Here is a 144,179-nt window from a genome sequence, read left to right as displayed (position 1 = left end):
CAGCTGTTAGCATTAGTAACATAAAAGTAGTTATCTTAGGTGTTGCGAAAGAACTCAAATCGCTTGAAAGGCAAGTCTTCCGGTCCAGATGGTATAACAATCAGCAGAGTATGCAGACGCAATAGCGCCATTCTTAACAATCATATAAAACCGCTCACTTTACGAAAGGTATATTCCTAAAGACTGAAAAGTAGCACAGGTCACACCATTATTCAAGAAGGGAAATAGGAGTAACCCACTGAATTACAGACCCATATCACTGACCTCAATTTGAAGTAGGATTTTGGAGCAAATACTGTACTCGAACATTATGAATCACCTTGAAGAAAATGACTTATTGATACATAACCAACACGAATTCAGAAAGTATCGCTCTTTTGCAACACAGCTAGTTCTTTATTGCTATGAAGTAATGAGTGCTGTCGACAAGGGATTTCAGATCGATTCCATATTCCTAGATCTCCAGAAGACTTTTGATACCGTTCCTCACAAGCAACTATTAATCATATTGCATGCATATGGAGTATCGTCTCAGTTGTGTGACTGCATTCGTGATTTCCTCTCAGAGAGGTCACAGTTCGTAGTGATAGACGGTAAATCATCGAGCAGAACAGAAGTGATATCTGGCGTTCCGCAAGGTAGTGTCATAGTCCCTCTGCTGTCCCTGATTTACATAAATGATCTAAGTGACAATCTGAGCAGCCGCCTTAGACTGTTTTGCAGATCATGCTGTAATTTACCGTCTAGTAAAATCATCAGACGATAAATTCCAATTACAAAATGATCTGGAGAGAATTTCTGTATGGTGCGAAAAGTGACAATTGGCACTAAACAAAGAGAAGTTCGAGGTCATCCACATTGGTACTAAAAGAAATCCGATAAATTTGGGGTATACGATAAATCGCACAAATCTAAGGGCTGTCTATTCGACTAGATACCTAGGAATTACAATTACATGCAACTTAAATTGGAAAGATCACATAGATGATATTGTGGGGAAGGCGAAACAAAGACTGGCCTTGTTGGCAGAACACTTGGAAGATGCGACAAACCCACTAAAGAGAAAGCCTACATTACACTTGTCCGTCCTCTGCTGGAATATTGCTGCGCAGTGTGGGATCCTTACCAGGTAGGATTGACAGAGGACATTGAAAGGGTGCAAAGAGGGGCAGCCCGTTTCGTGTTATCGCGCAATAGGGGTGAGAGTGTCACTGATATGATACGCGAGTTGGGGTGGCAGTCACTGAAACAAAGGTGGTTTCCTTTGCGGCGAGATCTAATTACGAAATTTCAATCACCAACTTTCTCTTCCGGATGCGAAATAATTTGGTAGAGAAGAACTAAGAAATTAGTGATGATCTAGAAATTTCTGCAACCTTCTAAAAATGACTAAACTGTACTTTACAGCCAGAAATAGTATCTGATGGGGATGTATTTACCTATAAAAGAAATCTTGACTATCGTACATTAAAGGAAACCCTGGCATACATAAATTGGCATCAGGTAGGCCTATATGAAATAAAAGATATTAATGAAAAGTGGGACAAATTTTTACAACATTAACCCATTGTCTTAATCAAGTGTGCTCAGTGGTCAAAATACTAAAGTAAACTGACAGTTCCAGGAATCTTGAACTTCCCCCTAACGTGATAAAATTAAAGGAAGATATGAAGGATTTATATATTCTTTTTAGAGGCACCAAACTGCAGTACTTCTGATCTAAATACGAAGTCTGTAGAAAAACCTATAGGGAAGAAATTACGACATTAAAAGCACAGATGTATGCTGAACAGATAAGACAATCTAGTAATGTTACCAAAACAGTGTGGAGTATAGTAAATAAGGAAAGAGCAGGGAGTGACAATGCAGTGTGCAATAACATAATAATAAGTGACAGTAAAAAATTGCTGAATGACCCAAATGAAGTATGTGAGAGATTCATAGACCAGTTTAGTAAGACAAGTAGGTAGGATGTGATCGACCCACCACAGGTGCTAAATCCCAGTAATCCCAGTAATGTCAGTAATTCATTCTTCCTGAGATGTGTTACAGAATTGGAAATCCTGAAAACCATTTCCAACTTAAAAGCAAATACATCCAGTGGGTGGGATGACATCTCAGTGAAATTTCTGAAAGAATGTAGTAATGAATTACTAAAGCCACAACAATATCTAATAAACAGCTCTTTCAGTCAGGGGTCATTTCCTGACCTATTAAAAGTCACTGAAACAAGACAGGTGCAAAAAGGGAATAACTGCAGATATACAAAATTATGGGCCTATTACATTGACATCAATACTTAGTAAGCTGTTGGAAAGGCAACTTCTTGATCTACTTGAATCATTTTTCTGTAAGCACAATTTATTAAAAAACTGTCATCATGGTTCAAGAAGGGCCAGTCTACAATAACAGCAAGTGGTACTGAATAAACTTGATGATGGAAAGAAAGTTATTGGCATCTTTTTAGACCTATCCGTGGCTTTTGACTCTGTAAATCATTCTGTTCTTCTACATAAATTAGAAACTTATGGAATCAGAGGAATAGCAATAGATTTGTTAAGATCCTACCTTGCTGACAGGAGACAATGTGTAAAGCTGCATTATACAGCTGGGAGGCATACACAAACAGTAAAATCATCTTATAAAATTCTTAACTGTGGAGTCGCTCAGGGAAGCATTATTGGGCCTTTTTTTGTTAATTGTGTACGTCAAAGATGTAATAATTCCATAAAATTGAAACCTAGTAAATTATGCTGATGATACCTCCTCCATGAGTTGGGGCTCTACAACACAGTTAGCAGTGCAAAATAATGTAGAGAACATGAGCCTCATCACAGAATATCTCACCAAAAACAAATTGGCATTAAATAAGGACAAGACAATCCTGAAGGAGTTTCTGCTAAATTATAAATCAAGACAAGTGAATACAGAGCCAGAGCTATCAGTTGAAACATAAATTCCTGGGTATTATAGTAGATAAACATCTTACATGGGAGAAGCACATCAACTACATGCATAAAAAAAATCTCCTGTAACACCTATCTGCTAAAACGCCTTCCCAGCGTAATAGCGCAACCTGTTTCAAGACAAATCTATTTGGGAATTATGCACTTCCACCTCCAATATATCGAGATTTGGTGTGGGGCACCAATGGTATATACGGATAGGGCTTTTAGAGCCCAGAAAAGAACACTTCGTTGAGTATAACATATTAACAGTGGATTCATCGTATGTTCTCAGAACTACGCTGTTTGTAAAATAAAATATAGAGCATAGTGTAATCAATAGTGAAATCCATAACTATAATACAAGAAAAAGAGAGGATCACCACTTAAAAATTTAGTAATAAAAGAGGAACACATCTTACTCCATTTTCTGCTGGAAGACATTTTTATAACAGATTGCCAAATAATAGAAATTTTTTAAAAGCAATTGCTAATTGATAAATGTTTGTATTCCATCAACTATTTTTTATGTTATTGTTCATAATTTATCTTTACTTCTAAACTTTTTTAATGTTATTGTGTTTGTAAACTGGCTATGTCCATGACTGTTAAGTTGTGGCACCGATGAAATCAACACCAACACCGATATGCATTCATCTTTGGATGCTAAGCTTCATCTTTGGCTGTTCCGCCATGTTCAGTCAGTTCTTTGTGAACCTTGTATGTGTTAAGGTTACTAAATGAACTGTTGCTAAATGGGTGTGATTATTGGTGCAACCACACCAGTAATCCTCCTCACTGGTGACCCCGAGTTGTAACGTCTTCCGTTTTCGCCGTTTTACTGTGTCCGCGACCTCCACGTCGGTTATTTTCGCATGTATTACATCGATACAGCATTCGAACAATGACTTCAGCCCAACGCCTAACGCCGGATTTTGTGGTCGACATGCATCATGTTGCGGGCGATGTACACCTGCCAGGACTACAACACGATGCCTCTCACTCGATGATTCCGCCGATTTCGCCAGACGTTTTCGAGCCTGCAACAATAAGTGAGGTTAGGAGTGCACATGACTTCGGTTATCAAACGCTTTTGTTCCCGCCACATGTGCCCTGCCTCATCGACTGTGCAGTTACCTCTCACGGATCTCCGTGCAGTGCAGGACCAATGCCGATTTCTGCAAATGCTTCGTCGGACAACCTCCTACTGCCAGGACAACGATTTGCCATGCCTCAATACGTGCAGTACCACGCCGGTACCTGCCACGTGGCCGGAACTGCTTCGTTCACAGGTCAACCTCCTCAGCATCGGACCACGCCCGTTGCTGCCTCGGTTCAGCATCAGCACGTGCCTTCCTACTTCGATACCTCGGCCTGCAACGGGAACAATAACTTGTCATCTGTGCACCTCCACCTCCGTCCCACTGCTACGCTTCAGTGTTTTGTGCCACGACATTCACCTTATCCGCACATCGTTTCGAGTGGAGCGACTATGAAAAGTGAACATTCACACACTCCGTCCCCTGTTCCACATCATTTCCCGCACCGTGCTTCTGGACAGCCCGCACCTCCACAGCCTCCCTGCAACCCAGGTGGCCCCGGCTCTGATCATACATCGAGCTTTCTATGGACTAACACGCATTCTCAAACTTTGAACTTGTTTCCACCTGTCGCCCTTGCGCCAGCTCCAGTCGAGCTTCCGCTACCATCCTCGGCACATCTCGGTGCCTAATCCACGTCGGTCTACCACGACGCGTCAGTCTGAACACACCCGCAACGTATTGAGCTTCCGCAACCGCAATCAACACATTACGATGTCTCACCCGCGTCGGGCTTCCGCGTCGCGACAGATCACGCTCAACCACAACGTGTCACCTTCATGCTGCCACCCGAACAGCCGTCATTGCCACATCCCCTGGAGGCACACTCTCCTGGAATACTACAGCAACAACAGCTCGATTCAGGCAGTGCCCCGACAAACTCAACTCTGCCTGTTCTTCCAAACATTCTACAACGCTTACCGATGCTGCCGCTGTTTATACCGACAGAGCTACAACCTGGTTCAAAATTGCGGACGAAGTGCTCGACCATTACAAACTCGTTGAGTCAACCAGGTTTCTGTGCCTCATCTCCCACCTGTACGACCAGGAGGACTTGATTGCTGACCTGCTCGACAACCTGGACTCATCTACCCGGTACACTCTAGCCAAAAAGACAGTTCTACGTCGGCTTGCATGCTCAACTGAGGCAGCAATACGGCAAGTGCTCCATGTTGAGCAACTAGGCAACGACAAACCTTCCCAGCTTTGGAGACGGCTATGTGCCATGGTCAGCGCCGATCTACTCTCTGACACAGCTCTCCTCTCCATCTGGTCAGATAAACTATCTCCTCACATCCGCTTTGCTCTGGCTCAGAGGTCTCCCGAACCTGTCGAGCAAAGAATGACAGTTGCTGACAAGCTACACGATGCATCACTGCTCTATTTTGCCAGCCACTGCCTACCTGACAAATCTCAGGTTCAGGCTCATCGCCTTGCGGCTGGACGCGGCCAGGTCCGCACTGTCCCAACCGTTCCACTCGCTCCAGGAAGCAGTAAACAAGCAACTGCGACGTCACCAGTTCTGCCCACAGTCACGTCACCTCCTGCAACAGAGCCTGCTGCTTCCACCTAACCTCGGCCACCGCCACTGCCAACGAACGTTCCCCAGGAAATGCAACCGCACTACCCATACCGTTACTTCCACACAAGGTTTGGTGAGGCGGCACAGAACTGCAGACCACCCTGCTACTTCCCAAACGCCAATCACAGGTAGGTCCGGGTGCTGCCTCCTGCGCACAACATGACAGGCACCCCCCCCAGTGCTCCATTCTGTCCGTTAACTACTGGATAATTGCGGACGACTTTACAATAAAGACATTTCGTCGGGATACATTTTCCTAGCGGACACAGGTGCCGATGTTTCGCTGCTGCCCACGTCCTTAGCGTCGTCGAACATTCGCCCTCATCATACTTCACTGCAGGGCGTGAATTCAACTAAACTACAATGCTCGGGTTCAACTTCCCACTTCGTCTCACTCTCTGCAAACTGCAAACTCCAGTGGACTTTTCTAGTGCGTGAAATTGACGAATATATACTAGGCATTGACTTCTTGCGACACCACAAACTTTCACAGGACCTAGTGCGAAACATCATGTTTCATCACCCATCCAAGACTCACTTCCCCTGTGCTCCGTTGAGCAACCCCCCCCCCCCCCCTCCCCACCCCCGTGACACATCGGTCTGGGCTCATCTCATCCGTACATGCTTGTCTCCGTCGATAACGTTACAAGAAACAACGCACAAGTGCCTTGTCGAGTTTGAAAACGTCACTCGCCTACACAAGGAAGATTTCGAGCTCTCCCTTCGGCTCCACGAAACTCAGCTCCAGCTCTCTGATGCAGCAAAGGAATTACAGACATTACAGCAAGGACAAATCAAGGTCAGTAAGTGCACTGAATCTGCTTGCAGTTCCAGCAATCGAGCCTCCGTGTGTTTACCTCCCGCTACCCCTCGCAACTGTGCTATCAAGACTGCTGTAACATGTACTGAGAGCTCCGCAGGGCCACACCCTCCTAACACGGCAGCATTTGACACTCGGCCGGACACAAGTGCGCATGCGCGACGAGCGTCACGTGTTCCCGAACTGACAGCTCCTACCCCGCCCCTCGCAAACAGCACCTCAAACTATGCAACTTCGGCACCTGCGTGCTGCCGTGCGACCGCTACTGACAACACAAACAGTGCACTTGTGCCAAGCGTTTTGCCCGCAACCGTGCTGCCACAGGCCGCGCCCTCGGACAATGGACTCACTAACGCCTCATGAGCTCTACCGAGCTCCCCCGACCACAGTGCCACTGCTTCGGGCCAGCGGCCATCTTGGCGCGTTGACTCCTGGGACACTTTGCTGCCACGGCACCCGTTGGATCCGCCAAGTGGCTCGGAACACCACGAACACGTCTTGCCTGCCCCGCCCGACACACATTGTAAACAAACCGTCTCCCGTGCAGCCAGCAACATTTCCGTCATCACCAACAGCATAGTTCACAAGCTTCGCCTCACGCCAGGTTCCCCAATCTCCAGTAAACCATGTCGACTTTGTCCTGAGAGCCTCTCCGACCTTAAAAATCAGATTTCTTAACTACTAAGCTCCGGCGTCATTGAACCCTCTGCCAGTAGCTGGTCTACGCCCATACATATGATACCCAAGAACGACAGGTCCTGGTGCATGTGTGGAGACTACCGTTGACTAAACGCACGAACAATTATGGACACCTACCCCATACCCAACATTGCCGTCTTTACTAGTTCCCTCACAGGTGCGACCACATTCTCTGTCATTGATTGCAAATGGGCCTACCACCAGATCCCCATGGCACCTGAAGACATCGAGAAGACAGCAGTCACCATCCCGATCAGGTTATTTGAGTTTCTATTCATGGCCTTCAGACTGAAAAACGCAACCCAGACCTGGCAACACTTCATCAATGAAAAGCTATTCGACCTAAAATTCTGCTTTGCATATCTTGATGACATTCTTGTGTCCAACTCCTCCATTGAGGACAACATTCGACATGTGCAAACTGTTATGAACACTCTCGCGGCAGCAGGCATCGAGACCAACCAGCACAAATTGCAGCTACATCAACCCACTGTCACTTTTCTAGGTTTTCGGGTCTCTGCCGACGGCATTTCACCATCCCCTGAGAAAGTACAAACAATACTACACCTACCCAGACCGTTGTCATTCATCTGGGCACGGTTAATTATTATCGCCGACATCTACCTCGGGCTGCAGACATTCAGGCTCCACTGATGGACGCTTTGGAAGGCACCAACACTGCTATGACTGACTCTTTCACTGCCCTCAAAAATCTTGTTGCCGAGGCCTGCACCATCACGAATGCTCATCCCAATGCACAGCTTTTCATCACCACAGACATGATCGATACTGCCATCGGTGCTGTCGTTAGCCAGACAATCAACGGCCACACTTCGCCTCTCCAGTTCTCGCACAAGCTCATCAATGCACAACATAAATATTCCGCGTTTGACAGGGAGTTGCTCGTGGTCTACGAAGCGATCAAGCATTTTAAGGCTGACGTTGGGGGACGCCCTTTCTATATTTTAACGGACCACAAGCCACTGGCTGTGGCCATTACAAACCCGCCAGCTGACCCGCCTCCTCACCGCTTCAGATACATGGACTTCATATCTCAGTTCACCACCAATGTCAGACACATAAAGGGTGCTGACAATGTAGTTGCTGATTTCCTTTCACGAGTCGATGCCATCCATTCGTTGTTAGAACTCTATGAACTGCCTAACCTCCAACCCACCGTTGAGGAAACACAAAACCTGATTTCAGACTCAATCTCTTCACTATACTTCATCTGCACCACCTTCCCTGGCATTTCTGGTGAGATCTGGTGCGACAACAGTACGAGCACGTTACATCCCCTCATCTCCAACACGCTCCGTCGAGCTGTCTTCAACGCATTGCATAAATTAGCCCACCCTGGTGTTCGTGCATCCGCCTGCCTCGTAGCAGAGCGCTTTGTGTGGAGAAATGTTGTGAGCAAATGTGTGGGTGCTATTCTGTCAGTCTGTGCAACGGATTAATGTGAGATGTACCCTTTACCCTGTGGTTCCTGCAAGATGCAATTTCCATCCCCACACTACTACAGAAGTCAGACAGACGCTCCTAACGTTCTAAAGAGAAATGCCTGAAAAACTTTCAGCAATAAATATCTTGTGGAGTCATCCGCTGTAAGGAAATGACACAAAAATTCATAAAATTTCTTACGTAACTAGTGGGATACTTGGGCACTGGAGTAGTGCTAGTTAGTGGAAGAAAAACATGAAACTAACGAATTTTTTTTTTTTTTTTTTTTTTTTTTTTTTTTTTTTTTTTTTTTGCAAAAATTCTGAGAAATCACAATGGCACTTTTAGTTAAAACTGAACAAGTTATTTCCGGGTTCTTTTCAGTATGTGAAGTTACCTCTTAAGGATAGGAATCACTAATGAAATTTCTTTACAAAGCTTAAGATTGTTATTGACTTGGCAGAATGGCTGAGAGCCGCACCTACTCAACTTGAATAATTATCCATTAGAATGTTGCTAGGTACGGTCGAGGCTGTTGCGTGTGAAATGCAGTTTTGTGTACTGTTGTGGAGGAAATATGGGGCTCGCAAGAGCTGTAGCGTACAATACCGTAAGTTGCGATGACTGGTGTCTGCACTGCTCGCTGCTGACAAATAAGATAACTCTCGTTTTATCTGGATGGACCTTCACCATTCAAACTCTCCCTACACCTTGATGAAGTCAAGGACTCCTATTCGCCCCTAGTCTAGCTATTGACATGGTACACTGGTCAGGTAACCAGTCCACTGCGATGCCACTAAAAAATTCGCTCACAGGCATTTAACTAGAACTCTGTCCGTTCATACCGCACAATAAGTGTGGCAGCCAACACAGTGAACTACACTTAATCGCAAGGACTCAATATAGAGTCTCACCCCAATTCGCTCTCTTCAGAGGTGCTCTCCCAGTAAAGTACTGAGGAGAGACGTGTTCCTCAAACTTTGAGTACACGTACGAGTGCACACGCTCTCATTATGTGTTCTCGCTCCAAGAGCGACAACGGAACGGCCCCTCTTCACGCCAGACGTGAAGGGGTATATCTTTCGGTCTCTTCCATTACTCCTTCAGCTCAAGGCATCAGGAATATCGCCTGCCATTCAGCATTGCTCTTGTAAAACAGAAGAGTGACGTTTCGTTTAAGGCGACCAATTCGGAAGTCTGTAGCATCGGCGTTTGGCGTTTGCAGTCTCCCTGTGAAAACCTCTGAAACTGCGTGCTATGTTTGTAAGGAATGCGTAGGCTGGGCGCTCCCACACAATGTAGCGAAATTTGCTTTTAAGCCGAACACGGGGTCGTTCTCCCTCTCACTTGGGCAAACGCTGTCTGCTCTACAGGTGGTCGCCGGTCAACGTAGATAGGTTGACTCATCCTCTGAAGGACCCGGCCTCCTGGTGTGTGGTTTGCCTCTCCCGAACTAAAAGCTTTTGTGACCATCGTGTCTTGAATGTGTGTGTGTATGCCAGCCTCGAGTATTTCAAGCTCGGTGCACAGTTGCGATTTACTTGTTATTTGCATATTGTTTACATGAATTCATACAACATTGACTTTATCTTATCGAGTTTGGGTTCGAATGAATTGTCTTGATGTGCGGAATATGATTGTGAGGGCGGAATATGTAAGCAATGAAGGTCAGGAGACCACGACGTCTTACATACCTCCCTCCTTCTGACAAAATTTTTGTCTGGGGTTTGTCAATGCCGAGGAAAACATTGACAAAGTCAGGCAAAAATTGTTCTCTTAGATTTTCCAATAAACTTTTCTCAGCCATTCTTAACAATTTTTTCTAATGATTTCTTTATAGCTATTGTTGCAATTTTTTAATTCTACAATTTATGTTTTGTTGTTAGGCAAATATGGACTTTACAAAGGTTGTTATTCTTTGTCGTTGCCGGTACGTGTCTCTGTTTTTCTCTTTCATTTCCAAGAATTGTTTTTACAATATTAATTTTTCTAAACTCGTTATGTACAGTGTATCATGTTTTAGTGTGGTTATATCTTATCTTTAGCTAATCTTCGTGTGACTTTGTTTTATTTATTTAGGTTTTTTTTGTGTCACTTTTAAGAGTGAAGAAGTGTTTTTTCTTTATTCTATCCTCTTTCAACCTATGGTTAACCAAAACCTTTTTTATATAAAAAACTAATTAGGCTTTAGAGGGATTTTTGAGATTATATACTTATACTAATTAATTTTCTTTACTTAATATTTTAAGGTTTCTATCACATTATGGGCTTTACATATATGTTAAAATAATTACTTTTACAAAAAAGGAAAAAAATATTTTCACAAATATATCATTTTCTTAACTCTACATTTGTATTTTATCAGTCTTTTTGTTTTGTGCTGCATCAGTTTCTGTGCTTGTCGATCCCCACTGAAATGCTGGAAGGCGTCGACTCATTTGTATGGGTGTGACAAATCATGAGAGAAGCACTCTAGCATGCATTGCCGGGTCTTACTTGTTGATATTTTCATCATGGAGTGGTACTTTTAACCGATGGTGATGACTGTGGTTTACTGCACAAACAGTGATGTCTTGGTACTCTTTTGCTGTCACACCTGGGACGGTATGGCAGTTCGATGATTGTAGTTGACTATCAACGATCGTCACCCAATATTGTGCTGTGACGTCTTGGTACTTCACACCTGGTTGGGTATGGCAATTTGATGATGTGGTAGGGAGAATACTGTTTATTTTGCTGAATCTATTTCTAGATAATGTTGATTGGTACTACTTAATATTCCGTTTGCCGTTCGCTTGTATTTGTTTGACGAGTCAAGGTTTATTTTTGGAGAGGTGGTTGTAGTAGTTACCATGCCTCAAAGTTCATGGAAAGACATTTGTAGCAATTTGCTTTGTAGGATAGGAGGGAAAGGTATCTTGCTGTCTTCTGCTCTTCTTCATCTTGCATCTTCTGTTCTTCTCTTCTTTCTTGCATTCTTCTGTTCTTCTAGGGCTAGGAATATGTGAATTTTAGTGTAGGAGTGATATAGGATTTGTAGGATCTGACTGCCTTTCCAAATGTTACTTGATGAGTTTGTAGATCTTAGTAATTTTTTGTACCTTCATTGTCGTCTCGTTGTATTATGGTTCTCCCCACACTCTTCCATTGTGTAGCAGTGTCGTGACATATGAAATGTCTGTGCTGCGTGTTGTCCTCCTGAAGTCCAAACTGGTTGCAATCTGCATTTCCAGTGTGGCGTTGGTCTTCATGTTGTTGTTATTGCCCTAAGTGCTTTCTCAACATGTCTGTACCCTCTCCGTCGCTATCTTGAAGCATCTGATGTTAAGGGAGCTGGTGATTGGTGTTGGTGGTGATGTCCCTTTTTTTCGTGTAGAGAAATTTTTTACAGTGTTTTGTTTTGTACAAACAACAAGAGATTTTGACTCTTTACATTGCAATGTTTATAAAAATGAAGAAAATTATTATTTATTTCTCATATGATTATTTAATTAAAGCATATATCTATGATTTTTATAGCCTACCACTTCTTCATTCTTTTAATTGTTGTGTACCACTTATTGTTTGTGTGCATGTTGTAGTGTACTTGATACTACAAGAGATTGTTAGTGTATATTGCCTCTCTTTTTCTTTTAATTAATGTCTTATTTTGTTGATTCTTAATTTATTTTTTGATTTAGTGGTTAGTACACGACTTGCGATTGCCTCTCTGTCTCTTTCCCTATCTTCTCTTTTACCATTTCTTTCATTCACATTTTTTCTAATTTTGATCTAGCTACTTCCAAAACATGAATGTCCTTTTTTGATTGTTTTAATGAATGGACGTCAGTTTGCCTAATCTCTTCCGGATTTTCCCGTCAATCTTCACGTTTTTCGGGATTTGGTGGCCTAATTTCTACTTCTGGTTTCCCTTTCCTGTGTTGTTCTTGTCTCTGTGGACCATAATTTCCTCGGTAATTATTCGTGTCCTGGTCTCGCCAGTTGCTGTTTCTAACATCGTGACCTCTTTCAAAGTACCCTTGACCGTTGGCAATTTGATTCCTAAACCCATATCCGCCACTGTATGAGTGTCCATTACCGTTCCTATTTCAGTACCAATTATTCTGGTTATCGTTTCTATGCCAATTGTCTCCATTGTGCCACTGTCCTTGTCTGTTAAATTACCTGAAATTATTGGTGTTAGGATTACGATTATTATTATTGGAATATTCGTTCCTAGTCCGCTCCTTTTGCTGTTCCCTTTCCTTTCTTTTTTCTTTCACCTCGTCTTCTTTGAACATATTTTCAAGTTCCCTTAAAACCTCTTTGAATTCTTCGGTATTTTCATTTTTTTCTACTGTCGCCTGTTGATACTTTACCCATAATTTCATTCTACATGACGTATCAGCTCTCCGTTACTGTATGGTTTGTCTAGGCATTGATTCTTTTTATCCATTGTATCAAAGAATTTTACCACGCTTTTGTCTCCTGAGTTTTCATATGGTGTCATCTGAAGTAACTCGTATTTAATTTTGTTTTGCGCCTCCTTAGACCAATATCTTTCGAGAAATGCTGTTCTGAACTCTGCTACTGTTCCTGACATGTGTGCACAAATGAGGTCAAGTTTCTGAGCTACGCTCCAGTGGTTTGGTAAGCCTACTTGAAACTGATCGATGAATGTGCGTGCATGTAAGCTACCGCTTCCTTCCTTGAAATGTCGAAATTTTCTAACTGTAAGGAAGTGGTCTGTATCATATCTACTCATAAATCCGGTTTGTGGCTGATTCATGGACTCAAATAATCTGCCATTGCTTGTGTGTCGTGTTTTTTCTCTGGTAATCTACTGCCTGTCTGCCTATTCCCAATTTCCTGACTCATATCCGCGTCATATCGTATCATTGGTGAACAAGAGTGTTGTTCGTGTGTTACTACTCTCGTCGTTCGCGGTATAGTACCTGTGCTGCTATTATGTCGTGTCATTGGATTTACTGGTTCAGTTGCCTGTCTTTCGATAGGTATCGGCTGATTGCATGTTTTTCTAGATACTGTGCTTGGTCCTGTGGCATGTCATGTATTACTTTAATCAGGGTTTTCTGTTTCGATTTCTGCGCGAGTGTTACGTCTAGCCTTGGTTCTACTTGAACTTTCTTAGACGGCGCGTGTTCGTGTACTGAAGTAATGCTTGACGTGTCAGTTGTTTCGCTACAGGTGTAATCGGTCTCGATCTTTTCTTCGATAGTTTGTATCAACTCTTTTCGAAGCTTTTCAAACTGATCTTTGTTTTTAAGTTCTATTTTATTGATCCGCTGATCATATTTTTTCAGTGCAACCTTCGCGACCTTCCTTTGGATTGCTTGTTCTTCCGAAATTTGTATTGCTGTTCGAGTGGCTTTTTTTCGTAAAACGTTCCACCTTTTTGTCAACGTTTACGATGTCCAGTTGGACCTAGTCCACGCCAGTGCGTAATTGCTGCTGACCTTGTGTTAGTAAATGAATTCTTTCTCTAGATTCTTTCGCGTCTTTCTTTATCTGAGTGGTCTGACTATCAGTTCTGGTGATCCCTTCTTCCATTTGGATTTTAACCTGTTGGATCTGTGTCTTAATAACCTGATTACCCTGTTTCAATTCGCGTCCTGTCCCGTAACACTACCTTCAGCTGAACTATGTATTCTCGATCTATTGTTTTCTCCTCGGTCAGTTACGTCGTTTACTGGGCAATGCTGTGGCGTTTCTAAGTTTGATAACTGCAATAACCCGTGCTGTCTGTGTTGAGGACTAGTTGCGTTTGTCATTGAACCATTACGTGGCGCAAACAACTCCGCATTCTGCCCTCTCTGTTGTGTATGTCTTGTGTTTGCAAGTACAGTGCGTCTGTTATGGAACCGTTTCGTGGCGCTCGTAACTCCGCAAAATTCTGTGTCTGTTGTTGGAGCATATTAAGAATGTGTACGATAGGTTCGACGTATTCTAAATGTTCCCCCTCTTCCTCACTGTCTACTTCTCTTTGAACGTTAGCTAACTGCCGGTTCATTAACTGTATTGACGAGTATTCTGTCCCTGAATATGCGGCAAACAAACGCGTTTCCTGTGCTCGTTTCACTTCTAATCTTTGCCATTTCCTACGTGGGCTGTCTATTTCTGGCTCAGATTATGCCCTACCTGGAATTTCATATTCTGGAAATTCAATGTTCTCGTCCCTTCGATTCCCATCTGTCTGATCTGTCTCAATTTTATCCCAGTCTAACTGAACCTGCTGATTCTGCAGCTCCCTGACTGTCCTATTCTCTGATTCACCGTCTGTTCTATTCTCAGGTTCACCTACTGTCCTATTCTCAATAAGCTCGTTTACTTGCTGTCTATCTGGTTCATTCTCCCCCATCTTGTCTACTTGCTGTCTCTCACGTAACCTTTTGTCTTGTGCTTTCGTTAACATGGAAATTCTTTCAACACACCACAACCCTATCTACAAAACTGTACGACCACTTACCAGATGGTTGAACCAACAACAACAACGATGTCGTGACTTCTTGGCTAATGTTCTGTCTGCTGTGCTACAGTCTCCAATTTCCACCTGTGAGCTTGCAAAGGGAGAAAAATGTTATTTCTTAATTCTAACTTATATGATGCTGCGTCACACTGCGTCTCTGTGTTACTCTGCATCTGTGCCTATCACCTGAAAATCCTATGCCCTAACAGCTACACAAAAATCGTAAAAAAATGTAAAATTTTCCAACACAATAACACACGCCCTTTGCCCTACAATTCTCCTTTCTTCACCACCTGTATCTATTCTGATCCCAATGTTTGTAAATATGTATCTGATACATGAAAGAAAGTTCTTCAAAGTGCTACTGCTGCGACCTGCCGTACCTAACTATCCTGACACTTTCCTATCCTGGTAGCTTACCTATTTTACCTATCCTGGCAGGGTCGCCATTTTCTGTGAGCTAACATGTGGGTGCTATTTTGTCATTCTGTGCAATGGATTAATCTGCGATGTACCCTATACCCTGTGGCTCCTGCAAGATGCAATTTCCACCCCCACACTCCTACAGAAGTCAAACAGATGCTCCTAACGTTCTAAAGAGAAATGCCCAAAAAACTTTCAGCAATATATCTTCTGGAGTCGTCAACTGAAAGGAAATGACACAAAAATTCATTAAATTTCTTACGTAACTAGTGGGATACTTGGGCACTGGAGTAATGCTAGTTAGTGGAAGAAAAACATGAAACTAACGAAAATTATTATTTTTTTTTTTTTTGCAAAAATTCTAAGAAATCACAATGGCACTTTTAGTTAAAACTGAACAAGTTATTTCCGGGTTCTTTTCAGTATGTGAAGTTACCTCTTAAGGATAGGAATCACTAATGAAATGTCTATACAAAGTTTAAGATTGTTATTGACTTGGCAGAATGGCTGAGAGCCGCGCATACTCAACTTCAATAATTATCCGTTAGAATGTTGCTAGGTACGGTCGAGACTGTTGCGTGTGAAATGCAGTTTTGTGCACTGTTGTGGAGGAAATATGGGGCTCGCAAGAGCTGTAGTGCACAATACCGTAAGCTGCAATGACTGCTGTTTGCGCCGCTCACTGCTGACAAATAAGATAACTCTCGTTTTATCTGGATTGACCTTCGCCAATCAAACTCTCCCTACGCCTTGATGAAGTCAAGGACTCCTATTCGCCCCTAATCTAACTATTGATATGGTGCACCAGTCAGATACCCAATCCACCGTGATGCCACTCAAAAATTCGCTCACAGACATTTAACTAGAACTCTGTCCGTTCATACCGCACAATAAGTGTGGCAACCAACACAGTGAACAACACTTAATCGCAAGGACTCAATATAGAGTCTCACTCCAATTCGCTCTCTTCAGAGGTGCTCTCCCAGTGAAGTACTGTGGAGAGATGTGTTCCTCAAACTTTGAGTACACGAACGAGTGCACACGCTCTCATTAGGTGTTCTCGCTCCAAGAGCTACAACGGAATGGCCCCTCTCCACGCCAGACGTGAAGGGGTATATCTTTCGGTCTCTTCCATTACTCCTTCAGCTCAAGGCATCAGGAATATCGTCTGCCAATCAGCATTGCTCTTGTAAAACAGGAGAATGACATTTCGTTTAAGGCGACCAATCCGGAAGTCTGTAGCATCGGCGTTTGGCGTTTGCAGTCTCCCTGTGAAAACCTCTAAAACTGTGTGCTATGTTTATAAAGAATGTGTAGGCTGGGTGCTCCCAAACAATGTAGTGGAATTTGCTTTTAAGCCGAACACGGGGTCGTTCTCCCTTTCACTCGGGCAATCGCTGTCTGCTCTATGGGCGGTTGCCGGCTGACGTAGATAGGTAAACTCATCCTCTGAAGGGACCGGCCTGCTGGCGTGCAGTTTGCCTCTCCCGAACTAAAAGCTTTTGTGACCATCGTGTCTTGAATGTGTGTGTGTACGCCAGCCTCGAGTAATTCAATCTCGATGCGCAGTTGCGATTTACTTGTTATTTGCATATTGTTTACATGAATTCATACAACATTGACTTTATCTTATCGAGTTTGGGTTCGGCTGAAGCGTCTTGATGTGCAGAATATGATTGTGAGGGCGGAATATGTAAGCAATGAAGGTCAGGAGACCACGACGTCTTACAATGTCAACAAGGCTGCCAGCAATGGGCACGCTCGTGCCAATGCTGCAAAGAAGTACACAAGCACACTTCACCCCCCCCCCCCCCCCACCCCCTTGGCGCCTTTTCGATTCCTCCTGGACATTTCCAGCTTATTCATATTGACATTGTACGCCATTTCCCCCCCTCTATCGGCTTTTGTTATGTTCTCTCGTCTATCGACCGAACAACTCGCTGGATCGAGGCTGAGGCTGAGGCTGTCCCCCTCCTCAATATTATGGCAGAAACTGTTGCTCGAGCTTTAGTCGAGTCGTGGGTATTGCGTTTCAGATGTCCAGCTATCATCCCGACTGACCAGAGCAGGCAATTTGAGTCGGCCCTGTTCAACAAGATTTGTAACATTTGCGGCATCTGGTGCATCCATACCACAGCATATCCCCCGCAAAGTAACGGGCTAGTTGAGCGCTGGTACCACACTTTCAAGGCTGCTCTTCAATGCCACAACTCTCTATGGACGGAGGCCCTTCCCCTTGTGCTACTCGGCATTTGTGCGATCTATAAGGAAGACCTCAAAGGCACAATAGCCGAGTTCGTATACCACCAGAACATTGTTCTCCCTGGTGAACTCGTGAGCCCTTCCTCTTCTCTCCCTCAGTCTGACTTACCTTCCTTCCTGGACCACGTCAGACGCCGCTTCATCAACCTCCAAATCCCTCCGCCTGCCAGCCATTCCCACCCTAAGGTTCACGTCCCAAAATCTCTGGACAATTGCGAGTACCTCATGCTCTGAGATGACACTTTCTGTGCTCTCCTCCAACCTCCATATACCGGCCCGTACTGAGTTCTCTGGCGCTCAGCCAACACCTATGACATCCAGATGAAAGATTCAGCTGTTACAGTCTCTCTCAACAAACTTAAGCCTGCTCATGTCGAGCCTTCTTCTACCCCCATTCAGGCCATGACCACTCACTGTCGTGGCTCACGATGCTCTGACCACTCCCTCCACGTCGGCCTCTTCTGCCATGGCCAGATCTTTGTGAGCCTTGCTTGTGTGTAAAGTGGTAAATAAATGAACTATTGCTAAATGGGGGTTGTTTGGTGTAACCAACCCGAACTTCCCCCTCAGGACTATGCAGGACAGATGACACATTCCCAGACTAGGAGAATGTAACACCATGATGCTGTTCTCTTAAGGAGGGAGCAATGTCACAGAAGAAGGTGAGTGTCACGTGGTGTTGTGGTTATGATACTAAACTGGTGAATGGAGGGTCGTGAGTTCAAAACTCACCTGGACTGTATAGTTTTAATTTCTATATTCGGTTCTAGTACATTTCAGAAGCATCCACAAATGTCAAGAATCATTGTACTGGAATGTTCTGTAGCTGTATATGTACTGTATGTATTCTGGCCGGAGGCAGTTCGCTCCGCGTTCTTGTATGCGAAAGTGCTGAATAAACCTTCATTAAGTGAAGTTAGTGTTCGTCATTCATCTAATTACACGTTCTTCTACCTGACAATATTGTATTAGGTACTGTAAGTTGGTTGAAACCAGACATAAATAGCAGTGAAATTTTGAACTCAGAGTGGACAATGTTTAGGAAGGGTAGGACTGATGCTATAGGAGGTGGTGTGTCTATTGCAGTTAAAAGCTGTTTAAACACAGTTGAGATCAATACTGGGTCAGACTGTGAATTAGTCGATAAAGCAGTCAATCAGACAAGGAGTGACCATTGTATTAGGATGTTTTTATAGACCACCAGCATTCGCAACAAACGTTGCAGAACGTTTCAGGGAAAATCTTGGGTATATAGGAAATAAATATCCAAATTATCCATTAGTTATAGGTGGAGATTTTAATCTGGCATCCATTGACTGGGAAAATTACACGTTTATCACAGGGGGCAGAATAAAAGACTTGTGTGAAGTTTTTCTAGGAGCGCTCTCAACATACAACCTTGAGGAACTGGTTATAAAAATTGAGATGCGAACATATTAGTTATCTTGGCGACAAACAGATCTGACCTTTTTGAGGAAGTTAATCTAGAAGAAGGTATTAGCGACCATAATGTCATTGTGGCTATGTCAGTAGAAGTTGCAAAAAGACAAAGAAACAGCGCAGAGTTTTCGTGTTTGGGAAAGCAAATAAAAGTGTCATTAATGAATATCTTCATAGTCAGCTCCAAGCTTTCACTGTAGGACACAAAGATATTGAGCATCTTTGCTCGGAACTTAAAGATATTGTCCATCATGTGCTAGAGAAGTATGTGCCTAGCAAAAATATAGGGGAGGGAAAGGATCCACCTTGGTACAACAAACATATTAGGAAGTTGCTGAGAAAGCAGAGAATTTTGCACAAACGTAGTCACTGCCCCGCTGGCAAACAGAAATAATGTTTAATGAAAGCAGCTGTCAAAAGGTCAATGAGAGATTCTTTTAACGAATTTTAAGTTAATATTTTATCTGCAGATTCTAAAAACTACACCAAAAAATTTTGGTTGTACATAAAATCTATGAACGATACAAATAATTCAATACCTCCTCTTGCTTACAGCACGGGTAATATAATAGATGATGAAAAACAGAAAGCAAAAATTCTAAACCTAGCTGCAGCACCATTCCCCCTTTCATATATTGAAAAAATGCAAGGATGCCTGACAGAGTGTCTAGTGTATCTGGGATTGTAAAACAGTTAAGATCCTTAGATGCCAGAAAGGCATCTGGTGCTGACGGTATCCCCGTAACATTTTATGTTGACTATGCTACAATCTAGCACCATTCTTATCCATCATCTATCAGAGATCATTGGAACAGCGGGAAGTTCCACGGGACTGGAAGAAGGCCCAAGTCACAGCAATCTATAAAAAGGGGAGAAAATCGGATGCACATAACTACCAGCCAATTCCACTGACATTGATTTGTTGTAGAATCATGGAACATATTTTGTGTTCAGACATAATGACCTTTCTAGACTCTGAGAAGCTCATCTGCAGAAACCAGCTTGGTTTTAGGAAACAGCAGTCATGTGAGACACAGCTGGCCCTCTTTGTGCATCATAAAACAGGCTCTAGATACCGGCTTCCAGGTTGATGAGATGTTTCTCGACTTTCGAAAGACGTTCGACTCAGTTCCGCACTGTTGCTTCTCCAAAATGTGCATGCTTACAGTCTACCCAATGACATATGCGGTTGGATAGAAAGTTTTCTAACAGACAGAGAGCAGTGTGTCGTCCTAAATGGGGTGACTTCAACAGAAAGAAGCGTAACTTCAGGTGTGCCCCAGGGCAGCATAATAGGTCCACTGTTTTCAACGATTTACATAAACGATCTGGTTGATGGTATTGACAGCAGCATTAGACCATTTGCGGATGATGCTGTAGTCTACAGGATAGTAGTATCACACTAAACTTGTGAACAAATCAATGAGGATTTGCAGAAAATAAATGTGTGTTGTAATGACTGGCAGTTATCTCTCAATATTAGTAAGTGTAACCTACTGTGTATAACAAGGTGAAAATCCCCATTAATGTATGAGCACAAAATAAATGCCCAGTCTTTGGAAATGGTAACACCCGTCAAGTATCTGGGTGTGACTATTCGAAACGATACTAAATGGAATGATCAGATTACACAAGTAACAGACAAGGCGAACTTTAGATTTCTGTTTATTGGTAGAATCCTGAAGCAATGCAGTCCTTCAACAAAGGAAATTGCTTACAATACGTTAGTTCGTCCAGTCTTAGGGTATTGTTCGTCTGTATAGGACCCTTACTAGTTTGGTCTGATTTAAGAGATTGAGAGGGTCCAAAGAAGAGTGGCAAGATTCATGACTGGTACATTTAGTCATCACAAGAGCATTACAAATCTCATAGACAGTTTGAAGTGGGACACACTTGCAGATAGAAGACCTGCTAAATGGAAGGGGCTGCTCACTAAATTCCGAAATCTGATCTTCACCGAGGATGTAGAGCATATATTATAACCACCAACTTTCAAATCGCGCAATGATCACCATTCAAAGATAAGGCAAATTAGAGCTCGTACTGAGGCGTTCAGAGCATGGAGGTATTATACCTTCATGGTTCAGAGCCTGAGGCGTTCAGTCAGTCGTTTTTCCCTCGCGCAATCTGAGTGGAACAGAGGGGCGGGGGGGGGGGGGGGGGGGGGGGATATGACTTTGGTACGAATTGTGCCCTCTGCCACACACTGCTTGGTGACAAGTGGAGTATATATGTAGGTGTAGATTTGTCATATAGTTTTTGAATTTTCTGCTAAATTAGGTATATTGATGAAGAAACTGTAATGATACGTACTAATGAAGAAACTCTGAAAGATATGTGATATTGATCTATTAATACTCTAAGAAAGTTCACACAAACAAAGTAAAATGCCTTGTAGTTGGTGGTGGACAAAAATACACAGGGAAGAACTGGATGTAATAACTTCCTACACAAGATGAATATGCAAGATGGCTCTGGTTTTCGTAACTTTTCTTCGATGTCATCCACTGATTTTGGCTTTCAAATAGTACCTGAAATTAGGTTGACATTGGTGGAAGTCCTGAAGGTTTGTGTAATGGTAAGTAAAAGAAAAACATAGTTAAATGTGCTTATTTTCAAATTTTTATTAAGTTGGTATGATTCCACATAAATCATAAAAATTACTTCCTTAAAAATGTCTTTATTTTCTGGTTTGCTTGTGAATGTGACAGGAAAATGATCATGGCACCAATTCTCTATAGTTGACCTATTTTGTGCTGTTTTTTTACTGCTTGCTTCACATGTTCAACTAATATATCTCAATCTGATACAGCGATATGTAATAACTCAACAGTCTTCTGCATTGACCACTCCATTTTTTTTTTTTTCGGAAAAACTCACTACAAGTGAAAAAACAACACAGGTCAACTCTGTACACCAGACACAATGCGACGTATAAAAATGCAATAGTGTCTTGCAGCGGTGAGCCAGTGACATATAACAGCCGCTTGAAAAATTATGCTCCTTCAATCCATACCAACATTGTTACAGATAATTGTTTGCGTATTTCAAAACATGTTTCGAAACAGTGTCCACAAGCAGAAACCAGATTATATTTTAAAAATGTTTCAAGCTCATTGCATACACAGCTTCAGAACGCATCCCTGTCTACCTCACTTTCATTAATGGGGGGATGTAATGGAAAATGAAAACATTTATTTAAAAACTCATTACAGCCATTTTTATTAAAGTACAAATCTAAAATTTTGCATGTGTAAAGCAAAAGAACTGTGTTTTAACGGAAAAATATAATAAAATATGCAGGATTAATATATTGTCACAAATTTGAATTTTCAATTTTTATTGCCTTTTTTATAAAAATCCATAACTTAAATTCTAATCATGCAATTAATCTAAAAATTTTATTGTAATGTCATGAGGTTATAAGACCACTAAACTACTGATATAAATTTATGGTACAAATTGTGTCATCAACAGTTTTTAAGTTTGCGCATAGAAAATTAACTTTTTTTCTACATGCTATCATCTGAAAATCAGAATGTAATTGCAGGATCTTGTATTCTTTATTTCCAGGGAGACAGCAACATGGTGAAAACAGTTCCCGAAAATTTCATAGCATTAGCACATGTGCTTTATGAAAAGGCTTCTAATAACGTAAAAAAATGTAAAACAGAGAAAATGAGGTTCAAAGGTTATCTTCTCATACTTCTACTTGTAAGCTTACCTCAATTTTAAAATCCTCCATACTGATACTCCTAATCCTCCAGGTTTCTCTTCCCTCCTCTTTGAATCTGCCGGCCTGCATTTGCAGGTAAGACACCGATCTTTTGTTGAAATGCACCAAGATCTATACCAACTAACTTCAACACTTCAATTCTGCCATTATTTCCGTTATTGTAACATAAAACTGTATCATAGACACCTATTTTGAGTACTTCAAGTCCACAGAATGTCCTTTTTGAGCATCTAATCCAAATTAAATTATTGAGGCTTTCATGTGGATTTTGTGTCTTTCCATGAAGACACTTCCTCAATAAATCTGGGTTTGCAAGAAGCCTGAATGTGGGCTTAATTGCATTCGTAACAGGTTCCGGTGATAAGTGTTTATGCAGATTTCTGTTGTTGAATTTACACCAATCATCTTTCAGACACAGATTGTGCATTGGTGTTTGGTCACGGCATAGTTCGTGGAAAAAAATTGGCAACACAGCATGCCTCATTGCCTCTAAATTACGCGTGATTTTCCTGATAGCTCTCCCATAAAATAACTAAAGAAAATCAATTCCTTTCAGACTAAGTCTTCCTTTTCCTCCTAGTGGTTTTCCATCCTCAAGTACTTCACCTTTCTTCTCTTTCAGCAAGCGATGAAGTCTACCACCAAGCCTCTTTTGGATGTGGCCAACACATTCCAACTTTTCTATTGTTGTATTGTATGGATTTTTATCTGCTACAGCTTTGAATGAAGAGGAGTCCCCATCACCAAGGTATTTAGTATATTTAACACCATACTAGTCCCCAGATCTTGGGAACATCCTCACAATTGCAGCACCCTCCATGCCACTATAATTTTTAGAGAATGCTACTCCATGGTGTTCTTGCCACAGTTTCTCACTGTCTTCATTGTTGGGCATTTTCCTTATTTCACATAGGTGGCAGTATTTAGACATAATTTTTACATCTAAACCTTTAGCTAGTCAATAACAGATGCAACTCCATACAGAGATGTGTGACTCCTTCTCATCCTGTCCCTATCTACAGAAACACACAGGTCAGTGACATTTGTAGGAGATTAACTGTCCCAAATCTTCCACTGCTTTATTCATAGAAAGTTTGGCAGTATTGTATACAGCATCAGACATTTCTTTATTTATTTTTTTCAAACCATGCACAAATGGAGGCATGTTCAGAAAACCACACAAAAAATTACCTACTTCCCCGCCATGTCCAAAGCATCTCAGAGCATATGCTAACCTTAAATTGTTTTCTTAAGTACCAGAGTCAGTTGTTTTGGAGGAGGAAAATGAAAATTCATAGCCACACTAATTGCAAATTAATTTAAATCTTCTTTCTTCAACAACAATCATGCATTCTGTATTTTTACAGCTAACACACGAACATGAAGACTTCATAGCCTGGCAAAGAAGCTCTAAATAATAAGTCTTAATCCTGTGGAATCCATATCAACATCATTCATGCAACTGCACAATTCTCTTGTTCCAAGTTTCGATGCTGAAGCTGAAAGATAATGATCTTCATTTCAAGCTCCTTCCTTTTTTGTTGGTAGAGTTTCTTCCACAACCCATTATGATAAATGTTGCCTTCCACGTAAAGGTTTGAGAATTCAGCCTGTCACCTACTAATATGTGTTAGTATTGTCAAAATGTAAATAAACCAAATGCAAGAAAGTTTTCAGACAAAGATTTTGATGTCAGCCAGAAATATAAATGGCAGCCAAGGATATCGAAACAAAATAGCCTTCACATTGACAAAAATTCCACTGAAGCAAGCAGTTTCCCAATCAGTTAATCAGTTTAAAAATTTGTGATAAAGCAAGCTGGGATCTCTCTACTTCTTCTCTAGTTTTGCCATCTGCCTCCTAAAACTCATTTTTTTCATTTTTGACTAATACCATTAACATACATGAGAATAATCTGCATTTTTATATGAGAGAAAATTTGGCCCTCAGTCTTAAGAAATATATCACCAGATCCATTTTTGTGCTTAGTATTGTGTATGTAATCAATTTCCTAATTTATTTTGATAATGCCTAGTTAATATCTTCTGTTGTAGGGTGCAATCAGTAATAGTTTCATTATTTAAATTCTGTTGTTGACTTATAAACAAATATAAATTGTGTACTAACTATAAACATTTGGAAGAAGAACCACTAGGATTCTTAAAATATTTATTTGGCTCTATCTGAAAATATATTAGCAAACCAGCACTTATTTAATTCCAAAATAATTACCAGATTCATCAAAAGCATTTTTGGTGTAACTATATCTGTTAATTTCGTTACCTATAGAAATAATTCGGCCTGACCTTTGTGGTAGAACAAACTGTTAAAGAAGGAATTTTTCCATATATTCAGTTAATTGAATGAGTTATTTTTTAATTGTAATTTCTGTAAATTTAACGTCAAACAATGTACAGTTTCAGTACCTATTATTGTGAGGATATATAGGATCCATTTTTGGTCCCAAGACAGTCAGTCGATGGCTGATTTTCAGACGAGAAACCTGTATTGGTTAGATCAACAACAATGCATCAATTTAACTGTGACATAAGTGTAACACAAATAGGCCGTGCATTAAAATAATGACAGTGTCTGTTCAATAGCCTCACATATACCGTATTATTCTGCAAGAACTGTGTGGTTAGGTTTCTACTGCTCATAGATGTTCAACAGTAAACTATTGTGCAAACTATTAATGAGGCTTATCAAAAGTTAACCAATAGTTAACTGGCCATATGACTGTGTAACATTGTGGGGTTGTGAACAGAGAAAGTGATGAACTGTGAAAAGTAACTGTGCAACAGTCGGCAACATCATTTACAGTAGTCAGTGTCGAACTTCCACCTCCCATTTTTTAAAGAAATATAAAAATGCAGTACATCGACACCCAATGACTATCAACGAAGAAATATAGTAGGCGAGTGTCACAAATTTGAAGTCCTTTCTAATGCTGCTATCATGATAAAATTAACACACAACATGGATTAAACTGTGAAGATCAAGAAAATAATATTTTTGAAAAATCGAGTTTTTGGACTAAAATCCATTACATTCCCTCTTAATGTAGAACAATAATAGAATAATAAGTCTTTTAACATCAACAACTTAAACTTTTCCAAAAACGTAAACATTTAACCATGAGCAGAGAACATGCTAAGGGATACTGAACTAAACACTGAACAAAAAGAAAAGAAAAAATATAAAATAATTTCAAATCAGCATGGATCAGATTTACATACCCGTGTTGAGATATCACATGAATGCGAATCTAGCTAGTTTCGTGTTTATACAGGGTGGTCAATTGATAGTGACTGGGCCAAATATCTCACGAAATAAGCATCAAACGAAAAAACTACAAAGAACGAAACTCGTCTAGCTTGATGGGGGAAACCAGATGGTGCAATGGTTGGTCTGCTAGATGGTGCTGCCATAGGTCACATGGATATCAACTGCATTTTTTAAAATAGAAACCCCCATTTTTTATTACATATTCGTGTAGTATGTAAAGAAATATGAATGTTTTAGTTGGACCACTTTTTTCGCTTTGTGATATATGGCGCGTTATAGTCACAAATGTATAAGTATGTGGTAACACGTGACATTCCGCCAGTGCGGACGGTATTTGCTTCGTGATACATTACCCGTATTAAAATGGACCATTTACCAATTGCGGAAAAGGTTGATATCGTGTTGATGTATGGCTATTGTGATCAAAATGCCCAACGGGCGTGTGCTATGTATGCTGCTCGATATCCTGGATGACATCATCCAAGTGTCTGGACCGTTCGCCAGATAGTTAAGTTATTTAAGGAAGCAGGAAGTGTTCAGTCACATGTGAAACGTCAACCACGACCTGCAACAAATGATGATGCCCAAGTAGGTGTTTTAGCTGTTGTTGCAGCTAATCCGAACATCAGTAGCAGACAAATTGCACGAGAATCGGAAATCTCAAAAACGTCGGTGTTGAGAATGCTACATCAACATCGATTGCACCCATACCATATTTCTATGCACCAGGAACTGCATGGTGATGACTTTAAACATCATGTACAGTTCTGCCAGTGGGAAATTACGGGACAGTGACAGATTTTTTGCACACGTTCTATTTAGCGACAAAGCGTCATTCACCAACAGCGGTAACGTAAACCAGCATAATATGCACTATTGGGCAACATAAAATCCACGATGGCTGCGACAAGTGGAACATTAGCGACCTTGGCGAGTTAATGTATGGTGCGGCATTATGGGAGGAAGGATAATTGGTCCCCATTTTATCGATGACAATCTAAATGGTGCAATGTATGCTGATTTCCTACGTAATGTTCTACCAGTGTTACAAGATGGTTCACTGCATGACAGAATGGCCCAACATGATGGATGTTCGGCACATAGCTCACGTGCAGTTGAAGCGGTATTGAGTAGCATATTTCAAGACAGGTGGATTGGTCATCGAAGAACCATACCATGGCCCGCATGTTCACCAGATGTGATGTCCCCGGATTTCTTTCTGTGGGGAAAGTTGAAGGATATTTGCTATCGTGATCCACCGACAACGTGTGACAACATGCGTCAGCGCATTGTCAATGCATGTGCGAACATTACGGAAGGCAAACTACTTGCTGTTGAGAGAAATGTCGTTACACGTATTGCCAAATGCATTGAGGTTGAAGGACATCATTTTGAGCATTTACTGCATTAATGTGGTATTTACAGGTAATCAGGCTGTAACAGCATGCGTTCTCAGAAATGGTTAGTTCACAAAGGTACATGTATCACATTGGAACAACCGAAATACAATGTTCAAACGTATTTATGTTCTGTATTTTAATTTAAAAAACCTACCTGTTACTAACTGTTCGTCTAAAATTGTGAGCCATATGTTTGTGACTATTACAGTGCCATCTATCACAAAGCGAAAAAAGTGGTCCAACTAAAACATTCCTATTTTTTTTTTTTACATACTACATGAATATGTAATAAGAAATGGGAGTTCCTACTTAAAAAACACAGTTGATGACCGTTTGACCTATGGCAGCACCATCTAGCAGGCCAACCATAGCGTCATCTGATTTCCCCCTTCGAGCTAGACAAGTTTCGTTCTTTGTAGTTTTTTCGTTTGATGCTTATTTCGTGACATATTTGGCCCGGTCGCGATCAATGGACCACCCTGTATACAGTAACATGCTCTATCAATTTTAGTTTACATGAGATGCATAATGCATTTTATATTGATTTCAGATTACATGTTGAAAACGCATATTCACTAAGGCTGGCTGTGAAAACACCTGGTAAACACATAATAAATATTATACTGAAAACAATATTGTTATCTCACCTTTCTTCTACAAATGAAATGCGACAAAAAATTTAATTACTGGAGCATATTAACTTTTAGAAAACCATTATTTATCAATACACTTGTTACACATCAAACAATGTTGCAACACAAGTCTCTATTCCCTTTGACCACTCATTCGTGCCAAGACTGGCCATAATTTATGGTACGACACCGACACATTCAAGACAACTTTCAGTTTAACTCACATACAGCCAACGTAAACATACATGATCCAAGGATTGTGGCCAGTGCATTTGCAATTCTCAGCAAGAATAATTACAATTTTTCATTGCAAAACAAAATGAAAGAAAACACATAAAAGAAGTTGGTGGGCTGTAAGACCTCAAATATTTTGAAATCATTATGTTTTAAATAAGGTATAAAATCATATGAAAATATGTCCATAAAAGTATTTCTTACTGGTGAAGTTTCATAAACTCAAAATTCCACTATTCCTGAGATGGAAATTTGAAGAATCCTACCTGGATGTACAAGTGACATACAGCTAACCATGGATTTTGAAACGAGAACCAAAACTACATTGGTGACAATGTGTGGTCACCTTATCGATATTGGCTAAAAAGCCCTTTGATGACTGGTTGAAATAACAATAAGAAACAGAGTTGTAGCAAGTAGTATGCTTAGAAATAGGTATTTTAAAATTTGTGGTTCATAAAGATCAATAAAATTAAATCACAATGCTAAGTTAAAAACACAGAATTCCTTCAGATTTCACAAAATTTCCTGAGAAATTTCGGATTTTTCCAGGTAATATACAATTCCCTGAGAATTCCAGGTTTCCCAGAAGAATCACCACCCCGTTATTTCATTCACCTTTTCAGTGGTACAAGGATTAAATTGGGGCAATTCTCCTGGGTTTTGCTTTGTAAAGGAACATTTGAAAATGGAGTTAAGCATTTCAGCTTTTGCTTTGCTACCCTCAATTTCAGTTCCTGTCTCATTAGCTAGGTACTGGACACAACTTTCATGCCACTAAAAGCTTTCACATATGACCAGAATTTCTTTGGATTCTGTTAAAGAGCACTTGATAATCTTCTGCTACAGTTGTTGTTGTTGTGGTCTTCAGTCCTGAGACTGGTTTGATGCAGCTCTCCATGCTACTCTATCCTGTGCAAGCTTCTTCATCTCCCAGTACCTACTGCAACCTACATCCTTCTGAATCTGCTTAGTGTATTGATCTCTTGGTCTCCCTCTACGATTTTTACCCTCCACGCTGCCCTCCAATGCTAAATTTGTGATCCCTTGATGCCTCAAAACATGTCCTACCAACCGATCCCTTCTTCTAGTCAAGTTGTGCCACAAACTTCTCTTCTCCCTAATCTTATTCAATACCTCCTCATTAGTTACGTGATCTACCCACCTTATCTTCAGCATTCTTCTGTAGCACCACATTTCAAAAGCTTCTATTCTCTTCATGTCCAAACTGGTTATCGTCCATGTTTCACTTCCATACATGGCTACACTCCATACAAATACTTTCAGAAACGACTTCCTGACACTTAAATCTATACTCGATGTTAACAAATTTCTCTTCTTCAGAAACGATTTCCTTGCCATTGCCAGTCTACATTTTATATCCTCTCTACTTCGACTATCATCAGTTATTTTACTCCCTAAATAGCAAAAGTCCTTTACTACTTTAAGTGTTTCATTTCCTAATCTGATCCCCTCAGCATCACCCGATTTAATTTGACTACATTCCATTATCCTCGTTTTGCTTTTGTTGATGTTCATCTTATATCCTCCTTTCAAGACACTGTCCATTCCGTTCAACTGCTCTTCCAAGTCCTTAGCTGTCTCTGACAGAATTACAATGTCATCGGCGAACCTCAAAGTTTTTACTTCTTCTCCATGAATTTTAATAGCTACTCCGAATTTTTCTTTTGTTTCCTTTGCTCAATATACAGACTGAATAACATCGGGGAGAGGCTACAACCCTGTCTCACTCCTTTCCCAACCACTGCTTCCCTTTCATGCCCCTCGACTTTTATAACTGCCATCTGGTTTCTGTACAAATTGTAAATAGCCTTTCGCTCCCTGTATTTTACCCCTGCCACCTTCAGAATGGCACTGCTACAGTAGTCACTGAATAAATCACACATTGCTTTCTTGGCAGCAATGCGTTTCATTCCGCATCTCTCTATCCATAGCCCTACACTTTGTTTTACATCTATTCTGCAGTAATCTCTGTTTCTTTAGAAGTTCCTTTACAGTGAATGGATACCATTGAGGTTCCCTCATATTATCAATTATTCTACTGGGTACATATAGATCCAGTGCATGGTCAACTATTCTTTTAAACTTGAGCCAGAGCTCCTCTACATGCTCCTGCCCTGTGCTGAAAGTTTCGCATTTCTGACTGAGACATGACACTACTGATTTTTTATCTCGTTTACTGAACTTGCCAGAGGAGGAAGCCATGTGTTAAAGAGCCATGTCCAATGTGCAGTCTGATAAGCAGAACCTCCTTCCAGCAGTAAGGCTGACATGAAGTCCACCATGCCTTTGTGATAGATTTGAGTGACCACAGTTTGTTTTCTGTCACCTGCAACTATTCAGTCTCCCACTGATGCATGATGCATCTGTCAGAAAATGGGACAATGACATACAACAGGATGGAACATTGATAGACAGCACAATCCCAACATGCTTCCTTGGTAGGTTCATCAGCCATGTCGTTGCCCTGTATCCCAATGTGGCCAGGTACCCAACAAAAGATCACCTGCTTGTCACAGTGTTGGAGCTGCTGTAAGGAGTCACGAATGAGCTGGTCTACTGGATACATTTGGCGAAGTGCTTGCAGTGCACTAAGTGAGTCGGAACAGACTAGAAACCTGGAACGGTGATGTCTCTGACCCAGAACCATCAGAATTTTGTATAATTCTGCATCATAATTTGTAAATTGTTCTAGAAGACACACTTTAAAAATCCTATCAGGGAACACAGCAGAACAACCGATGACATTCAAGAGATCCATCGATATAAACAACAATAAAACTGTGGTACGTACTTAAAATGGACAAAAACAAAGTTGTAAAAATATAATCTTCAGTACAAATTTTCCTGTACTGTGTAAAGCTCAAAATAACATTAGGCCTCTGTGGACACCAAGGTGGCAATGCGTTCCATCCCTGGCTGTTTATTTTGATGCCCGATACATCTAGATCCTTGAGACAGACTGTAGCACATCTCAAATGGCTCGGTCGCATGGGGCCAATTGCTGAACAGCTATTAAAAGGTGGGTTGGACCACGGCACTAAATGCCAATGACCGAGGTGACGCTGAGATTTTCAGTGCATGTTGAGCCAAAAGGATATATTGCCAAATCCAGAGTGGTGGTTCACCAGTCTCTGTACACAGACTCAGAACTGGGCTAGTCCGAAAGGCTCCAGTCAATATCTGAATGCCCTCGTGGTGGACAGCATCTAACATCTTGAGGTAGGAAGTACAGGCTGATCCCTAGACCACGCTGCCTTAATCTAAATGTGATTTAACGAATCCCTTGTAAAACTGAAAGAGGCAGGACCTGTCAGCTCCCCATGTTTTTTCGCTAAGGTATTTCAAAATATTCAATGACTTGAAGCCCTTTGTTCATAGGTCTTGCAGGTGTAGGAGCCAAGTTAGTTTTTAAGTCAAATAGTAAACCCAAAAAGTGGACAGTTTCTTGAAAATGTAAAATACTGTCCCCCACTGTGAGCACTGGTTGGTTAAAACTTCGATAAGCACAGTCATAACTGACACATGTAGTCTTCCCTGGTGAGAACCGAAAACCAGTTGCCCTAGCCCAGGTCTCCAGTCTCCTAATGGTTAGCTGTATTTGCCTCATCGTCATTTTAAGATCAGAGGAAGAGCAGAAGGCTGCAAAGTCATCCACAAACAAACAGCATTTGACAGGGCTTCAGACTGTGTAGAAAATGCCATTGATAGCAGTGGCAAACAATGTTACACTGAGGACACTGCCTTGGAGGTCCCCCACACTATTGAACACACAAGTCAGACAAGGCATCGCTGTGCGATATCGAAAATGCCAGTCCGCAAGAAAAAATTGGATAATAAGTGACAGGCATCCAAGTAGCCCCCATTCATGAAATTAGTGAAGGATGTTGTACCTCCAAATAGTGTCATATGCTTTTCTGAGGTCAAAAAACAAACAAACCAAATGAAAGCACAAGAAAGATTCCTGTATCACCATCACTAGTGGAATTAAGTTGACAGGGGTGGAATGTTAGTGCCTGAAACCGCACTGGGAGCAGCTCAGGTGACCTTGGGATCTGAGCAGCCAGACCAGGCGTTCAAGGGTCTTACCCACACAACTGGTAATGGTTACACTCTGGTAACTGTTAGGGGCGCTACGGTCCTTGCCTAGATTCCAGAATGGAATAAATATTGCCTCCTTCCAAGTCGTGAGGTACTGTCCATCGAACCAGGTGCCATTGAAACAGCAGAGGAGCTGTCTTTCTGATTCAGAGCACAGATGACGATGCATGGCATAATGGTTCTCATCAGGTCCTGGAGCAGTGTCTCTGGCTGCAGACAAAACTGATTAGTTCCCACATGGAGAACATAAGGTTGTAGACCTCCTCATTATGCGAGAAGAAACTGAGCTTCCTCATCTCTGCCAGTCCTACGGAACACCTGAAAAGCAGGAACTTGTCTAGATGACATAGTGACAATAAAAAAGTGTTCAACTAAAACCTGAGCCATATCCTGGCATGTCCACCAAGACCACATTACTTGACAAGGCCATAAGGGGACATGTACTGCTCTCCTGAAATCCGTCTTATGAAATTCCCAACTTGTGGAAGAGAACCGATTAACAGAAGACAGAAGTCGCAAATTCCTCCCAGGAAGCCCTCTTCCATTCTTTTACCACTCACCTCGCATATGCTCTTGCAGATCTGAAGGCACGAAGGTTTTCTTTAGTCGGACAGTGTCTGAAGTTCCGAACAGCTGTTTGTCTGGCCACGATTGCCAATCGACAGTTGTCATTCCACCAAGGTACAGGCCATCATCTGAGGTGATTACTACACTGAGGGATAGACTCTGCGGCAGCCCATTGAATCTCACAAGTGACATGGGCCACCGTCTTCTGTGCACAATCCTTCTGTTCAAAAATAGCCTGTTGGCTGTACTGCAACCAATCTGCCCTTTGTATCATCCATCTGCATAGTCTCCTGTCAGCCACAGTCCTAGTCGGCAGACAGATCCACACTGCGAAGTGGTCACTGGAATGTAAATCTGTAGCCACTTCCCGCTGAACTGAATCTGCAATAGCTGGCGAATGAAAACAAGGGTCAATGGCTGTTGCTGTGGAAAAGTGTGTCACTTGACCCACGTTCAGAAGGCAGACGGACGAGTTGATCAATCGTCTGACCCCCGGAGCAAGTGGTGGCCAAGGCCCACAGCACATCATTTGCATTGAAGTCCCCAACAAGGAGGAATGGGTGTGGGAGTTCCCAAAAGAGTTCTGCCAGTGTATCTGCATCCAAAGCATCATTAGGTGGAAGACAAAAAGAACACACTGTCATATTAAAGGGTGTGAAAAATTTCATGGCAATTGCCTGTATGGTCATGGTAAGAGGGACAGGAGAGGAGTGGCACCTGTCACCAAAGAAAACAGCCACACCGTCTTTAACCCTGTCTCCAGTAATATTGTTCTTCCAGTATGGGTAGTAACCCAATAATGCAGTTGTATCGGTGACTTTAAGATGCGTTCTTGTAAGCAGATGCAGTACGGTTTCTCCTAGGCCAGAAGCTGTAAATCTTCAAAATGTGAGAAATATCCATTTAAATTCCACTGCAACACAGAAGTCCCTGTGGGAGACATTATTTAGCGAAGGTTATTCTTGTTTTTTTCCCTCCGAGATGGTGATTTACTGGGTAGGTCAGGGGGACATTAACCGGTTCCTGGCTCTCCGTTTCCTCCAATTGGAAGTCCATATCCTCAAGAGCATAGTCCCCGTCAGAGACGGAGAGAGCTCGCCAATCTGAAAGTTTCACTACCACATTCTTGGACTTGGAACTACTTTTCAAAGGACGTTTTTCTTTACTTATGGGAGGAGGTGGTTCCTTGTGATGCGAAGACGGCTTATTTGGCTTCTCATGGCGGGTAGTGGTATGTGGCTTAGGTGGTAAGCCTTACCCGGTGGCTTCCGAATGATTTCTGTTTCAAGTGGAGTGTTTCCCCCACAGGTACACAGACAAGTGCATTTGCTCATACTTGAGTCTGTGGTCTAAGTATGTGTGGAGGCATCACACTTAGCGAATGGCATCTTGAGGGCTGATGTAAAAGAAGTAGCAAAAACCAGAGGTTGCATAACTTTGAAAGCTTTTTTAGCTTCCCTACAGGGTATGTGTCTCTTGACTTTCAACTCCTGAATTTTCCTTTCCTCGTTGTAAACCTCACACTTTCTGCTCCACACTGGGTGATCCCCAGAGCACTTTACACATTTCGAAATAAGTGTACAAGTGCCTGATTCGTGAGTTGAGCCTTCACAATTGCCACATGTAGCCCTCCCAGTACATCCCATAGTGGTATGGACAAATTGTAGCATCACATTGGGTTAGGAACAAACAGGCAAACCTTAAGACGGATATGAATATGGTCAGGTAACTCCGGAGTACTAAATGTTAGAATAAATGTTACCGATTCTTCCAATTTTCCATTGCCTCTCTTCACATAGTTCTGCACTTACATGATGCCCATTTTTCAATTCTTCACATAACTCCGCAGGCTCCACCTCCATTATATCATAGCAGGTAACCACACCCTTACTAAAGTTACGGATGTTAATGCAACTCGGCCTCGACTGGGTAGTCACCTAAGGCCTTACATCCCAGAAGCTTAGATATTTGGTTTGAATTAGCAGTTTCAACTAGAAGTGTTCTACTACGAAGTTTTTTGACACTTTTGAGAGACCCAGCAATACAGTCCAGTGCCTTGTGAATACAGAAACACGAGGCCTTCTCAAAGGTTCCCCCCGTCTGCTTGATTACAATGAAAGTGTTATGGCACACTAATGCCGTGTTACTATGGTTCTGAGACCTTTTCGGGAGGACTGACCAACAAACCTCTCTTTGATGAGTGGGTGTAGATACTACCTGATAGTACACCCATCCCATCATTAGTAGTAGTTTGAGGAAACCATTCCATAGGGATCCCACAAGATGCTAGGGAAACATCTGTCAACCCAGGCAGAGCCCTGCATGGCTGAGCAAGCCTTACACAACTGGGGGACGGCAGGTGTCCCAGAGGTTGCCTGCTAGACTGTTTTACCTCAACAGCCATTCACCTCATCAGCACGTAGGACACCTTGAGGCTGAGGGTTTTTTTTTTTTTTTTTTTAAAAAATAGGAGTGTGTACCTTCCTGACAGTCCAGGCAGTGAAGACAAGACTCCAGTTCCCAGGGGTGAAGCCAAGACTCCAGTTCCCTGAAATACACAACATTCCATTGCTGTACCTCACAGTGGTCACTGTAGCATGCCCAGAGTATACAGTGAGAGAGGGCCAGCGGCACTTACCAGTTCCCAGCGCAGCAACCCCAGGTCCGCCAATTCTGTACTCAGCAAACAAATGCTGAACCTCTGAGGCATATTGGTATTTGATCCAAAATATTTCCATCATGAGTGAGTTTCCTTCACAGGATATCTTTATCACATCCACCACTAACAAACCTGTAATTTTTCCAGTTAATTGTTGGATGATTAGTCTCTCCACCAATGACTGCAATGAACTTATGTACAAGTAAACTGAGGTTTCCTCTAAAATTTTTGAGATGAGTCTGGTGGGCGATGGAAGGATCCAATACTGAGTCTTGCCCAAGTAATTTCACATGTAGCTTCTATTTCTTTCAGGGGATTTGAGTTTCATGTCTACTGTGACACACCACCTCTATTTCCCATTAGCCTATCCTTTTGGCATACACTTAAATTTTTCCCAAAAATCTCAGTGCTCTCAATTTTAGGTTTCAATAAGCTTTCTGTATGTAGTATCATGTGAGCTTAACTGCTTTTCAAGAGTTCTTAAAACTCTGGCACTTTGTGGCGGATGCTTCGGCAGTGTACCTTTGGGATTTTAATACTGTCACCTGTGAGAGGCATTTCTTTTGATCTGACACTGATACTTCTGGGTTTCCAACAGCTATCGGTATCTAGATTGGATGGAGTTGCCTAATCTAAAAAAAAACCTTGTGTTCACCCCCACACACATTCAGCTACCTGAGTAACAGACTCTAATGTGTAGTGCACAATGACCTATTTAGGGGAACCTACAGCTCTCAACCCTATGGCACAAGTCCCAGGAAGTGGCAGCCTAGCTTGTCAGAGAACCTTCGAAGTGTCTGGTTCAGTCCTCCTACTCAACTCACAACCAAAGGGTCATGATCAGTTCTGGGGACAATGCTGCAAATTGTGACTTTGTTGAAACTCAATACGCAAGACTGGTCTTCTCAACCTTCTCTACGAGTTGCTGTAATGACCCAAGAATGACTTCGGAGTCCAGATGAGAATCACCAGTTCTTCCAACATGCACCACTGTCTGCAGTTGGTTACATGTCCCTCAATGGCTGCTGGAGTAGCCTCTTCGACTTGTTGAATAGGGCCCCCAGTCATACAGAGTGCACCTGGTGTCCCTTCCTGCCCTCGCTGCCATTTTGCTACAGGGTACAATCACTTGCTGTATATTTGAACTGCTGATGATTAATAGAGCCCTACCATTCTGTGTTTGCCACCTCCTGTTACTGGACAAAACAGGTTTCCCCAAAATGGGTGAAGTGAGTCCCACTGGCTGTTTCAGTTTCAGTGAAAGAAAGCACCTCAGACTTGTTGGTTACGGGGATCGGTACAACACCCTGAGTCTTCCCCGATCCCCGTCCACCCCGTACAGGGCCTCAGGCCTCTGTCTACCATTGACTAGTCACTTGCAGTCAATGAGACAAGTAAAGTCAGATCCTGTACTTCCTCCAGAGGAGACAGGATCCACAGGAAAAGATAGTACCTGAGGTACCTCTGGTACAGGTATCACAGCTACATGACTCTTGGGAGCCCTTTCAGCACACCGATTCGCAACAGCTGCCAATCATTTGACAGTTGTCAGGGCGAATTCCAGCGACTAAAGAGCATCAATCAATTCATCCTACATTCGAGACAGGGCATCAGTACTGTTAGTTGCAGTAACATAGTGAAGGAACTACCAATTCCATTCGTGTGACATGGGTTTCATTCATTCAATATTTTATTCCAACCATGTCGTTTTAAGGTGAAGTAAGTTTTGTATTTGGACCCAATATAGAAACATGTGCTGCCTAATATCAATACGATTTCTTCTTTCAAAAAACTAAGAAACTGAAAAATATTAGCATGTGGAAAGGTAGAACCACCATTGTCCCAAAGTGAAACCATAGGTTGTAACTTGGGACAAGTATGACAGAAGTCTTTATTGGTGACTGGGACTAGTATGACAAGTCTTTCTTGGTGAGTAATGATGTAATTATTGGAGCTAGCCTAATCTGCTGTTCGTTCAACATTACCTACAATTGTTGCCTGTGATGGGGTAAATTTTCAAATTTCTTATACAAAATATATAGTATAAAAAAATAAAAACAATCCTAAGGTACAACCCTTTCACCAAAAGTTTTATTTTGGTGGTTATTCTCTTGTTTACGTTTTATTGCTGCACTATTTTTCTGCAGTGGTGGGCTAAAGTCAAAATTCTTACTAGTCAAAATTAGACTTAATTTTACTGAAAACTAAAATAACGAAAAAATTCTGGAATTAAAAAAAAAATCCAAGGTATTTTCCAGAGAAAAAAACTCCCTGGAATGCAATATTTAATAATTTTGTCAAAAGTATTGGGCATAGACAGTCAAATATTGACAGATGTTTGTATATGGGACATTTGGAAGAGAAGAGAGAGCATCTTCTACTTCTATTATATGCAGGTGATAAAATTCCTGAAAGTTACTCTGATGAGAACAACAAGATTAAAAGAGCTATGGAAACACAATTTTTTATTCAAGATGTGGAAGAACTTAAATCCTATCTTGGCACCGATTTTAAAAGGTCAAAGGATGAAATGATTGTGTCTCATCTTCTGTACTGAAGATATCAAATGCAGAGCAAACCAGAGCTGAATAATGATCAAGATTCTTTCGGTAAATCTAAACCAGTTTGTCAATTGATAACATTGTTTGGGGTATGCTATGCTTACAATAAGATCAGAGCTGAAGTGTTGCAGCAAATTACTTCAGCAGATATGAAAACAATCCAATGGAATGCTGTTGGAAGGGACTTTAAAAATGAATGCTAAGATACATTAAAAGGAACACTGGATTTTGGTTTGCAATACGAAAAAGGAGGTGCAGAGATGATTCCCTGCTACATAGAAGTAGATTTTGGCAGTGGAGAAGACAGGAAAACTACATCAGGATTCCTTCTGTTAAGTGCATGGAAATACTGTTTGTTAGACAACAAAGCGTGAAAGCTGTTTTTCGTTATCTTCAAATGAAGCTGAATGTGTAGCCCTGGCCAACAGCAGCAGCTGATTGTATGTAATTAATTCAACTGTTCACTGGCATGGGTCACAAGGTCAACAACAGAGAACTGGTTCTTCAAGACAATTCTTATATCCATTTGCTGAGTATCAAAGAATAAGCACTTTGATAATAAATACAATTTTGTGTCAGACTATGTGAGCAAGAGAATTGCTGGTGTTTGTTACACAAATGCGAGGGAACAACTGGCTGACTTGTTAACTATGTTATTACAATTTGAGAAATTAACAAATCATTTAAATGTTATTAAAGTGAGTCGAGAGTTATTTGAATTGAGGAGGAGAGTTGAGGGTTGCAGGCTCACATATCTCAATTTCTTTTTAGTATATTCCTCTCCTTTTCTGTTGAAATTCTGAGATACATCTTTTTATTCTGTTTGTTGATAAGTGGTTGTAACATGATTCGGTTTCTTGTTGCTTATTCGGAAGTAGCTAAATGTAATCAGGTGTTCATGAATTAAATTGTTATTACTACAAGTTACTTATAATTTTGTGTGCCCAAGGATTGCCCACAGCTCTCTAAATTTATCAAGTATTAATGCTGACTGATTTATAGCTACTGCAGTTGATTAGCTCAGTGAGTGGTGAGCACAGCTGGTGTTCATTTGAACAATTCCTGTAGGTTAAGGGTGATCTCCCTGGCATCTTCATCTCTGGTGAAGCAGAAAAACCATATATTTTGTAACATGTCTTGTACATTTCCAAAATTTCTGCAGACAGTCTGGCAAAGCCATTTGGTGTGTTAGGTAAAACTAATTTCTCAATTTGATTTTTTCATGGCACAACATATAAATTCTGAAATGCTTAAACAAGAAGCAATGATTCATATGGAAATATGTTATCAGAGCATGACAAGCTGCATTCTGAAAAGTTCAAAAAATAAAGAAAATCAGGGGTGTATTTGAATTCTTCAAATGTGAAAATTTTTTTTACTAAAATTTACATACATACAACTGTGCAGTGATAAAAAAATAAAATACAAAATGAGACATGCATCTGAATTCTTCATATATGAAAATTTACAGTTTTCTCTTTATACAAAAAATTACATACAATATTGCAGTGAAGATAGACTGATTAAAAATTTCTTCCTGCCACAAACTCATATTTTCGTGCTAAATGAAGTCCACATGTATCGCTCACATGAATTACAATTACTGTCAGGACCATACACTGACAGTTACAGAGTGTTATAATAAATGCTAACTATGATTAACTTCATCATTAGCATCTGCATAAATGTTTAGATATATGACTTGACCAGTGGAGGTTGTTTGTGTACCACTTTCTGTTACTACTGGGATGTTCTGGACGGCGTCGTTAGTTCTCACACGCATTTCACCACTGCTGGACGTGCAATCTGATGCAAGTTCTACATCCTTTTCTCCATCCAATTCATCATCTGAGAAATGAAAATGGTTTTCTAATAATACTTGTAGCCTGCTCTTCCACTTATCTGCTACCTCGGTGGCCAATGCTTGTATTTGGTTTGTCTTTACATGCTTATAAGTTTCACTTGTGTCAACTGTAAAGTGCTTTATTGCATTAAAGACTGCAGCTGGTAAAAATTTCTTGAAAAGTTGTTCTTGCACCATATTCTCCACATCTTCCAAAACAAGTGATGCAAACTCTGATGAACCAGCAACTTGGTATGTGCACAATATTTCATACAAAGACATTTCCATTATTCCCCTTACATCTGAATCTAGAACACTTGCATTATTACTGTCGTGTGAAGTTTCAGAATCTTTTCTTCTGCAGGGAAGTATATTATCTTGCTTCTTCAATGTAGAAGCGTATGTTTTGTTGCTATGTGCATCAACTGTATTTTCAGTTTTTGGCACAGTGGACTGCGTGGAAAATAAATCTTTATGTTTTTCAGATTTGCTGCCAATTGCATTTTTCAAAATGTCATCTGTAGAACAGGCATCGTCCGAAACATTTTCTTTGATCTGTAATGACTGTTCCACCATATTTCCAGACTCTACCTGTCTGTGTTTACCTAGTTCTTTCATCTGAAACACAAAATGTTGTCCACATATAAACTGATTGAGCACTTGTCACAGATAACGACAAGAACATTTTGAGAAAATTAAAATTTTAAAACAACTCACAAAAGTCCATTAAATCATCTAAGCAGTTAACAGACTAATATTGAAATATCAAAGACAAAATTAAGAACTAAATTAAGATGCTATGTGTCAGACAAACAAAATTTGAAAAATTCTCTCTAAATCTGAACTACGAGGTATACGACGGATATTGCTGCATGCTGCATAATAAAACCACCTCATCCTCCTCCTCCTCCTCCAAATAAATATATGTATGTAGCACTGAGATGATTACATCCACATTGAAGTGAGATGGTTCTCTTGTCAGGCTGGTGCCACAACTCTTGATGAAAAGTCAAGAGAACATCTGATGAGACATTTTGCATGGCACACAAGTAAAGGAAGCCTTTAAGACACACAACTGACTGATATGCCAAACTGAGAATGCTGTGCACAGTTCAAACTGATTTTGGTGGTAGTGTGTGTTGTAGCATAAGGTTTTCCATATGGCTATAACTAGACTTCCTGACGTTTATCAAGCACAGAAAAAAATATTTAAATTAACATACATGTCAAAAATAAAAATTTGTGTGTTGCTGAACATTAATATATATTTGTTTTGCAGCAAACAGAAATTTGTCTTGAAGACCATAATATTACCTTGTGTAATAATCTTACAAAAATGAGTCTGACATTGTTACAACAATATGCCCATACAACATAAATGTGACACATGGCATCTACATTCACAATGAAAATAGCTCAGATAAAATAGAAGTTAGTTTCAAACTATGTAAGATGCATTAAAGAATAAGATGATGATACAAAGATCCTGATAATTTACTGTTAGATAGTTAGGACCAACCTGTTGAAAGAACTAAGTTTTCCTACTCTGTGTTAGATTGATCTGAGAGCTCAAATATAAAAAAAAAATTATGGGCATTTCGATACTATAACAAAGACATGTGAATGTTTCAGAAAGAAATTCGACAATGCACATAGGAAAAGAATATTTTCGTATTTTGGAGAAAGAAATTTTAACATTAATTAATGCTCCCACACCAAAAAATCCAAATCTAACACAAAGCCAAGTGGGAAAAAGTAACTGAGAAAATTAACTGGCAGTGTGCTATTATACTAATACTGGACACCATGCTGTAAATGATCCATAATGGTTGTGAATAAAAGGGAAACATCATTCTTGAAAAAGAATGTAGGAAAGTCATCGAAAAGGAAGAAAGTTTTGTTGTTGGGCAGTTCTCATGCCAGAGGTGTAGGCCAACTTCTGCAAGAGGAATTAGGACCAGAATACCAGGTCACAAATTTTTTCAAACCAAGTGCTACTCTGGATCAGGTGACAGAGGATTTAGGTTCACTCTGTAAAGATTTTACCAGGGAAGACACCGTGGTTATTGTGGGAGGGCCAGGGAACAGTATCGACAGAGATCCTGGGTACAGTATAGAGTGTGACCTGGTAAAGATTGCGTCGGCATCGAGACACACCAATGTTGAATTTATATCTGTCGTGAGACGCCATGACCGGCCTCATTTGAACTCTTCTATTGGGAGAGTTAATTTGGATTTGGAACGGCTGCTTGGGTCGGGTGCGGGGGCTCATATTGGTGTGGTTCCTGTTGATTCTCTCAGTAGGTGGGACTATACCAGGCATGGCCTACATCTCAACAGGAAAGGGAAGGGTAAACTGGCAGGGGTAATAGCAGGAAATTTAAGGGGGGCAGGCACTACCATGAATGGTAAAATACCAGTGATTACAGGTGTTGGAGCAGCACCTTTATTAGGATAGGTAAGACAGTAAGATGTCAAATTCTACAAGAGGTCAGGATTGAAACAAATCTTCAGTTTAGGAAAGAAATTAAACAGCACAATTCTAGCACATTGGATCACCAATCACAGCTGTCAATTATAAATTTTCACCAATCACCAGAAATTTTATCTCCACCAAGTTGTATCTCAGTCCTAGGTAATTGCATTGATGAATTAAAGTCACCCAACCCAGTTGACATAATCTGCCTCTCTGAACACCATGTGACCACTGGTATAGGAACTAGGCCTAAGCACTATGAGAAACTCAGACAGGAGAGTACTGCAAATGTTAGAATAAAGAAAGGTTCTCATAAAAGTATAATTAAAAATAATGTAAGTATATTTCATCAAAATATTGGGAGTTTAAAGAATTAAATAGATGAGCTTCCGGTTTGTTTAGAAGATTAAGAAGCTGAGAATGAAATAGATATACTATGCCTGTCTGAGCATCACATTGTTACTGATATGGATAAGGTAAATGTAAGTCGATATAAGCTCTCTGCACATGTAATTAGAGAAAATGCGGAGAAAGGAGGAGTTGCCATATATGTCAAAAGTTATCATTGTGCAAAAAGTATAGAAACAAAAAAGTTTTGTGTAGAGAAACATATAGAAGCATGTGCCTGTGAGCTTAAATTAAATAAAGGCACATTTATAATTGTAACTGTATATAGTTATAATAGAGGGAAACATTCCACGTAGGAAAAATATATCTAAAAACAAAGATGATGTGACTTACCAAATGAAAGTGCTGGCAGGTCGACAGACACACAAACAAACACAAACATACACACAAAATTCAAGCTTTCGCAACAAACTGTTGCCTCATCAGGAAAGAGGGAAGGAGAGGGGAAGACGAAAGGAAGTGGGTTTTAAGGGAGAGGGTAAGGAGTCATTCCAATCCCGGGAGCGGAAAGACTTACCTTAGGGGGAAAAAAGGACAGGTATACACTTGCGCGCGCACACACACACATCCATCTGCACATACACAGACACAAGCAGACATTTGTAAAGGCATATGTCTGCTTGTGTCTGTATGTGTGGATGGATATGTGCGTGTGTGCCAGTGTATACCTGTCCATACATACTGTATGTGTGGATGGATATGTGCGTGTGTGCGAGTGTATACCTGTCCTTTTTTCCCCCTAAGGTAAGTCTTTCCGCTCCCGGGATTGGAATGACTCCTTACCCTCTCCCTTAAAACCCACTTCCTTTCGTCTTCCCCTCTCCTTCCCTCTTTCCTGATGAGGCAACAGTTTGTTGCGAAAGCTTGAATTTTGTGTGTGTGTTTGTGTTTGTTTGTGTGTCTATCAACCTGCCAGCGCTTTTGTTCGGTAAGTCACCTCATCTTTGTTTTTATATATAATTTTTCCCACGTGGAATGTTTCCTTCCATTATATATATATATATATATATATATATATATATATATATATATATATATACACACACACAATAGAGGGAAACACTCCACGTAGGAAAAACACATCCAAAAACAAAGTCTAATGGTCTTCCCATCATGTGATAGTGATTTTGCGATACAGGCAACCTTGGTTCAGTAAACTAAGGAGCCTAATGTTAGAGGATGCTACCATAACCATATACAAAAACATATGATGTTTAGACAGCTCATTATCTGTTAACAAGTGCTGAAATCTCTAGTAAGTGGTATATCCTGGGTACCATCCACAGTTGTTTACACTAAGCTACTAATTTTGAGTTGCTAAGACTCCCAGTGCTAGATGGAGTTATAACAAATTTAAAGTTGACTTGTTATGTGTCACACTTTCTGAATTTCAATATTACTTTGGAGCCACAAATGTAATCCCATTATTAATCACATAAACGAAAGTTACAATAAGCAATTGTTAGAAGGAATTATGTTGACAGTTATGTGAATACAACATGGAGGTAAACACAATAAATAACAATGGGAGGAAGTGATAGTTTATGTAACCTATAAATAAAAAGACATATTCCTTTGCATGAGCAAGGTTCTGGTTATGTGTGCAACATTTGTGCACCAAAATCTAAGAGTAATATGCTGGCTTCAATAGATAAGACCAAAAAGTGATAATATTTCAATAATTTAAAAAAATGAAATGATTTTTAACGTTCAGATTTCATTTTTATTCTTCAGTAGACAAACAGAACTACCTTTTTAAGTATAATGTGAATTATAAAGTGATGAATATAATTCTGCATAAAAGGTTTGTGACACTCTTCAGTGTTTCAAAAAAAATGTTACTTTCTACTGCAACAGAACAGAGGTCTATATGGTATTGTGAGTATGAAAGGGATGATGATGATGACAGCAATGAAGAATGAGGAAACATCAAATCATTTCACTTAGATCAGAGAGTAAGCACACAAATACACATGCCGAAACTAAGTGCATTTGAAACTATCAGGAATCACGTAAATATGTTACCAAAATTCACCAGTCATTATTTTCTCCATGAGAAGATGTATACAAAATTATTGAATTCTGTATGTAACATTTATTAACTACATCCAAAATAATGAAAAGTGAAAGGCACAATTCCTACTCCACAGTACATATAGATTATATTAGACTGGATCTTTACTTGTCCAAATAAACATGTAGTACTCAATTGGTACATTCTGCTATAGTCAGTGCAAAACAAAATGTAATATTTTATGATTTAATTTTCCATTAATTACACTACTTTTACATTAAATGCGGATCAAGTTATAACGCAAAGAGCATATATTGTACAAGTGGAAAGAGAATACGTTATAAAAGCAGAAAGAGTATATACTGTACAGAACGATCAATATTTGTATTACAGTAACATCTACATGACTGATAATTAAGGTACTTATGGGCTAGTAACATTTATACAATACACCACTAAAGTACAGATACAAATATTTTGTGTACTTCCTAAAGGAGCTCGTGCAGGCTATAGAAGCAGTGGTGAGTCAAATATGCATTAGCATCTGACTTGAACTTTTGTCAGGTCATTTACCGATTTAATTTCTGGGGGAAGTTTATTAAAAATAATTTTCCCATGATGGAAGGTTCCTTTTTTATTTAGGCTGGTGCTCACTGGCTCTGTGTGAAAGTTTCCTCTTTCCTTGTGTTATAGGAATGTACATTTTCACTTTTTTGGAAGAGTATTTCCCATTGCATATTTTTTCACAAAAACAACTAACTCGTACACACAGATACGTGGAAGTGGGAGGACTTCCAGCTTTTTTAAATAGTGGTCTAGAGGTTCTGTTCCATTTCACACTTTCCATTATTCTTATAATCCTTTTGTAGCCTAAAGAACTTTTGTGTGAGAGAAGAGTTACCCCAGAAAGTAATTCCATATTACAGTTGTATTTTAAGACAATCTTTGCTGCAGCATCCTTCTAATATCCTCACTAAAACAGTATGCAGTGTTTAATTTCTTATACAGTTTTTCAGTGTGTGTCCCCCATTTCAGGTAATTCTGGTGCCATAAATCTAAGAACTTTATGTTGCTACTCTCTGCAGCTCCTTACCAGATATCTGAATCCAAACATTTTGCTCACCTTTTTCACATTATGAAATTCAGTGCCACTGTCTCACTTGCATTTATTAAAAACTGATGCGACTGAACCTGCTCATTGTCTCCATTGTAGACTTACAAGCATTTCCCTTTCTTTCCCAATATTATCATCAGAAAACTGAATGGTGTTTCTACAGAATTTGTTCAGGTCATTCACGTATGACAGAAACAGAAGAAGTTCCAGCACTGAGACTTGTTGCACTCCATATATAATGGCTTCATACTTTGAATAATGTTGAGATAATTTGTTGAAACTTTGGTGTTGCACTTGAACTACTTGCTTTTGTCTGATTCGGTATGATTATATCCAGTTGTTGGATGTTTCTGATCCCCATGTTGTCAAGCTATGGCAATAGTTTAGTGTGACCTATGACGTAAAAGCCTTAGAGAGATCTAAGCATATTCCATCTAAGCATATTCCAATACGACATTTTCATCATGATCCAGCTTTTGAAATACTTCATTATATGTTCAAAAATTGCTGTATTAGTAAATCAGCCCTTCCTGAAATCTTGTTGCGCTATAAATAAAGTTTTGTGCTCTTCTAGGGACCCTGCCACCCTTCTTTGAAAAAGTTTTTCTATGAACTTTGTAAAGACAATGGACCTGTAGGCACCCATTTGGTCCTTTTTACCTTTCTTGAGTAGTGGTTTGTGCTTGGTACTTTTTAAGCATGACAGGAAAATTCCAATTTGAAAGGAACTGTTACAAAGGTGAGCTAATGGTTCAGCATTGAGATCTCCACATTTTATAATAAGACTGTCTGGGATGCTTCTATTCCAGAAGAGTGGTTCATTTTTAAAGTTATGTTAACTGCCAAGACTTTTCTCTGGGTTTCTGGAAAGAGAAAGAGTGAAGAAGGATGATACAAGGCAGTTTTTAGTGCAAAATTTGATTTCAGTGGCCAGCTGCTCATTTATATTGTTAAAATAAGTCTTGAACACATTTGCTATTTCTTCAGGATCAGAATTTCTTTTCTGCTATGGTTCAATTTATACTGGAATTTTGGGGAGAACTATTACCACTTTGCTGTTTCACTATATTCCATACAGTTTTCACTTTGTTATTGGAATTATTCATATAGCAGTCATTTGCCATCACTTTGGCTTCTTTTATCACTTTTTAAAGTATCAGTTTATATTTTTTGAAATACACACTAAATTCATTAGATCCTATAGAAGATTTCAGCACATGATTTGCTACACCTGTTGTCAACCAGCAGTTTTATCTATCAAACCAGTAAGATTTGATCCTCTGTTTTTAACTGGAAAAGATGTATCTTAGTTACTTAGCAAGTTTGATGTTCAATGTATCATTTTGCACAATAAACTGTAATGAAGCGGAATGAGTCATTTTACATCTACATCACATATTCATTTGTAAATATGGTTACACTCTGAACATTTCTAAGGTCACCCCTCTCCTCTTACAGAAGAAAAGAAGGAATACAGATGTGAGTTAGTAATGCCTATCCACCACCTTTTACATATTTCAAGTGTTAAGGAGAAGCTTCTGGAAATAAAATGGGAATTCCTGGAGGAAAGGCGACATACTTTTCGAGAAACACTATTGAGAAAATGTAGAGAACTGGCATTTGAAGCTGACTGCCAAAATGATTCTACTACCGCCAACACACAATGCGCATAAAGACACAAAGATAAGATATGAGAAATTTGGATTCACACGGAGGTGTACAGACATTTGTTTTTCCCTTGCTCTATTTGCAAGTGGAACAGGAGAGGAAATGACAAGTAGTGGTATAGGATACCCTCTGCCAACACAGAGAATTGATGTAGATAAAGATGTAAATAGAAATTCTTCTGCGGAATAGAAGGAGCTGTCAAGGAGAAACTTTCTCACTTCGTTATCAAATTTTAGTGAATGATCAAAAAGTTTTGTTGGACCATTGCCCCACTTTTTGTGCTAAAGACAACCTTGATGTGGAGTAATGAATTGTCATTTTTTCTTCTGGTCTTGTAGCTGTGTACATCATTATTTCTTTTGAACTGTAGTGGAGTATTTGCAACAAGCTTTACAAGGGAATAAATATACTGTGCAGTAGTCAGAATGCCCAACTCCTCAAATAGATATCAACAAGATGATTGTGGCTAAGTACCACATATTATTCTCGCAGTGCATTTCTGAGCAAGGAAGACTTTCTTTCTTCAGAATGAGTTGCCCCAGAACAGTATTACATATGACATTATTGAATGAATATACGCAAAATTTCTCAAATTACTGATTTATGTCTCCCAAAGATCTGCGATGATTCTACGTCCAAATGTGGCCAAAATAATTTGTTTACAGTGGTTCCAAAATGTGCTTTTTCCAGTTTAAATTTTCTGAGACATTAACACCTAGGAATTTTGAAGTTTCCACCCCATTTATAGTTTCCTCACCATGTGTTACATTTATCATTGGTTTAATGATCCTACATGTCCAGAACCGAATGTGTTCAGTCTTTTTAAAGTCGAAGATGAGAACATTTTCAGAAAAACAGTCAATGATACTTTTAAGAACTATGTTTGCCATTTCTTCTGTTTCTGCATGTATGCTTGGATCTATTACAGGCTAGTATTACCTGCAAAAAGAACTCATTCTGATTTTTGTACATTAGACAGAAAATCACTCACATGTATGAGGAACAACAGTATACCTAGGATTAAACCTTGTGAAACCCCCATACACGATTTCTCTCCAATTAGAATTACGTCCCTGAACTATACCAGTTAAATTACGAATCACAACATTCTGTTCTCTTTTGGTCTATTACAAGCTAGTATTACCTGCAAAACAAATTCATTCTGATTTTTGTATATTAGACAGAAAATCACTCAGAATTCCCATAAAACTGAAATTTATTTAGGAAATACTGCGATTTATGCAGTCAAATTCCTTACATAGACCACAGAAAATATCCATCGGTGCTATTTAATTATTCAAAGCTTGTAAAATCTGGTGAGTGAACATTAAAAGGCATTCTCAGTACAGCAATCCTTCCATAACCCAAACTGTGACTTTCTGGGGATATTATTGTCGCTAAGGTGAGATACTACTCTAGAATACATCACCTTCTCAAAAACTTTGGAAAATGATGTCAGCAGTGAAACAGATCAGTAGTTAATGACATCTCTCTTATCACATATCTTAAAGAGGGGTTTAATAACAGCTTATTTCAGTCTCTCTGGAAAATGCTGTGTGTTGTTGACGCATTGAATATTTCAGATATGATGAGGTATATTATATGGGAACAAATATTTAGTACACTGTCAAAACCACATGAGCTTTCATTTTTGAGAGAATGCATAATTTTCTTAATTTTGAAAGGAGACATTAGTGATACATTCATATGATTGAATTCCATGAGAGTTACTTTATCAAAATACTACTGTGATTTTTCTCTTGAGCTGTTTATGCCTAGACTTTCTAATATATTTAAGAAATGATTATTAAATACATTTGCTATCTGTGGCTCAATATGTACATCTAAGAATTTTGAAGTTTCCACTCTATTTATTATTTCCTCACTGTATGTCACACTTACTATATTAAAAGAATTTGAGAAGACAAACACAGATATGTTGAACTTTTCATCTGTGCTTTCACATCTGTACACACAAATCCACGTTGCTTTCCTCAATGTATTCCTAAGGCGTGCTGTGTTTTGATGCCTGAAAGTTCTTCCTATTTTCATTGTTTCTGTTTCCATAGTCAGTACTGAAGATATTTCAAGAAGTCATTCTTAGTGGTCACTGAAAGCTGTGTTGATATTTCTAGCTGTGTATTCATGACTTTCCTTGTTTATCAATACCATATCAATAGTGGTGAGGAACACACTTGTTACTTTGGTGGGGGAATTTACAATACGGAAGCGAGTTGCATGTTCCAAATATGACCATAAGATCATTTCTATCTTTTGAAACATGCATGTATATGATGAACTTTTCATCTGTGCTTTCACATCTGTACACACCAATCCATGTTTTCTTCCTTAATAAATTCCTAAGGTGCTCAATGTTCTGATGGCTGAAGGTTCTTCCTACCTTCACTGTTTCTGTTTGCATAGTTATGCTAAGTTGCAGTCAATGTTAAAATCTAAACATATTATAACTGTTTTGTTCAAGTCCCTGATACCATCAAGGCTACCTTCAAGTTTGTTAAAAAATATTTTTATGTTTGAGTTTGCACTTCTATACAGGCATATATGATTGTTATTATTGAGGTTAGTTGTAAAGCAGAAATTTCAAAGCCACCCTCTTTTCCCAATTTTTCCAAAGATTTTAAAGCAGCAATAGTTGACACTGTCTTTCTACAGAAATGAGGTGTCACAACACAACCTGTATATCTGTAAAGTTGCTAACATCTCATCAGTCAGCAATGCTCTCTAAGGACACTTTGACGAAGCAATATACACTGAAGACTTCCACTTGGCATATTTGATTCATTACTCATCATTATTTGTCTTTCTTTTCATTTTTATCAGAAGAGCACTTCACGGCTGTACTATGGTGCTGCTGTCTGACAGATTTCTAGGTTTAATATTTAGATTCATGTTTAGAACAGAACAAAAACAGCTTAAGTCTTAAACTTACATTATACCCTTGTTTGTCTGTCTGTATGATGATAATGAGTTTTATTTTCTCACACCAAGGTGAGTAGCAACTTTCCTTCTCATAATATTGTCGCAGAAGAAACTGAGTAGCACCGTGGTGTAAAGGTCATGTTGTATGTTAACCAAGAACCTAGAAACGACGGAGAGGCTCCGTCCCCGCCGCAGCCGCAGTGGTCCACAACCCTACGATGACTACCGCAGTCCACTTCAGCCCTCTGCCACCCGACACCGAACCCAGGGTTATTGTGCGGTTCGGCCCCTGGTGGACCCCCCAGGGAACGTCTCACACCAGATGACTGTAACCCCTACGTTTGTGTGGTAGAGTAATGGCAGTGTACGCGTACGTGGAGAACTTGTATGCGCAGCAATCGCCAACATAGTGTAGCTGAGGCAGAATAAGAGGAAACAGCCTGCATTCACAGAGGCAGATGGAAAACCGCCTAAGAACCATACACAGACTGACTGGCTCACCGGACCTCGACACAAGTCCGCCGGATGGATTCGTGCCGGGGACCAGGCGCGCTCCAGAAAGCTGTGCATTAGACCGCTCGGCTAACCAGGTGGGCTAAAGGACATGATACTAAACCGTTTCATGGAGGGTCGTGAGTTCAAAAATCACCTAGACTGCACAATTTTAATTTCTATATTTGGTTTCAGTACATTCTAGAAGTATCCACAGATATCAAGAATCACTGTACTGGAATGGTCTCCAGCTGTATATATACTGTATGTGTTCTGGCCGGAGGCAGTTCGCTCCGCACTCTTGCATGTGCAAGTGCTGAATAAACCTTCGTTAAGTGAAGTTAGTGTTCGTCATTCATCTAATTATACCTTCTTCTACGTAACATTATTCTTGTGGAGGCACTGGGTATTGGAACTTGTCATAGCGCACATTATTGACGACACAGTGGCTCCCATCAGGCCATGACAGAGCTGCCGTTTACTTGGCGAGAAACCCGAGTTCGAGCCATATTCAACAGATCGCAATCTACCGGAGACAGAAGAAGAAGAAGAAGAGGAAGTTATGATGACAGCAACTGTGTGCCACCACATGAGACATCCTTCCGGGTTCCTTGGTGATGATCGCCAAGATCCAAACAAGTGCCTGAAGGTATATGAGGGTATAGCAAAATTTAACAAATGGGATGACACCATGTGTTTGGCTAACGTATTTTACTACTTGGAGGGCACTGCCAAGCAATGGTATGAGAGCAACGAAGAGAAGCTCACAATCTGGGAAGTATTCTAGGTGGAACTGCACAAGTATTTCAGCGACACACAACGACAGAAGAGCAAGGCTAAAGATAAATTAAAGTGCAGGGCACAGGGTCAAGGAGAAACTACAGCATCCTACATTCAAGACGTCTTGGAGTTGTGTAAAATAATGGATCCTAGAATTAAGGAGGAAAATAAGATTGCACATCTCATGAAGGGTGTTGCTGAGGACATGTACCAAGCCCTACTCCTTAAGGAGGTTTCGACAGCAGAAAACTTCATAAAATGGTGCCAGTATATCGAGACAATGCCTCAAAAAATAATTACACGCAAGAAGTTTGAACGGCTTCCAAATGTCGTATCAATGTATGTGATGGAGGAAGCAATTGATTTCACAAGTGTTCTTCGTCAGATATTGAGAGAAGAAGTCCAGAAGGCACTTGGATTGCACGGCGAGCAAAAAACCAAGACGCTTCAAGAGGTCATAAGGGAGTAAGTGGAACAGACATTAAAACCAATCTCTCATCCTTCATTTCCCTTTAAAACGGCGAAAAAATCGAGACCCAGGTGGAGTTACGTTCCTACAATGCCGCATGAGGAACCTGTTTGTGCACCAAGGAAGACTGATGTCTGGAGGACCCAGGATAACCAACCAGTATGTTTCCACTGCAGACGACTGGGAGATGAGGTGCGCTATTGTCGAGAAAGGCGGCGGATATTTGATGATGCCCGCGTCACAAGACATCAGACCGATCTTAGCCGACACGAACTCCGGGACAACGAAGATGAACAAGAAGATGTGGGTGCAGGACAACGTAGGTCACCATCGCCACCAGCTAGCCACTGGAGAGGACACTCCCCAACATGCCGATCTACATCTACATCTACATGGATACTCTGCAAATCAAAAGTGCCTGGCAGAGGGTTCATTGAACCACCTTCACAATTCTCTACTATTCCAATCTCATATACCACGCGGAAAGAATGAACACCTATATCCTTCTGTACAAGCTCTGATTTCCCTTATTTTATCATGGTGATTGTTCCACCCTATGCAGGTCGGTGTCAACAAAATATTTTCGCATTCGGAGGAGAAAGTTGGTGATTGGAATTTCGTGATAAGATTCGGTTGCAACGAAAAACGACTTTCTTTCAATGATTTCCAGCCCAAATCTTGTATCATTTCTGTGACGCTCTCTCCCATATTTCGCAATAATACAAAAAGTGCTGCCTTTCTTTGAACTTTTCCGATGTACTCCATCAGTCCTACCTGGTAAGGATCCCACACCGCGCAGCAGTATTCTAAAAAGAGGACGGACAAGCGTAGTGTAGGCAGTCTCCTTAGTAGGTCTGTTACATTTTCTAAGTTTCCTGCCAGTCTTTGGTTAGCCTTCCCCACAACATATTCTATGTTTTCTTTCCAATTTAAGTTCTTCATAATTGTAATACCTAGGTATTTAGTTGAATTTATGGCTTTTAGATTAGACTGATTTATCGTGTAACCGAAGTTTAATGTGTTCCTTTTACTACTCATGTGGATGACCTCACACTTCTCGTTATTTAGGGTCAACTGCCACTTTTCGCACCATTCGGATATTTTTCTAAATCGTTTTGCAGTTTGTTTTGATCTGATGACTTTATTAGTCGATAAACGACAGCGACATCTGCAAACAACTGAAGACGGCTGCTCAGACTGTCTCCCAAATTGTTTATATAGTGAAGGAACAGCAAAGAGCCTATAACACTACCCTGGGGAACGCCTGAACTTCTGTTTTACTCGATGACTTTCTGTGAATTACTACGAACTGTGACCTCTCTGATAGGAAATCACAAATCCAGTCACATAACTGAGACAATATTCCATAAGCACGGAATTTTACTACGAGCAGCATGGAATTTTACTACGAGCCACTTGTGTGGTACCGTGTCAAAAGCCTTCCAGAAATCCAGGAATACGGAATCGATCTGAAATCCCTTGTCAATAGCACTCAGCACTTCATGTGAATAAAGGGCTAGTTGTGTTTCACAGGAACGATGTTTTCTAAACCCATGTTGACTGTGTGTCAATAGACCGTTTCCTTCGAGGTAATTCATAATGTTAGAACCAATATTTGTACTAAAATCCTGCTGCATATCGACGTTAACGATATGGGCCTGTAATTTAGTTGATTACTCCTACAACCTTTCTTGAATAGTGGTGTGACCTGTGCAACTTTCCAGTCTTTGGGTACGGATCTTTCGTCGAGCGAACGGTTGTATATGGTTGTTAAGTATGGAGCTAATGCATCAGCATACTCCGAAAGGAACCTAATTGGTATACAGGCGGGACCAGAAGACTAGCTTTTATTAAGTGACTTGAGTTGCTTCACTACTCCGAGGATATTTACTTCTACGTTACTCGTGTTGGCAGCTGTTCTCGATTCGAATTCTGGAATTTACTTTTTCTTCTTTTGTGAAGGCATTTCGGAAGGCTGTTTAGTACATCTGCTTTGGCAGCACTGTCTCGATAGTATCTCCATTGTTATCGTGCAGGGAAGGCATTGTTTGTTTCTTGCTGCTAACATACTTCACATACGTCTAGAATCTCTTTGGATTTTCTGCCAGGTTTCGAGGCAAAGTTTCGTTGTGGAAACTGTTATAGGCGTCTCGCATTGAACTCCATGCTAAGTTATGAGCTTCTGTAAAGCACCGCCGATCTTGGGGATTTTGCGTCTGTTTAAATTTGGCACGTTTGTTTCGTTGTTTCTGCAACAGTGTTCTAACCTGTTTTTTGTACCAAGGAGGATCAGCTCCACCATTTGTCAGTTTATTTGGTAAAAACCTCTCAATTGCTGCCGATACTATTTCTTTGCATTTAAGCTACATCTGGTCTACACTTATATTATTGATTTGGAATGAGTGGAGATTGTCTCTCGGGAAGGCATCAAGTGAATTTTTATCTGCTTTTTTGAATAGGTATATTTTTTGCTTATTTGTCGAGGATTTGAGGATTACAATATTCAATCTCGCTATGACAACCCTGTGTTCACTAATCCCTATATCAGTTTTAATGCTGGTTATTAACTCAGGATTATTTGTTGCTAAGAGGTCAAGTGTGTTTTTTCTCAACCATTTACTATTCACATGGGCTCACAAACTAACTGCTCGAAATAATTTTCAGAGTATGCATTTCGCACAATTTCAGATGATATTTTATGCATACCTCCAGAATTAAACATGTATTTTCGCCAACATATCGAGGGTAAATTGAAGTCACCACTAACTATTATCGTATGAGTCGGGTAAATGTGTGAAATCAAACTCAAGTTTTCTTTGAACCTGAACTGGGAGGTCGGTAAAGGGATCCAATTATTATTTTATTCCAGTTGCCAACAATTACCTCTGCTCGTACTAACTCACACGAACAACCTACTTCAATTTCGCGACAAGTTAAACTACTTCTAAAAGCAACAAACACACCACCGCCAACCATGTTTAGCCTATCTTTTCGGAACACCGTTAGGTTCTTCGCAAAAATTTCAGCTGAGCTTATATCCGGCTTTAGCCAGCTTTCAGTGCCTATAACAATTTGAGCATCAGTGCTTTCTATTAGTGCTTGGAGCTCTGGTACTTTCCTAACACAGCTACGACAATTTACAACTGTTATACCAATGGTTCCTGAATCTATGTTCTTCCTGTGTTCAGCCTGCACCCTCTGTCACCGAAGCCCATCTTGTGTTTTCCCAAGACCCTCTAACCTCAAAAACTGCCCAGTCCACGCCACACATCCCCTGCTACCCGTGCAGCCGCCTCCTGCGTATTGTGGACACCTGACCTATTCACCAGAACCTGAAACCCAACCACCCTTTGGTGCAAGTCGAGGAATCTGCAGCCTACAGTCGCAGAACCGTCTGAGCCTCTGAGTCAGACCCTCCGCTTGGCTCTGTACCAGAGGTCCGCAATCGGTCCTGTCGACTATGATGCAAATGGTCAGATCTGCTTTCATCTTGCAAGCAAGACTGGCAGCCTTTACCACTTCTGTTAGCTGCTCAAAACCAGAGAGAATCTCTAATGATCCAAAGCGACACACATCACTGGTACCGACGTGAGCAACCACCTGCAGTTGGCTGCACCCTGTGCTCTTCATGGTATCCGGGAGGACCCTTTCCACGTCTGGAATGACTCCACCCAGTATGCACATGGAGTGCACATTGGTTTTCTTACTCTCCTTGTCAACCAAGTCCCTAAGGGGCCCCATAACGCGCCTAACGTTGGAGCTCCCAACTACCAATAGACCCACCCTCTGTGATTGCCCGTATCTTGCAGGTTGAGTGGTTTCCTCTGAAACAGGACAGGCGACAGCACCCGGCTCAGCAACAGTGTCAGCTGCAGACAGCACCTGGAACGTGTTTGTCAGACGATCTGGGGAGACTTTACGTGCGGCCACCTGGGAAGTCTTCCACCACCTTCTTCGCCCCGGGGCGACCTCTCACTCGACCACAGGTGAGGGGTCAGCCTCAGTGCGAGCAGTAACTGGGTTGGCCACCGGTGAGGACCGATCAGAGGACTCGTGACGTGCTGAACGTCTGTTGGATCCCCACAGCCGGCCCACAACAGTGGTGCCCATCCACTGCAGCCTCAAGCTGTGTAACCGAAGCCATCACAGCCTGAAGCTGAGAGCAAAGTGTCACCAACTCGGCTCGCATCCGCACATAACAATCGCAGTCCCTGTCCATACCAGAGACCGTAGAAAACTAAACTATGCAGATAAACGGACTATCGGCACGTGCTGTGCAACTCTAATGTAGACCCTGATGAAAACGCATGAACTGTGTCTAGTAATGCGCAGATATTCAAGAACCTAACTACCAAAGCACTCAGGTGAAACTAAATAATTTGCCCCTGATAAGGAACTTGTAATGTATCACAAAATCGGTTTACTTTCTGACGCAAACGAAAACACGAGAACTGTGGCTTAGATTTCAAATTTACACACAGAAACCCTAGAAACTAAACTATTAAAGCACACAGATGATATAAAATTACTTATCAGTTGCTGCATCTATCACGGTCAGCTACTACTGCCTGATTCAAGGTCTCCAGTGCCGTTTAGAAGCTCCAGCCCATCACCTAGCTGCCGCAACCTGGAAAACCAAAGGGTGCGACCTTCCTTGGAGGTGAGGCCGCTGAAGAAAAAAAATCCTCCGCCGTTGATCACTACAAAAATGATAGGAAACTATGTCAATATGGTAATGGATGGCTGACCAGCCCAAGCTCTTGTGGACTCTGGAGCATCATAATCAGTCACTTTGGAGAAGTACCATCACCAGTTGCAGAAAACCGTATTCGTTAACAACAAAACATCTCTGCTGAAGGTGCTAATGGAAAATATGTAAAACCTACAGGAAAATGTACCATTCGTGTGGGTATAAGTGAGCATACACAGTCCTTAGAATTCATCATCTTACAAGAGAGTAGTCATGACGTCATTCACGGATGGGACTTTTTGAAAGCTTCTCAGGCAATTGTGTGTGTGTGTGTGTGTGTGTGTGTGTGTGTGTGTGTGTGTGTGTGTGTGTGTGGTTTGAGGTTTTCGGGCGCTAAACAGCGTGGTCATCAGCGTCCAAACGCATAGAAACAGGAACACATGCGGTGAAGGGACGAAGACGGACAGCGAACAAGGAGAACGGCTAAAAGACACAGGCCTGACGCAGTTCTAAATCCTCACATACAGAGGCAAAACAAGTGGAAAAGAAACACACTAAAAAAGTAAAGGAAACACAAGGAAAAGAGAACAGAAATCGAAGTGAAACAAGTAGGTAATCGTGACTGGCGGACCTCTTACCTAAAACCTGGGTGAGCCAGTCACCCAGCAGCACATTAAAATCCTCTCCCTAAAACCCGAGGTAACAAATTGAACAGGACACAAAACCGTAAGACCTTAACCACAGTTGTTGGGTCGTCTTGCAAAATAGAGGGCAAATCCGGTGGCAAGGAAACCGCCGCCCTCTGGTCAGAGAATAAAGGACAGTCAAGTAAAATGTGGCGGACAGTAATCTGGACGCCACAAGCACTGCAGATTGGGGGGTCCTCCCGCCGGAGTAAAATACCATGCGTTAAGGGACTGTGCCCAATGTGGAGGCAAGTGAGGAGAACCTCATCCCGCCTGCATGACTGGTAGGACGTACGCCATGGCCACATGGTTGCCTTGACCAAACGCAGCTTATTTTCACCAACTGACAGCCACTCCTCTTCCCATTGACGCATAACACGAAAACGCAAAAGGGAGGTAACAGCATGGAGGGGGACGGCACATTCAACAACGTGAGGGAGGGAACACATCTTTGGCAGCCACATCCGCCAGTTCGTTTCCCCTAATACCCATGTGCCCCGGCACCCAGCAGAAAGAAACCTCCTTCCCCTGCCATTGCAGGTGGAATAGGGCATCACGGATGTTCTGGACGACCGTATCCGCTGGGTACAAATGTTGCATAGTCTGAAGGGCACTCAGGGAGTCAGAACAGATGAGAAACTTAAGACTGGGAACACATCTCATCTGCTCCAATGCCCGCACGATCGCAAACAATTCGGCATCAAAGATGGTAAACGCCGTGGGAAGCCGTAACTTGATGACTCGATCAGGGAAAACAACAGCACAACCAACAGAGTCCCCCTGTTTAGAGCCATCCGTAAATACTGGTGCATGGTCGGGATGCTGGTTTAAAATATCGTAAAATAAGGAGGTAAAAACAAACGCAGGAGTGCAGCTCCTCCGGTACTCTGACAAGTCTAAAAGGACGCTGGGCCTCTGGAGCAACCAGGGAGGCAGACGGGTAAAACCCTGGAGTTGGGGTGCCACACGCTCCACACCAAGGGACTCGAGCAAATGCTTGGCACGAATCCCAAATGGTCTCGTTGCCCTGGGACGACTGGGAAAGAGACGTTCCATAGGCGGTCGGGCAACAGTAGCGTACGCAGGGGAGGTAGGACAGGCAAGGAATTGACACACCCGTCGCACCATGAGGAGTTTCCGCCAGTTGGCGAGCGGCAGTTCCCCTGCCTCAGCACACAGGCTGGGGATGGGACTGGTACGGAAGGCCCCAGTGGCCAGCCTGATACCCTCATGGTGTACTGCGTCAAGAATCTTCACATACGAAGGCCTCGCTGACCCAAACACGGTGCATCCATAGTCCAGACGTGACCGGACGAAAGCCCTATAAAACTGCAGCAGACGCTCCCCAGGACTGATGGCTCAGACATTTCAAAATATTCAGTGCCTTCAGGGCCCGCACCTTGAGGTCTTTAAGGTGCGGCAACCACGACAACTTGGAATCAAAAGTGAGGCCCAGGAACCTCACAGTGTCTCTAAAAGGAAGAATGGTGTCTCTCAGACGCAATTCAGGGGAGGTAAAAGCACGTCGAGAACAATTAAAATGGACACACACACATTTGTCTGCAGAAAAGGTAAAACCCGTCTTCGCAGTCCATGCCTCTAGTCGCTTTATCGTAAGCTGCAGCTGCCAACTAGCAGTGACAAGACTGGAGGAAGAACAGAAAACAGCAAAATCATCCACAAACAAGGAGCACTGGGCCGGACTCCAGATAGTGGACGTGATACTGTTAATGGCGATGGCAGAGAGGCTGACACCTAAAACGCTTCCCTGAGGAACACCATTCTCCTGCACGTACAAATCAGATAGCACATTACCAACCCGATATCGAAAGAGCCGGCGGGAAAGAAAGGACCAAATGAAGATGAGGAGATGGCCACGAAACCCCCACTGATGGAGTTGATTGAGGATAAGGCGGCGCCAAGTAGTGTCATACGCCTTATTAATGTCAAAGAATACACCTAGGCAATGCTGGTTACATAGGAAGGCCTACTGGATGGCCGCCTCAAGCAGGGTCAAGTTGTCTATAGTGGAACGACATCTCCGAAAGCCACATTGAGAGTGGCTAAGGAGCTGCCTGGTCTCGAGCAGCCAAACCAGGCGGCGGTTGACCATGCGTTCCAATGTCTTCCCGACACAGCTCGTCAAAGCAATACTCCGATAACTAATGGGATGCATTCGGTCCTTTCCCGGTTTGAGGAGGGGAATCAAAATTGCCTCCCTCCACGAGTCAGGGAACGTTCCGAATGACAATATCATATTAAAACAATTCAGGAGAACTTCCTTGGATGGCAGCAACAAGTGCTGCAGCATGCTGTACAGGATTTGATCATCACCTGATCCAGTATCATGAGCCACAGACAGCGCTGAATCCAGTTCCCACATTGTGAAGGGGCAGTTGTAGGGTTCAGAATTTGGCGACTGGAAGTCCAAGTGATCCCTCCCGATGGCAGTGCGGTAGCGGCAGAAATCTGGATCACAGTTAATAGTGGCAGTAGATTCCGCAAAATGCATGGCCAGTGTCTGGGCAATGTCTCTCTGCGCCATGAGTAGACAACCCTGATGCAGCAATGCCGTGACAGGTAGTTGGCTGCGTTTCCCGGAAATCCTCCTGATGGCTTCCCATACTTTCGTAGAACTAGTGGAGCGGGAGATGGAGTTCAAGAACGATTGCCATGGCCGTCGTTTGCTCTCTTTAGTCACTCGCCGCGCCTTGGCCCTTGCCACCCGAAAGGCCGCGAGATTGTCAGCTGAGGGACGGCACTTGAAGCGGCGCAGAGCTGCACGGCGGGCTCGGATGGCTGAGCGGCACTCAGTGGTCCACCAAGGGACAGGACGCCTCTTCGGATGACTTGAGGACCGTGGGATCGACAATTCAGCAGCATGGGAGATCACGGCTGTAACATGGCCGACCCATTCGAGGACGCTGGCACGGTGTTCCAAAACAGCTAATTGGCTGAAAAGTGTCCAGTCAGCTCTGCAGAGGTGCCACCTGGGCGGCACTTGTAATTCCACAGCCTCATCCAGGAGGCGAATCCAAAGGAAGAAGTGGTCACTAGAATGGAGGTCAGCGGAAACCTCCCACAGAGCGGAATCCGCAAGTGCTGGAGAGCAAAAGGAAAGGTCAATAGCTGACAACGACCCAGAAGCAGTACAGAAATGAGTGGGAGCACCAGAGTTGAGGATGCACAGTTCTTCGGATGCCATGAGGCTTTACAGAACGCGACCCCTGGGGCAAGCAGTCGTAGAGCCCCATAAGACATTATGAGCATTGACGTCCCCCAGAAGGAGAAATGGGTGGGGGAGTTGGCTAATAAGGTCTGTGAGAGCCTCCGAGTCTATTGCATCCTGAGGCGGTAAGTAAACGGAACAGATTGTGAGCCTCCGCCGCACAAGAAGGTCAACTGCAACTGCTTGCAAGTCCATAACGAGAGGGAGCTCAGATGAGTGGTGCATATCACGGACAAAAACCACAACACCACCCTTTGCCCTTTCCCCCATCAGATCACCTTTTCGATACACGGTATAGCCCCGTAAAGAAGGAGCATCAGTGGCCCAAAAATGTGTCTCTTGGAGACATAAGCACAAGGGGCGCTCTCATACAAGGAGTTGTAATTCGGCCACAGGCGTCCTAAACCCACTCAGGTTCCACAGTAATATGGGAGCCAGTGATCAGGATGGCTGAATTTTCACCCTGCCTCTGTGCTTTGGAGGAGAGCCCGAACTGGCCGGAGATTTATTCCTGTGGCGAGAATATCGCCCCCGGTTGACATCAATGTCCATCAGCTCCGATGGCGACCCAAGGGAGATGTCAGACAGTACGATGGCATCGTCATCGGACTGACCCTGACTAGTCTCCTCAGGTGGCAAAACCTTCACCTTCGGCGTCTTTGTCTTGGGGGGCTTAGAATGCAGAACCTTGTCAACAGTTGGAGCTTTACTCACCTGGGCAGAAGGCGCCATACGGGGAGGGGCAGGAATACCCCAATGTCAGCAACCGCAGCCTTGTCCGACGTTGTGGGAAGAGCTGCAGGTTGCAAAACATCCGCAGCAGCAGCACAAGTGCACTGGCAAACGCAGGTATTAGTGCTGACACTAGCAACCTCCGTTTGTGTAGCAACAGTGGCCAACTGTACCAGTTTCTGCAGAGCGGAAGCGAAAGATGTTGTAAACACAGGAGGCTGCATGGCCTTAAAGAGCTTCTTGGCCTCACCATAGGGGATGCGCTTAGATGTTTTGATCTCCTGTATCTTCCGTTCCTCGAGATAGATGGGGCAGACCCGGCTCCAGACAGGGTGACTCCCAGAGCAATTCACGCACTTCACAGGCGATGAACAATCGGCTCCTTCATGGGCAGGCTGATCACATTTACCACAAGTGGCTATCCCATTGCACCCCAACGTAGTATGCCCAAAGCGCTGACATTTTAAACAGTGCATTGGGTTGGGGAAATATGGCCATACTGGCAAACGTAAGAAACCCGCTTTAACATGCTCTGGGAGTCTAGGGCAATTGAATGTGACAATAAACAAGTCGGATTTGACTAGGTCCCCATCGACTCGTTTCATAATATGCTGCACGTCGACAATACCTTCGTCAGCCCACTCAGATTTCAACTCGTCCTTGGGGATATCCACCAAGTCCCTACATGTCACAACACCCTTACTATAGTTCAAAGTGGAGTGGAGCTCGGTCTCGATAGCGTACTCTCCAAGACAGGTTGCTTTCCGAAGAGAAGTGACTTGACGGGAACTAGAAGTTTCAACTAACAGAGTCCCATTGCGCAGCCGCTTCACAGATTTCAGTGTTCCTGCAATTCCCTCAAGACCCTTGTGGATGTAAAAGGGAGAAACTCTCTCAAAGCTACCTTCCTTCCGTTTGACAATCAAAAACACATTCTGGTTATCAGCATGTGCTCTGTTACGACAGTCTGATAAATCTCTAGTAACACCAGGCACTGCAGGACTCGCAGCACAAAGTCGCTTTTTCGATGGGGTGTGTTTTTCTACCAGTGGCCCACCCAATCCACTGGTAGGGGGAAATGTAGAGGTCGAAGGGTCCATTGTGGTCCCACGAGCAGCTAGGGAACTAAAGGTCCGCTCAGACAGAGCCCTGCGTGCCTGAGTAAGCCTTATACAACTGGGGTGCGGCAGGTGACAGGAGACTGGCGGCGCTGACCAGTCCCCAGCTAAGGACCCCGGGGTCCCCAACCCCATACTCAGCAAATGAATGCTGAGCCCCTGGGGGGTCTCAGGCAATTATAGATTGTGGTCACTGAAAGATCATGCTAGACGAGATAAGATATTGTGGACAGGTAGATGCGCATCTGGATGAAGTGATCATTCCTGCAGTCAGCGCTAGAAAGATAACTGCCACATGTCATGCTACGCATCAACTCATGGATCTTGTAGTGGAATATAAGAGAAGCATACCACCGAAGAATAACTTGCTCATCCCAGCCTCTGTTGTCTCGTTTAAGAACAGATTCAGTGAATTGTGGGTAGTTAACTGTCACCGAGAACCGCAGATCCTTCCAAGATTCTTGTGCGTAGAAAATGCTAAGCCATTAATTGAAGATCAGCTGAGCATCACAGAAAGTGCCCTCCGCCATAAACCGTTGGGTGGCTTGCGGAGTATAAATGTAGATGTAGACGTAGATGAAATCCCCCATGCCGAGTCTGTGGGTGAAATTAGTGCCACCACTACGAGACAAGATCTTCTAGCTGGACTGTCACCATATCTCACTATGGAACAACAGAAGATACTACTTCCCATTCTTCAAGAGTTCTCTGAATGCTTCAATCCATAGATGAAGAGCAAATTATACGAATTGACAGTGAAGACCAGATTAGCACTGGAGACCATCAACCAATAAGGCAGAGAGCATACCGTGTGTCAGCAACAGAACATCGAATAATTCGCGCCGAGGTAGAGAAAACGATGAAGATGACATCATTCAGCCTTCACAGAGCCCATGGTCATCACCCGTGGTCCTCGTCAGGAAGGAGGATGGCAGTTGGTGCTTTTGTGTTGATTACATGAAGCTTAATAAGATAACTAAAAAGGGCATTTACCCTCTTCCACAAATTGGCGATACACTAGATTGTATGAAAGGGGCTAAGTTTATCTCAACCATGGCTATGTACTCAGGCTACTGGCAAATCGAAGTAGATGAGGCTGATCGTGAGATAACTGCATTCATCACCCCTGAAGGCCTGTATGAGTTTAAAGTAATGCCGTTTGGTTTGTGTAATGCACCAGCAACTTTTGAACGGATGATGGATAATCTTCTATGTCACCTGAAGTGGACAATGTGTCTTTGTTATTTAGATGACATTATAGTTTTCTCAGAGACATCTGATGAACATTTGAAAAGACCGAGGGCCGTTCTTCAGTGTCTCCAACAAGGCGGACTGAAACTTAATCCAAGAAAGCGTCTCTGTGGAGTAAAAGAAATCAAAATACTTGGACACCTTGTGTCAAACGAAGGTGTGCAGCCAGACCCAGGAAAGGTGAGATCTAAGTTGTTAAAAGCTGATGCTAAATTTATCTGGGGCGGTGCTCAACAAGATTCTTTCAATGTGCTGCGAAAAGCTCGGATGACTGACCCTGTACTTGGTCTGTATGATGAAAGAGCACCTACAGAACTACACTACCATCCGCAAACTAACGGGCTTACTGAACGCCTTAATAAGACCTTGGCCGACATGCTATCAAAGTTGGTCAATATTGAGCAGAGCAACTGGGATGAAGTGCTACCTTTCGTGCCGTTTGCCTAGAACACCACCACACAAGACACCATCGGACTTATGCCGTTTTTACTGGTGCATGGTCGTGAGGCAACTACAACGATGGACAATGTGTTTCTGTTACATCCTGATGACATGGACAACAACTACATCGGCCAGGTGTTAACCAGAGCTGAGGAAGTTCGGTATTTAGCTCGACTCCACACGCTGCAGGTTCGATAATACGATCGCCGAAGGTATGATGCGAGCCACTGCCCTGTTGTCTACAAGCCTGGTCACCTAGTCTGGATCTTCACTCCTGTTTGGAAGGTTGGTCTCTCTGAGAAGCTCCTCAGGCGCTACTTTGGACCTTATAAGGTTGAGCCACAGTTATCTGATGGTACTTATGAAGTTGAAGATTTCAACCCCAACACAAGATGATGAAAGATCAGAGATACAGTCTACATACTTCAAATGAAGCCCTACAAGGATCCTGCAACCCAAGGTAAATTCGAAGCTACAGCGACAGGCAGAAAGTGGAAAGCTGACGAAGAGCATAGCAGCAAAAGAAGTACTAAAAAAACCACCGCCAGGGCAAGCATCAGTCATCGGGAGTCGGAGTATACAGGACTGATAACTCGTTCCCGGACTAGGAGGACGTAACACTGAGACGCTGTTCTCTTAAAGAGGGAGCAATGTCGCAGAAGAAGCTGAGTAGCACCATGGTGTAGTGGTTATGATACTAAACAGCTGCATGGAGGTTGTGAGTTCAAAAATCACCTGGACTGTACAACTTTAATTTCTATATTCGGTTTGAGTACATTCTATAAGTATCCACAGATGTCAAGAATCATTGTACTGGAATGTTCCGTAGCTGTCTATATACTGTATGTGTTCTGGGCAGAGGCAGTTCAGTCTGCATGTGCAAGTGCAAGTGCTGAATAAACCTTCGTTAAGTGAAGTTGGTGTTCATCATTCATCTAGTTACACCTTCTTCTACATGACAATATTGTTAATTCCATCCTGGATTTTCCATTGTTTGATTAGGTTTTCATTGACTTATCACAACCTTTAACATTGATTTTCAAACAGTTTTCTGGAAAAAGTCCATTGTATTATGGCTCAAAGTCAGCCTTGGATCAGAGCAGAAAATACACACAATACACAAAGTTATATATCTTAATGTAGCATTAGTGCGGTAAGCAACATTTTCATTAATGGCATGTTGTGTCAAGGCTGCCTGTATTATAGGTTCACAGTATCTGGAAAGGTGGTAAAGTATGCCAAGTCACTGCCATACGATAATCACAATCTGACGATAGTGACTCTAGGAGGAACCTTCCTTCTGCTGGCTGTGTTGTATTACAACAGCTTTAATGTAATTTCACAGTCGTTTGTACATACAAACACCACTTTTGAAGACGGCCATCTCTATAATGAGCTTTCATGAATCGTCATTACTTCCACATGAACTTCCGTACTAGGTGCATAGTATTAGGTTGGTACGACCTGATGTTGGATGTAAAAACTTCTCCTCAAGATGCTCCATAATTTTATCCTCTTTCTCACCCAGCATCACCCTGAGCTGAGTGACCACCTCATCAGCAACAAGCTGTAGATTTTGTGTCTATTGTTCTCTGTTTACAAAGACTGCCAACTTCAGTGTTTTAAGCAATATTGTTTTACATGTTTTATCAAAAGTCTCACACTGAAACACAAGTATATTTTTAATGTGGCTTCATGAAAGAATTTTGCTTTTGTGTTTTATGTACACCACTGGGCATGATCAGAATGAAGAGGCAAACCCACATGCACATTTATGTGAGTGTCAGCACTCAAGGTAGTACCTTTGTAGCTACCATGAAGACCGTGGCCGAGTGTTAACACACATAAAGGCTTGTTTCCTTTTGTTGTGTGTCGTGCCAAGCAGTAGAGAAGCTATGGGAGCCAGTAAAATTTTGAGGCAGTACAATGGTAGTACATCAGATGATGATAATGGGTTTGATGCTTTATATACTATGGAGAGACAAGTGGAGCTCATTGCTGTTATAAAGGAACAAAAACAAATAATTATTTCAGATTTTTTAAACGGGTAAAATTTAAATTGTTTTACTTCCACATTTTGAACAATATAAAGAACAAACAATGGAAACTCCATGTAGGAATATCAACAATGTAGGAAAAGACAGACTGCTACTTGCCGTAAAGACGACACCTCAAGTTGCAGATAAGCACAATTAAAATACACTCACATAAAGCTTTTGGCCACAGCCTTTGCCAGTAAAAGAGAGACGCACACCATTCACACACACAAGCAAGTGCATCTAAGCACACACGACAATACACATGGCCCAAGATGTTGGAGTTGCCATGTGTGCATGAGGTGTGTAAGTGTCTTTTAATTGCACCTGTCTGCAACTTGACATATGTGCTTTATGGTAAGTAGCAATCTGTCTTTACCTACATTGTTAACAATATAAAGAGAATGACAGTAAGAGTAATTAATTCATTTTCACCCGTTGTGTTTCCTACACTTTCCCGCATTTTACACTTTTCTGGGTCAGTCCGCTGAAAAACATAAAAAGGGGTTTTACTGTAGATAATAATACACTGATCAGCCAGAATATTATGACCACTGACCTACTATTGATACAAACCCATCCAGGCAACAGCACCGTCACCTGGCAAGGAATGACTGCAAGTCAAACACACACAAGGTGCATGTAACATCAGTGAGCATGCTGTCCATGCGTAGAATAGAGAAGGTGCACGATCTATCTGAGTTTGAGTGGAATGGGCACAAGACCATCTGCGCTGGACATTCCCACAGTGGCAGAGTGTTGCATGGTCTAATGAATCCCAGTACCTTCTTCATCATGCCAATGGAGAGGTGCGTCGTCTTCCAGGGGAACAGCTCCTTGACACCTGTACTACAGGAAGGAGAAAAGTTGGCAATGGCTCCATTATGCTCCGGAGAACATTATGTGGGTGTCAATGAATCCACTGGAGTTTGTGCATGGCACCATGACAGCTAAGGAGTATCATACAGTGGACAGTGGCTGCAGACCGTGTACACCCCTTCGTGACAACAATGTTTCCTGGCAGCAGTGGTATTTTTCAACAAGATAATGTGCCAGGTCACAAGACCAGGAATGTGATGGAGTGGTTCGAGGACCACAGTGGTGAGTTTCAATTGATGTGTTGGCCCTCCTCCTTGCCAGATCTGAACCCGATGGAACACTTCTGGGATGTGTTTGAACATGGCATTGGAACTCATTGCCCCCTCCCTGGAATTTATGGGAACTAAATGACTTGTGTGTGCAGGTGTGATCCAAATTCCCTCCAGATGCCTACCAAGGCCTTATTACTTGCATGCCACAATACGTTGCCGCTGTTATGCGTGCCAAAGATGAACATACCGGCTATTAAGTAGGTAGTAATAATGTTCTGGCTAGCCAGTGTATGTGGCTCCATATGTCTACAGGTCAAACAATTCCCGCAAATTACAGGAAGGTAGTTAAAATGCACACAGCTGGCGCCTAATGTGTGTTGCAGCGGGTACAGATCAGGCACATTTTCTGGCCGAGACATTAATGTGAATTCAGTATAATGCCCCTCAAACCACGGTAGCATGATTCTGACCTCGCAACATGGACAGTTATCCTGCTGAAAGATGTCACCACCACAGGGGGAGACTTCAAGCATGAAGCGATACTGGTGGTCTGCAATACTGTTCACATAGTTCACTTTTGTCATGATGACTTTGATTACCACCACAGATTTCATGGAAGCCAAACTGAATGTACCACTTCACATAATTCTGCCCTCAACCAACCTGCATCTGTGGTGCGATGCATGTTTTGTGCAGCCATTCACCTGGATGATGTCATGTAAGGACCCAACCATTGAACTGGTGTAACGAGAAATGTGATTCATTCGACAAGCAACACGTTTCCATTTATCTATGGTGAAAACTCAAGTCATGATGTATCCACTGCAATCATAACTGATTATGTTGTTGGGTCAATACAGGAATATGTAGGGGTCATGTGACGTGGAGCTCCATGTTCAACAATGGTCTTTGAGCAGTGTGCTCTGAAACAATTTTGCCTGCACCAGCATTGCTCTCTATTATCATATCTGCCACAGTTTGCTACCTATGCTGTATTACGCATTGAGGCATCCTCTAACCTCTATGTTTTGTGATGAGACGTGGTCATCCAACATCATATGGCCTCCTCGTTACTTCACCATCTTTCAATCACTTTCAATAGGTGCTCACGACAGTAGTAAGTCTACAAGAGACGAGCTTTGCCATTTCAGAGATTCTCATTTCCAGCTGCAGGGCTATAACAACATGCCCCTAGTTAAAACCGCTTATATCAGTGGATTTCCACATTTGCGGCCTGTATCTTCACTACGATGACTGCCTATTCATCTCTCTTCCACTTACATTTCCTTACTGCATCACGAGCCTGCAATGCCACCTCACGTTGGGCAGTGGTCATAATGTTTTGGCTCACCAGTGCTATGTGTTAATTTTTTATTAATTATGACTGCGTACAACTACAAAGGAATTTTTTATATTTGTAGTAAATTAATTTATTTGGCTGACTAGCAAGATCTGTAATGTTATGGTGAACTTACTGATGTTAAGTCTGCAATACTGTTTACATCTCTGAACTACAAAACAAAGAGAGTTTTGGCAGTCACTGATGTCTGGGATCAGATGCGGTGTGTCTCCAGTAAACTGTATTTCTGTGATAAAATGTGCATTAATGTAAGTTATTTGCAGGATATGTAAGGGAACAACACTATATATAACTTATTACAGCTCCCAAATACAGAAATTAGGAAAAGTCATTATTAACTGCCACTCCATGCACTAGTTTTAATTACTAGTATAGTAACAGCCTTCAGAGCCTTAAAGATACATTCAGAGTAGTGTATTACTCCAAGTAGATGTTACTAGGTTAAAAGTGATACAGAAAACTACAGTACTGTATAAGTAAGAAGACATGTGTTCTGTGCACAGAAGGGTCACGGAATACTTTGCAGCATTACCAGTACGCTCTCTGTCTCAAGCCCATGCCTCATGCTGCAGGCAGTACCTGATCGGATAACTAGCAACACTTGGGTCACTTTCACGTCAGGTTACTGTTTCTGCTTCTGTCTCTCTCCAGAAAGATGCATATGCTCAGAAAACTTCTCAAAGTAACATATGTGTTTGATTTCTCACCCATAACGAACACTGTGGTGGCCACGCACCCCCCCCACCAGAGCTCATCACTGTGCATCATTCCACTATCCATTTTCCTATGTGCACATCGTTAATAGTAAATGAGAAAATGCAATAACATGCTAAAGAACACCAATATGTGGAACATCCTGGTCAACCAGTGCCACAGTTGGACAAAAGGGCACGGTGTGGGAGGAGGAACATCTGTTATGCTTAAAGCACTCTCCAACAAGATACATTTGTACACAATCCTCAGATAATATAGCTACAAAAGTTAGCTAACAGAACAGTGCAACTTTGGCTTCTACAGCTCTTCCGGGGCAGTAAATACTGTGATTAGTGACAACACGACGGAAACCTGGTGGTATCCAAGAAAACAAAACAAACACATATTCACACAAGCAGGCACACCTCACACACACACACACACACACACACACAACTGCTACCTCGTGCGGCTAAGGGCAGTCTGAATGGCCAGAGATAACAATCACATGGGTATGAGGTGTTCCTGCTCGAGTGACATTTTCTTTCCTTTCTGAAGAAGGCTTTGGCCGAAAGCTCAGCTTATACCCATCTTTTTGTTGTGCCTCTCTGCAACTCAATATGTCTTCTTAACACTGGCTTGAATGTCAGCTATTATCATCAAAGCATTTACTTTTATGTGAATTTCTGCATTAAGTCTCACCACCTGTGATGGTTTTTCCCCGAAAAGAAATGTCTACATTTTGCATTTCAGCACTGGAAAACCTCTGCACACACTTTTTTCTTCTTCAAGACATTCTGAAGCATGTCTTAAACACTTGAACAATGGAAAGTCCAGGATAAAAACTTGATTCTACATCTACATCTACATCTACATTGATACTCCGCAAGCCACCCAACGGTGTGTGGCGGAGGGCACTTTACGTGCCACTGTCATTACCTCCCTTTCCTGTTCCAGTCGCGTATGGTTCGCGGGAAGAACGACTGTCTGAAAGCCTCCGTGCGCGCTCTAATCTCTCTAATTTTACATTCGTGATCTCCTCGGGAAGTATAAGTAGGGGGAAGCAATATATTCGATACCTCATCCAGAAACGCACCCTCTCGAAACCTGGCGAGCAAGCTACACCGCGATGCAGAGCGCCTCTCTTGCAGAGTCTGCCACTTGAGTTTATTAAACATCTCCGTAACGCTATCACGGTTACCAAATAACCCAGTGACGAAACGCGCCGAAAAGAGATGTTGCTCCATTACCATTTCTGACCCAATAAAATTGACACACTACAGTCACTACTTAACACTGCCTGGTCACAACTGACTTGGTAAATGTTTATAGTCATTACCTCAAGCTGCCACTGTCATTACTGTGTTGTCATCACATATACACCAGAAACAGAAGCAGTCTATGTCTTTTTGGACAGACTGTGAACAGTGAAAAGAAAACCAAGAACTGCTAATGTAAGAGTTCAGAGGAGATTTACTCAAAAAACCTTACCCACAAAAACAAATGCACACCTGGCACCATGGCAAGGAAAGTGCAGACCTCAAATGTGGATGACACTAAATGTGCTTATTCCCCTAACTGTATATATGACATATGAATTCCCATACAGGATAGTTGTTATATACAGTCACTCCACTACCAATCCATTATTTTCCCCTGGCAAGCAGTTCCAATGAAATGTGAATTTTATGTGAACAGTATGGCATGCTATAGTCCAAAAACATATTCACAAACTTGTGAAGACTACAACAAGATAAATGAAAATGATTACAAAATCTCATGGTGGCTTCAAGAAACAATGATGTGGTGCCAGTGACACAATTATAAAAATTAGCATGGAGAGCTGCATCAAATCAGTCTTTGGGGAAAAAATAAAATAAATTTTGATAAGTGCATTAAATATTTAGTATCATCATTATTATTTGTAGTTCATAATCATCATGATAAGACCTTTATGTTGCTGGAATTATCAAAAACACCAATATGACATATGTAACAATTTTTGTTATTACAAATAGGTACACAATTGTACCTACATACTGTGTTATAATAGTTATCTTTGGGTACTATAACCTATAGCATCTTAAGCCAAAAATTTCAGATCAAAATTTGTAATCTGTAGAAAATTAGAAAATTACCAATCCCTCAAACACATGTGGCTTCCATCCTCTTGATGAACGATACTGTGCAATTGCACCATATGTTTCAGCGAAACTTAAGATTTCATAGCAACCAATCCATACCTTTGACACGAATACACATTGGCCTGCTGTAGAACTGCCTGCAGAAGCAGAAAAGTTAACTGTGACACCTGAAAGAATAAACAAATACATATCAGATAGTCATAGGACTCAGGCGTAAGCTAAATATTCCCTTTTCATTGGTACTGATGTTTGTCATAGGGCTCATTTACGACAGCATCATCAATTAATGCAAAAGTACATAAAATGTGCACAACAATTTAGTGACATACCAATTATTCCTTAGACAAGTTTACAAAATAACTCTCTTAACTAATTAGTCTACTCTGTGGCTAGCCTGCAGAAATGACTAATCATTATTTTCAATTAGACTGGAACGTGATACTAAACGAAGTTGCTGCTGTACAAAACTGATAAAATTTTTGTTGAAAGTGACTAGTGTACAGCTGCATTACATGAAAGTCATAGGAACATGTCACAGCTTTATAAACTTCTGTAGCAGCATCTTATAAACTGGTTTTGAAGGGGATCTGTTAGAAATAAGTTTCATCAGTTGCCAGAGAATGCCAGATAACAGGCGTCACCACACTTGCACAGCTACGATGATGCAGGTAGCCCGTATGATCGTACGTGTACAACATTAAGGGATCTTACACTACGTCATAAAAGAAACAAGACATCAGAGGATACTCCAAGAGCATCGGAATTTCGTGAACCATACTAAAATGCATAATTCGGCTTAAAGTGCACATTCGGATGTAAATTTTCTTGGAGTACCAGTACTATATTATCTCATGTTTGGTTCTTTATTATGGCATAATGTCATACCTGCCAGAAGATGAAAACGTGCACCTGAAATGCAGCGAACAGTCGAAAGCAGCCAGTAGTGTAGAATTAAACACTTCTTTTCAAATAAATGAATTGCCTCAGTGGAAAAAGAGTAATAAAAGCCCAATTTCTTTCGCAAACAGGCAAAAATAACTTCATTGTTCTGTAAGGCGACTAATTCTTGACTGTTAGAAAGGTGGAAATAAAATAAAATCTGAAACTAATAACTTATTTTAGCCTTCCGTAATTATGGGAATGTATTTTAATTCACTTTATAGCTCCTGGCCACAGAAATTCGTTTTGTTTTCATTTGACGTGAGAGCAATAAACGAACAGGAAACAGCAAAATCACTAAACGTGATCATGGGTCACGTAGAGACTACCCTCCTCCCCACTACAACTCAAGAGTCCTGTCACGGATCTACTATATTTCCAAACCGGGCCATACTTGATAGTGACACCCCTCCTCCCCCCTTCCTCCAGCGTTTGAAGTTGTTGTTGTGGTCTTCAGTCCTGAGACTGGTTTGATGCAGCTCTCCATGCTACTCTATCCTGTGCAAGCTTTTTCATCTCCCAGTACCTACTGCAACCTACATCCTTCTGAATCCGCTTAGTGTATTCATCTCTTGGTCTCCCTCTACGATTTTTACCCTCCACGCTGCCCTCCAATACTAAATTGGTGATCCCTTGATGCCTCAGAACATGTCCTACCAACCGATCCCTTCTTCTGGTCAAGTTGTGCCACAAACTTCTCTTCTCCCCAATCCTATTCAATACTTCCTCATTAGTTATGTGATCTACCCATCTAATCTTCAGCATTCTTCTGTAGAACCACATTTCAAAAGCTTCTATTCTCTTCTTGTCCAAACTATTTATCGTCCATGTTTCACTTCCATACATGGCTACATTCCATATGAATACTTTCAGAAATGACTTCCTGACACTTAAATCAATACTGGATGTTAACAAATTTCTCTTCTTCAGAAACGCTTTCCTTGCCATTGCCAGCCTACATTTTATATCCTCTGTACTTCGACCATCATCAGTCATTTTGCTCCCCAAATAGCAAAACTCCTTTACTACTTTAAGTGCCTCATTTCCTAATCTAATTCCCTCAGCATCACCCGACTTAATTAGACTACATTCCATTATCCTTGTTTTGCTTTTGTTGATGTTCATCTTATATCTTCCTTTCAAGACACCCGTTTGAAGTAGGACACTAAAAATTAAATCGACTTTTCAAAAAATATTCGTTTTGTAGCGCATATCTTTCTGCAGAGTCTGATACATAAAACATGTGTCCTCGAGGAAAAGTAAGACATGTTATATGGTCTTTAGTGTGCCAAAGTGCAGTGTCATGCCGCTTCACACAGCACTCTTTTATCGCATGTCACTGAATTTCGCTCTGTCAAATTCAAACGTGTAAATTTTATAATGGATGCCGTCAAACTATATTCAGGACAGTGTAAATTAAAATGTCCTGTGGTGCCTACCCTGCTCCCAGTCAGCCGGTTTGACATTCTGACCCTTTTAAAAAAGGAACCCCTCGCAATTAATGCTGAATGGGATTATTTGTAACCAGGAGAACAAGAACGCTTCAGAAAATTTGCATTCTTTATTGCCTATTAGCTAATAACTTGCTGCTTTGTGTGGCATAAAATTAAATATGGGATACATAAAACCAGTAAAGACAAGAGACAAGTAAGACACAGTACACATTTCTCCAGTCCTTAAGCCCTAGCTTTTTTTCTCTCTTATCACGCTACAGCTTTACATGGTGTGCTTTCCTTTCTGCGAAATAATCTATTACCTCATCGAAGTTCGTCAAATCTTTTGCTACACGAAAAAACGAAATGTCATTGTCTAACACTGAACAATCTGTTAATACAAATAGTATCCCAAGACTGATGATGTTTCTGGATCTGATTACGTGTATTTTGTCACTGTCTGCTAGATAAAACAAAATAGGCCTGTCTAATATTGCAGCGGTTGTAATACATCTGAAATAAACGAGACTGTTTTGGAGCAAATGGTCATTTTTACAACACGACAGAATATAATTCACGAAGAACCACTATCAAATGCCTATTAGGCCTACTACAAGCAAAAAGCTTTATGTTAGGAAATAGTTTCACATTTCATTCATATGCTCCAGCTTCTCATCTTCTCCTTCCTCGTTCTAACAAACCATCTTGTCATCAGTAATTCTGTAACTATTCCAGCCTGTGTCAAAATTTATTCTCCGGTTAACTTCACTAACCCAGTTACAATCACCAGTTTAGTTACCCCACGTTTATTCTACGGTTAGGCGTTATTACGTGTCGCACAACACATTTTCCATGCTACTCCCAAAACAGAACTTAAGGTCTGCTCACTGGGGACTGTACAACTGGTCCTTACTAGTGTAGCGGTCTGGCCAAAAGCTTTCTATCAAAATTTTATTTTCTTGGATACACCGAGAAGATAACAAGTAATCTTTCTTAGCTATTATTCTTGTTAGTTGTTTATTTCCACTCTGGTAGTCCGAATCTATGGCTTTCACTATTAATTTTAACAACACTGATCATTTGCAAACCCAGTCAACCACTCAAACAAACATTGGCATTCACCTGTTCAGCCTTATTCTGCTCAGCTCGTATGGCCCCGTCCCCTTTTGTCTGCAGGGAAGTTTACTTCTAGATGAGACAGGGATTCCCCTGGCATACACATCACGTACACTATGCACGCATTCAAAAATCAGCTTATGATTCATTCAGAAATTAACTCAAAATGTGTTCACAAATGTTCAAAAACCAACTGGAAATCATATGGATAATCGATATACCAATGTGCGCTGGATGCTAGTCGCTTTCGAAACAAGGTTTTTCCTCAAGAATTGAATTTAGTGCCCCCCCACCCTGAAATTGCCACCTGGGGCAGTCACCCCGGTTTGCCCTTCCCTCTTCTGCGCCCTAGATCTGGGCCTGTTGCGCACTTGAGTGAATCTCGCAGCTTGGGCGCGCCAGTAAAATTTTTCCATGTAGCATCTGGCTGGTTGATGCTACTGCTTATACAGCTAACAACCACATTTCCGTAGCCAGAAGCGGGAGAAGGTACTACTCATACGTGACTCACTGCACATGCACATGAGCCCGCTCGCAACTGCTCGAAGGAATCTAAAGCCTAGTTTACACGACAACACTAGGTTGCATGCAACTACGCTGCCGCCCACTGTGCATGCGCGCCATGTGTTTGCGCAACTCGTTGGTTATACTAAACACTTTCAGCATGTTCCAACTTTGGTGACACTAGTTCCATGAGTTTTGAGGTTATGTGTGTTCGTAGAGTGTAGATAAATTGAAATAAAAAGTGGGGAGCAGAGAATAATGTTCGCTTTTTAGATATCTATGCTTCTATGATTTGCATAGGTATTTGTGGGATTTCAGTGATGCTGATTACAAAAATAAGCAACACATTGCTCCCGCTGAGACCGTCATGTGCGATTCTAACATAGATGGCTAGACTGTATCTGAGCTGCACAGAATTTATTGAGTAAGGAGCACATATACAACTGAATTAAGAAAAATACAAACAAGTGTAATTCTAGCTGTGGCAACGCTTTTGTCTACAAGACTAAAATCTCATCGTTCGAGTTGGCCAACTCTTTGTTAAGGAATATTGTTGGCAGTAGGGAAGGCTATACAAATTCAAGAATCTGCATTCTTCATTAGATATTCATCTATTTAAAACATCGCTGCAGTGCTCCCCATTCACACAGGTTACAATTTTGAAATATTGACACTGTACAGATCTATCTTCAAGAGAGTAGTCTGCAAACCATTCTCTTCTTAATGTGGCCTGCTTCGAATGATTACTGCTGTTAATGTTAGTAATTATTACTGTTGATACTTATTGGTGTTAATGAAAAAGAGTCACCACCAACTAAAACCGCATCTTATAGCATGCCGAGTGTTCTCAATTGTAATGCATGCAATGTGACATGTAATGCGCTTCATGCATTACAATATCTTTATTCCTTATCGCATAATTAACTCTATTTAGAAGAAACGGTAACAGTTCTGGTAACATTCTACGACAATTAAAAGAACTTCTTGGATAAACTGTTATGAATTATTTCAGCAAAGATGCTGAGCAACCGAGCTGACACCTTTTCTTCATCCAGTCACTAACCAAAACACATTTCTTAATGTTTTATTATGCTGCGATTCCACGCAACAAGCTTTAACTCCATCACAACTTGTACGATTTGCAGCTGCCAAAACTTTCATTTCAGAATTGACTCAGGAACCCATAAAACGACGAAACAGAAGTGTATATTGGTTTCGCCGTGTCTACAGTCAAATATGAAACCATTTGCGTGCAACTCACTCCACGCAACGAATGGCGCAAGCACTGCATAGTCTTCCTAAAGCCTTTGACACATTTTGCTGTTGGCAGACGCTTGTATGAGCACTGTGTTTTACTGACATACAGTAATATCCTTTGTTAGAATATTGGTTCTTACCGGTCAAAATTACGAAAATCTATCTGAAAACTACACTAATAAAAAATTCCTGGAATTCTAAAAAAATTCCGAGTTTTTCCCTGTTTTCTCCTGGATGAAAAAATTCCCGGGCTTTTACCGGATCTCCTGGATCATATGCACCCTGCAGTTGCCATCACAAAGTTATCCACAACTGTCTGAGCAATGTGTCTATATTTTGTTTGGAGATGGCCAACTGCATTTACTGTAAAATCTCCTAATGCATCTCCATACTTTAAGTAGAGACAGTGATATAGTTGATAAAGCCATGTTTACACTGGCATGTTTCTGCTAGCAACACTGTTTCTGAGGAATCTACAACATGCCTACAACTATGTTCATTGTTTGAGTCTCCACAGACACTCTGGTATCGGGTGCCACAGAGGTTGAACACCCACTAGAGGAGACGGACTTAGATGACCGTCAGTGAGGATCGCAGCTGCGCAGCACTGAGCTTGCGTGATGAGTGAATCACTGTCTCGCATCAGATGAGTGCTGTGGCCAGTAGCATTTTATGCAGCCGGTACATAAGTGGCCGTCCAGCACACAACTGACCAAATCAGAGCTCACGTATGATACTGTTGGACGTATCTTCGCTGTATTAGGACCACTTGCTTGTTGCCTGGTTACTCTATATGGTCACGTCTTGGATTTGTCTCTTTGCTGCTCTGGGCCTTGCTGTCATCATTGTGGCAAAGGCTTAGTTTAGTACTTCATTGTCGTCTAGGGTGTTTGTCCTCGTCCTGGTCTGTTGTTCATCTGCAGTCTGCTGCGTTTCACTCACCTACCGTTAGTTTGGGTTATTCTTCTGCAGGTGGCTCTCCCACACGGCAGCTTCCTTCATTTCCGCATTTCTTGAAACTCCCAACATGCACGGTGATATTCTGCCACCCGCGAATACAGCATTGGCAATGAGGAAATAGGAAGTTATTTAGAAGCACAGACACTCAACTAGTTTGCCTGCTGGAGCAACTGAAGCAATACATGCAGCAGCAGCTCCGGTTACACTTGTTACAAAAATCACTTCACATTCAGGCAGACAAACTCAGAGCACATGAACCTCAGTTGCACCAGGCCTCAGTGCCTTCCACTACTGATGCACCCATACGTCCTCCATTGTTTGCACCTCTCAATGACACTAAGGAGGACTGAGACACATACTTGCTTCATCTGAAACAGCATTTCACGGCATTTAAATTTACAGATTATTCACTGCAGTGATTATTATTTTTGTCTTGGGCTTCACCAGACACGTTCTTTCTGTTCTGAATGTTGGCCCCTTGGTCAGACCCCAGCACACTCTCCTTTCAGTAGTTATGTGTTCTGTTGACTAATTATGACACCCGGGGATACCATGTGGTTGCCTTCAGGCTCCATCAATACTATAAACAGCTGAGACAATCATACCATTCTCGGGTCACTGACTTATAAGGTCTCAGGCACAAATGTGATTTGAGTTGCAGCAATCGAGGTTGCAAGGCTTCATAGGTGGACACCTTGATTCATGATGTGAACGTTCGGATTGCACCAGATCCAGAGGTATCACTATGTTACTGACACTCAATAACCCGTTGTTAGATGGCACTTTGTCTAAAATTACACAGGCAGCTAAGGAATGACTTATGGCAATGCCACAAGTTGTGGTGGTCAACGCACCTCCACACGCTCCACTCCTGCGCCGCAGGCATACGACAATCCTCAGACTGAGCACACTCATGACTCGTCCTTGTTTAGATTAGATTAGATTTACTTTCATTCCAATTGATCCGTAGTGAGGAGGTCCTCCAGGATGTGGAACATGTCTGATGTCTCTATGCCATCTTAGCCTCCGGTCGCACTGCATCCCAGGTCATGGGTGTCACTCCCTTTGTGCCCACAGTATTTCTGCACTCACTCCCAGGCAGATCGTACAGATCGCTGGCAGTCCTGCACACTTTGTGGCAAACAGGGGTATCTGCAGTTGGTGTTGCAGCTGCACATCCCACTCCTATTCCACCCCACAAGGGCATCAGTATATCATATATTCACTGTAGTTAGTAATTTTCAAATGAAATCATTCTGCTTTAGACTATTGAAATCTATATTTTGCATGCTAATTTCTGGGATTGATGTATTTGCTCGCTGTGGATACCAACTCCAAGTACCCAACCGTGGCAAGCATGGCCTCCACTACAACCAATGCCACCCTTACTGCTTTGGCCCAGGTTTTAGCCATCAAAGGCTTACCTCACACTTTGGTCTCTGATAATGGGCCCCAATTCGTAGTGCCTTCTTCAAACACTTCTGTGGGGCCAATGGTGTAACACATATTTTCCATCCCTCCAACAATGGTGAAGCAGAACATCATGTTCAGACATTTAAGTAGGAAATGAAGAAAGATGTCGATTGCTCTGCCACTACCTCAGCCCTCATGCTGTTTCTGAGCACTTGTCACACCACCATATGCCGGTGGTAGCCCTGCCAAGCTGCTCCACAGGCGGCAATCATGGACCCTACTTCACCTTTTAACACGCCCTCTTTGGCAATCCCCTCCCAACCATCCCACTGCTACACACTGGGCACAGCTGTGTGGGCCCACTGCTACAGGGAAATTGCGTCTTGAATGCTGGCAATGGTAGTAGAAACCCATGGAAGGCAAGTTATGTCTATCCAAACACACAACGAGCTTGAGCACCATCACCACAACTAGTTCTGGCCTCGAACACGGGCATCACACCTGCCACCGCCTCATCCCCCTTCCACCTTCTGATGACGATGAGGCCCCAGAGCTGGTACCACTGGCAACTACCCACAGGTGCACTGGCACTATCTTCTGCGTCCACAAGGTTCTGGAAAACCATCCGGTGTCCTCACCTCTAGTGTCATCCCAATGGACACTGCCGAACATTCTCCCTACCCCCAACCAGCAGCAGTCAGTACCGCATTTTCATTCATACCTCCTTTCAGTTTCTCTCAGCATCATCCAGTGCACAACGCTCTTGGGGGAGATCTGGTATCGGGTGCCACAGAGGTTGAATGCCCACTAGAGGAGATGGACTTATGTGACCATTAGGGGCATCGCAGCCACGCAGCGCTATGTGCAGTGCACCCCTGTCTCATGCCACATGGATACAGTGCCCAATAGGGTTTCGCGTAACTGGTATGTAGGTGGCCACCCAGCACACAGCTGGCTGGTTCAGTGCTCCTGCTCGATATTGTTGGAGCTATCTTCGCTGTATTATAGGACTGTTGTAAGACTGCTTGTCACCAACTTACTCTCTTTGATCGCATCTTGGATTTCTCTCCACTGCTCTGCGCCTTGTCATTGGCATTGTGGCGAAGGCTTAGCTTAGTGCCTCATTGTCATCTAGACTGTTTGTCCATGGCCTGATCTGTTGTTTGTCTGCAGTCTGTCTGCTACATTCGCTTGTCTAGTGTGACATACAGCGAAAGTGTAATTTAGAGCATAGGGCTGTTTTTCATATCTTCACAAGAATATCACAGCTCAATTTTGAAATTTTAATCCGTATGATAGAACCATTTGTTGCAAAGAAAGACACAAATATCAGATAAGCAATTCTGGTGAAGTAAAAACTTGTTGCTACTCAAAACATTTGGAAACAGAAGATTCATTTTAAAGCATTGTATATTTATTCCATATTTCAAAATCAGCTGTCATCTCAAGCAGTTGCTTCAGTTTGAGAAGCATGGTTGAAGGGCTATGTCGTAATGGTAACACAATTAGGTTAATAAGATTGACAAATATGTTTCACTGCACATTGCAATACTCATAATAGATAAATACATAAAATCAAATCTAATCATCTTCTACAGAAATGTGACGATCGGTACTAATGGATATGACAGGAGGATCCGCAGTTGCAATCTGATATCTGCAATATCCAGATTACTGAAAAATTCCTCTTTTTTCCCGACAAATTCAGTTCCATCTCAAAGAGAATCTGTCTGTACTGTGTTAGCAGAGACTTATTTATTGTGTCACTGCATCTGGTGTTAAGCACAGCATCAGTCTTCTGGATGAAGACCTGTTTTAACATGTTATTTTTTATTTTCCAGTTCACAAATTCCAAAGAAACTCCTCTACCTCATGAAGTGTGATAGTTTCAAAAACCTTTCGTATTGATGAAGGTTTCTCGGGTCTCCAGCGAGGTGGTAGCATTGATATCTCGCGACGTTTCGGGAAGTGTCATACTACCCATCTTCATCACTTCACCAGAAGATGGGTAGTATGACACTTCCCAAAATGTCGCGAGATATCAACACCACCACCCGGCTGGAGACCCGAGAAACCTTGCATCAATAGTTTATGCCGGGAAAGCCTACCGTCACATATACCTTTCGTCTTGTCCACTCCATTATTAGGCAACACAATTACTGTTCTCCGCTACAAGAATTATGTTGTAACATAAACACTAGTGCCATGCAATGGCATTTAAAAGCAACAGCAGGCTAGAAACAATGTTTCCTTTTATCTGTGCTGACACAGCACCCCATATTAATTCATCCTCTTTGCTGAATATAGTAGAGCACAGCACACACTACCAACACACAATGTGAAATACAGTATTTGGCGCCAACTTATGTCCCCTGGATTGCAGGGCAGCATTTAATGCGCCACAAAAGGCTGAGGTACCTTCTAATTTGGCCTAAAAATTTCAGGATGGATAAATCAGTGGTGTGATGTATCCAGCTTATGATGCTGGAAGCTGCCTTGGCTTTCAAAAACACCCAACTGACTGGAAATTAGCCAGTTTGGTCTACAGAACAACTCACCTTGGTGGTTTCCTTTTGGACTGCTCTTTCTTGCAACTGGATACAAACAGGGTAGCATTTAGTGGAACAAACATAATTAATAACATCCAACTGAGCACAATCTTTTAGGGTTGGATAATGTAACTAGAGGGCGATGTCTGATGACTCATAGCAGTGCTGGACTGCATGTGGGAAAAAGTGTTGAGGATACACAGCATCAGAGACTTCATGAGGCTCTCTACAATTCAACCCCTAGGGCAGATAAAGTGCAAACCCTTCAGCTCATTTTGTGCATTACAGTCTGCCAGTAGGAAGAACTGTCATGGGAGTTGTTTTGTGAAGTGTGTGAAAACATTTAATGGACAGGGAAAATACTACTTCCTTCATCTTTCTCCTCATTCCTCTATCGAATTGCATGATCTACAATGGGTGTCGGACAGCATTTATGAGTGTTGGTGATTGCATCAAACTTTATCATAAACAGCATTTTAAGGCATGCCATTAGATACGATTAAATCTGAGTAGTTTGATGACTTTAAGGTGCATTTCTTAAGTCTTACATGGTGGGGATTTGGCTATTGCACCAACACTAAACATCAATTAAAATAACTTTGTGACTGACAGATGTCACTGGCAGGGAATGAAGATGCTAGCTGATACAGAACACACCATATATTCATACAATCAAAAATTTTAATTTAAAAAAAAGTATGTAACAACTGTTGTCACTGTTTTCATTTGTCATGGAGAGGGCAGTAGAGTTGTGATAACTGAAGCAGCTGTGGGACAGCGATGTATGTAATATCCCACTCCACTTCTCCAACCCAGTGCCTCAAGTGAATCTGAGGCATCAAGGGATCACTAAATTAGCATTGGAGGGCAGCGTGGAGGGTAAAAATCATAGAGGGAGATCAAGAGATGAATACACTAAGCAGATTCAGAAGGATGTAGGTTGCAGTAAGTACTGGGAGATGAAGAAGCTTGAACAGGATAGAGTAGCATGGAGAGCTGCATCAAACCAGTCTCAGGACTGAAGACAACAACAATAACAACAACAACAACATGAATGAAGAGCACCAGGTGCCCCAGAGCTTGTCATTTATCTGATAACAACTATTTTTCTTCAACAGTCATCTTGATGTTACGCTTTTTGAGGCATGTACCATCCTCCTGAACCAAGTTAGGCTCTCCATATCCTGTAACTCACAGTGTTCCATCATAGTCACAAGTCTCCAAATAAGTCCCAATTTCTCTCACCTTATCTTTGTTGTCCACAAGTGAAATGTATATTGGCAGCAGGACAGTTGCTCTGCAGTCAGCCTCAAATGCCCGTTCCCTAAACTTCCTCAACAGTGCCTCATGAAAAGAATGTTGTCTTCCCTCCACGGGTTACAAACTGTGTTCACAAAGCATCTCCATAATATCTGCGTATATTTCTTACCCATGATAACAAATCTAGCAGTATGCCCCTGAATTGCTTTGATGTCTTCCTTTAGTCTGACCTGGTGGGGATCCTAAATACTCCAGCAGTACTCACAAACTGGTCACATTAGCGTTCTATATGCAATCTCCTTCATAGGTGAACTACACTTTCCTAAAATTCTCTCAGTACACCGAAGTTGACCATTCACCTTCTCTACTTCCATATTCATACGTTCATTCCATTGCACACTACTTCGTGACCTTATACCAATACATTTAATTGACATCACTGTGTCAAGCAGCACATTACTAATGCTGTACACAAACATTATAGGAATGTTTTTTCTACTCATCTGCATTAACTTACATTTTTCTACATTTAGAGTAAACTGCCATTCAACAAATCAGGTAGAAATTTTGTCTAAGTCATCCTGTATCCTTTTACAGTCACTCAATGATGACACCTTCCCATAAAACAGTGTCATCAGCAAACAGACACATATTGCTGCTCACCTTATCTGTCAGATAATATATGTACATATATAGAGAATAAGAATGGACTTATAACACTTCCCTGGGGAACTTCTGACTATACTTGCGTTTCTAATGAACACTTGCCATTGAAGACAATGTACTGGGTTCCATTACTTAAGACATCTTCAAGCCACTCACTCTGGGGACCTAACCCATATGCTCTGACTTTCATCAACAGTCTGCAGCAGAGTGCTTTGTCAAACACTTTCCCACAATCTAGGAATACAGGATCTGCCTGTTACCCTTCACCCATGGTTTGCAGGATATCGTGAGAAAATGGTAAGCTGATTTTCTCATGAGAAACATTTTCTAAATCCATGCTGATTTGTGGTCAGAAGCTTTGCTGTCTCAAGCAAATTTGTTACATTCAGTCTCAGAATGTGCTCAAAAATTCTGCAGCAGACCAATGTTATGGATATTGGTCTGTAATGGTACAGGTCAAGTCTTTTACTTTTCTTATACACAGAGTCACCTGCACTTTTTACCAGTCAATTGAGACTCTGAGCTGGGTAAGATGTTCCTGATAAATGCAAGCTAAGTAATAGGCCAATACAACAGAGTACTCTCCATAAAACCTAATTGGGATTCCATTAGGACCTGGTGACTTACTTAACCTAATTGGGATTCCATTAGGACCTGGTGACTTACTTGTTTTCAACTCTTTCAGTTGCTTCTCTACACCAGGGATGCCTATATCTATGTGCTCCACATGTGAGTCCATGCAACGGTCAAAAGACTGTATGTCTATACAATCCTGCTGTGTGAATGATGTCTTACAACGTGAAATTTGAAACATTAGGTTACCATTTGTGTCTTCCATTGTCACATCGGACTGGTCAATGAGCGACTAGACAGAAGCCTTCAACCTGTTTAGTGAATTTTCTCGTGTTCTCTGCAAGATCTTTCATAACTATGACAGAAATTTTTGTATCCTTTGCACATCAATCTTTTTACAGACGCACAAATTTCTACTAAATTTTGCCTGTTATCACTTGCATGTTCTGTTTTGAACTGACAGTGCAATGGTCTCTCCTTCCTTCAGAATCTTCTGAATTTTGCAATTAAAACACATTGGGACTTTTCTGTCCTTAATCCACTTACTCAACATATACTTCTTCTTGAGAGCACAATTTACAATCAGTTTAAACTTTGGTCATAACCCCTTTATGTCCATCATACTGGAACTAAATTATGTGCATTTACTATGTCGGATGTTAACAACTGCTTACCTGCTGTTTCTAACAAAAATATTTTCCTAGCCTTCTTGATGGATTTAATAACTTTAGTAATCACTGTTGTTATGAAATTCCTGTCTCCACACTGACACTATCAACAAGGTCAAGCTTTCTTGTAATTACAAGGTCTAAAATAATACCATTGTGTAAAGGACGTCAATCTAGCTGCTCAAGAAATTTTTCAGAAAACATGTTCAAAACTGCTTCAAAAGCCTTTCTATTTGTACCCCCTGCAACAAATATGTAGAGACCATAGTCTATACTGTGTGGATTAAAATTGCCTACCACCAAATGCTGCTAGATCTGGGTATTTTTGTGCTGCTAAGTGTAGTTATCTTGTATTATTCTAAAACTGTCACAGTGGAATAGGGTGGTTGGTTAAAACATTTAATAATTTGTCATTTTTGTATGTGTTTCGTGTCTCGCTAAATATTTGGGAGCTTTCTACTTCAGGTTTCGGCCAGCTCTCAGTTCCAAGAATAATTTTAGCAAGATAACTTTCTCCGACAGCAATAAATTCAGGAACTTTGTCACAAATACTTCTAGAATCCACTGTTAAAATTTTGACAGTCCAAGTATCTTTACTTTGTATGCAGTCTGTTTTCAACCTCTGCGTATTGACTGGCAAGCATTAATCAGAGGCCCTCAAACAACTGCCTAGTCCAAAAGCATTCATGTACGCCTCTCAAGTACTCAGCTACCCGAGTAGCTGCTTCCTTTGTATAGTGCACCCTTACCTACTGAGAGAAGTCCAATAATTCTCCAACTCATCACGTGAATCCATAAACCTGCAGCCGAGACCATCACAAAATCAACAGTCTTTGACTGAGACCCTCCACTCGGCTCCAAATCTAAGGATCATAATCAACTGTGGGAACAATGCTGCAAATTGTGAGTCTTGCTCGCACCACACGAGTGAGACCAGCAGTCTTCATCACTTCCACCAGTTGAACGTACGATCTGAGGATAGCCTCAGAAATCAAGCCACAATGTCACTGGTGTCAACACGAGCCACAACTTGCAGACGATTGCACCCTGCACCCTCGATAGCTGCATGCAACAGCCTCCTTCACATCTCTGATAAGGGCCCCCAGCAGACACACTGAGTGCACACCGGACATCTTTCCAGCCCAGGGCACTATTTCCTTAAAGGTCTCCATAATACAACTAACACTGGAGTTCCTGATAACTGTCCCCATTTGCCCGCTTGGATCCTGCTGAAGGAGCACACTCACAGTCGGAATGAGAGAGGCCGGGTGTCAAGTTTACACAGTGACTTTCCATATCGAGCAGTCACTCCCCCTGAGGTGTGGGTGAATCCCTCCACATCAGGTACGTAATCTGTGGGCGATACAGTGACATCTGATGTGTCCCATGTGACGCACCACATTATCTTCTGCCACTACATCCAAGGCAGCGACCTGCAGACAGCTTATTGCGGCCAAAAGCGTGTTCAAACGTTCTCATGAACAGCAGCCAGCTCCTCCTACATCCACACATAGCACGCACACGCCCTATCCACCCTAGTACTACTAACTTAAGAATTAAACTATAAAAGCACACAGAGAAAGCTAAATATGAAACTTGTTACTCTCCTGGCATGTCACCAATGGAAGCTGGAGGCTGACTGAGCTGTGACCAATAGTCACTGGCGGTTAAAAACAAACAAACAACAACTGCACTATAGACTACACAAATCTACTCTATACAGTGATGTTGGACGATCCAATCCACAACATAGGAAGCAGTTGTATAACCTGTATTGCCATGTTTGGTCCCCAAAATTGATGATCACTGCGTCTTGTCACACAATGTCACCAGAGTGTCTTTTAGTGCACACATCACAAGATCACAGGTGGTTTCATGGACCTTTAAGATGCCTTAAAACTTACAGGTGTTAAGTGTATTAATATCATAATGGTACTACGGCTGTGCAAGTTGGCATGATCATTCACTCACTCAAGTGTTGACGTATATGTTCCCTCCTCCCCAGTGTCAGAATATTGAACTTTGTACAAAACATGGAACTTCTTTGTTTAGGTGTTTCACACTATAATGGATGATGTTGAAGTCAAAATACAAAGAGGATATAGAACAAGAGATGTTAAATGAAGGCAGATAGGACAAACAGATGAAAGAGAAATAATATTAGATACTGTTTTGTAAGAGACTGGCATAAAAGACGAAAACCTGGAGGAGCCAGGCAAAGAATTATAAGTAAGGATAATGTAAAGTATTACAACACATTAATCGGAAATATTAACATGTGCAGTGGAGGATGAACAGAGATTATGACCTATGAATGAAAACAATAGCCAGAGTCCAAACAAGAACTGGAATAAAGACAATGAAAAATTATAAAATGAAAACTAAATATAAGCAACTACACTACTATAATCTTTTGTTTTATGCAAGTGCATATACGATAATCAAAATAAGTGAAACTAAGGCCAGTAACTCACCTACTGTCAGAATGTCTGTCAAATCCACATTTTTCAGAGGTAACCCATAAAGATAAACATCCTCCTGTACAAAACTGAGCACTATACCGGCTACAGTTTGCAGTTGGCCTTCTGTTGGTGACAAAGTTATTATTTTTGCTTCCTCTCCAGTCTGAAAATTTCTCAATGCCTTCAGGCCTGCAGACGGCACTGGTGTATGATCTGCAGCTTCTTTCCAAGCTTCTATAGCGAACCATTCATGTTCTTCACCATTTCTTGATCTTTCAACTACAACATATACTACATCACCTTTGTTTACATGCAATGACACACATTCATTGTGAGACAATTTTCTTGTATCAGAGAATGGATGAAATGAAACATTTGTAACAAAAACTGATGCAACATCATCTTCCATTACAATTTCAGCAACAAAGGAAAATTTTTTGATTAGTACAACCTTTGCTTGATACATTCCTCCAGATTTTATACTGTTCCTGTCGATGGAAAGGAGTTCTGGAGCATTCTTATAAACAATCTTTTTGGGTTTTTTGTTTTCCCAAACACATTCAACACTCAACCTCGTCATACTGATATTACAAAGTAAGTTAAAATGAACCATTTTACCTGCGGGCCATATGTCACGAAGGTTCCTACCACCTTGTGCAGTTATTAGTACATTAGTAGACTGATCAAATGGGACTTCATAGTCCTCATTTTTGTAGCTGAATTCTATGATGCCAGTACCCAATTTGTCATATTTGATCTTACCCATTAGCCCCTTTAAAATTCTACGATTGTCATCTTCCAGTCCTGATGTCACATTTAATTTACTTACAAGTAAATTAGTGAGGGAGGTAACACCTGACACTTTCGTTCCATTTCCATGCATCTCATTATATGGTCTTATTTCAACATACTCAGCAGTATATTTAACTGTTCCCTGTTCCGAATTTGTTATCCTCTGGATTTTAATACTCAACCGCATATTGATTCTGAGCATGGCCAATGCTGACTTTGGCTCTATTTGACTACCATCAAAAAATATTTTTGTATAGGAAAAACTGGCACGTTCATATCTACCACACAATTTGAAAACAGCTAGACCCATTTCTGGCTGCAATTTTTCCACAAAAGCAATAATTTTTCTATTTTTAATGAATGAATCAACTTCATCAGCTACACATGAATCTTCTGTAACACAACTTTCACGTTCTTCAATTCTTATAACATTTGAAGCAAGCCAAAGAATAGATTTTGGATTAAAACACTCTGGTTTTACATGAAATGAAACTTCATAATTTCCCTTTGAGGTAACAACTGCTTTCAATTCTTGCCAGTTCATACTTGTTTGATCTTTGAAGAACAGTGCCCTCTTGAGATACCCTCCAGTTTCAAATGTTACTACACCAAATTCGTTGTACACAGCGGTAACCACTCCTCTAAATGTACACGTATCATCCACTAGAGTAAGTGACGACACATTTACAATGTTGTTGTCCCACACTTTCTTCACACGCCAATGGATGCCAATTTCCTTAAGGGATACATTTTTTGTACTTTCAATGCTTACAGTTAACACATCTCCTACACTAACATAATCTATTATCCAACTTCCAGATGAATTTCTAAGTGCTATACCTCTACAAGCTGTCAAAGCATTTACATGTATTAGTACCAGCACTGATACTGCACTACTCACAGCAATCTTCATAAGACCCACATATGGTGGCAACAGGCCCACAATTATTCCAAGATACTGTACATTATCTTGCAAAACTAAAGCATTAGAGTATTCAGTCTTGAAGACTGAAAATACTTCATGCACTGCAGGTGGCATTCCTTGCCACAGTAACCAAACAACGAAAGTTTCCTTGAAACGCCCTGTCTCTGGAAGTTTAATGCCTGTACAATATATTTTATCATTTGAGTTTGCATCAATGTTGTACGCATCTATTTCATTGAAAAATGCTTGCACTGGTTCATGTGGACACATAGCCACTGTTAACACTGCAGTAGTTTCTGAAACTGGTTGTATTGCAGTAACTTCCGCATCTGTAAATCTACAGTGTGATAAGTCATTAGTTGTCTCTGGATTCTTGGCTAGAAATTCCTTCCATAGCAAACTACCAACTACCAGCATAGAGCCCAGTGATTCTAAATCAGAGACTAATGTCTGATCATCCTGTGCAAAGGCATTATACACAGGACGTGCGATAGTTGTCTCTTCTGCAGTATCACTGTCCATATCATTGAGTTCCGAATTTGTTTTTTCTCTAGACAAATATGACCCCTCCTGAACAATTTTCATATTCTGTGATGCAGCATTATTGCCTTTGGACCTACAGTCTGCAGAAGAAATACAGCTGTCAATAGAAGTTCCTGCAGGAAGTGAAATACCTGCTTTGTTTACAATCATGTCACAACTTTCATCTTTAGTGTGTGTTTGGACCAAGATCTGATTCTCAATAGAACTGCTGAAATTTTGATCTGATGAAATTGTATCCTCCTTTACAGCAGCACACACAACATTTTTCGCTGTTAATGCATCATTTGTTTTCCAGGCAATACAGACAATTCTAAATCTGCTGTTCTTTATTTTACTTGCAATTTTTACTTTCAGCTTATCACCTATTTTTAAATAGTCATTTATCCAGTCACCCCTGGTACACAGTGTCCTCTCTGTGCCGACAGCCAGACTGGAAATAAAAAGTAGTACTGGTATTGAACTTCCAAATGTGTTTATAGTGACAAGAGCAACTGATGGGGGTGCAATATCTTTCACTATGCCAAAGTAAGCAACATTTTCCTTAAGCATGTCCCCATCTGCAGCATCAGTTATGTAAGATTCCATAATAGTACTAATAGTTGGTTTTTGAGAATCCCAAACGCATACACAAATATGACTAGTGTGTAAACCATACCACTCTCCTTCTGATACAACTGCAACAAAGTGAAATGTCATTCCTTTACAGATCACATCGCCTAACACTTGACTACTCCCTATTTTTTTCCCCGAAAGAAAAAGTCTTGATTTGTGAAACACTGCTTTGTACATTCCACATTCAATAAGTCCATCATCGTCTCTGAAGTCAATCAATACACCACTCACTGCATTCAAATGTTTAACAACTGGAAAATCCACCAGTTTATCAATCTTTTTACTACAAATGCTGCATGTATTACACTTTGAGCTTATTTTCCTTTCTAATCCACTCACATAGATGACTGAAATGTAATATATGTTCTCATTAACAAAGTAAATTGAATCCTTCTGGAATGTAACAGAAGAATTGTGTGTCAATACAGCAGAGAGTGCCACATTTGAACCAATAGGTTCATTATTAATCATGCCAAAATCCTTTATGAAAAAACCAAACTTGCAGCCTTCATCTGTATCAAATGTAACTACAGCAAAAGACTTATAGAGAAAAGAAACATTGCCATTGTATGGGTTTCTTTTGCACCTGCTAAGAATCATTGTATTCTGAGGCTTGATTTCACAAGAACAGCTCTTTCTGGCACTTACTGCAGTCCACTGGTAGCCAAGTTTTGCAACTTTGTTGGATTTCTTTGTTGGTTGAACTGAAACACTCACACAGTCAGCAATACTAATATAATCAATTATCCAATGATTACCCTCAAAATTGAATGGACACTCTCTGTCTTGCAGAAAATTGGAAAACACTACAACTGGTACTATACTCCCTCCAATGTATAGCCTAACAAGAGCAGCACGTGGTGGATATATGGCTACAACTTGTCCTTTGTACTGCTTATTTTCCTTTAGTGTTACTGCATCAGATTTTTTGAACTCAAACACACTGAATACATGCTGCACATCTGGCCTTGTTCCTTGCCAAAGGCACCAAGCAAAATGTGTTTCACCATGACAGCCACGGTGTGGCAATTCTGTAGCAGTGCAATGCAACTCTGCACCCACTGGTAAAACTGTGCACTTTTCACCATTCACATACACATCATTTAGGTGAAATAAGATCTTCATTTCTCCAGACATTAGAATTCCTTCTTCATAAACAGTCCCAGTAATGTCAATGAAACGAACAGCATTTAATTGGAGTGCTGATGATGCTTCTGTGTCAAATTTGTTGCTAATGTATTCTTTCCACAACAAACCACCAAACACCAAAGCTGTTCCCAAATCATTTAACACAGAGCGGTAATTATTGTTTTCCTGAAGCTCTTCTGACATGTTGCACTTCTTGAAATGAGTCAAACTTTGCATAAATGATTGAGATGCTTGTTTGAAGTTAGCCTCACTTTTTATAAACATGTTAAAATCAGGTGGTTTGTTTGTTGTATTATATGGAACACTGGGCATCTCAACAGTACTGTGAACTCTATTCTCACATTTCATTTGACAACTGGAAAGTAAATCAATAAAATAATGATAGTGATCTTTAAAAGTATCAAAAGTTACAGAATCGTTTTCTCTATCATTGCAGAGAAGCAAATAAGTTGCTTTGAATCTTATTTCACTTGTTTCAGATGGTATACACAAAAAAGCCACCTTTTCCTTTAACTGCAGAACATCATGTAAATCAGAGGAAGCAAATTTTTCTCTGTTGAAATACAAATTTTCAGTTAAAATAACTGCTTTTTCCTTGTTACCTCTCCTGAAAAATGAGATTATACCTACATTGTTCGCCAGTTCCACAATTTCTCCAACAAACAAAAACAATTTAATATTAATGTCACAACTGCGTGAATTCACACCACATACAGCAGGCATCCCTTTGTAAAGAACTACATTTAAAGGGCATTCTTTAGGGACATTAAAATCATTAATATACACATTCTCACTAACAAAAATTGCCTTTTGATTACACTCGTCTCCCACTAAGGACAATGTTCCCCATGTATCAAAAACTGATTCAATAGTGGCATGGATGGAAGTAAGTCCTAATGAGTTGTTCATGGCAGCTAGGTATAGGGGAGACATAAAGTAATTCTTCTCCTGCAACTCCTCTCCCTTCTCTACATCTAATATCACACGAGAGCTAATTAAATTGCCTTGTTTACTTTTTAAATTACTTTTAATATGTAGTGTCACATGTTGACCAGTGACAAGCAGTTCATCAACATTCAATTTCCTTCCTACTTTCCTCCCTCTATATTCAATTTTCTTCTTGGAGATAATTGCTGCATAACTTTTTCCCTTCCATTGAAATGATGCAATGGCTGAGGCTGTATCAACTTTGTCAATAACTCCAATAAATACTCCATCTACTGCATCCATAGAGTAGTCTTTAGCCACAGGCAGTATATCGTTTTCATCTCTGTCTGACAGAAATCTATTAGTGCTCAGGGTCTGATCCAATGCATGGTTTTGTGAAGAAACCTCAATAACATCAATCTGTCTGCATAAATTAGCTCCATCCAAACTGTCGGTCATATTTATCCCCTCCATCATGTCTTCTGCAAAAATATGTGCACTGAAGTTACGCAAATTTCCCCACAAATTTTCACAAACAAATGGAAGATACCCAATCAAATTATCTCCCAATAAAACTTCCCTTGGCAGCTTATTAAAAATTGGATATGCACTATCACAATTTTCAAATGAAGATTGTACATTTCTAATCCTTTCAAGTGCTAAACTGTCCTCCCTTGCCTCAAATGGGCATATAATTTTATCTTTAAATGCTCTTGCAATACTATAATCTTCATTCAAATCTAAAGTTCTATTCTCTCTCGAAGGCAAATGAAATGCACCTGTAGTTTCTTCCAACTGCAGTGATTTACGCACTTCCTGTCCTTTGGAATCACACACTTGTTCTTCGTGAATAACAGAATTTGAGTTACAAAGAATTTCATCTTCCTGTGAACTATAGTCAGGCAAGTAATATGTATTATTTGCTACTGATTCTTTAGATACCAGAGTGTCAAAATAACTGCACTGTGGAACCTCAGATTCAGTCTTTCTAAAAGAATAACAGTTTGTTTCCTGTAATGTATTGACATCTGCGTTACAAATATTAGGGGTAATCTGCCTCTTATTCAGGTTCAAACTGACCTGCATCAAGGCTTCATTCCTATCACAATTAATCACACTTCTACGTGAGCAACAAAATGAACAACTGCAAGACAGGCTATTTGACCTGTTGTGCTCAGCATGGATGTCTATATCAGCAAATTCATCTGTCTCTTTTCTGTCTTCTTGTGTCCATGAATTACCCATATTATTTTCATTTATACAACTGCAGCTGCAATGCAGTTTCCATCAAACATCTGGATAATCTGCAAAAGAATAAAGTTTCGATCATGACAAATCTAACCCACATATAAACATTTACATAATGTTTCATATTGTCTTTTCTATGGTAAATAGATACATTTTTATACTTCTCATTGAAGCAGAGATGTGAATACAACCCTCTCCCCTCCCACACATGCACACAAAGGAAAATGAAAAACTCTTGACACTGTTATGGGTACTGAAACTTCTGCAACACCCTCTATAGCGAGTTATCTCAGTAAACCAATTGCAACAGGGTCAACTGCAATGATAACCACAGTAAAAACATACTGGAGTCACGATTTACTCAACAGCTAATTTACTGTATTATAAAGTAAGACATACTGTAGAATCAAGCTACTATCACTGGAAAGCCCACAAGCCCAGTGTGGGTACCTAGTTGTGAAATGGGACTTGCTACGTAGGATGCCTGAGAAGAACTGAACAAGAGACATTCCTGCATTCTACTGTCTACCTTCATTTATGTTCAAGTAGGTTTCACAATTGGTAACCTATGATTATTGACATGTTTTAGTAATCTTTAAAATAGTAATTCTGAGAGTCTATATTTTACAGAATCTAAACAGGAGTTATTCCAGTAACAAATACTTGATGGAGAGGCATCCTCTTGCACTATGCAAAGAATGTTACTATACATGCCTAAAATGCAAATTTTTCTTCCTCTCTCTCTCCACAATCTGAGGCAAGCAGGCACTGTTATCTTCCACACTGCACTGTGAGAACACTCCCAGCCAAGCCTACATACCATAGATTCATCTCCATGAAGTAAAATATTATGAACTGTATGAGAGAGGTGTGTTCTCACTCACCTTGCTCCACATCTGAGGTGTGTCATCTAAGGTACTCTGTTCCAGCTCAAGTGTCTGCCTGTGCAAAGGGGTGGGCAAACAGCTGACATCCAGGGAGTCAGGCAGCTGTACTTAGCAAAAGCAAGTGCACTGCCCTGGCCTTCCGCTTGTGGGCATGGATCACCAAGCCGACTGTGCATGCACATAATGCATGCAATAATGCTAGTTGGCTGGTAGGCTATACTAGCTGTGCACGCACATGAGCAAACTGATGGGTGCTCCTGAGCACTGGTGCCTGTCTGGTAGCATTGTAGCAGCATAATCTAAAACATTAACATTACAGACTGCCACGAGGTGAAGAGACATGCAGGAGGTACAAGCCCTGCCTGCCTCTTGCAGCATAGGCACCTTAACCTGCATTTCATTCTTCTGCAAAATCAGAAATAATGTGTGGAGATTAAAAGCACTTAAATGTTGTTCGTAACTGGAATTGAAGTCGTTTTCTGTTTAAGAGAGATCCTTACTCCAACAATTATGTAAATTTGTCGTAAGGAAAGGAAACTGGTGGAGTACAAAACAGTAACACAGCAGACAACAATGACTTCATCATACAGTACTGCCAACTGGATAACATTTGCTGCAGAGACAGACAAATGATGACTGGCTGAAGCCTTCCAAATTTTACTATTCAGATCTATGGAGTATAACACTATGAGCGATCTGCCAACACTGTGTTGTTCTATTTACCCCTTCCAGATGCTCAGTTCAAGAACACAATGAAGATGAACCTTGCTCAGGGAGACCTTCAACATCAAAATCTGATGAAAATGTCGAACGTGTGCATGCTCTTTTGAGATCAGACCTACAAGACAAACTGTCAACTGAGTGTTTGACAAAGACATCCTTGACAGGCTCAGGAAAAGGGTGAACTGAGTGAGACTGGACATTGCAGACAAGTGGACGCTGCATCATGACAATGCCCCTGATCACACGGCCCCTTCCATCACAGTCCTGTTGTTCCCCAGGCCACCCATTCACCTGATATTAGTCCTTGTGGCCTTTTCATTTTCCCAATATTGAAAAAATGTCTTAAAAGGACAGTGCTCTGGGACTCTGCAGAACATTCAAACGAATGTGACCTACATGTTAAAAAGCCCTACAAGCTGAAGCCTTTCAGCACTGCTGTCAAGACTGGGAACAGTGCCTCCATTGGTGTTTAACTACCGATGGGAACTACTCTGAAGGGGACAATATTGTTGTTTGAAAAAAATAATATAACTACCGATGGGAACTACTCTGAAGGGGACAATATTGTTGCTTGAAAAAAGTAACAACTTTGTTAGGTAAAAGATCAGTCTCATTACTTTCCCCATACACCCTGCATATGATAGTATGTAATGACAGATTTCCCAAATGAACCCAAATGACATAAAATACTACTGCCATGAACTACAAATGAAAAGCTCAACATTGTGCATGTTATATAGCTTACAAACCAAAAAAGATTATCAAAAATAAATTAGTACTGCTGAACATACACAATATTGTGATTTTCATGTACAATGTAATTCTTCTACCAAAAACTGAAGGAAGACTCAGTTAAGATGACTATGAACAGTTACAAGTTCACTAAGTTTCATGAAGAGGACTGCTCACCAAACAGAAAAATTAAAACTTAATGCACTTAGAAAACTGTAGTAACAGTAAGTAGATTGCAACCTAGAATATATGTGAACAGCAGCTTACTTTCTTTAATCACTAGGAAGATACCATCAAGATAAAGTTGTTCATGTAATATTACATTCTTCAACTTATTCTCTGCTTTAAGTACATTTGTAATACTGGTACCTAAAGTAACTAATGTCGGAGGGGAGGGAGGAGAGAAAAACCTCAGCTATTGGTCCAATCTTACTTCCAGCTTCCTTCTGCAAGTTGTGGCTATGCTAATCAACAATTTTGATTATGTTCCTTAGCTTTAAGCATTCGTCATTTCATGTGTCTCTGACTTATCCCTCTCTTCTACATAAGATTTTACACTTCAATTAGAAAACTTGAAATTCAAGCTTCAAAAATCAAGGTAATCTAACCTAACCTAACAATTGGTCTCTTTCAGGCCCTGCTACAAGTGTTTTAGTTTCAGCATCTGGTATCTGATGGTTCGTGTGCTAATTCAAAGCGCATTTCAAATTTTCATTGGGAATTACATCTGAAAACACTTTGATTTATAGCAACAATACCAGAGAAGAACGTTGCTACTCACCATAAGGCGGAGATGCTGAGTCACGAGAGGCACAACAAAAAGATTCACACAATTATAGCTTTCGGCCATTACACCCTTTGTCAGCAGTAGACACACGTGCACGTACACACACACACACACACACACACACACACACACACACACACACGTGTAAACGCAACTTGCACACATCTGCAGTCTCAGAGAGCTGAAACTACACTGCTACTGTGTCTACTGCTGACAAAGGCCGTAATGGCCAAAAGCTATAATTGTGTGAATCTTTTTGTTGTGCCTATCGCGACTCAACATCTCCACTATATGGTGAGTAGCAACTTTCCTTCTCTTGTATTGTTACATTCCATCCTGGATTTTCAATTATTTGATTTATAGCAAAATACTTACAAACAGTGTCTTGAATGGTTTATCACAAATGATGATATCATTTGATTATTTAATAATGGCTAAAAATGTGGGGACAAAAACATGTCCATCGAGAGCAGATAAAATACACTTACTTCGAAATTTAACTCTTTTTGCTATGATGAAATCTCAGCCAAAGTACTAAAATATTTTGCTGACTATGGGGCACCACCCTTGAGTTACCTTTATAATCAGTCAGTGAATCAAAGAGCATTTCCTGAAAGGCTAATGTATGTAGTACCAACATCCGTAAACTGAAGTGGAGATAAGCAACCAACCTCTAATTATAGACCAAGCTCACTCCTTTGCTTTTTCTCAAAATAAACTGAGGACATAGCTTACAATGGAATACTGAACCATCTGCCTGAGCATAAATGTGTAACAGCTCAGTTTGGCTTCTGTAAAGGCTTCTCTACTGAGAATGCAATATATGATATCACAAACTCAATTCTGGTATAAATAAAAAACAAAAATTACCCTGTTGTCATTTTCTGCAATCTTGCCTCTGACTGTGTAGATCATAAAATTCAAATTCCACTAGGGAAACTAAAATGGTATGGGATTAAAGGTCTTCCCCTTGCTTGAATGGAGACACATCCTAAAAACAGAAAACAAAGTGTCGCATTAGCAAATGATACAACGGGAATAAGATTAAATTTAGAGCAAGGAAACACTGAGAACGTTTTCCCACAAGATTTAGGCTGACTCCTGATCTTGCTCTACATTAATGATATACTGGAAACAATGGAGGACTCCTCAAAAGAGTAATGTTTGATTGTTATAAATACAAGTTTCACACAGATCCAAACCAGGCACAGCCGAGGAATAATGGAACAGGCTTACAACTGGTTCACAGACTGCTAACTTTTTACCTTCCAAGACCTACATCGTAATGTTAAGTGGATGGATTAAAATCTACTCATCAAGCAACAGCAAGAGAACACACTTATAAAATGTATAACGTATGCAAGCTTTTGGAGCCAGCAGCTCCCTCTTCTACTAGGAGGTTTGAAGGGGAAGGAAGAAGGATGAAGGGAAAGGACTGGTGAAGTTTAGGAAAAGTGGTACAGTTTGGAACAGTCACGAAGGAACCCCAGGTCAGGGAAGACATACCATACAGTGTGAGAAGGAAAGACGTTGTTGCAAACTGAACTGGACGAGACTTGAAAACCTGATAGTTTAAGATGAAAGATATGGTAATACGCAAGACAGAGATTACTGCCAAAACATAATGCATGAGTTAATAAGACTGAAACCTAAGTCCATTGTATGCAAAAGAGGTGGGATTGGGGGTGGGGAAAAAAAAAAAAAAAAAACAGATCAGTAAGTGAAAGATGTAGAAAATCAAAAGGGACTGAAGGAATGAATGGTTACTTGTGAAAAAATGCCGAGACTGAAGAAATTAAAGTAAATTAAGACAAGGTGTGTAGCAAGAACTAAGGACATGTTGTAGCGCCAGTTCCCACTTGCCGAGTTCTGAGAAACTGGTGTCTGGGGGGAAAATCCAAATGGCACACATGGTGAAACAATCACCGAAATCAAGACTGTCATGTCGTAGAGCATGCTCTGGAACAAGATATTGTGTGTTGTCACTAAACAGCCTCTGCCTATGCCCAATTCACCCTAACTGATAACTTGATGGTAGTCATGCTGAGGTAAAAGGCCAAACAGTGTTTCCATGAGAACTAGTATACAGCATCTGTCATTTCACAGGTGTCTCTTGCCATCTGACAGTGTATGTTTTGCCAGTTACAGGGCTCGTATAGGAGGGTAGGAGAGTGCACAAGGAAACTCTTATAATGGGGACAGTCACAGGGGTAGGTGCCATAAGATAGGGAGATGGGAGCAGAAGGAGCATAGGGTCTTCCGCGGAGATTGGGAGGGCGACAAAAAGCTATTCTAGGTGTGGTGAGCAAAATGTCAAACAGAATGGACCTCATTTCAGGGCATGATAGAAACTCATCACCTTGTCGAAGGAGCTGATTACTACATTCAAGACCAGGATAATATTGACTGACAAGTGGTGTACTCCTAAGCTGTTTTTTGGAGTGATTGCAGTACCAGGATTGGATGTGATGGCCGAGGAAATCTGCTTTTGAACTAGATTGGTGGGGTAATTACGTCCAGTGAAGTCTGAGTTGAGAAAGGTGCTGTATTGCAGTAAAGAATGTGTTCTGTTTCTTGTTAGTAGGCATTTGTGAACAGAAGTGTGTAGCTGACCTTCAGTGACTATGAAATCAAGGTAAGTGGCCTGAGATTCAGAATAGAACCATGTGTAATTTAATTTGGAGAATGTATTTAAAGATTCCAAGAATCTGAACAAGTCAACCTCCCAATGAATCCATATGTCAAATATATCATCTTGTACCAAAACCAAACCACTGGTTGAAAGGTTATGAACCCCTAGGAAAACCACCTGCAAGTGACCCATGAAGAGGTTGGCAGAAGAAGAAGCCATCCTGGTTTCAATGGCTGTGCCCCTGCTCTGTTTGTATACGTTTGTGCCCCTGCTCTGTTTGTATAAGTATAAAGCTGGTTGCAATGAGAGAGAAAGATGTTGTAAGTTTGGAATCAGGTAGGCAGACAGACCATGTACATGGGAGATGTTGATACAGGAAGAGGTAGCATCAATGGTAATAAGCAAGGTGTGTGGTGGCAAGCACACACTGGTCACTGGTTTGGTTCAGATACATTAATAATATCTTTGTCATATGAACTCATGGCGAGGCTGACCTGTTCAAAGTCTTGATATCTCTAAATACATTCTCCCAATTAAATTTCACATGGTCCCATTCCAAATCCCATGCCACTTTCCTTGACACTGATCTCATCTTCACCTAAGGTCTGCTACACACTTCTCTTTGCATTAAACCTACTATCAAACAACAGTACATACTTACATTTTGACAGTTTCCTTCCTTTTCATGTCAAATCCCTCCAAACAGCCTTGGCAGTTGATGCAAACATATTCGTTCAGATGCTGATTCAATACAGCACCATTCTTACCTCAGCCATCACTGGATGTAATTGCCTCACCAGCCTAGTTCAAAAGCAGATATTCCTTGCCATCATATCCAATCTTGGTGCTGCTGATCCCTCCGAAAAACAACTTAGGAGTACACCACTCGTCACTCTGTATTATTCTGGTCGTGAGCTTATTAATCAGCTACTTCGACAAGGCCATGACTTCCGAAAATCATGCTCTGAGATGAGTTCTGTTCTGACTTGACATTTTGTTCACCATACCTAGGATAGCTTTTCATCACCCTTCCAATCTCCACAACTTCCTTGTCAGGACCTACACTCCTTCTGCTCCCATCTCCCTAGGCTATGGCTCCTTCCCCTGCGTCCATCCCGTTATAAGACCTGCCCATGCACCATCTTATCACCAACCAAGACAGCCCTGTAAATGGCAAAATATAAAATCAAAAGGAAAACTACCTATAAAATGACACATGCCATATACCAGCTGTTCATATCATAAACATTGCGTGGCCTTTTACACCAGCGTGACTACCACTAAGTTATCAGTTAGGATGAATGGACATAGGCAGAGGGTGTAAACTGGCAATGCACAACACCCTGTTGCAAGCATCCTCTACAACGTGACATTCATGACCTCAGTGCTTGATTCACCACACATGTCATTTGGATTCATCTCCCAGACATCAGTTTCTCAGAACTCTACTAGTGGGAGCTGGCATTACAACATGTCCTTAGTTCTTACCACCCATCTGGTCTTAATTTTTGTTACTATCTTTGGACTAAGAATTTCTTTACAAGTAAATATTCCTTTCTTCACTCGCTTTTGGTTTTCTACATCTTTCATTTTCTGATCTGTCTATTTTTTGCCTTCCCCCTCCTCCCACCTCTACCACGTATAAGGCACTTAGGTTTCTGTCTTATTAACTCATGCACAATGTTTTGGCAATAAACTCTGCCTTGCATATTACCCTATTTTCCACATTCAAGTCCTCAGGTTTTCAAATCTCATCCAATGCAATCCCTTACAATGTCTTTCCTTCTCATCCCATCCAGTAAGTCTCCCCTGACCTGGGGTCTCTGTGCAATTTTTCCAATCTCTATCCCTTTTCCTAACCTCACTAGTAATTTTCCTTTACCCCTGTTGTTCCTCCTTCAACTTTCCTCCTAGAAGAAGGAGCCACCAGCTCCAAAAGTTTGCGTGCTTTAATATCTTTTAACATGTGCGTTATCCTCCCACCACCTGGTGAGTAGATTTTTTTTTATCTACCCAATTACGTTACATTTTCAAAAATTAATTATTTTCATTGATATAAAAACCCATATTATGCAATTCTGAACAAATGAAAATGACTTACAGGTACCAGAAGTAGAGGGCATGGACATGCACTGGCTGAGGCCACACGTGTGAATTTTCTGTGTATACAGATGGATAACAAACAGTGGTAACCTCAGCATTTGGATAACTTAACAAAAATCTCAGTACTGTCTGCTCTGCACTCAGACATCTCTCTCATTGTGTTGACCTGCAGACAAAATTGTTAGCATACTTTCACTCAATTCTGTCCTGTAGCATAATCCTCTGGAGCATTGCAGCTAAGGTGAAAAAAGTGGTTTTCCTCATAAGCGTACAGTAAGAATATTCTGTAAAGCTGATAACTGAATATGTTGCAGATGCCTCAAGGGTCTAGGAATTCTTACACTTACATGCAAATACTAACGCTCCCTAATGTTGTGCGGCTGTGCACAGTTAAAATCAAGAACGAATTTGGGATGGACTCAGAAACTTATAACCACAGTACTAGAAGTACAAATACTTTCCGTATAGACTATGCATCCCCCTTTAGGGTTCAGAAAGTAGTTCTACGTTCTGGTGCAGAAGTCTGTAACAGGTTACCATTGGAGTCGGCAGGAAATAGAAAATCCCCAAATATTTAAACACAAAAAGTAAAAGAATACCTTATTAAGCACCTTTTCAACAAGTAATACAAAAGTAATTGAGTTTGAGTAGATTAGTGCTAATCATAATTTGTTGCCAATATACCCTACAGAAGTAAGAATCAGTGGTCACTTCTGCCTATTGACGTACATCCTGCCTCATTCCATATCCCTGAAGGCTCTCTTTCTAAATGCAATGTACAGGATACGATGTGTAAATAAGTAAACATTTTGGCAAACTATCTTCCTTGGAAGTATTTCCACTTCTGATTGTCTTGCCTTCGGGACCAGTTAATTAAAGAGCATAGCCACAAAACAGAAAATTAAACAGTTTGATAATGCAATACACAGTCCGTATTGGTTACATGGTGCTTCAAGACAGCAAAACATAGAAACAGAACATCATTTACAAAGGTTGTGATTTATTAAATAAAGGAATCACAAACTGGGAGTTAGATACAAACGTAACTGGGATTTACCATGGTGGTCTATTGAAGATGGTATGCCTTACTATCTTCAGACTTATGAAGCTCCTCGCCCAACTTGTAAAGAACACTCTACAATTTGAAATGGGGTCAAAAACCACAGTGAAAATTGAGACCATATTAAATTCTACAGCCAACCAGAAATAACACCCTGGACTTTAAAATTTGTTAAATACAACACTTAACTGAGCAACTACCACATTGCCAAAATTATATTTATGCAAAGTTGTTGCAGCTCTCAGTCCAAAGATTGGTTTGATGCAGGTCTCCATACGAGTCTGTCTATCTTGTGCAAGCTTCTTCATATCTGTATTGCACCCAACATCCAACCTATCGTACTGTACTCAAAACCTTCGCCTCCCTCTAATTGAGGAATGATGACAGTTCATCACAACTGCCAGTTCTCGAGCACACTGATGTGGATCACTGTGGATTAATGTCCTTAAATGATCTTCATCAAACACTGGAGGTCTTCCTGCATGTGGAGTGTCACTATTGTCAAAACAATCCTCCTTAAAACAAGAAAACCATTTTTTTTTTTTTTGCCATGCTCTGTCCTATGGCATTATCCCCGCACACGGCGCAAATGCTTCTGGCTACCTCCGTTGCTGTCACCCCTCTACTAAACTCAAACAGGTGAACATATCAGAAAGGTTCTGATTTTTCCACTTGGCACTCCATTTTCTAGCATCCACAGCTCCATTCGTTATCTCCAAATGAAAACAATAATATCTGAATTTAAATAGCAACAATTGATAAATAAAGCGATAGCAACTGAAATACCAACATGCAAAACATAAATTCTATGAACTTATGCTCCAACCTAACATATTCAACAGATTTATCTCTTTCAGAAATGCTTTTCTTGCTATTACCTGACTGCATTCTACATCCTCTCTACTTCAGCCATGGTAAGCTATGCACCTAAGCAAACACCAAAACTCATCTACTGTTTTCAGTACCTAATCTAATTCCATAAGTATTGCCTGATTTATCTTCCAAGACTTATCTCATCTCGACAGATTTACAATAATACCAGCAAACCTCAATTTTTTATTTTTTTTATTCCAAATTTCTTCTTAGTTACCTTTATTGCTTGTTTCATAAACAGACTGTACAACATTGCAGATAGGCAACAACCGTGTCTCAATCTTTTCTCAAACACTGGTTACTTTCATGTCCTTAAGCTCATAACCATAATCTGTTTTTTTGTAAAAGTTACGGATAATAACCTTTCACTCCCTGTATTTTATACCCACTATCTTAAAAATTACAAGGAGAGTACTTGAGTCAATACGAATGGAGAGACTTTCATTCCTCAATGATACAGATAGTGGTACCACAATGGAGAAGTATCTGTGGAGAGGCCAGACTAACACATTGTTTCAGAGGATGGGCATCAGCCCTTTCAGTAGTAACAGAGGCAAAAGTCTGGCTGACTAGATACAGTGGGAATTAGTGAAGTATGGTGGCAGGAAGAACAAGACTTCTGGTCAGATTAGTACAGCGTTATCAAGACAAAATCACATAGGGGTATCATAAGAGTAGGTCTAATAACACATGTGAAAATAAGAATGCTGATTAAGATACTATGAAATGTATAGTGAACTCATCATTGTAGTCAAGTAAATGCAAACCCACCACCGTAGAACAAGTTTACATGCCAACTAGCTCCACAGATGATGAAGAGAGTGAAATAATGTATGGCGAGATACAGGAAAATATTGAGACAGTTGTGGGAGATGAAAAGTTAATTGTGACAGGTGACTGGAATTCAGCAGCAGGACAAGGAAGAGAAGGAACAATGAAGAACAACATGGACTGGGGGAAAGGAATTAAAGCAGTAGAATTTTGCACAGAGCATAATTTAATCATTGCTAATACTTGGTTTAATGGACGTAAAATTTTTCTGGGTATGGTACCACGTTACAATGTACAAAACTACTGCTGCTAGAGGGAAAAACCAAATGTTTCTGCACTGGTTGCAGTAGACCCTGAAGAGGACCGCTGCAACTGTGGCTGAAATGTTTGGTTTTTTCTCCAGCAGCAGTAGTTTTATACATTATGATGGGATACCAGAAAACTTTTACGTCGACTGACTCTGGCCACAGAAGCCTACGCAGTTATATTTGGTTTAATGTTTGTGAAAGGAATATGTATATACGGAAGAGATGAGGTACACAAGGATTCCAGATTGATCATATAATAGTAAGATAGAGATTTCAAAGCCAGATTTTAAACTGTATGACATTTGCAGCGTGTGGGCTCTATAATTTATTGGTAATGAACTGCAGATTAAAACTAAAGCAGTAGGAAAAAGAAGGAAATTAAAGACATGGGACCTGGATAAATTGAAGGGACTTGAGTTGTTAAAAGTTTCAGAGGGAAATTTATGCAATGTTGGACTGAAACAGGGGAAAAGAATACAATAGAAGTTGAATTTGTAGGTTTGAGAGATGAAATAGTGAAGGCAGCAGAGTATCACATAAGCAACAAGGCTAGGTCTAGCAGAAATCCCTTGGGGAAACACGAGATATTGAATTTAATTGACAAAAGGAGAAAACATAAACTTCTGCACATTTAAAAGTTAAAGTGGGATACAAACACATAAAAAATGAGATTGACAATAAGTGCAAAATGGCTAAACACAAGTGGCTAGAGGACAAAGTACATCTATTGGATTAGATTAGAGATTAGATTCAGTTTTCATTCCATAGACCCAAAAATAAGGCAATTCCCATGGGTGTGGAACATGTCAGAAAGAATAACATAAAAAACACAAAATATTTGGTTGGTTGGTTGGTTTGGGGAAGGAGACCAGACAGCGTGGTCATCGGTCTCATCGGATTAGGGAAGGATTGGGAAGGAAGTCGGCCGTGCCCTTTCAGAGGAACCATCCCAGCATTTGCCTGGAGTGATTTAGGGAAATCACGGAAAACCTAAATCAGGATGGCCGGACGCGGGATTGAACCGTCGTCCTCCCGAATGCGAGTCCAGTGTCTAACCACTGCGCCACCCCGCTCGGTACAAAATATTTGAATACAGTACTTACCATCCTGATCATTTGTCACGAGATCATTGGGTTGGGTTGTTTGGGGGAAGAGACCAAACTTACTATCCTGATCATTTGTCACGAGATCATTGGGTTGGGTTGTTTGGGGGAAGAGACCAAACTGCGAGGTCATCGGTCTCATCGGATTAGGGAAGGACGGGGAAGGAAGTCGGCCATGCCCTTTCAAAGGAACCATCCCAGCATTTGCCTGGAGCGATTTAGGGCACGAGATTGTCAAAATAGGTGAATACATTACAGTAAACTAGAACTGCTAATATTTTGCAGAATTAATACACTGTCAGAATTAAATATTGTTATGCACTTTTAATAAATTTACCATATACAAAATACCTAATCTTGACTGTTGTGACCAAGTGCTGTCGAAACTGAAATCTAACAGACATTTTTACTTCAGCTGGTCTACCAATCCCTGGTAAAATATTCATTTAAAGAGTAGAAGAAGTTGCCTATTTGTCTGAAACCAAGTTTTTAATAGCTGCTGGCAATTTATTGAAAATGTATGTTCCTGTATACTGGACCCCTATTTTGGACAAGGTAAGTGATTTCAGCTCTTTATGTAGATTACTCTTATTCCTAGTATTAATGTTGTTTATTGAACTATTGGTTGGAAATAAAGATATATTACTTGCAACACATTTCATTAAGAAATAAATATACTGAGAAGCAGTGGTTAGAATACAAAATTCTTTGAACAGGATTCTACATGATGTTCTTGAATTTACACCACAAATGATTCTTATTACACACCTCTGCATGCTAAAAACTTTTGCTCGGTTTGATGAGTTACCCCAAAATGCGATCCTGCATGACATAATAGAATGAAAGTAGGCAGAATATGCAAGCTTTTTATATTTATGTCTCCTACACCTGACATTATTATCACTGCAAATACACACTTGTTTAGGTGCTTCAGAAATTCTGTGGTATACCCTTCCCAACTGAATTTATTATCAAGTTGTAATCCCAGAAATTTAACACTGTCAACCTCTTCAATCTGCACGTCTTCATATGTTACACATGTGCTGGAAGGAAATCATTTACGGGTTCTGAGCTGCATATAGTGGGTCTTTACTAAGTTTAATGATAGTGATTAGCTTTAAACCATTTATTAATATCAGTGAAAACTTGATTAGCAGCTATTCCTATATTTGTACTTGACTTGCTGATTATTGAAGACTCATTACTTACTGTACAGGTATTTCACAACGAAACCCTTTGTTTCCTGTTAGTTAGATAAGACTCAAACCATTTCACAACATTACCAGTGATACCATAATATTCTAATTTATTTAGGCCGGTATTACACTATCAAATTTCTTTGTCCAATATCTTTGTCCAATATCTTTGTCAAAGATATTTGATAGTGTAATAGGGACTTTGTCAAATGTCGTCCAATATTTGATCAAATCTAGGGCCTCGCTGTATATTTGATCAAAGAAACCGCTTGTCTTCTGTTCACTGCAATGTAACATGTTACCACATGGAGCGCTAGCATCGCTGCAGCGTTCTGTCGTCTGTAGTGTTTTTATAACCATTGCCGGTAAATACAATTGGTGTGTGCCGACAACTACAAAATTAATAGAGATGTCTGAAGCTGATGAGGCGCTTTACAACGTGAGGCACCCTGAATACAAAAATAGATTAAGAAGATTGGAGACCTAACCTGACCTGACCTAACCTAACCTAACATAACCCTCTCCTGTAGCAAGGAATCGGAGTGTTATAGTGAGCCTGTCTTCTGAAGATGTAGCAGTTCTTAAGTGAATATTGTGCTTTGTGATATGAGGATACACTTCATTGAGCACATACAGAAATGTATGCTCATCCATTCTTAAGTAATTGATGTAAGACTTGACGTCTTCCACTGTAAGCTCACGTAACAAGTTTTGTTGAATGCTTTTATCGTGTCGTCATAAAACCCACAGCTTCACCCAGATTATATTAGTTTTTTCGTTCCATAGATCCGTGCTGAGGAGATCCTCGTGGATGTGGAACATGTCGATTTTTTAAAGCTGAAATAGCAATACTAATAGTATGAATAAATACAATACATCATTTGTTTCTATTAAAAATTTCGCCAATGGAGTAGAAGGAGTTGGCCAGTAGTAAGTCTTTCAGGCTCCTTTTAAACTGATCTTTATTTTTAACTAAATTTTTTATGTTTGCTGGCAAATCATTGAAGATGAGTGTTCGTGAATAGTGGACCCCTTTTTGAACTAAAGTAAGTGCTTTTAAGTCCTTGTGCAGATCATTTTTGTTCCTGGTATTGTATGTATGAACTGAGTTGTTTGTTGGAAAAAGAGATATATTATTTACGACAAATTTCATTAAGAAGTAAATATACTGAAAGGCAGTAGTTAGTATACCCAGTTCTTTGAAGAGGTTTCTGCAGGAGGTCCGTGAATTTACTCCACAAATAATACGTATTACATGCTTTTGGACCTTGAAAACTTTTGTTTGACTTCAAGATTTACCCCCAAAATATTATCCCATATGACATTATGGAACGAAAGTATGCAAGCTTTTCCATTTTTCTGTTGCCTATGTCTGCTAACACTCGAATTGCAAATACAGATTTGTTAAGGCCTTTCTGCAGTTCTGTGGTATGCTCCTCCCAACTGAATTTATTATCAAGTTGTAATCCCAGGACTTTTAAGACTGTCAACCTCGTATGTATGGTTCCATTTTTCCCCCCCCCACTTCTTTTCCGCATGTGCACACAATGCAATTGGAGTACGTAGAACTGCTGCGGTTAAATAATAAGTTGTTGTCAGCCATCTTGAACTTTGACGAAAAATTTGATGACAGTGTAATACCCCTTCTAGCGCTACGTCAAAGATCTTTGTCAAATATATTGGACGGAATATTGGATCACATCTTTGATCAAATCTTTGACAAAGAAATTTGATAGTGTAATACCGGCCTTAAGAGAATGGTGTGGTTTACACAGTCAAAGGCTTTTACAGGTCACAGAAAATGCCAGTTGCCTTTGATTTATTGTCTAATGAATGAAGTACATTCACATTTTAAGAGTAAATAGCTTTCTCTATCTATATCAGAAACCTTACAAAACCCAAACTGCAACTTGGACAATATATTATTTACAGTCACATGCATATGCCTGAACACAACCTTTTCAAATATTTTTGAAAAAGCTGGCAAAAGTGAAATTGGTCAATAGTTTGATGGTATCTCTTTAGCCTCCCTCTTGTGAAGAGGCTAACTTCAGGATATTTTTGCTAGTCTGGAAATGTTCCGCTGATAAGAGATTGATTACACAAATAACTTAATATAGAACTCAACTCACATGAGCACCATTTGATTAACTTCATTGGTATGTTATCATACCCACTAGAATACTTATATTTTAAGGATTTTATGATGGATGCTACTTCTTTGGAAGACATGTCATTTCCATTTTACAGAATTTATTTTTAAAGACTGGTCTCAGGTACTCCATTGCATTGTTCACCAAACCTGATAACCCCATGTTGTCAGTAACAGAAACAAAGACCTTGTTTAAGAAGTTTGCAACACTATATTTACTTGTTACCAATGTCTCATTTACTTTTAGAGCTATCTTTTCATCTTCTTGCCGCCGCCGCCCCCCCCCCCCCCCCCCTCACCTGGTCTCTGTCTTCACTATGTTCCATACAGTTTTTATTGTGTTGGTTGATGTAATTATCTTTTTCTCATAATAAAGCTGCTTTGATCTCTGGATTACTTGCTTCAATATTTTGCAGTACTCTTTGTAATGCATTACAATGCTAACATCAGAGCTGTTCTTAGATAGTAGATACAGTCTCCTTTTTGTCCCACATATCTTTATTCCTTGTGTAATCCATGATTTACTTTTAGACTTCTGTTTGATTTGAGTTACCTTTAGAGAAGAACAATTTGCAAAAGAGGAAGTAACTTTAATGAATGCTTTGTATTTATCATTTGAGTCAGAAGTACTGTAAACCTCTATCCAGTTCATGTCTTTGAGCAGTCTCTTAAAATTCTCAATTTTTGACTGATTTATTACCCTCCAGATTTAATAGATTTTTAATCCTGGCAAGTTTCAACATTGAACACAAGATGCTGTGTGTCATCATCAGATAGTCCATTTACTATTGGTTTTGTGATAAGACTTTTTTTCCTAAATTTGTCTACAAAGATATTACCAATACCAGTCTCAGAGCATTTACATATCCTAGTCGCAAAGTTCACAGTAGGAACTAAATTGAATGACAGTGTTACTGATTGCAGTAATTGCTCACTGACAGAGCTTTTCAATAAATCCACATTAAAATGACCAGAAACCACTATTTCCTTGTTTTTTACTGTGAGATGGGACAACAGAGCTTCCAAGATTTTTTATGAAGAGGTTAAAATTTCCTGAAGGTGCTCTGTGTATACTTCCTATTATACAGGACTTCTTTTGAAATACTACTTCTGTTGATCAAGTTCCTAAGTGCTGCTCTGAGCAAAATTTATTAACAGCGATATTCTTGAAATCAAAACAGTTTCTGACAAATGTGACAACTCCTCCTTTGTCCATATTTTCTCTGCAGAAGAATGAAGCTAAGTTGAATCCCGCACACTTAACATATCTATACGAGTGGTCACATGATGTTCAGAGAGGCAGATTATATAACTGGTTTGCTCAACTTTAATTCTTCAACACAAATAAGCAACTCATTAAGCTTCCCTTAGTCCTCGAATACACCAATGCAATAAGGATAACTGATTTTGTGCAGTGGGTGAATTACAACAGGATGAACCTAGCTTTTCTGTCAATTTTCGAGTATCTCTAGTTTCAATCAGAGACTGTCTGTATGAATTGTGCACATTAACCTTTCTGGTTGCCTGTTTTACCAATGCGAATGTCATGTTCAACCTGTCTCTGAACATCTTTTGTTTCTGCCCTCCCTTCCCTAAAAAAACTGCTGTTCTGTCACTTGTAACCACTGGTACTTTACCATTTACACCCCCTCCCCACCCTTAAGTTATTTGCTATTAGCTCAGACAGTTTTCGCTTTCCTTTCCTGTTGAGGTGAAGGCCATGCCTAGTGTAGTCCGACACGCTGATAGCATCAACAGGAACCACACTGATATGAGACGCCATACCAGATCCAAGCAGCCATTCCACCTCTACATCTACAGAAGGGTTTAAATGAGGCCAGTCACGGCATCTCAGAGCAGACACAATCCCAACACCAGTATGTCTCGTTGCTGAAGCTATCTTTACCAAGTCACTCTTAACTAAACAATTAGGGTTCCTGTCCATGCTGTTGCCCACCCCACCCACAGTGTCTTCCTTTGTGGAGTCTTTGCAAAGTGAACATACATCCTCTATCTCCTGACCTATACTTACACTAGGTTTCAAAAAACTTGTGACCTGGGAATCTGACCCTAGTTCATCCTACAACTGTTGTCCAACACCTCTGCCATGTGATCTATCTAACAACAAAACCTTCTTCTTCATAACTTTCTCCGACTTCTTACTGTTAAACACTTTTTAGAAGTTTGTTGTCTCCTGTCTACTCCTACATCTACTTGAGACAGATCTAGCCTGTTTCCCACATTCACAACCACACTGTCTCAGAAAGCATGTTCCTATTTCTTCTGTAACCTGTCATCACTTCCCTCCTCTCTTTTCCCTTCTCCCCCCTTAATCTTTCCACGTCTTGTGTTGCTTTATCTAGTTCCACCCGAAGGGCAACAATCTTCTCCTCTTGTTCCACTATATTCCTATCTCTACAGCAAATCCTATACAACCAATGAGCATTGTTTATTTCCCCAATTCCCAATCCACTACAGTCACCCATATGAAAGAAACTACAACAACCCTCACACCACAACCTGGATCTAACAATCCTATGGCAAGTCATACACTTTTCACTTGTGGCAAACAAATTTTAGCTTTCGCCCAAGTTAATCAAGAACAACTTTCTAACTACTTAATTAATGCATTAAATTTCTTAGAAAGTTTAGACCTACAGTTCGGATACTAATTCAAAATTTCTGGAGAAACAGATAATTAAACCTGCATTGTTCATGTGACAAAACAAAAGGTAAACAAAGAACTAAGCCTACTCTACATCAGCTTTTCACTTATTTCAGAACTTTTCACCTCAGCTAGTTACTAGAGAATCCAATGGATAGCATGTAAGAATGCACTAACAACACAAACTGTATTTTATTGAAATAACCATTTAATTTATAATATACACTAACATAAACAAATGCTAGTCCAATATTTGCACCTGTGCAATGTTTTCTTTTCCAGAAAATACACAAAAGAAATGTGAGACCCTCAACTGATAGCTTACAATAAGTATTAATTTACCTATTTACAATGTAAGTCTAAAAACAAAGATGATGAGACTTACCAAACAAAAGCGCTGGCAGGTCGATAGACACACAAACAAACACAAACATACACACAAAATTCAAGCTTTCGCAACAAACGGTTGCTTCCTCAGGAAAGAGGGAAGGAGAGGGAAAGACGAAAGGATGTGGGTTTTAAGGGAGAGGGTAAGGAGTCATTCCAATCCCGGAAGCGGAAAGACTTACCTTAGGGGGGAAAAAAGGACAGGTATACACTCGCACACACACACACACACACACACACACACACACACACACACACACACATATCCATCCGCACATACACAGACACAAGCAGACATTTGTAAAGGCAAAGAGTTTGGGCAGAGATGTCAGTCGAGGCGGAAGTACAGAGGCAAAGATGTTGTTGAAAGACAGGTGAGGTATGAGCGGCGGCAAATCGAAATTAGAAATTAGCGGAGATTGAGGCCTGGCGGATAACGAGAAGAGAGGATATGCTGAAGGGCAAGTTCCCATCTCCGGAGTTCTGACAGTGTTGAAAGACAGGTGAGGTATGAGTGGCGGCAAATTGAAATTAGAAATTTGCGGAGATTGAGGCCTGGCGGATAGCGAGAAGAGAGGATATGCTGAAGGGCAAGTTCCCATCTCCGGAGTTGCGAAAGCTTGAATTTTGTGTGTATATTTGTGTTTGTTTGTGTGTCTATCGACCTGCCAGCGCTTTTCTTTGGTAAGTCGCATCATCTTTGTTTTTAGACATATTTTTCCCACGTGGAATGTTTCCCTTTATTATATTTACAATGTAAAATTGGCTTAATTAATTGTTATTATTCAATGTACACCACTCATCAACCAAAGAAGCATGTATACCTAGGATAAATACAGATATTACCTACGCCCTTGGTAACAAGAGCCACATCTGTATGAATATCAAGAGCTTAGATGGATAACCAGTACTAAGCAAAGAACAGAAAGCTGAAAATGGAAGGAATATATAGAGGGGCTATACAAGTGAAATGAACTTGAAGGCGATATTATAGAAGGGGAAGTAGAAGAGGATGCGCAGGGAGATATGATACTGCGAGAAGATTTGACACCCCACTGGAAGACCTAAGTGGACTAAGGCCCTGGAATAGATAATATTCCCTCAGAACTGCTGATTTCCTTGTAGAGCCAGCCATGCCTAAACTGCTGATGTGCATGATGTATGAGACAGGGAAAATATACTCAGGCTTCAAAAAGAATCTAACAATTTCAAAATAAGCAGGAGCTGACAGGTGTGAATATTTCCATCTATTAGCTATTAGTTTAATTATGTCACGATTGCATAATACTGACATGAATTATTTACAGAAGAACAGAAAAGCTGGTAGAAGCCAACCTTGGGAAAGATCAGTTTGGGTTCCAGAGAAATGTTGGAACACGCAAGGCAATACAGACCCTATGACTTATCTTAGAAGATAGGTTAAGGAAAGGCAAATTTATGTTCATAAAATTTGTATATTTGGAGAAATCTTTCCACAATGCTGACTGAAATACATTCTTTCAAATTCTGAAGGCAGCAGGGGTAAAATACAGGGAATGATAGGTTATAATGTAACTTGTACAGAAAATGGATTGCACTTCTGTAATGGCCAGGAAAAGAAAAACTTTATAAAGTAGTAATGTTAAGACAACACAGTCACAGTGTCAGGTGGGCACCAGGAAGCAGGCCAAAACTTCGTATGAGGTAAGACATTTGACAGCCAGCCGAGAAAGTAGCCATGCTGTAATGGTTAGTGAGAATAACCACCCAAAGCTAGCTAGGAGGTGCCTAGGTGAATGCAACCAGCAGAAGTAATAATTTTAAACCAACAAGATCCTTCTGGAAAAATTTTAGTCCGTAGGAAGACCTTTGGACGATTCAGGAGAAAGCAATGCTATGAGAGAAACCTGCTTGAGGGCTCCAAAGAATCGATATAGGAAGCAGCCAGTGCAGAGGGCCAAGTCAGTCACACCATCGGGAGCAGTACCAATACTGAATCTCTAAGTCATTGTACAGTGACACTGACACCGTGCTATTAAGACGCCAAGAAGCCTGAATGCATTCCAGGATGGACAACTGAGTTTCCAATAAGTACCCAACAACAATTGTTATCTTAGTATTTTATATTTTCCGTCTATCAGAATATAAGGAGGAACAAACGCTGTCTCACACTTGTCTCTGATTGTGAATAATGTATCTGAATGCATACAGTCGCAATGAGTAATGGTTGATATTTTCTATCTGTCAGAATATATAGAGGGACAACTGCTTCCTCTCACTTATCTCCAATTGTCGTCAAGGTATATGATTGTGTATTGCTGAAATAAGTTGCAAGCACAGCACTCATCTCTGAAAGTGAAAGGCAGAACTCGGGAAAGGCCAAACATAGAGAGTGGTAGGGTGCACTCATTGATTTGCAAAGATCTACAGACACTGAAAGACACCTCTCTGAATAAGGCTAAACAATTGGGGGAAAAAATGGTTTTGAACTGAATTCGTAGGTGTTCTCACCCTTATTAATTTCCTAAAAATCAAGACTTATCTCTGCTCCAGAATCACCTATGCTAAGAATCCTAGGAGAGTTTCCCCTACTCAGCCCATTAAAGATGACTTAGTAGATTTTCACCGTGACAAAAATACTGTCATCAACATTCTGATTGTGTTACGTAGGCCATATGCTACCCAAACTGGTAACTGAATCTGTGTCGGAGCATGGTAGTTATAAAGGTGGGTGGGGTGTCCACTAGGAAGTCAACTTCCACAAGTTGCTTGCAGATGCTACTTCTGTAAGTTATTTGATATCAAAACACCCTCAGCAAGTTGACCTCCTTAAGTTCCAACTACCTGCAGAAGCAGCTTCTGCTAGTTAGTGGAAACAGTTCCCTGCTTCTTGCTGCAAGTACTTGTCGAACTTGCCAGTTGCTGGAAGTTTTTCTCAGTTTCAGAAGTTTTGTATGTTTAGTACCAGTACAACAATGTGGGAAAATAGACAGGTACAAAGGCAGATGAACCAAAAGAAATGTACCAAGGCAACCAATAAACTTACATACTTGGCCACAGACAGCCAACAAAGAAATGCAAAAAAATTAACCAATTACTTAGAAAATATTAAGATATTGACAATATAATGTAAATAGATAGACAAAAAAAATCTACTCACCAAGAGGCGGCAGAGGAACACATACACAAAACGGTTTAACTTTTACATGCTTTCAAAGCCAGTGGCTCCTTCTTCCGATAGAGGAGTTGAAGGGGAAGGAAGGCAGGTAAAGGAAAAGGACTGGAAAGGTTTAGGGGAAGGGGTACAGTTCAGGAAAGTCACTCAGAACCCCAGGTCAGGGGAGACTAACCAGATGGGATGAGAAGGAAAGCTGTGGTTGGTAGTACGCAGAGACCGCATGGCTGAAGGTGAGGCAACTTGTGAATTGTGCTGGGGGCAGAGTTCTACGAGGCTGTGGTTGGCAGTGCTGTGGCTGGGTCCAGTGACGACATAACTGCTCATGGAGATAGCTGATCTCCAGGACTGGAGCTCAGCTGGAACAGGCCGACTACTGGTATAGGAAAATAATTCTGCGATTCTGGTGCCGTCTGGGGCGACACTGGTGCCTCAGTATTCGTATTCAGCTTCCTGAGGGGCTCCGATTAAATATGTTTATGTAGATTCTTCTGCCGATCATGTGTTTATTACTGGCAGTCAAGCTGTGGTGAGACCAGCACAAGCAATCTGATTCTACTGTGGTACAGCTAAGTTTCCAAGGTGTACCGCATAGGACATAATAGTAATGCATCACCAGCACAAGGATTTTTTCCACACAGATTAAAACAAGCAATTATTGTACCTCGTTGTAAGAAAGGTGTGTCTCATATTTAAGTAGAAACGACTTAGTGCATCATGATTTGGACTCTAGAAAAGTTGCTTGACTAAAAATGCTATTTACATATACACTTACCACATCTTACTAACCTCAAATAATAAAATATCACTACTTAATATTTTTTGTGATATTTTCAAGACATTTGATTGAGCAGATCTTGTTACTCTCTTTTGTGTATTTGCTTCAATTCTTATAGGAAAATAGCAATTTTTTAGCTCAACAGATTAAAAGATAGTCAACAGGCTTAATTTAAAGTTATTTTCTCACTGTTTTGTAACACACTGCAACAGCCAAAATGCAGCTCCACTGTCAATGCTATTCTCGAACATGGGATGAGTTCTTGTTCATAAGCAGCTGGAAATCTACCTGACTACTGTTAAATGATTGGCAGCTGCTGCAAATCAGTGTGTTGGAAGAGCTCCTGAGAGTCATGTATCTGTGTTAGCTGTACCAGAGGTATCTCAAGGACTGTCCTCTCCAGTGTATCCCGTCTCGCCAGCAGAATGTACAGGATCTTTCATTTCTTGTCCACTTGACTGTGAGTGGCATGTCGGTGGTAGATCTAGGCAACCTGTACAGGTTGGGCAGGGACCAAGGAAGACTCAGAGTGTTGTACCAATCCCCATTACCAACAAGTTTGAGGTGCTGTTTTTCACTGGTACAGTGAATAACGGTACCCCTTAGGGAAATGGCAGCAAGGGACTGGGTAGGACACCAGGTTCACTTAAGTGTGTATGTCTGGGGGCCCCATTCAACATATTGAAGATGCCGTTCCAGCAGCCATTAAGGGAACAGGCTGCAACCAACTGCAGATTTTGGCGCACGTTGAAACAAATGATGTCTATCGTCTAAGCTCCCATGTTGAAGAGGCTGTTACAGCACCCACTGAGGGAAGAGGGTGCAACCAACTGCAGATTGTGGCACACATTGGAACAAATGATGTCTTTATTCTGGGCACCAAGGTCATCCTTGGGTCATTCCCCGCAACTGACCGAGAAGGTTGAGAAGACTAGCCTTGCATATGGAGTTTCAACAAAGCTCACAATTTACAGTACTGTCCCGAAAATTGATCGTGGCTCTTTGGTTCTGAGTCAAGTGGAAGGTATGAACCAGACATTTTGAAGGTACTGTGACAACCTAGGCTGAGACTTCCCGGACTTGTGCCATAGGGTTGAGAACTGTAGGGTCCCCCCTAAATGGGTCCAGTGCGCACTACACATCAGAAGCTGCTACTCAGGTACCTGACTGTATGTGCGGTGCACCCAGCGGTTTTTTAGATTAGGCGACTCTCCATCCAATCCAGATGATGATAACTGTAGGAAACCCAAAAGCATCAGCGTCAGATTGAAAGAAATGCCTCCCGCACGTGAAAGTATTAAAACCCTAATGGTACACTGCCGAAACATCCGCAACAAAGTGCCAGAGTTTGAAGTGCTCAGGAAAAGCAGTGAAGCTCATGTAATATTAGGTACAGATAAGTGGTTGAAATGTGAAATTGATAGCAGGGAGATTTTTTGGGAAAATTTAAGTGTGTACTGAAAGGATAGGCAAATGGGAAATGGAGGTGGTGTAATTGTCACAGCAAACAAGAAACTGGAATCCACTGAGATAGAAATTGAAGCTGCATGTGAGATTTTTGGACAACAGTCAGTATCAGTAGAGGACATAAAATGATAATTGGATCCTCCTATCGCCCATCAGGCTCATCGCCTGATGTAACCAAAAACTTTACAGAAAACCTCAGTTTACTTGTACGTAAATTCCACAATCATACTGTAATCGCCAGTGGAGACTTAAATCGTACAAAAATTAAATGGAAAAACTACAATTCTGTTAGTGGTGGGTGTGATAAGACATCCTGTGAAACTTTCTCTGAAAACTAGCTATGGTGGATAGTTAAGAATGGATTGAATATATTGGATCTAATGGCAGCAAATAGACCCGATGTCTTTGGGAATGTCCACCTCAAAACTGGTACCAATGACCATGATGCAGTTGTGACAACAATGATTACCAAAGTACAAAGGACAACTACAACAAGCAGAAATATATATGTTCAGTAAACTAGATAAAAAAAATCAGTAGTGGCATATCTCGATGAGGAACTTGAAACTTTCAGCACAGGGCAGGAGCATGTACAGGAACTGTGAATTTAAGAGAATAGTTGATCATGTACTGGCCATATATGTACCCAGTAGAACAGTTCATAATGAGAGGGTACCTCCTTGGTATACAGTCACTGTAAAAAAAAAAAAAAGAGATTACTGCATAACAGGTTTAAAACAAAAGCTTAGGACTATAAACAAAGAAATGCTGAATGTAACGTGTTTGGATGTCAAGCAATGTGTGACGCTTTCAATGACTACCATAGCAGAGCATTGTCAAGTGATCTATCACGGAACCAAAGGAACTCTGGTCATATGTAAAGGCTGTTAGTGGCACCAAAGTTAGTGTCCCGTCCCTAGTGAATGAAGCAGGAACTGAAACTGAAGGTGGCAAAGCAAAAGCTGAAATGCTGTAACTCCATATTCAAATGTTCCTTTACAAAGGGAAACCCAGGAGAACTACCCCAATTTAATCCTCACACCACTGAAAAAATGAATTAAACAAGCATTAGTGTAACTGGTGTTGAGAAATACCCGAAAACATTAAAACTGAACAAAGTTTTTCAGGCCCTGATGGAATCCCTGTTAGAATCTATACTGAATTTGTGACCGAGTGAGCCCCTTTTCTAACTATAATCTATCGTAGATCCCTCAAACAAAAAACCGTGTGCACTTCTTGGAAAAGGCACAGGTCACACCAGTCTACAAAAGCGGCAGTAGAAGTGATCCACAAAACTACAGTCCAATAACCTTGACACTGATTTGTTGTACAACCTCAAACATAATGAAGTCTCTTGAGCAGAATGACCTCCTAAAGGTCAACCAACATGAATTTCAAAAACATCAATCATGTGAAGCCCAACTCGCACTTTTTCACATGACATACTGAGAGTTTTCGATCAGGGCAATCAGGTTGATGTAGTATTTCTCGATTTCCAAAAATCATTTGTCCCAGTACCTAACCTAAGTTTATTGTCAAAAGTACATTCATATGGGGTATCAAGTGAAATTTGTGACTGGATTGAGGACTTTTTGATAGTGAGGGCACAGCATGTTACCTTGGTTGGCGAGTTTTCGACAGATGTAGAAGTAACTTTGGGTGTGGTGAACAGATTGGCAACTTGATCTAAATGTTCAGAAGTGTAAAATTTTGCACTTAACAAAATGACAAAAATGTAGTATCCTTGACCATAATATCAGTAATGACTGCTGGAATCGACCAACTCTTACAAATACCTGGGTGTAACACTTTGTAGGAATATGAAATGGAATGATCAGATACGTTCAGTCAAGGGTAAAGCAGATGGTAGACTTCGGTTTATTGGTAGAATACTGGGGAAGTGCTGTCAATCTACAAAGGAGATTCCTTACAAATCACTAGTGCTACTGGTTGTAGAATGTTGCTCAGGTGTGTGGGACCCATACCAGATAGGATTAACAAAGGATACTGAACTACTGAACATATACAGAGACGGGCAGTGCGATTGGTCCAGGTTTGCTTAATCCATGGGAGAGTTATGAAGGATCTGAACTGGGGGACTCTTAGAGATGGACATAAACTATCCTGTAACGCTCACATAGGGATCGTGAGGATAAGATTAGAATAATCACTGCATGCACAGAGGCCCTCAAACAATCATTCTTCCCTTGGTCCACATTTGAATGGAACAGGAAGAAACCCTAATGGGATGTACCCCTCTGCTTGACCTCACATGGTGGTTTGCATAGTGAAAATATATAAAAATTTTGTGGAACTAATGGCTTTACACAAAACTGATCTGAATCATAGTTAACAAACAGAATGCAATAAGATGTGCTGAATAATTCAGTCTGAAAGGGGACAAAATTTTAGTGGCTGGGGAGAAATCATGAAGTTTCAATTTTGTGTCCATTAATATTCCTTAGAATCCCCCCCGACCACCCGGACAGGACAACAGCAGCCATATTGGATCAATACTGGCCTCAGTCACAATGCGCTCCAATTTCAATAGCGGGCATCCCTTTTAAAATGTCCTACGTCAGGGAATATTATCTCGCACGCAGTTATATCTTGGAGGTGGCTACAGATCGGAATACATCGGCTCGACAGATCTATGAAGCTCTCCAAGGCTGTCCACCAGTGCACAAACTGGAAATACGGATGCCAACGGTCGTCTGGAAGCAGGTATGGGTTAATATTAACAACCCATTCCTGCCCTAGGACATCAGTTCACTGTAGTACAGAGTAGTCAATGACACCTTTCTGACTAAGCAGCGACTAGCAGACATTCACCTGAATCAAACAAACGAATGCAGCCAGAGTGGAGATGCCAACACCAGAGACCACAGTATGGAGGGCCGCTACGTGTGGAATGTATGAGAGATGCCGATTGATGGTGGAGTTCATCAACCAAACTGCACCTTCCAGTGTGACACCAACGTGGATTCTCTTTCCTGACTTTAAATTGCACCCAAGAACGAAGAGCAATGCCGTGGGCTGGCTACTGGGACACACTACCTACGCTATTTTTGATTTACAACAGAGTGACACCGTGCAGTATATGGCCTACCTGTGGGAAAGTCATCAACGACTGCACCGTTTACCGAAGTGCAGTGAACATTTTGCCAACAGTTTATCAGTTGCATTATTGAATGGTTATCAGAGGATGTTTCAGTTACAGTGAATACCTTCACTAGAAGTAGCCATTTTGTTTCCCATTTTTCATTAGTTTTCCATTTTCCTTACTTTATTACATGATACACTTATTTCAATTTGTTTAAATTTCACAACTCATACACATTTCTTTAAGGATTGTTACCAAAAGCACTATGTAAATAATTTATCACACTTTTCAATTGTTTTTGTCTTTAATTCTGTTTTCTTTAAAGGATTCCGATTCTGTATAATATTGACCTGCTACTCATAATTACATTTCTGTTCATGTATTGTTGTAAAGATATTATGTTGTAATGATGTAATGTGAAGAAATAAAAAAATTACAAAAAAAAAGCAGGTCCTTCGGGTGCATAATTTTTGGAAGTCGGGATGGCGTTCGCACTAACCTGACGAACTTAAAAAAAAAAAAATACTGGCTACAAACTATGCTCACACATAATAATGGTGTGAAGAATATCACAGAAGCTATTACTTCTGAAGAAGAAATGGCCATTCATGCACAAGTGATATGTTTGTAAATAAAAACATTATAAAAAAACACAAGAGAATTTAATGTATAAACCTATATGGTCTTTTTCGACCTTGAGAAGGCTTTTGACCATGATGAGAGCTGTGATAACCTATGGAAGATTATTTGTATGTGGATATCCTTATCGCTTAACAGAGGTAGTGAAAAGTCTTTACAAAACTACATGATTGTAATAAACAAAACTAGCAATCAATTATAAGAAATAATTATCAACAAAGCTGTTTGACAAGGATATGGACGATCAGCTACCCTTTTTAATACACTGGTGGAAAAAAATCCCAACACCAAGAAGGAGTTGGGCGAGATAAACTGTTATAACCAGGAATAACACAATAACCTCTTCAGTCTGGTTTATTAAACCACAAATCATTTTTTAACAATTATGTTAGCCAAGCGTCTACCCAGGCTCACACTCAGAAGTAATGCAGAATTAAAGTTTGGTTATACCAATGTCCGAATGTGCATGATGGGGTGCACATTCCGTAATTATTCCCAAGTCCAGTGAAGTTCAGTCTCTCCAAGTGAAGTCGCAAGATTTTCCGCAGAGCAGCCAGGTAACCTCGAGTGGTGTGGCGAGTCATCCACAAGCAGCTGGAACACGGCGTACTGCACTTCCCGATGAGAACTGTCGTTTGCGGCGGCGGCCAGGTTTATATAAGGCTTGCTAGTTAATGGCGCCTTCGGCTGGGGTCGCTGTTTTCCAGGGAAAACCAATCGCAATGTTTCCTAGCGTAGCCAATTGCTGTGTGCTGACAAACGCGCGCGCACGAAGGCGGCCAGCGATGGTAGCCGCGAGCCGCCTGGAGAAGTGTGGCCAGCGATGTATTTCTCGGCCACATAAGGGAGCGTGCGTGTGAAAACGGCCAGCGATGGAAGCAGCGGGTCACCCAGAGAAGTGCGGCCAGCGATGTATTTGGCGGCCGCGTACTAGAGCGCATTGTTCGGTGTTTGTTAGAAGTGGTGTATACCACATAAACAAAAGGTTGATAGGCATGTTTCTAAATCTGAAAGTTGGCATCTATTCAATATTTCATGCCAGTTGCATAAGGGTTGCACTAGTAGTGTCACTATGAGGATGCGAACCTGGTTTGCTTTAAATACGCACTATAGTAATCATGATCATTAGTTACCTTTGAGATCGGCTATAGTGGGTTAGCAGAGCCAGGAATGCCTTTAAGACATTGAAGACACCGTTATCACCAGCTCACTGAATTAGAATGAGGTCATGTAACAGGGGCTGCAAGAACCTACATGTTCCTCCCGCAGAAATACTTGACAGGAATGTAACCACTGTACATCATTGCTAGCAGCAGTGGTCACTGGAAGGTACAGATGGCAAAGTGGCAGTACTGAGAGGAAAAATCATCATGTTTGGCGTATGGTTCATTGTACTGTCTCTGCAGCACCAATTTGTGCAGCAGTTGACACCACACTGGCAGAATAAACTGTAACAAATTGGTTATTTCAAGGACAGCTCCGAGCCACACATCCTGTAGTGTACATTCCACTGATCCCAAACCACCATAGTTTCTCTCTTCAGTGGTGTCAAGTGAGAGCTCATTGGAGGGTGAAGTGGAGGCCTATTGTCTTTTCTGAAGTAAGCCAGTCTGCCTTGGTGCCAGTGGTGGGTGTATGTTAGTTAGGAGGAGACCCGGTGAGCACCTTCAACCAACCTGTCTGTAGCCTAGACAAACACTGGACCTACACATGGATTTGTGTGTCTGGGGTGCGATTTCATATGACAGCAGGAGCACTCTCATGGTTATTCCATACACCCTGACTGCAAATTTGTATCAGTCTAGCGATTTGACAAGTTGCACTGCCATTCACAAACAGCATTCCCGGGGGCATTTTCCAACAGGATAACATTCAACACATACCGCTGTTGCAACCAATAAAGAGTGTCAATGTGTCACATTGGTCTACTTGATCACCATATCAGTCTCCAATCGAGCACTTATGTTACATCAACAGACAAAAAAATCCAGTGTCATTCACAACAAGCATTATCCGTCTTTTTATTGACGAACCACATGCGACAGGCATGGAATTTCACCTCACAAACTGAATCCAGCAAATGTACAAAACAATGCATCCAAATTTTCATGCCTGAATTCAACGTTCTGGCCATTACTCCAGTTATTACTGTGCCAGCGGTTCATATTTGCAGTGGCTTTTCTTGCACTTACCGTACCCTGTGATCTTGCAATGTCAATCACTTAAATATGTTACCTAGTCAACTGTATTCCCAAAATTTGATTACTCTACATTAATTATTTCTTGATGTTGGGATTTTTTCCCCTATCAGCATATTTACATTGAATTCATTCTTCATAATTGAAAATGTAAAGAGAAAGTGGAATTAAGATAAGGAAAGAGGAATACCTGAAAGTATTTTATTTGCAGATGATATTGTCATTATTCAAAAGAATGAAAATGATCTCCAAAGATCAGCGTACCAGCTCAATGAAAAATCCAAGAACTTTAACTTTAAAAGTCTAGTAATAAAAGCAAAATAATGGCACTCCGAGAAAAATATCCAGTTACATGAAAAGACTGTTTTGGATAATTTTTTAACAAGTCTCTCAAATCTCTTATTTTGGGTATGATATAAGCTTTCATTCTGACTCTGATATTGAAAATAAACCACACAAATTCCAACCTGTCTATAGTACAATTAACAGAAAACTGGGCCATATAGTACAAAAAGAGAGTCATAAAATTCTGTAAAGTGATGCTGATTCCTGCGTTATCCTAAGGAAGCGAAATCTGAGCTGCCACCAGATAAATACATACAATTCAAACATTACACATGTGGTTCCTAAGGAAGACAAAGGGCTGGACAGGGAGAGACATGATGAGAAATGAAGATATTCGAACAGAATTAAATATTTTCAATAAGAATGGAAAAATTCAAAAAGATAATGAATACTGGAGACAAAATGAAAATTAGAATTACCCAGAAGATCCTGAAAGATAAGCAAATGGGAAAGAGATATTGGAAGACCTCAAAAAAGATGTGAGTGATTTTGTTTGTGAATTCGGAAGAGTAAGCAGCCTAGTCCTCGAAAGGAAGAAGATGAATATTATGATGATTGTATTCCTTATACACGTGAATGACCTCCCACTTAATATTTAACAAGCAGAATTGATACTTTTTGCAGCCAGTACTACTGTTATAATAAATCTCATCAGATACAAAGCAACTTAAGAGATTGTTAATGGTTTTGCAAGAATTATTAAATGATTCTCAGCAAATGGACTCTGGCTTAGTTTTGAGAAGGCATGCTATACTTATTTCTGTACAACAAATAATGAGTAATGCCAACAATTGATGTAGCACTTGGAGTCAGTGAACAGGATAGAATGCTCCAAATATTTGGGTGTAAATATTCGTAAAAACTGGAACTGGAAGAAGCATATTATTGAGATGCTCGAACAATTATTTTCAGTTACTTTTGCTCTTCATATAACTGCTAGTCCTGGAAACAAACAACTCAACCTTCTGACATGTTCTGCACATTTCCTTTCAATGATATCTTATGGATAAATTTCCTGAGGCAACTCACCACTTGAAAAGTTCACAAACACAAGCAGTAAGAATAATACGTATTCACCCATGGTTACCATGTAACTCTTCAAGGACTTAGGCATTTTAAGCGCACCATCACAATTCATACATTTGCTAATGAAATAGGTAATTCATCACGGTTTGAGAAGAATAGTGATGCTCATACCTACAACACTACAGAAAAAATGACCTTTATTACCCTTTATAAAAAGTGCCACGGACTCAGAAATTCAACATGAAGCAAAAAAAATTTTTGGTCATTTGTCCAATACCATAAAATGTCTTACACATAACAAACCCAGTTTTAAATATAACCTAAAATTATTTCTTCTGGGCAGGAAAAATATGACCTTTATTACCCTTTATTAAAGCTGACACCCACTTAAGACAGAAGTTCAACATGAAGCAAAAAATTTTTGATCACTTTTGCAATACCCTAAAACGTCTGACGCACAGCAAACTAAGTTTTAAGTATAACATAAAATTACTTCTCCTGGACAACTCCTACTCCACTGACACATTTTTATTTAAAAACTAGCAGCCCGTAAAAAAATATATACACTAGATGAATCACCTAGAACTTGCACTGCAAATATTACGGCAATGGGAAGTGCTATTGATGTTAAGTCCTCACAGAATGCATTGGCAGTCAGTGGCCCGTACTGTTGGCCAATCATCAGATTTTAATAATAGTGAATTAATTGTGCAAACATAAATTTTTTAAATGAAACAATGCCTATTGATATCAACAAACTAAAAGTAGGGTCAATTACAATGTCAGTGGTGGTCATTGCAGGATTCTAGTGTGAGTCATTTACGAGCTATTGTATTTTGAAACAACTCCACACCGACAATTGTTTATGCCATTTAACATGCGTAGTTGCTAGGTGCGATTTTGTTATGTTTGCTTACTGTGTGCTTGTGTGTTCCTTGAGAGCACTGCGACTTGCTAATCAGTTAGCTTGTGATAGTTCAAGCAGTAGATCATGAGTGGACAATAGGATTTACCAATCCAGCAAAAGCCGACATGCTCATGGTATATTTAGTGTGTATGAAGAGTCCACTTCAGTTTTGTACAGTGTGTGCAACAAGATATCAAGATGTCAACGATCTCAGCAGTTATTTATCAACATCTTCAACCAGCTACAAGAAAGTGGTAGTGTAACAAACAACGTAACAGTAGGAAACAAGTGACAACTGAAGATGGGGAAATTAATGTTCTTGCTGCTTTCGCAGTCGATCTGCAGGTTGGCTCCCACAAAATTGCATGACACAAGTCAGGTAAGTGTCCTAAGCATTCTCCTTCAACATAAGTTTCATACCTGTCACATCTCTCTCTATCACGAGCTACATGGAAACGATTATGAGAATTGTTTTAGCTTTGTACACAGGCATTGAGACACGATACTCCTGATGTATCATGAATCTTCTTTAATGATGAAGCCACATTTAACAATTATGGCCAGGTATACCACCGAAACATGCACTATAGGTCTCTTGACAATCTTGTCTTCTCAGGTGAAACATCAGCATCCAAGTAGTGTAAACATGTGAAGTAGTGTAAATGTGTGGAGTGGGACAGTGAATTATCGATTCTTAGGCCCGTTTTCATTAGACAGAACATTGAACGCCTACAAGCACTGCAGCCTTCTAACAGACCATCTTCCACGGCTGCCAGAAGACGTTCCTTTGCAGACTAGGAGGAAGCTATGGTACCAAAATTATGGCTGTCTAGCAAGGGCCAAAGTACTACAGCATGTCTTCACAAATTGTTTCCAAACTGTTGGATTGGATGCGGAGGACCTGTACCTTGGCCTGCCCGTTTCCTGGATTTGACACCTGTAAACTTACTTCTGTGGGGAAAGCTAAAGGATGCTGTCCACAAGGACATACCAACTACACCCGATATTACTGCTCGGACATATCCGCTGAAATCCTACCATGTGTGCAGCAGTCATTCCATCGACGTATTACTGCAGCCTGCTTGGACATCTCCGCTGAAATGCTACCATGTGTGCAGCAGTCATTCCATAGCAGACAGGAAGCATCTACTGCCGCTGCCAGTGGTCATTTTGAACACAATCTGTGATGCTCAAACGTCTCATTACTGGTCGGAGTCCACGTAACTAGTGTGTGCACTTACGTCGTTTTTAGGTGTGTGCTACCACAGGTACTGAACAAGTGTGATGTGGAAACTATATTCAAAATATGATATCTCATAAATGACCCGCACTAGAATCCTGCAACAAACGCTATTGACATTCTAATTTACCCTATTTTTAGTTAATGTCGTAGGCATTGTTCCATTTAAAAGAGTGTATATTTGCACAAAAAATACATTTCCTAAGTGTTATTACAATCTGATGATTGGCTGACAATATGAGCTCTGGACTACCAATCCATTCAGTGAAAACCGCGCATCAATATTACTTTCCATCGAACAGTGTAGACAGTAAAATTGAGAATGTGATTATTAGAAGGATTCAGTGAGAATTTGACCTCTAAAGGAACTAACCTTCAAGATTGCTGAATGATTTTCACTGTGGTGTGAAGTGTAGGAAAATTTGAAACTTCCTGGGCAATTACAATATGTGCTGAATTGTGACCTGAAATAAACACTTCACCTTTCACTTACCAACAGGGCTATCCAGCATGGCTCATAACCTACCCTCAGTTTTACATCTGCTAGCACCTTGTCTTAGCCTACAGACTTCAAAGAAGTTGCCTGTGAAAGGCAAACGCTCCAGGTTCAATTACCCGACCAGCACACAGTTTTAATCTGGCAGAAGTTTCACGTCCTTTGAAACTACCAATAAAATAGGCTCATGTTTGGTTGTGTTGACTGAAGCAACTGAATAGATAAAAAAAAAAAAAGTGTTGCAAATTGGTGGTTGGTTTATTAAATCATTTGGTAAGTGTATTAGTTATCACTACTGGGTTGGTCCTCAAAGAGACATAGTGAATCGCATGGAAATCTGATATTGTTATTGTGGGAACATGTCTTCATAGTATATTTGAAAAATACAACACCTTCTTCTACATACACACTGCATATGGGTAACAGTAATAAAATCAGAGGTTGTGGCACATACACATGATCATTACTCTGCACAGTTTCCGCCAGAAGAATAAGAAAAAGAGGGCCTGGAAATAATGGTGGTACAACCAACAGTATATCAGTGATGTAAAACAAACTTTTTGTTCAGCCCCTTGTCAAAACCAACAAAATGCAAACACTGAAAAGCCACAAAATGTAAACTATAATAAGCTGCAAAATGTGAACAAAACAAAAACTAATGATAACACAAACAGAGGGAAGAAGATGCATGGAATATGCATATTATATGACAGCCACAAAAAAGGCCTAATTGGAATTATGCCTAACATGCAAACTGAATTTAAAATAACAGGCCTGCTAAACCTGGAGCTCCCCTCTCTAACGTACTGAAAAGCTGTGAAAAATTATTACACAAAAGTTGTGATTTTTATACAAATAAAAGCCACCCAGCAACAACAACTCAATGGGGAGTGCTAGAAAAATTCTTCACATGAAGAGTATTGTAGTAAACATTCCTCACCAATACGACCTAACAGAAAGCTCATCTGTACACCACGAAGAAAATGTAGTGCATGAGCAACCATGCAAAGTATGTAACAGTTTTAAGCACGTTAAATTTATTGAGGCAGGCAGTTTACTTATGGAACACTTCACAAGACATGGTCTGCATATGAATTCTAAGGCGAAGAGAGAATTATGCAGGCAGATCTTAAATTTTGTTCCCAATACCAAAACAGAGAAACATGAGACAATCCCACAGCCAGAAATATCAACAGCTGGACCATCTAAATTGACATCTTGTGCAGCATGTTCAATGAAAGGTTCCATTATAGAGGTACAAAATCTGGTTGTACCAGCAGTAGAAGAATTCCTGACAACTGATTTGACAACACACTCTAATACAGTAACACGTGCAAGGACACTCAACACACTAGACTGTCAGAATTATTGGAATCTTCAGCAGCAATCACAAGAGCAGTGAAGCTAGAAGAAAGAAGACTCCAAGACTCCAGGAGAATTTTTGGTATCCTTCACTACAGAGGAAGAGGGCATAGCAGAGGATCACAAGCCCAAATCTCCAGTATGTGTGCTCAGTGAAATTACACTGAACTAACAATTCTAAAAAATGGTGCAAAAACAACTCTACATTTCTAGTACTTTTCTACCTGAACTTAAGAGGACTTAATAAAATAGTCCAGTTAGTAATGAATGTCAATGATACTGAAAGTGAAAAGCAACATGACATTACGTTTCACCAACACCATGTCACTAGTGGAATTCACGTGGTGTGCATTGGCAGGTTCAGTTTAGCATTTCATTACTATAGATCTACTGTGAAGAAAGGTGAAGTAATGATTTATGCTAGAAATAATGAAGTGTTTTAAGTCCTAGATTTAAGCTTTAAAGTGTCTGGCATAGAACTGACAGCACTTACCACACCAGATGTCATACAAAGTATTATCAATTTATAGGGTATCTGTAGGTAATCTTTCTCAAACAGATTTAAGTAGTCTCCAACAAATTGTACAAAAAGTTTACAACCACATTATCTGGTGACTTTAACGTCAATTTCTTGGCTCAATGTGGTAAAAGTGTGATAAGCTCTTACAATTTAGTGCAAGTAGCAGATTTACCCACTAGGGTAACTGACCATTCTAGTGTTCATTAGTAATAATATAATGTTATTGTCGATAAGTCTAAGCACAGCAGCTCGCCAGTCAGTCAAGTCCTAAATATGCTGTCAACCCATGATGCTTTCTTACTACCCTTCAGTTCAATCTTATGATAAAACCAAAACTGTGTAGGAAACAATTAGACTAACACATAAATAAGGAATGGAGCCATACAGACAGAAACTACAGCTAGTTGACTTGTCTGTACATAATTCAGCAGTAGTTAACTCAAAATTTAATGAATTTATTAATCAAGCTACAAGTCTTTTTGTGGAAGTGTTCCCAAAGGATAGAGTTAAAGGAAACCAGTGAAACACTACATTTAAGCCATGTATTACTCAGGGCATAGAAACATCATGTAAAACAAAAAGGGACTTGTATGTATTAGTTAGAATGTCTAACAGTAATGAAATGATGAGGTAGTGGAAAATGTACTCTAAGGTATTAAGGACGGTAATACAAAAATCCAGAAGTATTTACTTAAAGAGAAAACTGATAAATCTAATAATAAAATGAAGATCATACAGAATTATGTGAAAAATGAAATGGCGAATGATTCAGCGCCAAAGAAATGGTTAGTTCAAGAAATTAGTGCAAAAAAGTTGTTGATCCTGAAATGGTGGCTAACATTTTCAACAATCACTTCCTAATGTTACAAGCCCAGCAAAATGCTTCGGCTCTGTAAATAAAGCTACAGAATTCTTGATGTACGTTCGGAAAATGACATGAAGATATTAGAAAAAATAATTGTGTCTTCAAAAAGTAAAAATTTTGCTGGAGTTGATAACATTTACAGTAAATTATTGAAATATTTCTGCAGAGAAGTACTTAAGGCCATATTGTCGTATGTCACTTGAGGAACGAGTAGTCCCTGACAGGTTAGAATATGGACATATCTGGCCAACTTATAAAAACAGAGAAAAGAGGTGCTACAAACTATCAACTAATTTCATTACTCTAAGTTTTTTTCTAAGATACTGGCAAAATTAATTCCCAGCAGAATGGCCGAGCATCATAGTAAACACAAAATCCTCAGCAACAGCCAGTTCGGTTTTCAAAAATGATTGTCAACAGATGGTAATGCATTTGTTGATAATGTTTAGGAACCCATACATGACAATATGATGTCTGTTGGAATATTCTGTGATCTGTCTAAAGCTTTTTGTCAGTGTCAGTCACCATATTCTCCTGAACAAAGCAACAACCTTCAGAATAAGTGGAATAGTAGACACGTGGGTTGAATCTTACCTGTATGGCAGAAAGCAGAAAGTAATCATGGAAGGAATGCATGGTAACAATTTATCTTCAGACTAGGGTTCCACTGCCACCGGAGTGCCTCACACCTTAGAATTAAGCCCACTGCTTTTCCTAATACATTTATGGAAAACAGTCACAACACTAAAAACTAATTAATGTAGAGTAATAAAATTTTGGGAACACTGCAAGATTACAGGTTAATGTAAGAATGAGATAAGCCATTGCAAATGTGAACTGCTGGTACATGAATAACCAGTGTAACTGCCAAAATGTTGAATGCAAGCATGCAAACGTGCATCCATTGCGTTGTACAGATGCCAGATGCCGGTTTGCGGGGTGGAGTTGCATGGCTGTTGCACCTGGTTGGTCAACACAGAAATGGTTAATGCTGTTCGTGGATGACACTGGAGTTGCCATCTGACAATGTCCCATACATACTCAATGGAGACAGATCTGGTGATTGAACAGGCCAAGGCAACATGTAGACACTCTGTAAATCTGTTGGGATACAACAGCAGTATGTGGGTGAGTGTTATCCTGTTGGAAAATATATCACGGAATTCTGTTAATGAATAGCAGCACAACAAGCCGAATCATCAAATTGACATACAAATTTGCAATCAGGGCGCGTGGGATGGCCTCAAGAGTGCTCCTGCTGTCATTCGAACTGTTGGGTCAAGGATGTGAGAGGAGGAGGATATTAGTGTTTAACGTCCCGTCGACAACGAGGTCATTAGAGACGGAGCGCAAGCTCGGGTGAGGGAAGGACGGGGAAGGAAATCGGCCGTGCCCTTTCAAAGGAACCATCCCGGCATTTGCCTGAAGCGATTTAGGGAAATCACGGAAAACCTAAATCAGGATGGCCGGAGACGGGATTGAATGAAGGATGTGAGAATTCTGGGAGTGAAGAATGTGTTGTAAGGGTAAATTCCATCTGTGCAGTTCAGAAAAGCTATTGGTGCAGGGGAGGATCCCGATGGCTAGGATGGTGAAGCAGCCATTGAAATTAAGCATCTTCTTTAACTTCTTGGATCTTGGCTACAGTTTGGCAGTGGCCATTCGTCGTGGCTGACAGCTTGTCGGCAGTCATACCAATATAAAAAGCTGTGCAGCAATTGCAACAGAGCTGGCATAAGTGAATTCTGTACATGTGCATAAAATTATGACAACACTAGAATGTATGTGGCTAAAATGGATAAATTAACAATAAACTTAAAATTGAATTTGACACAAAAGAAGTTATGAAACGTCTGCTAGTATCACGGAATACCTTGATATCAAAGTGTTTGCTCCTTGGATAAAATCATCTTGGTTTTCAAGCCGCGTCAATTGCAATAAAATTCTCATGCTTTCGATGGCTAGATCTGCCATTGTCGTCAGGAGTAAAACTAATGACTGCCGGGGCTGGCACTATTTGCCACAGATGATTATGGCTGCTGGCACCAATGAGAGAGGGCCAAAACAGCGTGTGTGCAAAAGGCAAGTTCGGCAGCTCATAGCAGCTCCAGCCCACGGGACCGAGTGACGACAGGTAGTGCAAGGGTCCGGCGCCAAGTTGAAATTGCTGCTCCCACCTCCCTACAATCGTTAAGCATCCGCCACTGCTTCCTTTTAACATCCAAAGCCCGCCCCCATGCCCTACTCAGTGTGTAGCCCTGGTCTCTGTTAAAATTGTTGCTGTTCATTCTAATCTCAGGCACCTCTTTCATAACTGAGTCCCATTGTTGACGCACGAGTCAAGACTCCTGTGTTCTCAAACTGTATTTTGTGTCCATTTTTGAGGCAATGCTCAGCTATGGTCGACTTGCCGAGCTCCCTTTGCTTAATATGTCTCTTGTGCTTGGTACAACAATCTGCGACTGTGCGAATTGTCTGGTCTACATAGATGCTGCCACACTCACAAGGGTCACCATACACACCAAGCACACGAAGAGCTATGTTGTCTTTAACAGGGCGCAACATTATCTCATATCTTGGGGGCAGGCCGGAACACTGGTCTCAATCCATACCTCTGCAGTACATGTCCTACCTTGCTGCTTGTTGCCACAGTATGGCAGGAAAGCTACCAGCTTGGCTTTTTCTGCCGATTCACAAAGTATCCTTCTTCGGTGACACCTGAAAGCATTTGCTCCTTCTTCCAACAAAAACATTTTAAATATTATTTTAAGAGGCAACAATTTAGAGCTTCCATAAATTTTTGGAAAATCGTGGTTTGCACACAACTGTACTGTCACTTTATTAAACAACCAGTTTCAGTTAGAAACAGACAACACTCAGGCACAATGTGACATTACAGATCAGATGCGTAAGAAATCGTAAATAATAACAAGCATCATGCAATAAACCAGCGTGGTACATCCAACTACAATACTGGAGAACATTCAGCGTACAGAAACATACATGTTCATAATTAAAATTTGAAATCATTGGTGACTTTTGTCAATGAACTGCCATGGTTCGAGGCATAATTCTCTAACTAATGTTTCATTTTCCAATGCTGGAGACTTCTTCAGAGGCTTTTAATGACTTAAAAAGCAGTTACAGTCTCAAACGAGATCAGCAAGCCGAACTGCTTGTATGTATCCAGACTATAGTACTTCCTGTTCATAACATCATCATCCACTGCCTAAGACTGTGGGGTCACACCAATGTATGTTATGGAGCTTGTAGTGGGGAAGAGTGGGCACTGTTTGTTTCATTCAGCATTAAGAGCCACAACTTCGGCCCTTTTCTGTTAAAACAATTCAGTCTGCTGATCTTTTTTGAGACTGCAACTGCTTTCTAAGTCGTTAAAGCCTCTGTAGATAACTCCGGCAATGGAAGACAAAATATTATAGATTTATGCCTTGGACCATGGCTTAATGCACGTAACACAAACACGAAAAATAATGCAAATACCAGCCACAAAAACCTGCATTCTAAAATTTGAGAAGCCAAAGTCAGAAGGAGCATATACTAGAAAAATTCCCAACAAGTAACAACAGCAACGGTGTTATCAAATACGCAAATGGAAAACAGTACCGAAACTAAGTTTTCACAGTAGGGAGTTCAATTTTCAGGTAAAAGTGTACATTAGGAAAAGAATAAGGCAATTAAGAAAAAGTGTAAGACTAATTACAACTTCAGGTCATAACAGGTACCTCTTTAAGACACTTGACAAGAGGTTCCATCTAACTTTTCATACTTATTTGTACAACCAATCTAAATTTTTTACCACTTGGTATATTGCATTTTAATAGTTTCAATGACATTAAAATTATCACCTGAGTATGTCAAACACACTCCAATTGTCCCTAGTTTGGTTAACTGGTTCAAAAGTGCCTTTCGGCCACACCTCATACATACAAAGTTTTTCGTTTCATGCCTTCACCGTAAAATTCTTTCTATCTGGGTCTGAGATGTCTCATGTCTCTCTCATCTAAGCAATGCTTCTTTTACTTACGCCTTTACTTCAGATTCAGAAATACCAATTTAGTGAACTTTATATTCACTCGCCTTTCTATATAACTGTGATCTGTTGCTACATTTCAAGCTAGCACATAAAATCTGGAGTCTATTTTGCAGTAGTTCCATTTTGGACTGCTCTCCATGAACCAACAAGAAACTATAAAACATTCAGAGAATATGCAACAAAAAAATAAAATGGCTTGAGAGCCTAGAAATTATAATAAATCTCGAAATTCACATTCCCGTATCTACATTCCTTCAGAGTTAAAGATAAACATGGCACACAAAAATTTATGTGATTATGTGGTAACGTAAGCCTTCAAGAACCAATAATCACACAAATAAATTCACAAATAACTTCATAACATCATCAAAGACAGCGCTGAAAAAAAGGTGAAAATGGGTGGCAGCAGTTAATATGTGAAAAATGACGCACAGCAGAGATGAAACAACAATTAGTTGATTTACAGCACTTACTGCACAATAATCTGATCACCAGTGAAGGCCATAATAATCAATAGACTGTCCAAATCTACAAATGTCTGACACACTAAAATAACACTCATAGTTTATTCTGAATGCTATGTGTACATACAAGTACATAAAACTAATGGAAATAATGTACAGTTTCATTCCTGTTGAATTACTGCCAGCATCATTTCTTGACCAGAACTAGACATAAGAACGTGTGTGTGTGTGTGTGGTTTTTTTTTCAAGATCTCATTTGGTGATACTCCATATGCAAGCTCCACATAATCAGATTACAAGAATAAGCATGAACATTTCTCCCAAAGAAAGGGGATCCAGAGGCCAACTGATAGTTTGAAATTTATATTAGTTCTGAAGAAAAGACAAATTCTAGATGAAAAATAATCGGCTCTCCCCATGTGCCCAATTACATTTTCAGCTGCTGTTCAAATACAATTCACAGTATACCGATTATTGTTACAGAACAAAAATTACGTACTGCTCTGTTAGCTCAAAAGAGTATCCACATAACAGCAGTGAGTGAAACTAAGATAAATACAAAATGGAGGGTGGTGGGAGGGTGGGGGGGGGGGCTCAGCCTAGGGTCTGAGTGACCTGTCCTTACTTTTTAAATGTCCCGAAACTCTTCCTCTCTCACCTCTCTGAGGAACTATTAGTTCTGAAAGCTAGAATAGTGTATGAACTCCTACGTGTGTCTACTGACAGGAGCCTATTGCAAATTTACCTCCTTAAAGTAATTATCGGCCAACAATTCCTTAAGTTTCACATAAGCTTACTGAACGATATTATATGGCATGGTAAACGTCAACTGAGGGAACACTGTACAAACATACGAAGTTGTATTTATATGTTATAAGTTAAATAAATCAGGACTGTGGACAGTAAATAATGACAACCAGAAGTAATGCCAGACGCTGTGTGAAGAAAAGAAAGTCACGAAGAGACAAAGTTGTTTCAACCTGGAAGAAACACCCTAAGCAATGAATTTGCAAAATTTTGCAGGGCAAGACAATTCTGTGTAACTGAAAAGATATAACAAAATAATGGTGCACTTCTGGGTATACAGCCGAGTTGTTGGTTCCCGTTTTCTACCCACCTGGGTGCCTAAAAATTTTGTATTTGAGAGTTCATAAATTTTATTGCTGTTTATATACACTCCTGGAAATTGAAATAAGAACACCGTGAATTCATTGTCCCAGGAAGGGGAAACTTTATTGACACATTCCTGGGGTCAGATACATCACATGATCACACTGACAGAACCACAGGCACATAGCCACAGGCAACAGAGCATGCACAATGTCGGCACTAGTACAGTGTATATCCACCTTTCGCAGCAATGCAGGCTGCTATTCTCCCATGGAGACGATCGTAGAGATGCTGGATATAGTCCTGTGGAACGGCTTGCCATGCCATTTCCACCTGGCGCCTCAGTTGGACCAGCGTTCGTGCTGGACGTGCAGACCGCGTGAGACGACGCTTCATTCATTCCCAAACATGCTCAATGGGGGACAGATCCGGAGATCTTGCTGGCCAGGGTAGTTGACTTACACCTTCTAGAGCACGTTGGGTGGCACGGGATACATGCGGACGTGCATTGTCCTGTTGGAACAGCAAGTTCCCTTGCCAGTCTAGGAATGGTAGAACGATGGGTTCGATGACGGTTTGGATGTACCGTGCACTATTCAGTGTCCCCTCGACGATCACCAGTGGTGTACGACCAGTGTAGGAGATCGCTCCCCACACCATGATACCGGGTGTTGGCCCTGTGTGCCTCGGTCGTATGCAGTCCTGATTGTGGCGCTCACCTGCACGGCGCCAAACACGCATACGACCATCATTGGCACCAAGGCAGAAGCGACTCTCATCGCTGAAGACGACACGTCTCCATTCGTCCCTCCATTCACGCCTGTCGCGACACCACTGGAGGCGGGCTGCACGATGTTGGGGCGTGAGCGGAAGACGGCCTAACGGTGTGCGGGACCGTAGCCCAGCTTCATGGAGACGGTTGCGAATGGTCCTCGCCGATACCCCAGGAGCAACAGTGTCCCTAATTTGCTGGGAAGTGGCGGTGCGGTCCCCTACGGCACTGCGTAGGATCCTACGGTCTTGGCGTGCATCCGTGCGTCGCTGCGGTCCGGTCCCAGGTCGACGGGCACGTGCACCTTCCGCCGACCACTGGCGACAACATCGATGTACTGTGGAGACCTCACGCCCCTCGTGTTGAGCAATTCGGCGGTACGTCCACCCGGCCTCCCGCATGCCCACTATACGCCCTCGCTCAAAGTCCGTCAACTGCACATACGGTTCACGTCCACGCTGTCGCGGCATGCTACCAGTGTTAAAGACTGCGATGGAGCTCCGTATGCCACGGCAAACTGGCTGGCACTGACGGCGGCGGTGCACAAATGCTGCGCAGCTAGCGCCATTCGACGGCCAACACCGCGGTTCCTGGTGTGTCCGCTGTGCCGTGCGTGTGATCATTGCTTGTACAGCCCTCTCGCAGTGTCCGGAGCAAGTATGGTGGGTCTGACACACCGGTGTCAATGTGTTCTTTTTTCCATTTCCAGGAGTGTATATTTAAGGAACCTGAAGATTTTTATTTGTTGTCTGAAGCTGCACAATATTAGTTTCTGAAGAGAAAGTGTTGGGTTATTTGTTGTGAACCATTTGTGCACTTGATTAGTGACTGTCTGGACTGTAATCTGTATTTCGGAGTTAGATACTTTGATCACAATTTATGCTGCACACCAAGAAAATCAGTGGCCCAATGATCGAACTCTACGGGGCTCCATACGTAACATTTGCATACTCCGAGTTTATTACTATATCTTCCCCCATTAAGACAACTCTGTTTCCTGTTTTGTGAGAAAGATTCTGGCCAAGTCAGCACTGTCCTCGATAGCATGTTGTTGAAGCTTTTGTGTGTTATGGTCTACACAGCCATGTTACATGCCTTCCTTCACTTGTGTATTTTGATATCACAACCTCATCTACATCTATACCCTGCAAAGCACCTTGGTGATTGCAGAGTGTATGTCCCACTGTAGCAGTTACTAGGGCTTCTACCTGTTCCATTCACGTAGGGAGCACAGGAAAAATAACTGAATGCCCCTGTACGTGCAGTAATTACTCTCGTCTTATCCTCAACATCCCTATGTAAGCAATATGTAGGGGATAGTAGTATATTCCCAGAGTCATCATTTAAAGATAGTTCTTCAAACTTTGTTAACAGACTTTCTCAGGATAGTTTTCATTCTCTGCTTTCGTATGACATCATATTCTGGGGTAACTCATCATTGAGTAAAAGAGTGTTCATTGCACAAAAGTGTGTAATCAGAATAATTGCTGGAGCTCATCCAAGATCATCCTGCAGACACTTATTTAAAGAGCTAGAGATCTTCACTGTAGCCTCACAATATATATATATATATATATATATTCACTTATGAAATTTGTTATTAACAATCCGAACGAATTCAAAAATAATAGCAGTGTACATGGCTACAACACTAGGAGAAAGGATGATCTTCACTACTCAAGGTTAAATCTAACTTTGGCTCAGAAGGGGGTAAATTATGCTGCCACAAAAGTCTTTGGTCCCTTACCTAATAGCATCAAAAGTCTGACAGATAGCCATATAGCATTTAAAAGGAAATTAAAAGAATTTCTTAATGGCAACTCCTACTCATTAGATGAATTTTTGGATATAGTAAGTGGGTAATTTCCCCAACCACCCCCCCCCCCCCCCCCACACACACACACACAAAATAATTGTCATGTAATATTTTGTGAAATGTAATATCTTGTATAGACACCTTTTATTAACCTGACACGTTCCACAACATTACGAAGAGTCATATTCATGATCTATGGAACAAGTACTAATCTAATCTAATCTAATCTTTATGTCTACCTTCAAAAGTCTTCCATTTCAGTTCCTTCAGTATCTCCATCACATTCTCCCATGGATTAAACAAACCTGCAACCATCTGTGCTGCCCTTCTCTGTATACGTTCAATATGCCCTGTTAGTCCAATTTGGTATGGGTCTCTCACATTTGAGCAGTATTCTAAAATCAGTTGTACGAATGATTTGTAAGTAATCTCCTTTGTAGGCTGATTGTACGTCCCCAGTATTCTACCAATGAACTAAAGTCTACCACTTGCTTTACCCGTGACAGCCTATGTGATTATTCGACGTCATATCCCTACAAAGTGTTCCACCCAGGTATTTGTATGAGTTGGTCGATTCCAACAGTGACTCACTGATATTACAGTCATGTGATACTACATTTTTTCGTTTTGTGGAGTGCACAATTTAATTTAATATATCAGATAACCCACTAGTTTTCACCACAGGATTACACAGATGCAACATGTGACTGATTACATCTGCAATTGACTTTAAAACCTTTTTTATTAAGCACTATATTCAGAAAATCCTGTGTTTTAATTAATATAAGAGGTTTCCAAAATTTGTTCAGGAGTTATGTGTTTGAAACAAAATGTGTTGTTCGGGCTCGTTACAAGTAATCAAGCAGGTTTATAGATTCTGTGGGAGGCATGTTAATGTGGTGTCCTGTTTCTCAGCTACAGCGAATTCAGTGGCTGCAATTTTTTAATATTCTGGTCTGTGACATTATGAGAGAAATGTGAAATAGCTTCCTTTTCGTATTTAATGTTGCTATTTGTCTCACTTTTTATTATGTTTCCTTCATAGTTTGACCTGCTAATTTCTTGTGCATAATGCAGCCTTTGATCCACCTGATTATACATGTTAAGTCTGAAGTATCTATTGTAATAAAATTTCACCTATAGGCTTGCACCAGCCCTCTGTTCCCTGTAACCCTTTTTGTAACTGTGTACAAAAACAATGGTACAGCAAAGTACGTGAGATCACTGGCATTTTTTTATACGAAAAACAGGTAACGCAGCTCACAGAATGGGAGACATAAGATCAGTTATTGATGCAGAAGTTCAATGATGTGAAAAACAAATACGACAAAGAATGTGAATACTCTCAAGAAAGCAAGATTGGTGCTAAAGTCCTCATCAACGATGATGTTATTAAAGGCAGAGCACATGCTTAAGACAGAAAGGAAATTGGTTGCACTGTTTTCAAAATAACATGCCCAGTATATACTCTAATGGTTCTGGGAAACCATGGAAAACTTAAAACTTGGATTGCTAATGGCTATTGAATCCTGCACCTCCTGATTGAGTCAAGTGCATTAGCCACTGTGTGACTTGACTCAGTACAAAAAATCTGAAGCAATTACAAGAGAAAGCAATAAAAGAAGAACTTAGAGAAACTAAATAAAGGTTTGGGAAAGGATGACTCACAAGCACCACAAATTAAGTTTGCAGGACAGCATTTCTAACTTAAGATAAACACCAATGTTACAAGCTGTGATAATAAAGATTAAGATGCTGCTATTCTCCTCTGTCTGTATTTTTAATATCAGACGTTTTGATGTGCAGAGCAATCAAGATTATTATCTTGACTGGTTGAGCTTATCAATCTTGCCTATGTATCTTGATTTTATCTCAGAAATTGCTACAACAAAATTATTGCTGTTGGGACTAGTCATTTCTTGTATTTGCCTGATATAAAATAAATGTGAACAGTGCAACCTCAAAATAGGTTAAATGTGCAAGGATATTTCATTCTTGTCAGATGCCTTAGAAAAGAAAGATAACTTTTACAACTTTATGTTTACAGAAAATTGCCACATATTTATCCTGGAAATTTTGGCAATATAATAACAAGTAGTTTATAATAATAATATAATGTAAATCTCTCAAAAATAAAGTAGGCCTAACAAAAATTCACTTTATATAGCTAGTTACACACAAAAAATTTTTTCTTCGTTTCCTTTGCAGCCAAGTACCCCATCTACCAAAACCTTTTTTGTCTTACACTTTAAAGAAAACTGAAATGTTCATGTAAAGCAAACACAGAGCCCATCTGTACTGTCAGCAAAGGTAAAATTTGTAATTAGTCTCTATCTAATTTCTGTTCCGCAAATTAAGGAAAACTATAAATCGGAACAAAATTTGTGGGAAGCCTGAGAAGGTGCAAACTGATTTGCACCACTATATTTTAATGTGTGGCTGCGTATCGGCCATACACAGATTACTAAATAACTATCATACTTACTCACTTAACTTTAACAATAAACAGAAATTCTTCTACCTGAGGAATACCCTCCCCCCTGCCCTCAAAACACACACACACACACACACACACACACACACACACACACGAGAGAGAGAGAGAGAGAGAGAGAGAGAGAGAGAGAGAGAGAGAGAGAGAGAGAGAGAATTTGACGAAGCCAACTGCATGGTATACATGCTGAATGGTGAATAAATAATAATATGAAACATAAAAGATAATTTGGTTGTGAGTTGTTGAGGGCAACGAATGTGAGCCAAAATCAAGGTCATATTTAACACACTTTTCATCATAAAAACAAAAACTGGAAAGTAAATTCAGGAAGAGAGAGAAGTTCGGAGCACGGACCTACGTCAGGAAAGTATGCTTTCTACATACCATAAACAATCTTCAATGCAGTGCCTGCAAATAAAGACTATAAAAACATTAGCTATGTTTATAGAAAAATTGACAAATATGCTACCGAGTGCTTATATACCATTTAGATATACATCTACTAATGCTGACACAAATCTGTCACATTTTCCAGTAATGTGAGTCAATTTCTTTTTCTGCAAGAATGTCTTTCATATAAAGTAAGTACCATAATTCTGTTTCTTGTCTGGTTTGATATCTTCATACAGGCAGGTAACAAGAATGCCGTAGAAATGAACAGAGCGAAATGCAACGATAACAATAAGAGTGAAACTGAACATATGACGCGGTTTGTGCATGTGGTTAGCCATAATAAGCGCGTATAATAACTACAACAGAGGTAAAACATACATAATAATGAGACCGATGACCTCGCTGTCTGGTCTCCTCCCCCAAAACCCAACCAACCAACATACATAATATGGTAAGTCGTCGAATACAACAGTTATCGTTCTATTAATACAAGCCAGTGGTATCAGATAAATGAAGTATTATCAAAAAACAGACGTAATTTTCTTCAAAGAAAATACCGTACTTCAACTGGACGGTGAGGGGGGGGGGGGGGGGGGGGCAAAATTACTCATGATAGTCTTATGCAACACATATGCTACAAGTGAAACTAAGTTACAATACGCAACAAAATATGTACTGTCCTACTTCTCGCAACTTTAAGCGTAATACTCACAGATATTACGACGTTTCAAAATTTCTTAAATTCTCGTCGGCAGAATTACTACACAACGATAAAGGCCTATCGCTTCTTCCGATGTATTTAATCACAAATGAGTACAACACATAACATTAACAAATTCCGCATCTCACAACAACTCTGAACTGTACATAACATACTAACAAAGGAAGCACAGAAGTTGTACAGCAGAGACTCTAAGCCGAACAAAATTACATAACACCTGAACACTTGCACAACGCACGCCTAACAAAACACGTGACATATAGCTGTGGGAATCACCGACCTATTACCATCAACATTACCTAAAATAAACAGCAAGAAGATATTAACCAATAAATGCAATTAAAAGAAACAAAAATATGTAGGGCAACTTATAATTACTTTTTCGTTTCAAAATTTAATTTTAGCCAATCATTAATGTATTAGACATCAAAGATCAAAACTAAGGGACGTAAGTCCTGGCATGGAAAAACACGAAACGTTAATATCTATAGAAAAAATTTACTGCAAGTAAAGATGATATTTTTATTTAGAAATATTACTTCGTGTGAAAGAAATTCAATTATTCAGTGATGGCTTGGAGTAAATTCACGCGGTGATGTAATTGTTTATCTACTTTCTTTAATGTTATATTCTTCGCTAGACACTTGTATAATAAGGGCTACAAGCTCTGCGAATTATATGCATTACCGTAAAATTGAAAAGTGGATATTGAATTAGTATTACATACTATTACAGAAACATACAATAGCATGTACCGGTTTTAGTGGTAGTAGTAGTAGTAGTAGTAGCTTATTCAGCCAGAGACAATTTACATTGCTCGGATTTCGTCACAAAATACATAGCATGCAAAAATAATTACACATATGATGATGCACATTATCCTACAAATACAAAGGTACATAATACCCTACACAATCTCACATTTAAACAGTAGTACAACTTTGATTAATTGCTGAAATGATATTTTTAACGGATTATTGTTCATATTTAAATAAAAAACACACAGTAGTTTTAACACTTCTGTTCAAAATACTAATTTGGATCATAGCAAACGTCTGACTGCAAATACTATTGGCACTGACTATGGCACATACCGTAGTATCAACATAGTTCATGAATATAATTACTTGCTACTAGGTTGTTGAAGGTACTCATTTACACTGTAACAGCAGTTGGTCATTAAACACTTGAATATTGCTTCCTTAAATGTAGACTTTTTTCATTTCTTTTGTATGCGCTAGAAGTTTGTTATACAATTTTGTACCTTGAAAAATTATTTGTTTCCGTGTAATAGCCTTGTTTATTCCTTTACATGGATATTATGGCACATTCTTCTATTACATGAATGCAGGCCTGAACTGCTTGGAGTGTGTTAGCCTTGAACTTTGTCATGATTCTAGCAGCTCCTTTTTGTAGCGTAAAGATAATTTCTAGATTTGTGCTTTTATGGCCCTAAAAAATGAGACCATAGGTAATAGCAGTGTGAATAAAAGCAAAGTAGACATTTCTGCTACACTGTTTACTAGATACATTACTAATTACACATAGTGAAAAGCAAACAGAACTTAACATGCTAGTGAGATAGTAGATGTGCATTTTCCAATTTAAATATTCATCTATGGGTGCACCTAAAAATTTTGTGATAGCTACTCTCTTAACTTCTTTATTTTGTATTCTGAAGTCCAGGTCACTTTGTGACCTCGTTTTCTTGAAATGGATGTAACTAGTTTTCGAAATATTTAAAGATAACATATTCATTTCAAACCAGTTTTGTAAAATTCCGAAACCCTAGTTGCAGATGTTGGCAATATTTTGGAAAACGTGTC

At 40.6% G+C, this 144,179-nt stretch overlaps 1 protein-coding gene across 2 annotated transcripts; it reads right to left on the bottom strand.

Annotated features, from left to right (window-relative positions):
- Nucleotides 1–39,734: 39,734 nt before the first annotated feature.
- On the bottom strand, nt 39,735–93,868 carry LOC124589994. Of its 2 annotated transcripts, XR_006976289.1 has the most exons (4): nt 87,867–93,868; nt 72,049–72,221; nt 69,333–69,443; nt 40,715–40,840 (listed from the first exon to the last, which is right to left on the bottom strand). XR_006976289.1 is itself a non-coding variant. In XM_047131615.1 (3 exons), the coding sequence occupies exons 1-3, from the start codon at nt 93,277–93,279 to the stop codon at nt 40,028–40,030; spliced, it is 6,399 nt and encodes a 2,132-aa protein (XP_046987571.1). In that variant the 5' UTR covers nt 93,280–93,857; the 3' UTR covers nt 39,735–40,027. The 2 variants fall into 2 exon arrangements, 1 of the variants encoding a protein (XP_046987571.1); XM_047131615.1 differs by lacking the exon at nt 69,333–69,443 and having other exon boundaries at nt 39,735–40,840; nt 87,867–93,857.
- Nucleotides 93,869–144,179: the final 50,311 nt, after the last annotated feature.

This window comes from Schistocerca americana, chromosome 2 (assembly GCF_021461395.2).
Source record: "Schistocerca americana isolate TAMUIC-IGC-003095 chromosome 2, iqSchAmer2.1, whole genome shotgun sequence".
NCBI lineage: Eukaryota > Metazoa > Arthropoda > Insecta > Orthoptera > Acrididae > Schistocerca > Schistocerca americana.
Note: the sequence above shows the minus strand (reverse complement) of the source record. Positions and strands in the feature narration are given on the sequence as shown.

What these genes read in the sequence shown, in the direction of transcription:
- LOC124589994 (XM_047131615.1), bottom strand. Translation starts at nt 93,279, where the DNA reads ATGATGGAGGGGATAAATATGACCGACAGTTTGGATGGAGCTAATTTA. An exon ending in GACAGACATTCTGACAGTAG is followed by an intron (nt 72,222 to 87,866) that starts GTGAGTTACTGG and finishes TTATTCTTTCAG; the next exon opens with GTGTCACAGTTAACTTTTCT. An exon ending in CACATGTGTTTGAGGGATTG is followed by an intron (nt 40,841 to 72,048) that starts GTAATTTTCTAA and finishes TTTGTGTTTCAG; the next exon opens with ATGAAAGAACTAGGTAAACA.